The sequence below is a fragment of the Centruroides vittatus genome, unplaced genomic scaffold, assembly GCF_030686945.1.
Source record: "Centruroides vittatus isolate TY-2023 unplaced genomic scaffold, ASM3068694v2 scaffold_712, whole genome shotgun sequence".
In the NCBI taxonomy this organism is placed as follows: domain Eukaryota; kingdom Metazoa; phylum Arthropoda; class Arachnida; order Scorpiones; family Buthidae; genus Centruroides; species Centruroides vittatus.
The window spans coordinates 407,865-552,043 of NW_027122715.1; the positions used below are offsets into that span (position 1 = coordinate 407,865).

The 144,179-nt window shown below is 32.1% G+C and overlaps 4 protein-coding genes, 1 long non-coding RNA gene and 1 other non-coding gene across 7 annotated transcripts; all 6 read left to right on the forward strand.

Moving 5' to 3' along the window:
* The first annotated feature begins 29,503 nt into the window (after positions 1–29,503).
* Pdrg1 (Pdrg1 prefoldin-like subunit) lies at positions 29,504–39,909 on the forward strand. The gene is made up of 4 exons (XM_067287847.1): positions 29,504–29,591; positions 32,634–32,770; positions 36,698–36,810; positions 39,640–39,909. Exons 2-4 carry the CDS (start codon positions 32,640–32,642, stop codon positions 39,801–39,803), a joined length of 408 nt encoding a protein of 135 aa, XP_067143948.1. The 5' UTR covers positions 29,504–29,591; positions 32,634–32,639; the 3' UTR covers positions 39,804–39,909.
* Positions 29,641–31,021, forward strand: LOC136989631 (G patch domain and ankyrin repeat-containing protein 1 homolog). Its single transcript, XM_067287858.1, has one exon. The coding sequence runs from the start codon at positions 29,754–29,756 to the stop codon at positions 30,732–30,734; it is 981 nt and encodes a 326-aa protein (XP_067143959.1). The 5' UTR covers positions 29,641–29,753; the 3' UTR covers positions 30,735–31,021.
* Positions 39,910–40,686: 777 nt separating the features above from the next.
* Positions 40,687–58,375, forward strand: LOC136989619 (decapping and exoribonuclease protein-like). Of its 2 annotated transcripts, XM_067287841.1 has the most exons (6): positions 40,687–41,146; positions 41,230–41,453; positions 43,060–43,273; positions 47,153–47,288; positions 56,151–56,236; positions 58,211–58,375. In XM_067287841.1, exons 1-6 carry the CDS (start codon positions 40,833–40,835, stop codon positions 58,317–58,319), a joined length of 1,083 nt encoding a protein of 360 aa, XP_067143942.1. In that variant the 5' UTR covers positions 40,687–40,832; the 3' UTR covers positions 58,320–58,375. The 2 variants fall into 2 exon arrangements, with proteins under 2 accessions (XP_067143942.1, XP_067143943.1); XM_067287842.1 differs by lacking the exons at positions 56,151–56,236; positions 58,211–58,375 and adding an exon at positions 54,694–54,868.
* A 19,008-nt stretch (positions 58,376–77,383) lies between these two features.
* LOC136989589 (mRNA decay activator protein ZFP36L1-like) lies at positions 77,384–80,095 on the forward strand. The gene is made up of 2 exons (XM_067287804.1): positions 77,384–77,579; positions 77,709–80,095. Exons 1-2 carry the CDS (start codon positions 77,517–77,519, stop codon positions 78,714–78,716), a joined length of 1,071 nt encoding a protein of 356 aa, XP_067143905.1. The 5' UTR covers positions 77,384–77,516; the 3' UTR covers positions 78,717–80,095.
* A 25,101-nt stretch (positions 80,096–105,196) lies between these two features.
* On the forward strand, positions 105,197–105,267 carry TRNAG-GCC (transfer RNA glycine (anticodon GCC)). The gene has a single exon. It is a non-coding gene; the product is annotated as a tRNA-Gly (tRNA).
* A 37,288-nt stretch (positions 105,268–142,555) lies between these two features.
* LOC136989580 (uncharacterized) lies at positions 142,556–143,359 on the forward strand. Its single transcript, XR_010882930.1, has 2 exons — positions 142,556–142,745; positions 142,826–143,359. It is a non-coding gene; the product is annotated as an uncharacterized lncRNA (long non-coding RNA).
* The last annotated feature ends 820 nt before the right edge of the window (positions 143,360–144,179 follow it).

Sequence of the window (144,179 nt, forward strand, 5' to 3'; positions counted from 1 at the left end):
GTGCGATCTTCAGTACTTTAAAGGAAGGTACTAAGGACATTATTTTTCAGCATTTAATAGATTAAAAAATACACGCATTTAAAAATGGCTGGTCTACACATGTACCCCGCGCGCCTAACGCAGGTAAACGTCGACGTCATCAATCAGTCAGAAAAAATTTCATTCCTGGTAAGAGACAAAACATGTTATAAATTCTTTGGAAATTCCGTACGCGAGAATTTTTAATCTAAACAATTACAATTGAATCATCGTTTAGTTAGTTAAACGTCGGCCTGTCATAAAACTGCTTGAACGTAACAAGAAATGAACATTCACCATTAATTAGGCATCAATCGTGATCACAGAATAACGTCAGAATGGCCGAGCGGTCTAAGGCACCAGACTCAAGGTAGACTCATCCTGCTTAATACATTATGTCAAGCAAACATTTCTTTTCTGTAACCTTTAGCATCCTGTACATTGCTTTAAAAATTCTCGGTAAGTATCAATTAAAAAATGTTCTTTTACACGTAATAAACGCATTTAAACTGGGCGTTTAAATGCGTTTCTATAAGGGGGTTGCCGAAATATAAGCAGTTGAAAAGTGCAAAGATCTCCATGAAAGCTGTATCTTTTCTCTTCCTTATTCATTTGGCGGTGCAGATGCTCCTAGAGAAAGAACACCACTGGCTCTCTAGACCCAGTGGTTCACCAGCACCTCACTGATAACGAGAAGGGCTCAAGTTTAAAATTTGAGCTCTCTAGACCCAGTGGTGTTCTTTCTCTAGGAGCATCTGCACCGCCAAATGAATAAGGAAGAGAAAAGATACAGCTTTCACGGAGATCTTTGCACTTTTCAACTGCTTATATTTCGGCAACCCCTTACAGAAAAACCCGAAATTTTGCACGATACCTAAGAAAACAAGTATCTTTCGAACGAGATATTCACATTTACCACAAACGTTTAAAAGACGAAGAAATCGGCAATTTTGCTTAGTCAGTTAGTGAATTTTCCATTTGGCGCTGTGACTGCGATACTGCAGAACGGCCTTTTTCCTTCGGAATTCACTAATTCGGCGTTGTAAAAGCGGGAGAGCAGTTTTGTTGGTGAATTCCCGATATTTTCCAATTCATTGCAAAACTATGGTACTCATTTTAATTACTTTATTGCCCGTTTCTATATTAAAAATAGTCAGGTTATTGTAAACCGAAACGATGACAGAGATGGAAATAAATATTGATAAAAGTAGAAACGTTTTAATGAATCTAAAAGTGTGCAGTTTTAATATTTATTTTGATAAATAGCCAATCTTTAAAATTAAATTTCATATTAAAATTTATTAAATATGAAAGTTTATATACACTTCAGACAATTCGATTTACAAATTTAATTGTTGAAGTAATTATAATTCTGGTTCGGACTACAATAACAGTTGAACACCGGTTTAAACACAGTGCGAATGTCCGTACAATATAAGTTGCCTTGTCCATTTATAGACGGTTAACAGAGTCTTTGAGCTGGTAAAAACATTGCTTTATGTTTTGGTTATCACTTTGCCGACCATCAGAGTGTCGTTGTTCTGTGGACGATAATCTAATCGAAGTTGAACAACCAGTGCAGAAATGTCTGTCCGTCAATTCAAAACTAAAACTCCCAATCCGGGATGAAATGTCAAGTCCAGTAAATTAAGTCGTAGCCGGGTGAAACGTCATTTCCGGGTGACAAAGTCGTATTCGGGTGGCAGAGTCATATCCGGTGAAAAGTGGAACGTGGGTGGAAGTGACCTCGGAAGAGAGAGGGTTCACTTTATGCAGCAGAAGAAGAGCCTTTTCCACCAAGGTTTCTTCTGCTCGACGGATGTTTCCACGACCACTTTGGACTCCCCTCGACACTCCACTGTCCATTCTGCAACTTCCGGGTATCGCAGTCCCAGGTAGTCGACAACAGTCGAGGCGCTATCGTCGGGAGTAATGACGACCACCCGTTTGACGCACTCTCCGCTCTCCTCGACATCTTTCGGGAGCACCCGAATCACCGGAAACGGAACGGAAGACGACGAAGAGCCTTCCTCCTCCTCCTCACCATCTGTCGAGGTGCGCCACTTCTTTAATTGCTTGAAATTATCCATTCTGCAAAAGAAAGAAACGACTATTATGAAAATACAACTCGTATTCATTTTGTTAATTTAATTTCATGTAAATTGTAAGATTTCTAATAAAAATCATTTAAAGGAGCAAATTTCATATGGGACATGATGCGTATATAAACTATACCAATGCAATGTATTTATTAATTTAGATTCCATTGGATTTAGGCTTGACGAAGAGTGAAAATAAGTGGAAAGACCCCGTTCGTCGTCTCTGTCAAGACCGATCAATTGTTATGAAAATAAAGATTCGTCGGAAAATCATTGGCACTAATTGTGATATTCGGCTTAACAATGTTCAAAAAATACGTAAAATTAGAAACATCGTAGTCCATACTTACAGATAAAATCGACTTAAACGAAACGAATCTGAAACACTCGAAACGAGAAAATTTTGATCGCACGAACTAAAAATCCAACCGTTCGCAGTAACAATCAACGACCGCTCGCAACAATAAAACTCTGACAATTTGTTAGTACACAGAGTTTTATTGTTGCGTTGCCGCGAAAGTTAATATTAAAAGTTTGGCCGAATTGCGTGATTTTCCCTGCATATACTCGTACATTGATGTTAACGTCAATATGTACGCAAAAACATAATATTCTGGTATAAAGATGAATAAAAATTTCGATTTTATCATGACCGATACAACCGGAAAAACTTCAAATATAGAAAGCCCAATTTTATCTACCTTTGTAATTTAGTTAAGCAGTTGGAGGGCGCTTTAAAGTTTAGAGTATAGCGGTGTGAATTTCATATGAGATATAATGTGTATATAAACCATAGCGAAAATTAACAATTTAATGTATTTATTTATTTCCATTTTGCTTTAACAACTCTAACAATTCGATTAAATTTGGGCCAAACGAATATTAATAATAAAGAAAGTAAAAAGTATCTCCTAAAATAAGTGAAAAGATCCATTCGTCGTCTCTGTGACGAAACCGATCAATTGTTATCTAAGTGGATCTTTGTCGGAAAATCATAGCCAATAATTGTGATATTCGGCTTCAAAAATATTTAAATTTAGAAAGTTCGTAGTCTGAACTTACCAATACAATAACTGTAAATGATGCAAAACTCAGAAAAACGCTTGAAATCAATGACTTTAAATCTCACTCACTGAAAATTCGACCGATCTCATCAACAATAAACAACCGCTCGCAACAAATTGTCAGAGTTTTATTGTTTCATCGCCTCGAAATTTAATGTAAAACGTTTGGATTTTTGACCGAATTTCGTGATTTTTCCGCCTCTCTGTCGCTGAAGAGACGGATTATCGCGGATCATTCTATGCATATACATTCATGTTAACAGTAACACGTATTCGAAAATGTAATATTTTCGTGTTTCGCGTCTATATAAAGACGAATAAAAATTTCGATTTTATGATGATCCTTCGAATCTTACTAGACTTCAAGTCTAGTAACCACCTTTCCTCTATCGTATTGTGATTTACTTGAGTGGCTCTCTATATAGTCTATTAATAAGATTGAACCTTTGTTAAATTGAGGTGTCTGAATATTACAGATTAAAGCTTATACATGATAAGGACTACGGAGCGAGTTACGTTCTGAAATATACGAAAGTGACTAAACATCCCTCTTGAGAACGATTTATTTTTGTATTTATGACGAATTAGAAACTTCATTCTAGATGTGTTAAACTATGCGTTAGACTCTGTTTTCTGTTAAGACTGATTTTTCTTGTAAATAAATTTTTATTTAAAAAAAAAAAAAAAAAAACAAGGAGCGTCGGACCCGCTCAGTATTTGGGGCGGAGACGACCTGGGAATACCGGGTGCTGCTGTCACTATTCTTTTTCTTTCATTCTTCGACCTATCTCCTTTTCTTTCGTCTAATAAAATTTATCACTTGGAGCAGTAATTTTTCTTTAATGTAGGACCGTGCATTCGGGTCCACGATAATGGGCGCGGGTTCAAATCCCACACCAGACACGAACTTTCCTTTTTTTATGTACGGTGTACGGTTGTCTATTTTAGTGTGACGTAAGCGCTTGGAAGATATTTTGTAATTCTTTTGAGTCGAAACTGTAATGATAATTGGGTCATAAGTGTGCAACATTTTGTATTTCGTTTTATAAATTTTTCTGTTAAATTTAGTGTGGTAAGTACTTATCTGCGCACAGATCGCTCAAACATCCGGCCGTCACTTTGTTATACTAGGTGTTAAAAGTTGCGAAAGTATGGGACCAGATAGAAATATCGAAGAAAATCAGGGAGGTACTAGAAAAAGGCCCTAACTTTGTCCCAGATGTTGTAAATAGTTGGGAAACCTCCATACTGTAGATTGAAAGAGGAGTAGTTGGTATGAATCCCTTGGATGAAGAATTCTTTAGATAGAAGACGGTCATCAGTAACCGCCAAAAGAAAAAAGCAACTAGTACAGTAGAGCATCGATTATCCGACTTAATTGGGGACTGGGGTTGGTCGGATAACTGAAAAGTATGAAAAAATACATTATTAGTATAGTGTATTAGGCCTGGTTTAAATACTAGCCTCTCTTTCATGGTCGAGCCAGTGCTGCCAGCTAAAACATGCAAAAATAATATTAAAGTAGCAAGACATAACCAAATACTGTAGCGCCACATTACTAGCGGACATTTGAATTTGCCGACTAGAATGCGGTCGGTTAATCGATGCTCTACTGTATTAAGAATAGAGAGATATGGCTTACGAAAGAGTGGTTTTTTTTGGTAACTCTTTCCGCCCAGTGGGCACTAAGAGGGCCTCTTATAGCAAGCCCATTATGGGTTCGGCCAGGCCAACAATGGGGCGGCCGGGTGGTGAGGGACGGGGACCAACATATCCGGACGGACCACCCCCCGAAAAATTCCTGGGGATTTTTCGACCCGTCCGGATTCGATCCCGGGTCCTCCAGGGCGGTAGGCTGCTAACCTTGACCGCTCGGCCATCCGGCCGCTACGAAAGAGTGGTTAAGAACGAATGACTTAGTGATGACCAAAGCAGACAAAACTAGGCATTTAGTTGTCATGAAGAGGCATACTTTTGAAAAGGAATTACATGCTTACATCAAGAAGACCGAGTGTGACATTGTTGATGACAAAATTATTGGGTCTTTGGACAGAAGGGTCAAGAGGTTAGAACGCTCAAGTCTTGCTGCCGTTTTACCTTTTCTGAAAAAATGTCACAATCCAAACGCAGGAGCTCCAAGATTGTTTGCGTTTGCTAAGACGCACAAAGCCGAAACGAATTAAGACCAGTGGTAGAGAAATGTAGGGGGCCCACCTTTGTCTTAGAAAAAAGATTACATGAATATTTATCCTCACAACTTGAAGATGATAGGCTGGTGGCAAAAGATCCTGTTGTCGTAGTCAATGAAGTACAAAATATTTCTTTAATGGAAGACGAAGTAGCGACCGTTTTGGATTATGAAAGCATGTATCCTTCAGTAATGATTGAATCTTGTGTGGAGACGTTATTGAATTTCATGTACAACAACAAACCACAGTTGCTTAATTACACCCAAGACCTAGAAGAGCTAGCCAGCCTTGTATGCCATCAATCTTGTTTTGCTTTTTGTGGTCAAATGTACAGGCAGAAAAGAGGGGTTCCGATGGGAAGTCCCCTCTCTGGAATTCGTTGCGAGTTAGTAGTTAGAAGATTAGAAAAAAAGAGTCCTGCGTGATTTTAAAAAAGATATTATACATTTCTGTAGATATGTGGATGACATTTTTATTTTATGGAAAAATAATAACAGGATACACGAGTTTTTAAATAGAATCAATGATAACAAGGATGGTCTTAAGTTAAAATTGGAACAAAAAGTTCCTTGAATGTGCACTTCTTAGACATTAATATCGAGTTCATGGGAGATCATTTGTCCACCAGCGTTTATATTAAACCTACTTACACCCCACTATATATACCCGCACAGTCAATGGATTCATATCGATATAAAATGGCCGCTTTTCAAACTTTGATAAGAAGAGCTTATTTGTATTGTGATAGAATCGATGACAGAAATAAAGAAATTAATAGGATATTGCAAGTAGCCCAGACCCTAGGTTACAAGAAAAGCACTATTGTTGGATTACTCAAGAAGTATGAAAGGAACGAAGAGAAAAAATGCTTAAATATCGCTTCCAATAGGCGCTTGAAGTTTACATATAATAATAATTTGAATAGTATTACGAAAGAAGTTGCTAATCGAAAACAAGCAAGAATGATTTTAAAAAGGGCCCCCAATTTATATAAGATATTGAGGAACGATAAAGATAGAATAAGAACAGAAGAAAATCCAGGTGTCTATAAAGTACAGTACCTTATGAGAACATCCAACTAAATGTTAAGAAAGACTATATAGGCGTCACCAACAGAAGCTTCGGAGTAAGACTAAAAGAGCATAGATATAACGCAAAAAAAGGATCCAATGCTACAATTTTTTCACAAATCCAAGGTTTGGGGATAAAATGGGACTAGGCAACAATTATAAAACCTATATCTTCCCCCACTTTATCAATGACGGCGGAGAAGATGGAAATATATAGAAGTAGGCTACATGAGGGATGTTTAAATGAGAGAGATGCTGAGAGCCTGCCGTTAGCGTGAAACATGATTAAAAAGTTCACTAAAAATTAGTTTATTAGAAGATTTATGATAATTTTTTATTTTTAATTTTAATTCGTGTTAATTTTATTTTGTGTTAATCTTGTATGTTCTTCCGTTTATCTTGGATATTTTTAAAAATGTTTTTGTTCTAAATTTTGATTTAAATACATGGAACGTATCTGTTCCATTTTCGTTTCCTTTCTTAACCTGATGATGGCCCGTTAACCAGGCTGAAAACGTTTGTTTCAAATATATTCTTCTCAGCAACAAATTAAGGTGTTTTATTTCTATGTGTTTATTTGCTGAGCACTTTTAATATTACACCAAACGATCGCCTAAATATCGGGCTATAATATGGCTAATTAAAGATGTGACAAGACTTCGACTAAGTATGAATTTATTAAACATTAACTAAATATCTGGTCGAAAATATGCTTCCGAAATTCGTTAAAATTTTATTTTAAAAAAAAATTAGTTTATTTTCACTTAAAATTTATTACTTTAAATAAATAAATTATTAGTTCTTGGAAATGAGTCTTATTAATATACTAGCAGATAGGCCCGGCATTGCTCGGGCAAAAGTAATGATAGCGAAGATTAAGATTATTACGTTATAGTCACAGAAGAAAAAGAGTAATTTCATCAAACGTTATAGTCACAGAAGAAAAAGAGTAATTTCATCAACAAACTAAATATTTCTAATGAAAGGTCAAATTTGAAAATCGAATATTGTAATATTGTTCGATTTTCACGACGTGTTCTGATTATATCGTTCGATTTTCATCGAATGTTCTAAAGAAGAAGGATCGAGAAAAACCGAATCAATCTGTTTAAATTTGAAAATCAAATATGTTCTAACATATTACTTTTTTTTTTTTTTTTTTTTTTTTCCCTCCAGCGCCCGTGAATCTTGCACGTCGCTTTCTCTTGTTCTCCATTGTTACTTAACACTTCTATTGATACTTAACACTTCCATTGTTGATGGAAGTGTTAAGCCTTAATCCTGTCCCTCTCCCCGTGGGGAGAAATTTCGAAAAATCCCTTCTTAGTGTGCGTTTTTGTGACGTACCGTAACTATGTACCAAATTTCAACTACTCTTAACCGTTTGGGCTCTTAACATTTCCATTGTTACGTAACACTTCCATTGTTGACACTTTCATTATTACTTCACACTTCCATTGTTGCTTCACACTTCCATTGTTACTTAACACTTCCATTGTTGATGGAAGTGTTAAGACTTAATCCTGTCCCTCTCCCCGTGGGGAGGAATTTCGAAAAATCCCTTCTTAGTGTGCGTTTTTGTGACGTACCGTAACTATGTACCAAATTTCAACTACTCTTAACCGTTTGGGCTCTTAACATTTCCATTGTTACGTAACACTTCCATTGTTGACACTTTCATTATTACTTCACACTTCCATTGTTGCTTCACACTTCCATTGTTACTTAACACTTCCATTGTTGATGGAAGTGTTAAGACTTAATCCTGTCCCTCTCCCCCGTGGGGAGAAATTTCGAAAAATCTCTTCTTAGTGTGCGTTTTTGTGACGTACCGTAACTATGTACCAAATTTCAACTACTCTTAACCGTTTGGGCTCTTAACATTTCCATTGTTACGTAACACTTCCATTGTTGACACTTTCATTATTACTTCACACTTCCATTGTTGCTTCACACTTCCATTGTTACTTAACACTTCCATTGTTGATGGAAGTGTTAAGACTTAATCCTGTCCCTCTCCCCCGTGGGGAGGAATTTCGAAAAATCCCTTCTTAGTGTGCGTTCTCTTAACATACCCTAACTGCGTACCAAATTTCAACTTTCAACTCCTAACCGTTTAGGCACGTCTCGATAATGTATATAGAAGCTTTAATCCCGTCCCTCTCCCCGTGGAGAAGAATTTCGAAAAATCCCTTCTTAGTGTGCGTTTTCGTGACGTACCCTAACTGTGTACCAAATTTCAACTTTCAACTCCTAACCGTTTGGGCTCTGCGCTAATTATTATTATTATTATTATCAACTCGTCTCGATTATATATATAGATAAGCCACTTTAATTAACGTTTACGTAACTAAACTATAACGCGCTTATTTTATATAACCAACGTTTTATGACGTCAGGTAACCGGTTTTAAAATAGCTTCGGATAAACGAAATATCACGAAATTTAGCAAAAATTGCGCTGTCAGTCAATCGGAGAATACTGGACCAACGAGAGGAATGATTTGTTCTAGTTTTGGGGGTGGCGAGATAAAGATGACGTTCGATTATAGAAAATCTTGCTTCTAACCCCTTGTGGAGAATGGAAACGGAAGGCGGAGGGCGGTAGGGAGTCCCTGGATCCCAATCCGTCGTCATTCGGGGGATAGAAACGTAAAAAATGCAGATATTTAGCCTTAAAATTCAAAAAGAATCCATTACGTCAATCGCATTCGAATTCGTTAAGCGCTTTCTAATCTCCATAGAAACGGCAACAATTGCCGTTTCTATTGTTGCAACACGATTTTGCGTCACTTTGCACGTTTTTTGCTTGCTATCTAATAATCCGAAATATCAGGTAACTTCTGAAACGTAGCCAATAGTTTACAGTTGTGTGGTATGTCGATGTTCCGCAAATCAAAATCTGTTTGAACATGTAAAGACAATACACATAAAAACACTTTTTCATACACAGAACACGTGTAACAAATTTAAATCTGATATACTGTATACAATAACTTATACATTTTAGAAAAGTAGGTGTTGCAATATACACTGCTGGCCACTAAAATTGCTACTTTAGGAAGAGAAGTAGATACCAGAATTATGTTTATTGTACACATGCAGTATAATGGGAAAAAACATAATTAAATTGACAGGCAATCTTGAAGTACAGAACATTCAGAATATTGTACAGTACTTTCATACAAATTTCGCGTTTGTTCAGTGCCGTTTTCATGGTATATCAATTTTAATGGCCAGTAATATGTATTCGAATCATTACGAATGCGGATTTCGTGCAAAAGAATACGTTTATTCGCATTTTGAAAGTTTCAAATTAATCTGAGAATAATATAGTCACGCACGGTATTACCTTCAGATTGATTCAAGAGCATGCGTAAACAAATATAAAACATGAAAAAGTGTATCACCGGTTCAACGTGTATAAGCTATGTCTGCAGCATTTAGATCGCTTATAATGTATCGAATTTTGAAAAATACAGAAATGTTTGTTAATCTGACATTTACGATAAGCCGGTGCTACTCTTCTTCAATAGATGCCATGTTAATAATCCTCTACTGTATTAAATTGAAGGCTGCCAGCTGTATATTATACGACGTTAAAATTGATAAGTTTGAATAAATATTAAATATAATACTTTTCAGATATCTTCATATTATGCTGCAAAAATTTTTAAATGGCTAACAGTATTTTTACGGAGAATACTGTAAATTACGAGTAAATTTGGTAAACACTAATGCTGTATAAATTGTATAGTTTGGTGAAAATTCTTTACTTTTAAATACACTGAATTAAGGCGTGATTATTGAGTTTTCATTTACGAAATATGACAAAAAAATTGATTTTAATATTGTACTTGGAAATATTTTCTTATTAAACATTTCACTCTAATGCCTCCACAGTCTTGTAGGATGTTAAATTTTCCAGATGATAGTTATCTTAAACTTAATAAATTATATAAAATATCATCCCGATGTCTTTAAAATATTTTAATTTATTCAATTAAGTCAGATCATTTGTTTTATATTTTTTTCCGAACTTTGTTAATAAGATTTTACATTGCAGGTATAAGAGATTATCTGCTGTTTGACAATATGTGAAATTCATTTGTACACAATATATGGTGAAACAGTTATCTTTTAACTTATCATTGCAGTGATTAAGGTGCAGTGGCGTAGCGTAGTGGGGGCGACAGGGGCGGCCCGCCCCGGGCGGCACTTTTAGGGGGCGGCAAAATTTCACAATAAATACACAATACACATTACACCTGTACAATACACGATAATGATGATTGTTCTTTGCCAAAAAGTTCTTTAGAATTACTGTATATTTTAGTTTTTTGAATTGAGATACCTATATAAGGGGGCGGAAAATTTTCCTCCGCCCCGGGCGGCTGACACCCACGCTACGCCACTGTTAAGGTGATTTCTTTACCCACAATACTTTGGTTTTCTCGTATCTTGTATGCCTTTCACAGTAGAAAAAAAGGAGATTCCATTTTCCAGCAACTGAAAAGTTTACGTTTTGAGAAATCAAACTACTAACGTATAGTACAACTTATAATAATAGACTCATAAGTTCACGAGTATTACATCAAAAATTTATTTTTAAAATGTATTTGAAATTATTATACTTACTTGAAAAAAAGACGATTTCTCGAATACAAAATTCAAACATTTTAATCCAAACTTCGGTCCATCCAGGTACTTTAATAAACAAACTAACTAAAATAATAAACTTAATATAAACTCACATATATTGAGTAGTATTAATATATAAATGAATTTTACACGAACAGAGTGGTAAGAAATTACTCATTACCGGTACCAGTGGCCTTTCCTCTTTCTATATTAGCGAGATTGAGGCCGAAGTTTTCAACGCGAAAACGTGTACGTCGGACGTTCGGCGCCGCTTTCCTGTAAACCTAGAAGTTTGACAATGTCGTTTGGAATGTTGAGCATGATTCCACTGACTTTCCAAACGCCGTTGCCAAACTTCTAGACTTACAGGAAAGCGGCGCTGAACGTTCGACGTACACGTTTTCGAGTTTAAAACTTCTGCCTCAACTTCGCTGTTTAATAGTTGCGAAAATACAATTATTTGAGAAATAAACTATAAAATAGAACCACTCATTGCGAAAGTTTCACTACTAGTTGAGAACTTACATCTTGTAAGCCGAGCGCTCCATAATCTTAAATGTGCCACTTATCAATATGACTAATGCAAAGACTACTACTATTTTTTCTTTTAATAAGTAATTGACTTATATATTAAAAAATTAAAAAAATATATCAAAAACGTGTTAAATTAGATTAACGTATATTAAAATATTTTGTATTCGAAATGAAACAATAAAACTGAAAGTAATTTATTTATTGTGAATACTTACTTTTAATCTGTCCATAGTTGACAAGTCATAGAAACAAAATTTCTTTAAATTGATTAATGGATTTATTACCTGGAGTAAAACAAACTCTAAATTGTAATTGCTTTGTGAAATTAAAACATAAAAATTGTAAACAATAATCAAACACCTTTATCGTTGCCGAGAAATTTTAATTTTAAAACAAACGTTTTTGACCTATTCCATAGGCCATCTTCAGGTTGAAAACTGACAATTGAAACATTTGAACATCATTTGAAAACTGACAATTGAAACATCCGTTGACAATTTAAAAAATTGACAACGGATTAAAAATAATAAACGAATAGTGTATAAAAAATACGTCTAATAAAAACAAAGAATAAAATAAAATTAAAAATAAACTCAGAAATATTCCTAAATATAAGCATCAACAGATAGTAATTTAGAACAATAAAATTAACGTTTAAATTATGAGTCCCTGGCAGAGTTTTTAACAATATACTTCCAGGCCGATGGAAGGCCTTCCGCGTCCCTCGCATTTACACATGTCTCTTCTAGTTTGCTTTTGTAAATCTGTACTTTCTCAGCGGTGTTTGCTAACGTTGGAGAGCTCACGGGTTTGATAATGTCCGCTTCATCCCACAAAAGCTCGGTAGTTAAGTGGGATAAAGCGGACATTATCTCCGTGAGCTCTCCAACGTTAGCAATGACCTCTGTGAAAGTACAGATTTGTTTTAAAATTAAACTTTCTCGGCAACGATAAAGGTGTTTGATTATTGTTTAATATTTTGCTGAGCACGTTCTATATAATGTTAACATAAAAATTTTATTTTACAAGAAAAAATTTAAAATATCCTCCATACATCGTGAATTATGCAACGTGTTATTACGTGTTGTGTTGTCTGCAACAGATACTGCTGGATTAACAGCGAGCATCAACGATGCTCACAACGGAAAATGGAACCAGTTGCAGTTGAGGAAACACGGCTTTACCAGAGTAATATGTCTAACCATGTACAGTACGTATGGAAAAATCAAGAGCATGCATCGCTAACTTATATGCCGAAATCTAAATGTTTAGCAAGATACCTCTTATGAGTGCCACTCACATGTGAAGTACTCAGTTGTTTATCCTACAATATAAAACCAGTGCTGCAGGAATGTATGTTAATGATAATTTGAGACGTTCGTGTAATAAACGAAGTAATCATTGGCAGATTACCATCAACGACGGAGCATTTGAATTTTCAAAAATAAGCTAGTGGTGCAAAGGTAATTTGCAAGATAAGAAAAAAGGATTTGCAAAGTTAGCTTTCTTTCATGCCGCCTACCAACCGAAAACTGTTCTGAAAATTTAGCCTCATATCTAAAATCTCATTGTATTTGGGGGATAATGGTTATAAATATCAGTTAAATTTTCCGTTTTTTTTTTTCTTATACTGTTACGTTTATTCAATAGTAGGACGAAAAATAAAAAATATTTTAATTTAATATCATTAAGCACGAAAATAATTTTCACGGCAGAGTCTGTATATAGCAACGTATTGTATCAATGCATTCGTACAGAAACTTTCTGCAATATGAGAAGATTGTTCTCAGACTGAAAAAATATTGTTAAAATAGTCCCACAATGACAAGACAACGTCATATAATCGTAATATACAGTAAGACCCCGCTTAACGCTGTTTCAGTATTACGCGGTGGTATTGGAGTTCCTCGAAATCGCACGCAGCGTTGGGAATCCCCAAAATTGCGCACGATTTTGTTGCTTTGATACTCGAATGCAGGCTCGCGGCGCGTATCATAGTAGTTCAAACGTGTGTTTGCTGCGTCACAGTTGATTTATGATCGGTCATCAACGTTATTGTGTGTATAAAGATATAAACATAATATTTTATTTTATTGTGATAAATGCGGCAATTTTTAGTTTTTACAATGGGTGATTGAAAAAATAAGAAAGTAAACTGACAAGAGAAAGCATTTCGTTGGAAACTAAAATGCAGGTGCTCTGACGATTAGATGCAGATGAATGGCAACCTGATATCAGCACTGCATTTAATTTGTCAACTTCAACAATATGGACAATTTTAACAAATAAAGAAAAATCGTATCATCAGTAACTGCAACCACAACGACTTCTGCAACAAGAGTTACCCGTACCAGAAGCAATGTGTTTGAGGAAATGGAAAAACGACTTTTTATCCGGATTGACGATGAAGTTGAACGCAATATGCCATTACGTCAAGCAAATATAATGGAAAAACCGAGAACAACATTTAACCATATTAAGAATGAAAAAGGCGACACGAGCGAAAATTTCGTAGCTAGTCGAGGGTGGTTCAATCGATTTAAAAACAGAAACAATCTTCAGGGCATACAGATTACTGGAGAAGCTGCAAGTGGAGATACGAAAGCAGCTGCTGCACTTCCAGCGACATTAAGAGCAATCATTGAACGAGGGAATTATCCTCCTGAATTAGTTTTCAATGTTAATGAAACAAGCTTTTTTTGGAAGAGAACGCCAAAACGTACATTTTTAACGGACATTCCGACAATTGATTGATAAAACCGATGGAGAAGATAAACAATCCATTAGAGATTTTTGGAAAAACTACAATATCATGGATGCTGTAGACAACATCAATCTTTCCTGGAATAAAATGACCGAGAAATGCTTTTACGAAGAATGGAAGAATGTATGGCCAAAGCTAAGCAAAGATGTTAACACAAGAGAATCCATTGTTGATGACAATAAAATTGTCAAGCTAGCTAATGAAACAGGGTTGGATAATATAAATGCGCAGGTTATTGAAGAATTAGTAGAACTATAACGGAATTAGTCACTATAACGGAAATTATGGATCATTTTACACAAAATGATTAAAATCTTGATAGAAGTTTAAAAACAAGACGAAGTGTCACGGATGCGATGTCTTGCTATCGACAACTGCTTGCTGAACGAAACAGAAAAAAAAACAGCGTTAGTTGATTTCTTCACAAAAAACAAAAGATGTCAAATAAGGAAGAACCTTCCTCATCACAAACATAACTTCTTTACTCGAACTTTTTTTTTTATTTTCATGAATGTTTTATAAATAAATATCGATATTAACAATAAATATGTCTGTAATTAAAATAATAAAATGTATTTAACAATGGTTACAAAATTTGTTACAAAATTACAAAATAAAAGAAAAATCCTGATAAATTTTCTTATCCTCTGTTCTGTTTTACTTATCCCCATTATTTACGTGTTAATATGACCTCGTTTAACGCTAGAACTTATTAGAACGTATTTCCCGCGTTAAGCAGGGTCTTACTATATATACCAGACATGGGCAAATGTGGCTCCGAGAGCAGCATGCGGCTCTTTTTGAGTTAAATGCCGCTCTTGCTGAAAGTGTTCATTTCTGTTTTTTATTATTGTTTTTATAATTTTGTGAAAATATGTTTATTAAAAAAATTCAATATTTCTTTTATATTATATTTATATTATATAATAAAATCGCGTGCCTTACCATACTATCCGCCATGACAGTACAGAACTGCGGCTCCCATGCATTTTGCACTAAACTCCCACTAAACTCTTGCTTGCTCCACCCCTGATATATACAGTCATAACAATTATTTAATAATACTACTACAGCAGAGTGGCAAAGATCTTCGTGTTTTTGATTTAACGCATAGTAGTGTCAGAAAACAAGGATCGAGGCGTGTCAAAACATAAAAACGTGGTTGGTATTTAAGTATAGTCTCATGCCCTTTATTTTGTGAGGTAGATTTAGTACAAAATTTCATAGGCGTTTTTTCGAAAATTAAAAATGTGCAGTTAGAACCCTATCCTAATCCTAAAGCGAAGATTAATAGTAAATTATACCGTACAAATATTATAATTACTTTAAAGTTTACTTACCGACACTGATACTTCTGCAGCCGATATTTTTACTATTGAAGAGAGAAAAATTGCTATAAATAGAGTAAAAACTAACGTAAAGTATTGAAATGAATCTTCAACAAAATATATAGTCATGTATAGGAGAAGACATGTAACTCCAATCACTAGAATGTATCCCGCGGAAAATATTCCACTAAATATAAAATTAATTTCTTCCAACATTTCACGGCATTCTTTGTAACGCATAGCAAAGTATTGAAGGAACTTTTTCAAGTCGTGCATGTCTGACCTAACATTAAAAACATCTTCCGATAAACTATCGAACTGAACTTTTATTATAAGTAAATTGAAGAAAAGTGTTGTTATAATAAATAATCCGATTCCATCAATGAGCATGTAGTTGACGTTTACCAAAGAATAGCATAATCCGGCATTGTATATATTTGTGGATTCTATCATTTTGGGAAATAACGTAAATGCGTGATCATTATTTAATACGCAAATAGCTAAGTATATTACTGTAGTGTAATTAGTAATTGACAATTGTAATTTTTGTAATAGACATACGTTTTCGTTGTAGAAATACCCAAAGCTAATTTTGGTTTCTTTGATTAATATTATATTTAAATATATAAATAAAATAACATGTTGGTAAATGATGTGAGCAATTGCTGCTGTTACATTATCATTTCCAAATAAATCCAGATGATTCGAACAAATGTAAACGGACTGAGATTTCGGTAGGTATAACATCAAGTGTAAAAATACGTTATACGTGACAATGACGCTTAAAACTACAATTTGGTGAAATTTTAAGAAGAAAGATAATTTGGTTTCATTCTGATGTTGGCATTTATAAATGTTTTGTATTCCGAATAGCCTCAAGAAGTTAATTGTCGGAGAAAGAATTTCACACGAACACGTTTCTGTGATTCTTTCTTTTAAACTCGGCTCCATATCAGTGAATGACTCTGGAAAATAAATTACAAAATTATTTAATAATGAGATATTGTAACTTTAGTAATGGAATTTCTTAAATTTTATATAATAAATACACTTAACCCCGTAATCACTTCAAATATCAAACACACAGATTGATTCTTTTATCGAGCCATTAAAACTAAGTAAGTTCTAAGCAATTTGGCAGGACGTAGGTGCTCATAATCTCTTGTTAAATATAATAATTATAAATTAATTAATTAATGAAATATAACTTATAATATTCGAATATAAATATTTTTACAATTTCCACACTAACGAGTAAGACGTCCGTTTTTTGAAGTCAATCGTTTATTCGGATAACAATAATAAATACAGGATAATGGCAATGTAAGAGTCTGGAAACGGGGTTTTCATAATTATAACGTGGGAAAAAATATTATAAGACATTTATCGGCATTTCCGTCTCCCACGGGACAAGTAACAGGAGACGACCGAATATATCTCTTTCCTTGTTTTGAGAAAGTTTTTTGGGTAAATCCCAACAATTGATTGTTGATGCGTGAGAACATCAACATCGAAACAATTCCCACGGCTATAAACGGTCCACCGATGAATTTGAAATGACATTATGGGAGTGACAGAAAGTCACCTGAACAAATTCCCATACTCGATGGTGATATAACAGACCAACACTTGAGGTTCGGCGCGGACTTCACCAACAAAACTAATAGACGAAGCTCTACCCGCCTCCTGACTCCTTCGATACTCGCCTTCAAGAAAACATCCCCAAGGGTTACCAGTCATTCGAATAACTAGGATCAGAAGACATCGAACAATTATAAGAGGTATTCCGCATAGACTTATGTAAACTCTCTATTTTGTTAAGTTTTAAAAATTTAAAAATTGTCACAGAATATTGTAAATTTGCTGAAGAGGGGCCTTCAGGTCCAAAACACCCAGAGTGTACGGATGTAAATAAAGATATTTTGTTTTGACTTTTGACTAATATTCCTATTTTCTAATCGAAAGCTACACTAGTATAATAGATCCTATAAATAAACAAGTCCAAGAAGACAAGGATACAAACAGAAAACTATTTATGAAGTTTTTAGGTTAACGGTGTATGCTACCGAACACCAGAATGATAAGCATAATACAGGATGTACTGTATGTTAACCCTATGCGAATATTCGTATCAATGCCGACTACAAATGAAAAAATTGCATTCTTTTTCTGAAACACATAAATATTTTAGGATTTTCATATATTTATATGTGTGAGGACCGGGTTTCACCCGGTCCAAAAACTTTTTTATTGTTCAAATCCCCTCGTGGGAAATCGAAAAAAAAAGGTCGAAATTCAAAGGATGTACAGCCTTCCGCCGTCGAAAAGCACTTCCTTTCTCTCCGGATCCAAACTCTTAGTCACGGAGATCGACTCATCAGCGATTCACCAACTATCCTGATTGGTGATCAAAGAGAACGTGACCTGGAGTATATAAGGGGGGAAAAGGCTGATAACGGGGTCGCTGAAGGTCCGAAGGAGACGCACGTCCCTGCTGATCGGAGTCGAGAATCGAGGGCCGAAACCCGAGGACGCCGAAGCCCGCCGACGACGAGCCGCCACGACCGATCCTCCTGCCTACCTCCACGACCACCGGAAAACGACCGATCCTCCTTTAATTAATCGAGGCGATCATTCCTACGATTATTGCCGATATATCCGAGGAAGAGGTATGACCCCTAAATTTGTGAACTCTCTCTCTCCCGCGATTAGGGACAGGACGCGTTGGATTTTTTGTATGTCGTTTATCTGTCTAAATAAATCGTTATTTGTTTTCATCATGGTTCCGTTATTTCGAATATCGCCTTAAACTTATCCACGAACCCACACACTTCCTCCACTCGACCTGACAAATAATTATCCAATCCCGACAAGTCGGGATATCATCAAAAATTTAGCCATCCGTGACAGTGGGGTGGGTCTTGCCGACCTGTTCGCCGAAAAAAAGGAGGTACGACTCCGTCCTACCTCCCGGCGTTCCCACATATGCATACTTTGACATGTAAATCCGAGGAAATAAATAACTGCAGAAAGAAAACACCACGCATTGTCTTACGCTTTAATTCGCTTAGTTATGAATGTTCGAATCAATTATCTATAATATAGTACAAATGAAATATTATTATATAATGTTAAAATAATAACAATTATCATCCTCCAGATGGAAGTTAAAGCGCCTGGCCCACCCACTAAATCCATCAGTCTTTAGGTACAGTTATACAAATTATTGATCCACTCTAAAAGAAGTTTCAAATCGATACCTTTTTAGCACAATATCTGTTAAACTTTCGCTTATTGTAGAGGTTAAGGTTTACTTAAATAACTATATTATGTAAATTTAAATTCAACTTGAAGTTGTACTTTCGTGAAATTAATTACTTTCAATTTTAATTGTTAGTTTCATGACTGATAAAAAAAATTCTATATAAATGTGAAATTCAGGATTTTATCTAGTTTTTCCAAATTAATTATTCTTACGATTTTGAAAGCGAACAACAGAGTTCGTGGGAAATTTTATAATTCTTCCTATTAAGGCAACCGGTCTCACGCCGTAACATCATAAAATTTACACTTAACATCCGAATTCATCATTTTCTTCCATCTCGACAACGATCTCGGGACTTAGTTCCCACGACGAATCTATAAAAACCCGCGTCCTTCCCCTCTCAGGGGAGTGTCGGGTCTTCTTTCCAACAGTGTGTACGGCAACAACCTTCCAAGTCCCGAAGTTTTCCGAGTGCCATTTTTTGGATAAATCGACCCTCCGACTCACCTCCACAGTCGGGATTATACATTTGACCTAGTGCCAATTTTAATCGGATATTCCATCTTCTACGGAACTTGCCAAGAAATATTATATCAGTATTGTAAACTCTCTCCCTAGGTCCCCCTCGCGTATTAGGGAGCTAGAACTCTAGAACCCGAAACTCGCGTTGTACTTGTTCATTAGATTAATTTCAATAAATATTGTTTCGTTGTTAAAATGGTGTCTTTATTCGACTGTTGGTAACCCCCCGACTCTTCTCCATTCGCGTAACGCGTAACAAAACGTAACAGCCATCCTTGACAAGTGAGTAGATCAACGATCTGTTGCCGGAAGGAGCAGTCCGACTTTTCCGACCTTCCCCGGCCGATCACAAACATAAAATATTTAAATTTCTAACTTACCAATTAAATTGTGATTTGTTATTAATCCGAATCCACTCTATTATATTCTGCGTTATATTAAGCCGCACAAGTAGAGTAGTGTTTTGTAATACAAATGATTTGTCTGTCAATATTCAACTGTGCAGCAATACAAAATCGATAGAATACCTTAGATATATGAAACAAACAAACAGAATATTCTAAAATATCGAAATATATTAGAGGATAAATAGACATGGAGAATAATAATTTATTTAAAGAGCGGTTAATTATACAAAATAATTATTTAAAATTGAATATTCTTTGAAATTATTTAAGCCATATAAAGCGGCACAAATTTAATCTTCATTATTACGCGAATTTTTCGTATTACATTAATAACAATTGTAAATATGTTATATTGTAACTAGCAGATGAACCAGGCGTTGCTGGGAGAAAAATATCATCACCAAACATTAAAATTAGAAGTACGAAATAATTTGATAGAAGGAGGGTTAGAAGCACGAAATAATCTATTATATTACATTCTAGTAACATAAATCAAATACTATAAAGATTATCTTACATAGGGACGATTAATGACTACTATTTTAATACTGCTACTATTAATATTTCAAAAGTGATTTGTAAGTTTGCAAGTTGTAAAAGTTGTAGCCTATAAATTACGCCTGCGTGGCTGTCCTTCCTTAATCTGGATAATGGAGTTAGCGAGACAAACGTCGAGACCAGGTATGGAAATCTTAAGAGCACGAGGCTCCGATTAACTACAGGGTGTCCCCAAAAAATGTATGTACACTTTTACAGCTGATAGCTCAATTGATTTTTTTTTTTTCATTTCCAGATTAAACCCAATAGAACCAATAATGGAAGTCAGATAAGATTTGAACAAAGGAAATTTATTCTAAAATGGTACTAGAAGTGTGAAAACGCAGTTGATATGCAAAGACAGTTTAGGAGGGAGTTTCAAATAGATCCACCAACGCGACTTACCATCACTCGAATTAGAAATAAGTTTGAAGCCGAGTATGAAAACGTCTAATTTTGTTTCCGCTTCTGTTTCTAGAAATAGTTTTGTCTTTTAATCGAATATTTTTCATGTTTTTTTTTTTTTTTAATTTTGCGAATTTTTAAAAGTTTCTTGGCAACTAAGTAGCCTGATAGGAATGGTCGTCATGAGAAGTATTTCTGAATGTAAGTGAATAATACGTGACATCTTTCGACGAAATATACTTTTAATTTTAATTAATAAAACTCTCATTCTTAGTTTTCTATCACGATGTGTTTGATTAAAACAGTACACTCGGGTCTCTTTTCTCCCTGAGAGCACTATTTCTATCACACACACTTCCGACTTCCTGGAGAAGCAAAGCGACCAGGCTCACACCAGATGCGACCGGGTTATAAGGAAATGAGCACATCACGCATGAAGATTGCTGGAATTCTTCGCTCGAATTGTGTTCAAGTTCTCCAATTGCGGCTGACGTATTTACTGAATTTTAATCTTGGTCTGCTGAATGGGAGTCTGCTGATCGCAGTTTTTCGACCACGAAGCAAATTCGTACATTGGCCAGGAACACTCACTCAGTCAGAGGAAAAATTGTCGTCGCTAGCGTTGCTTTCGATAGAAAAAAAGCTTTTAAATACGTTGATGGAGTCGACGACCAGCGACTTTTATGATAAAGTAATTAACGACTTTGCGGAAAAAAATCGCCGAATAGAGTTAGTTTATAAAAAATTAAAAAACAGTTTTTCTATCATTGTTTGTATCATATCAATATTGTATTATGTATTTATTATTTGCATTTTAGAACTAAAATACATAAATTGTTTATTTTTGTCATTTCCAGTATTTGTTTAAAACTTTTATGGAAATGTGAGGTAGCGGACAAGTCTGACCCGTCACGAAAGACGCGAAAAAAACGGTTAATTCAGAGAAAAATTTATTAGTTTAAAAAAAACATAGGTAAAAGTCGTTCGTAGTCGGACACCCATTGTTTAAATCAAACTGCGAGGCAGAAACCATGAATCGCGGAAGGAAGTCGTCCTATGATCGGTGGAAGATCGAATTCATCTTCGATTTTGACTTTTCTCGTGCTCCAGGTAAGAGTCTCGTTACGCTTAGTAACCAGGAACCAACCACTCGGGAAGCGTGATTGAGGGAGAACGACCAATCAAAATGGACGAAAGAAAGAACGGAGATTGATATAATCCCCGACAATCGAGAACACTTGGCACTCGGTTAACGTTCCGAATAACCAAAATGCCATGTGTCAACGCGGGGAAAAAAAAAAAAACAGTTTCTCGTCTATTGTGCCAACCTGTAACCCGTGCCACTTCGGACTTAGACAGTGTCCCCTACGCCAACAGATGAAGTCTCCCCGTGCCTTACAGACTTGTCAACGCCACTGTCCCGGGGCCATCTTCGATCGACGATTAAAGAATCACATCGACGTCCAGGAAGTCGGAATAGCTGATTGTCCTAAAGCAAACTATTTTGTACATAGTGTATTGTGGTCTAAAGACCCAGACGTGTTCTGTTGAGTAACCGGCTCATAACCAGCCCCTTGGATGATTCACGTAGTAAAGGAGGGATGGGCCCTCATAGTGTAAAAGCTTCCCATTTGTTGTTGTAAAAGTTAATGGGAGAAGGAGAGATATGTGGCCTGAAGATCCTTGATTTGAGCTCGGGTACTTTCAGATCACCATCAAGAAGGAGAAAATGGAGGTTTTTGCTTTCTCCACGCCCTGGGGGAAATATCAACTATGTCGCATGCCCCAGGGCGAAAAAAACAGTGGTCGTTACTTCCAGAGTGTGATGAATTGCGTCTTGGTTCGTTTCATAGGACATTCGTGCTTTGTCTTCGAAGACGACGTTGTTCTATTCTCTAGCGACTTAGACGAATATATATCACTCATCCATAAAGTTATGGAGACATTCCATAACTTTATGGATCCATCCATTATACATTATGACATTTAAATGTCATAATGTATAATGGTTTTTAATAGTGATGTTATGCAAACACTTCAAGTGCATTTTAAATGGAAAGCAAGTGGTTGGGAGTATTGATGTAGTGGTAGCTCATACACAACTTGTACTTTAAGAGTAAGTAAGTGTGACATCTTGTATTTGTGTCATGTGTTGAGTATTATACCTTCTCTTTTATGTTTTTTAAAAAATTAGCACTGAGGAGGGGTTGGATGAATATACCAACCCGAAATGCATGTCATTTTTTAGGAAATAAAAGAGAGTTCCTAACTTAAAGTTTGCTGTGAGATCGTCTACCAAAAACCTTTTGGATTACAGAGACGAATTATATACACGTTATTCCAATAGTTATTAAGTTGACAATTTCAAGATAAAATTTGTATTGTAAAATATATATTACTACAGTGTATATTTATTTCTTGGTTACAATTAATTCAGTATTTTGTGGATTTTGTAGTAATGTTGTCGTCAAACTTCCAGTCGTAAACCTAATAAGAACCCCTGAGTACGCCTTGTGTAGACCATAGTTTTCTTTCTACAGTTTTGTGTGTCTTGTCAGATTATAACTGAAGAGCAATGACAATCCGATGCGATCGTGTAGAAGAGTCTTAAAGCAATAAAATTTAAAAAACTCAATAAAATATTACAACTGATGTGTTTGTATCCTCATATAATTTGTGTTTATTAATCGTAGTTAAATAATGCTATTTTTGTAACTAAAAATGTAATATTGATTTTCTAGAAAGTGCATGATACTGCCTATTTACTTCATCTTTCAAGCATTGATTGCGATGTATAATAAATCGGCTTTAATATACGTAAGAGAGTTTCTTCGTTCCGGGTCGGTCGTCTCTACTGCAAATACAGTTGGAACATTCTAGCAATTTCCGGTAGGATCTAACGCGAGCTATCCGAATTCCGATTCGTTGTGAACTTTTCCTGCGTTAAGTATATCCGAATACCATTAATATATAATATATTTTTTTTCTTTCTTTGCAGAATGAAGGACTGGCGGTTTTGGCGGTGGCTGCGGCCTAAGGAGATGAAGATGAAGAAGTGTGAAGGGCGTTCTCCTTCCGCAATGGATGAAGAGAGGGCCTTTTCCCCCTTTGAGCGGGGAGAGGAACTCTCTTCCATCAATTGCGAAAGGGGTTCTTTCTTCACGAGAACGACTTCAGGAATAGAAGGTGTCGACAGCATTCTCTGTTCCGCGTTGAACGGAGAGGAGGCATTTCGCTGTTCGGACTTGTTCCGAAAAGTGAAATGTCTCCATGTTGACGACATCATCTTTGCTGCACTGGGAGGGGAGGAATGTTTCGATCATTCCTCCCTTTTCCAACGAGTGGGATCCTCTCGTTCGGTGTGGGCAAGGATGCAAAGGAAAAAGCGTCGCTTCGCAAGAGGTGTGAACGACTTTTTCCTTTGCTATTTCTGAAGTATCATTTAAATTTAAGGTTTTAGTTTCAATTTACTAACGTAGTATAAGAAAGCAAGAGGTTTTTTAATTTTTTTTCCTCTTGTCGTACTAACATTTAAACTAAAACCTTAAATTTAATTAATTTTTTTTCTATTTAATCTTTACCGGATTAGACACTTTTCACCCGGACTCGACACCTTTTCCCGGACGTGACCCACGGACTTGTCTCCCGGACGCTCGTCGACCGAGTGTCACACTCGGTCGACGACAGCGGATTTGACTCCCGATTGTGACCACCCGGACGTGACACGTTTCTTCACCGGACGAGACATTCGGCCGACCTTTCTTCCCAAACAGCTGTTATGAGGATTGAGCTTCCGGTTAGAGTAGGTTAGGTTAGGCTAGGTCAGGTCCTTCGCTCTTCTCATAACACTGTTCGGGAAGAAAGACTGTCTGACAAAGGTAATAATCTTCACCTTAGGTAATAAATGAATCGACTTCTCCTTTTCTCACTGTCTTTGTGTTTTGTAGGAACATTTGGGAAGGAGATTCTTCTTCCTCTCCCAACTTTACCACGAAGAGGACCAAGTGGACATGTGAATATTTTCCGAAATCTCCGATGGTAAGAACTCTTTCGTTTCATTTTTTAACACATCTTATTCTCGTATCGTAATTTACTGTTTTTCTGTTTATAGACATGCCGAAGACGTTCTTCGATCACACACACACACACACACACACACACACACACACACACACACACACACGACACACACGGACACACACGGACACATCACTGTACACGAAGATATACACCGTTTAACCTTTACTCGAATTCTCGCACTCACGCACTTACACGTCAAGCGCCACGTTCTGTGTAATTCGACACAATGAAACAACCCGAACACTCGCTTCCCACAAATCCAACCCCTGGGTCCTCGTCCCGGGAAGTGGAAACGCCAATCTTAAAGATTAAAAGACTTTAAATTGACGGCCAAAGGGGCTCTGGTATCACGCATCTTGCATGGATTAAATAGAATTTCAGACATTAGCCTCAATAATCGTTTTGTGATGAATTTTTCTGTTAAATTTAGTGTGGTAAGAAATTATCTGCGCACAAATCTCACTCGTATTTTAGTATTGCTAACTCTTACCTAAGATCATTAATTAAAGATCTTCGTGCTCATCGTATATTTCATCACACTTGCAATATAGCAGCTGGTGATTCTTTGTTTTGTTTTGTTTTGTTTATAAAGGGCCGTTTTAATCTTACCCATCGTCGGTTCCTGAAGATCTACAATTTGGGCTGTTGGACTGTCTTGACACATCAGGTACAGATAGCCCCGGGATTTTCAACAGCCCGAAATCGATCTCAGAGCGGTAGACTGAAGTCTTAATCGCTCAAACATCCGGCCGTCACCTTGTTATACCAGGTGTTGAAAGTATAACAAGTAGTGTTACTTCCATATAATCAGTTTCTTATTGTACGCAGGACACTTGCACATAAATTGTTTTTAGTTGGTCTGCAATGTACCATATCTCTTACACAATATATTATTTCAGTACGAAATTGAAACCATTTTGCTCACGACGCGTTTTAGGATCGTAAGCTTTAAATATGTTGAACAAATTCGCGTTCCCTGCGCATACACTAACATCTATACATATGGAAATTATCCGGATTTTTTGTTTGTTTGTTTGTTTCATTTCGCGACGTTTCAAGGACCCCGGAGCCCAAAAATGTAAAAATCTGAGGGGGATGATTATGCCGAATCGCCGGATCTTTTCCTTGGTTTAAACAGCCGGAAAACAAAAATTATATAAAAGGTAACGAATTAAATTAAAACTATAATTTTTTAAAAATAAATGGCATTAGTTAATCTGGTGAATAGGCGGGACGATGCAATATTTTTGTTCTGTGACACGTTTCGTATTATTTTCTCATGTTTATTCAATATATGTTCAGAACATAGCATAAAACAACTTTAAACTCTGTAAAGATACAAAATGTAGCATATTGGTGAACTCAACATTATCCCCTCATAATGTAGAAGTTTTCTGTTTGTTGTTGTAAAAGTTAATGGGAGGAGGGGAGATATGTGGTCTGAAGATCACGTGTTTTATTGCGTAACTAATTCCTTGAGTGGGCTACAGGATAAAGAAGGGATATGCATTATCGATGATAACCGAAAAACCCGGATGAAGGAGGAAGAGATCACGCATGCTCAAGGGAAGAAGATGGACTTTTTTGGAAGAAAAAAAAGGGAGCGAGGACATGTAGACCAGTGAATCTCAATGGGGGGGAGGGGTCGCGACCCAAGGGGGTCGTGAAAAATATTTTGGGGGGTCGCTGAAAAATTGATGCCAGATCAATTTTTTCAAATATTTTATAAATTTACTATGGATTCATGTTTAGAAATAATAGAAATAAAAAATATATAAAATAATTTTTACTTAAATAAATTGCACATATAAATAAAAAACAATATAAATATTTAAATACGAGCCTAAATATAATATTCATAAATTTGTGCGCTATTGGGGAATCCTCCGAATTCCACTCTCCGCCTAAACTATGATAGAACAGCGTTGTCATTTGGAACGATGTTCGCTAGCAGCGTTGCGTCTGTAGGCAAGTCGACTTAGGTAGAGCGTCGATTATCCGAAAACCGATCAACCGAAAGCGTTTTATTCGGCAAATTTGAATTTCCGCTAGTGCTGTGGCGCTGCAATATTTGGCTATGTCTTGGGATACTCCGATATTATTTTAGTTGAAATGCGTTTTTAGCTGGCAGCCTGGCGCGACCATGAGAGGGTACTTAAGGACGCGCCAGTATTTGAACGAGACTTTGACCCTAAACACCGGAGTTCGATCGGGGGTTCGCGCCTCACTCGGACGAGCTGGCAGTGGGAGTTTTTTCCGGGTTTTCCTTTTTGCCAATGACGCCTGAATAGGGGCCAGCTTCCCCCCAAGTCCTCCCGGAAGGCATCCCTATCTCCTCTTCTCGCGGTGGCCGTCTCAGATAAGGCCGACTTTGGTCGCATCAGTGACCTCTTACCTGTCTTCTCGGATTGGCTGTCTTCTATAAGGCCGACTCTTCGGTCGCTGAGCGATCGTCTTCCTGTTCTTCCGGAGTACAAGCGAATAGCATAAACTCCTCTATCGGCAAAAGGCAAAGATGAACGAGACTTTTTTCCCATCGTGAATGGTAAGTTATGCTTGTTTTTCTGAGGACTATGTTGTGCTGAATCGGAACGTTTTGAGACTAGATAAACTTCCAAAATATAATGTTTTTTGTTTTTATATTTTTCAATATATTTATTTTGTTTGTGAAAAATAAACAAATAATTTTTAAAAAAATTTCGTTAGTCTTAACATTGACAAAAATTCAACGCAAAGCGACACGCAACGGAGAGAAATTTCAACATGGAATAGATTAATTAAACAAAAGAAATTAACTCGTCCTGAATTTAAATTAACCCTCCCTCCCTCCGGGATGTTTTTCTACACACATTCATTCTTCGGGGGTCCTTCGAAATTTTTAAGTGCAAAAGGGGGTCGCGGACCAAAAAGTTTGAGAAACACTGATGTAGACGATAGAGTCGCGAGATTGTTTTTTTGTGTTGTTTTCTTGGGTGTACTATAGATTACTCCCTATGGAATTTCAGGACTTTGATTATATATTTGAACTCAGGGGACCGAGACGAGTTCAACGATACCCTACTTTTGGACCGGAGACGAAAAATAAAAAAGTTATCATACTTTTTTCGGCGATCGCGCGATGATAGGGAGTCGCGTCGCTCTCCGCTAAGTCGGCCTCGCTATCGCGATCGGGAGTCCCGTCGCTTGCCGTTAAAATTGCCTTTAGTAGACGTTTTCCCCCTTTTTTTACTTCGTTCAAGAACTACCGTGAATCGATCACTAGTTTAGCACATGGCGGCGTGTGGTGGCGCCCATACGAGAGGTCAGTCGGACCGCCATGTTCGCTGCCATAACCGAAATGGCGATCGCGCGATGATCGGAAGTCGCGTCGCTCTCTCCGCTCTCGTATCGCGTGTTTAACCCTCCGGGAGATGACCGTAGTCCGACGTCATGGTTTGCAGACTTTACCGCAAGATGGCAGTACTAGCAACTATGGTGCCGTCTTCATGAGTGCATTAAAAAAGTATGGTAAGTGAAAAAGTATGATAACTTTTTATTTTTCGTCTCCGGTCCAAAAATAGGGTACCGTTGAACTCGTCTCGGTCCCCTGAGTTTCAATATATAATCAAAGTTCTGAAATTCCATAGGGAGTAATCTATAGTACACCCGTTTTCTTTGTTTTTGTGTCTGTTATAGCGGAGAGACAGAGTAATGATTGGAAGAACTAAAATAAACCTTAAGTTTTTTGCATTGGAGTCATTGATTTATTTCTGTTTCTTTTTGTTCCTGCACAGGGAATAAAAAGAAACAGATGGAAGGAACTGTGAGGAACGTACTTCCTCACAGTATGTTTATTTTATGTTAAAATAAACTGTTTTTGTCAGATACTTGTCGTCTTTGTCTCTTCCGCCACCACGCACGTACGAATAGACCCTAGACCATCACTAACGCGCATTTAACTAATTGCCCCTGGAAGTAGTCTTCTTACAGAAACAGCTTTCCTATCATCAAATCTCACGGCACGCCACTGGTCATCTTACTGCCCGCAGGGAGTGGCCAGATTGCCGAGAGACTGAAGTGGCAGAGCGCATTGCTCTTTCGGACCCGAGATCGAATCTGGACGTCGAAAAACCTCAGCAATTTTTTGGAACGAAATTTCCTTCTTAGCTTCGCCCACCTATCCAATTAGATTTCTTACTTAGCATTCTGTGATACAGAACGCGTTGAAGTTTGAAAATAATATTGTCTACACAATTATATAGCACTTTTGAGATTCAATAAATAAACATTATTTGATGAACTAGTCAATAGACAGTTGCAGATGGACTTCATCAGAAGGGGGCAAACGGAGCACTTGTCCTACCTTGGAATTAAAATAAAAAATTCCACAAATTATAATCGTACGGGTGATTGAATATGTAACCTTACGTCTCGACCATAGAACGCTTTGTGTGTTGATAGGACACTATTATATAATCTACTTATAAAAAAAATTTCTATTTCAACTTTATCAACATTTTTATATATATTTTTTTCCTCTTTACGTTTTGTTTTTTTAATTAAATAACGTCATACTACTGTTTAAAAATTATTTTAAATTTTTATTGTCATGATCTGGCAACACTTATAAACAGGTACAAGGTTGTTACAAGCTAGGCCTATTTACAATTGATTATTGAAAATTAATTTTGTAAGTTTATAAATTATTTAAATGTTTTTTTTGGTGATCATTTTCAAGATTATTTTATGTATTACGTATTTAGGATCAATTATCTGAATGAAATGACAGTAATTGTGTATGTTATCAGGTAAACGTCACAATAATTGTGTGTTATGAGGTAATCGTCACAAAATGCTTCACACGTCGTTTCCATTTATGCCAGTGACTTTTGTCAACGGTAAAGAAATATTAAATTCAACGAATAAAGAAGTTAAGAGTAATAACAACAATGTATCATTAGATGGAAATGAAATACGTGAATTTTACGAAGAGATTATTAATACACCTTCAGTCTGCTTACCAACACAAGAAGATTGTGATTCTAACAAAAAGAAATTAAAAATTGTAAAAAAATCATCATCAAATACTAAAATTAAGCCACACGATATATTTAGATATGCAGAAAATGATGATTTGAAAGGAATAAAAGAATGTCTGAACTCTGGTATTAACGTTAATTGTGCAGATAGTTATGGATGGACTCCGTTAATGTGTGCTGCGTGCTCCGGATCGGTGTCCGTGATAAAGTATTTATTAAGAAAGTCTGCTAATAGAGAATTGCGTAATTTTGCTGGAAAGAAAGCAATTGACTTGGCTTTGCAGTTTAAACACGATCAAGTGGTTGAATTGTTAGAGAGAAACTTTGTGAATATTACAAGTGAATCACAACAGATGGACGTTACTCAAATTTACTTTTGTGAACTATGCAAGATTGAAGTTAAAGAAAATAAACAAAAACATGAAAGTTCTATTATTCATCAGTTAAACATTAGGAGATCTACAAATTGTTATTATCATCTTTCTGAGAATAATAAAGGGTTTCAGATAATGCTAAAAAAAGGCTGGGATAGAAATACTGGTTTAGGACCAAAAGGCATTGGAAATAAGTATCCTATAAAAACAGTTTTAAAACATGATAGATCATGTCTTGGTAATAAAAATAAAAATGTTCCTCGAATAACTCACTTCAAACCGTTCGATGTTACCGCAATTGAAAGAAAAACTCAAGTTCCTATTAATGTTCGGCAAAATACTTTAAATAAACGAGAACGTTTCAAAGAACAACAAAAGAAGAGACGAAAAGAAATAAGTTTTAGAAGAGAATTTTATTAAAATACATATGTAAATTTATTTAAAATAAAATGTATTTTAATAATGTTAAATAATAATGTGATATATATGATGGTACTATTCACATACATAATTCCTTTTCATTTGAAATATAGTTAAAATTATATTATTTTTATTTTATTAAACTGAATTTATTTCTTAAAAGAACAAAAAATTAACATATAAGAATGTGTAGTCATCGGGATTTAGAAGTACAAAGTATATTTGAATTGTCATATTCTCTTAGAAAGTTCTTTTTTCCATAAACTATCGCAACATAAAAAATTGCTGTTAACTGTTGGTTTATCGGGTAATGATAGCTATTGAAATTTTATAATACTATTTTTCTGAATTTCTGAAGTAAGATTACAGATTTTTAAAATTATGTATGATTTTTATGTAGACTTTTCAAAAAAACAGTATTTTATTGGATTATAATTTTAGGTAGCTATTTTTTAAATATGAAATTTACTTAATACTTTATTTATTAATGGTTTCATATCAAAGCATGTTTATGATCTGTTTAAAAGTATAAAAACTAAAAAAGGTAAATTATTTGCAAGTGAAAATTCAAGAAAAAAAATTGAAAATTAGTGTCTTCATGTAATGTCATCAATAGGTTCTTAGAAATTGCAATGTTAAATAAAATGACTGATGATAAAATCAATTTTACTTTAGGCTAAATAATATAAAGAAGAGTTGTTTTTTTTTTTTTTTTGATCATGTTCGCAACCTCATACAATCAATTTACTGTTCATAAGGAAAGTTCAGAAACAATAATTGTAAATCATTACCAATGTATTTGTATCTTTCCTCAATGACATTATGAAGAAACAATGTTAAGTGAGGATATGCTGCTGTAATTGAGTACTTTTGATTTTATTATAACATCATCTGGAAAAGAACAATTGAAAAAAAATACATTTACAAATATGAACATTTATTAAAAATCTACATATATATTTTACAATTAATCTTAAATTTTCTTTCTAAATTTGACTGTAAGACATTAACGATCTTATATTATTAAGCTTATAGAATTTCCAACAAAATTTCTAACATTTCACTAGATAATCTATTATCTAGTTTCTAAGATAACCACTTATCTTTAAAACTGTAATGACAAAACACTATCTAGCACTTTTTATTAATTTATTGTTTTTTTCTCAAGATTTTTTACATTCAACTGAACATAATTACATTGTGCACTTAATTTTACATAAATTTTATCATTTAATAAGCAACAATAACATTTGATCTAACATTATAAAGAGCCCTAATAAAGAATAAAGAAAGGAATTTATTATCTATTCTTTACTCTAAGATTCCTTCAAAAGATCCCTTCAAAAAAAAATAAACAAAAATTAACATAGTTTAATACTTGACATTGATTGTTTGAATATAATTACTTCTATGAAGACTGAAATGTCCATATATAGTGTATACAATGACACTAAAGTTATTGCTAAATATTCAAGTTTATTAAAATCAATATTATTTATGGATAATGAATTATCTTTTCATCCTTAGATTGAATATAATAATTTTGATTATTGCATGCAACCTATTATTATTATTATTATATAAAAATATAGTCATTTCTCAAACTGTGACACTTGATTTATAGATTCTCCTACAAGAACTAATCAGGCCAAGATAAATATTGTTTGAACTAATTAATTTTTATAGAAAAATAAATATATAATGTAAATTGATATCTGCAGTGAAAATGAGTTACTTTATTAAGAATATAAATGCATGGCAGTAGATATGCAAATCCTTAATCTTCGAATTTCATTTAGCATGTTTAAAATGTAACTTTATATATATATACATTAGCAGAGAATTCTATAATTTTACTGTAAAATTTATTGTTTTAAACATTATTATTATTATTATTAGGTCATCATGTCAAGTGATACAGCATTTGCCTTAAAATATCTTGGAGAAGTAGAAGAGATGGCAGAAGAAATTTTAGCTGACAAAGAACAAGTAGTGAATTTAGACTGTAGACGGAATAAGAATAGAGAAGCTCTCAGGTAATTACATAAATATTCTTCCTATTGTTTAAATATCAATTTCTTTAAATAAAGCTTTTCTTTTCTTAAAATTAATTGATTTAACTTCACAGTTAGTTCAACTGTTGTTATTTTGTCTGTACCACATTTTTACTACATTCTTCCTATTGATGAAAACTTATTTATAATTTACAAAGCACTTAATAAAATCATTGTTAACTATTTTTTACTGGAAGAAACTACCATAGTTCAAAATATATTTTAAAAGCTTATTTAAATGAATCATTATATGACATTGTTAAATGAGATATAGTCATTGATTTAACAAGAATAAACAATTAAAAGTTATTAATCTGTTAAAAGTTAAAAAAATAAAATATAACAATTCTTCCACACAATTCTTGCAATCCTATATAATAGATAGAAAACGTGACAACCCAAAACGTAAATCCAATAACATACACAGGACAGTAAGACTCCCGCCACTTATCAGTTTAAAATAAAAATGGATGTGTCAGAACACATGAAATTAAAATTATTGTTTTCAATCCTCATATAGATGAAATATCAAGAATTACTTTCCATTTTCATTAGTTGAATACAATATGGGATTATGGAATTAATGGACTAATATACATTTAGATCCAAAATATGTATTTGAAAATGTGTAATGTATACTTCCAAATATTATTAACAAATGAGCAACAAATAGATTTATAAAAGTTGAAACACTAGGTAGTTCAATCTTTTTGAATTTTCTACACTTGTTGGGCAATCATAAAACCTTGGAATTAGTATTTATCTAAATACAGTAGAGCGTCGTTTATCTGAAAGCCAATCAACCAAAACATCATTTAACCGAAAGCATACCAGTCAGACTGTATCATGCTGAATCGAACATTTTTGATACTAGATTAACTTCCAAAATATAATTTTTTTGTTTTTATACTTTTCAATGTATTTATTTTGTTTGTACAATAATAAAGAAATTATTTTTAACGATACAATAGCTACGATTATTATTTTAAAAAATTTACATTAGGCTTAACATCAACGAAAATTCAACGCATAGTGACACGCAACGGAGAAAAATTTCAACATGGGATAGGTTAATATATTTTTTGTACATAATCAGTTATCCGAACAACCCCAGTCCCCAATTGATTCGGATAAATGATGCTCTACTGTATATAAAATTGCTTGTCCTGACTGACTGATTGATTCATCATCGCCCAGAGCAAACTGCTGAACCTAAAAAGGTGAAATTTGGTACACAGTTAGGATATGTCATGAAAATGCACACTAAGAAGGAATTTTTTGAATTCCCCCATGGGGGAAAGAGAGAGCATTAAGGCTTAACCTGAAGAACGACTTCTACTATACTATTTTAGATGCGATTTTTTGTTTTTAACTACATTTAGTTTTCAAGATCTTAATAGGATCCATCTTCGGCACTCATGCTGCTACACTCATTGTACTTGTTTGTGCTCCTCAATTAGTGGATTTTTTTGTGGAACTTTTTGTGCCAGGACTTTTTGTAATACACAGTTGGAAACAGGTAATCATTCCAAAGCTACCAAAATTACTTAATTACATTAATTAGGGGAAAGTTAATTAACTTTAAAGTGTTGGATTTTTGATCAAACCTAGTGGAAGGGGGATTAATTTTCGAGGGGGCGGCAGCAGAAGGTTCGTCAAAAGGAGGGTAGTTTTAGAGGTACCTAAAATTGAGTGGCGGTAAAATAAAACGTTTAACAAGTTACAGGGGTTTAAACAATTTAGTATTACAGCCTTTGGAAAATTTCAAAATTTTGAGTTACAATGGATTTTAACAGCCATTTAACGGATTCTAACAGACTATAATGGTTCCAACTATCTGTTTATTCATTAAAATGCATTACTAGCTTAATTAGTAGGTACCTTATAGTTAATTGGATTTTTGATCGGACCTAGTGGAAGAGGGATTAATTTTCAGGGGGGTTTGTCAAAAGAAGAGTAGTTTTAGAGGTACCTAAAATTGGGTGGTGGTAAAATAAAAATTTAGCGAGTTACGGGGGTTTAAACAATTTAGTATTACAGCCTTTGGAAAATTCAAAATTTTGAGTTACAACGGATTTTAATGGATATTCTTAAATTTTCTACTTCTTAAAGCTTTTTAAGATTGAAAATTAAAAATAATACGTTTCTTATTTAACATTAGTAATCTGTTCCTTGAAACCAGACATTCTGTGGGAAAATGTTATCTATGAGTCTGTTTATCATTGTTGTAAATGCAAATAAATTATAATGGATTAAAACATCAAGATAAAACTCCTAATTTCCAAAAATGTAACTAACACTTATATATAGTTAAAAGTTATTTTCAAGCCTAAAATATAAAATAATTATAATTGTTTTATTTACATTATTCAACATAAAATAATAATGCTACTAAGAATAATATTTAAAAATTTATAAAATATTGGGTTGTTCGGAAAGTTCGTAGCGATTTTTGATAGCCGACAGTTGAGACACCGATTGACGCAAAAATGATTAGAATTGTACAAACCAATGAATATTACGATAAATGACCTTGAGACGCGTCCGTTACAAAAAAACCGTTAAGATTATTCAAATAGCGTTTAATTTGTCTCATTGCAAAAAATGGATGCGAACAACGTGCATTATCGACACTTGCTTCTTTTCTCTTTTCGTAAAGGCAAAAATGCTGTACAAACAGCAAAAAAGATATGTGATGTTTATGGTGGGAGTGCTGTATCAAAATCAACTATTTGAAAGTGGTTTGCAAAATTTAAAACGGGTAATTTCAGCCTTGAAGATGCTCCTCGCTCAGGAAGACCTCCTGTTATTGAAGAGGACCAGATCAAAGCATTATTAGATGAAAACCCTCATTACACAACTCGAGAGATTGCAGACATAGTGAAGTCATTAAACAGTTCTGTATTTCAACATCTAAAGAAGCTCGGATACATGAATTGTTATGACATTTGAATACCTCACGACTTAACGGAAAAAAACTTACTGGATCGCATCTCCATTTGTGATTCTCTTGAAAGATGAAATAAAAATGACCCTTTTCTGAAGCATTTAGTGACAGGTGATGAAAAGTGGATCATTTATAACAACATCAGCCGAAAACGATCATGGGGTAAGAAAAATGAATCACCATTAAAAACTCCAAAGGCCGGTCTTTATCCAAAGAAGGTCATGCTCACTGTCTGGTGGGATTGGAAAGGAATCCTGTACTACGAGCTGCTTCCACAGAATCAAACAATTGATTCTGATAAGTATTGTTCCCAATTGAATAAGTTGAACATGGCAATTAAAGAAAAATGTCCGGAACTGGCCAATAGAAAAGGCATTGTGTTTCACCAAGATAATGCCAGACCGCACACGTATTTACGAACACGCCAAAAATTATTGGAACTAGGCTGGGATGTTTTACCCCACCTCCCTTACTCACCTGACCTTGCCCCGTCAGACTACCATTTGTTCCGTTCTCTACAAAATTTCCTTCGTGATAAAAACTTTGATACTTTGGAAGCTTGCAAAAACTACGTGGATCAGTTTTTCACAGGAAAAACTGGAAAGTTCTACGAAGAGGGTATCATGAAGCTGCCCTATAGATGGCAACGCATCATTAAAAACAATGGCGCATACATAATGGAATAAAAGTATATTTTTAGTTTTACAACAATTTCTTTTATTTCTCTTAAAAATCGCTACGAACTTTCCGAACAACCCAATAACTTTTAGCAGTTTAATGATGCGTTTAAAAAATAACAACAACCCTATGTCAAACTTATTTAAATTATATTTTTTTAAATTTTATATAAAAAGTTTGTAAACTTTATTGTATCATAAAGATTTGACTACATCTAGAGATAATCCTTTCTTATTGAATTATTTTGCATAATTAAATCATTATTACTATTTGTTTATTTTTAGTGCATTGAAAAAAGAAATGAAAAATAATTCTACAGAAAAGAAATGTTGGATTTGTTTTGGCAATATGTTTGTGAAGTTACCTAAACCAAAAGTAAAAGAAATTTTGGAGAAAGGTAATTTTATTTCTTTAATATAAAGTTAGACGGGGGGCCATGTTCAGTAACACAGAATTCTTGCTAAGTCTAGTTATGTTGCAATGTTGAACTCATTTTTAACTACTGCTTGATTCCTCCCATCACTAGAATTCTAGCTAGTTCAGTCAGCTTCTTTTATCTTTGCTAACTTCTACTAGTGACATCATTGTTTTTGTCTCTTTGTACGATTTGCAAGATGGTTGATTATGTTGGACTAAACGTATTTTATTATAACAATCACAAAGTTATTCTTTCATTCTAAATCATTAACTCATTCTAAAATGACTTTGAAATGTAAAATTGTCATACTTCAGTATAACAGATTCCAAATACATTTTAATGGAAGATAATGGTCCATTTTGTTGATTACAATTAATAATTGCTTCATTAATTCGTTTGCTACAATTGTTGCAATCAAAATTTTAACTTTGTCCACCCTTTTGCCCAGTTGTCTAACAAAATAATCATTCAACGATGCTCAAAACATTCTTAGCTCCTCCCACTAAGCCACTCAGAATTCTAACTTAGGTGTTCTGCGTTACTGAACACTGCCCAGGTTATATGAATATTTTATTTCATTCTTAAAAGTATAAAATATTTAACATATTCAATAAAAAGTTTTCTATGAAATTTTAAAGGTTGTAGCTTTACTAATAATTACATAAAGTGAACAAAGAGCGATAAACGTGAATTTTTATGATTTAGAAAATGTGTAATTAAACAATCAAATTCTTTAATTTTATAAATTATTAATTTTGATCTAAAAAGTAAAAAGGATCTAATAAAATAATAAGCTATCTTGTTTTCAATTAGTCATTTTTATAGTTTGATTTAAATATTTTTTTCACAGAAATTAATTATTTTAAATCAATTATTATTATTAGTTTTTGTTCTTTCTGGTATATTTTTTATTTGAAAAAATAATCCAGCTAGCTTCAATGTACTCTCTACTATATGTCTGTATTTAAAATTAATAAAAAAGAAACTAATACTATTGATAGACTGTTAATGATATTTAGTTTTTTAATATATATTGTGTATGAAAAATACAGTACAGTAGACCCCCCTATAACACAGGTTCATATAACACGGATTCGTATAATACAGCTAAAAAATTGCGATCGGGTTCATCTAACACTCTAAAAGAGACTCGTATAACACGGTAAAACATCATCGCCGACTCGTGTCACAACAGGATTGGTTGAATCTGGATCAATAGCGGATATTGTACAAACCATTGAGTTTAAACGAGCACTGGACCTACTAAAAAACATTTATTATTCAACGGCCATAAAAATTATATTTTTATTAATGATGTCTCCAAAGTTAAGTTATTTTTCTGTGAAAAATTCGCTGTCAGGAAACACGTGTCCGCCATTCGATGAGCCGCTCCACAACGAAAACAAGCTTAAGCAATGGTGTCGTCAAACGGTGCACACTAAGTAAGTAATCCTACAATTTTTTGTTTATAGCATAGTTTATATGGATTATTCCCAAAAAATTATACGTGATTTGGAAATGTTGAGTCAAATTAGTCTAGAATCGATTAATTTTATGGAAGAAAACCTTTCAAACAGCCATAACCCCTAAACTGCACATGTGCCGGGCTGTGATTGGCTCATGTATTTAAGTGACTCGTACAACACAGATTCATATAACATGGAACGTATCTACCGTGTTATAGGGGAGGTCTACTGTATTCAAAAAATCTAAACTCAGATTTGAAAGTGTTACATATATAAAATCAATTATGCTGAATCCAATAATTGCTATTTTTTTTTTTTTTTATTTACTTTTCAAGACAAAAGCAATTTAAATTTTTAACCATTGAGGGAAAAAAATTCAGATTTTTAGAAAAGCCAATTATGCATAAAACAATTCTTATCTCAAAATAACAAATCTATTGTGAAATAAGTGGTGAATTTAATGTTTGAAATACAATTTGTTACATCATTGTTTTTAAAAATGTAGTTGGTATGTCATAGATTGTTTTTTTCAAAGTACAGTTACATGCATTACACTTCTATCTGATAAATACATGGTTGAAATAATTAGGAGGTAAAATGTCCCAACAGTTATCATCATTATGCAAAACATACAAGACAAGATTTTCTTTTTTATTTAGAATAATAACTGCAGTGTAAATGAGTAATTATGATTAATTTTCTGTAAAAATCAACGCTGAGTAGTAAGATCATTTTACACACAGCTAATTTAGTTAGGCGCCATCTCAAGAGATGGCGCCTAACACCTAACTCTAGTACTAAATTTAACCCGTTCATTTACAGCTGTTGTGTGTGTATTTGCTTGTATTATTATCGGGTTTCGTTGTTATATATTTGTTTAAGATCATTTTTCAGTATTATCATTCATAAGTTTTAAATAAGATTTTTGTTTTTGCATATAACTGGCCCAATGTTATAAATTTATTTTATAGTTTTTTTTTTGTAATTATCTTTGTATTATTCCTTTTATTTGTACTTATCTTCTATCATCACTGATTAAAATTTAATAATAATTTAGCCATCAGAATTAACATTATTGGGATTGTCATATTGGATTTGGTAAAAGATGTTTCTATTTTTGTATTTTGTAGAAATTATTGACATCAAAAGACTGTTCTGAACATAATATATAAGTATTGTAAATTACAATAACAATTAAAATTTTATATATTAGAACGTTCTTTTTATTTTTTGATACTTTAGAAAATTTTACAATGTAACATATTATTGTCTTAACATCAATTTAAATTTCAACAATATTTATTTAGTTTATGCATTTATATCACAAATTTTTATTTTTCAGAGCAAACACACTTAAAAGAAGAAATTGGTAATCTTTCAAATAATTTAAAACAAAAGGTAGCAAAATTGAATGATATGGAAGGAAAACCACCATTGATAGGTTTTAATCTTCAACCATTGTCTAATGAAGAGAAATATGCAATAAAATCTGCTTTCAAACTTTAATAATGTGAAAATACTGTATTGAACAGTTAAAAATATAAAAAACCAACAAAATATTTATTGTTGTACAAAGTTTTGTTTTTAATAAAAAGCTGGGTTTTTTTTATTATTATTATTTCTTATTTCATTCAACAAAATATTATAATAATATACTTTTTACACAATGAAATATTAACCATTTACACAGTTAAATCTCTTTAATAAACATGCTTACAAGGCATGAATGATTATTAAGTGAAACTGGAGTCAAACGAGAGAGGTGATGAATGGTGAGTAAAACTAGAATACTTATTAGCCGCAACTGATCACTTTTTTTTCTTTTTAAATGTCGAAATTTCAAGTTTATCCGATCGAATTCTTTAAAAAAAAAAATTATAGGTTCGATTAGAGAAACAAAAAGGTCTAATTCACTTTTGCTCTAAAATCAATAGCTTAAACACAAAAATCCAGCGAACGAGTTGCTTAACTTTCCTGGCAACATTTAAAATTGCGTATGTGGCGCCATCTGTTGACACGTTATTTTAAAAAAATATATATTTTTAATTATAAAATGGCAAAAAGCTTAATTTTGAGGGTAGAGATGGATTTTATAAAAATGTAAAAATCTTGATGGGTTATTATTTTTGACCGATCGCCATACTCCCCCCTCCCTGTTAAATGTTTGTTCTTTTCTTAAGCTTGTTGCCAGAGTAAATATTTAGACAAAATATTTGTTTTTTTATTTTTTGAGCTTCAATAAAAATACGTTTTAATTGTATATCATAAAGTAGAATAAATTAAAATATAAGTAAGTTTCTTCATAAATTTTTAGTGGAACCTTTCCCGCCCTCTGTCGGAGAAAATCCAAAACTAAGAACGAATGCTATTAGCCACGTGAATTGCGCAGTAACGTGGATTACACATGCTGCTGGCTAATGAGTTGAAGTGACTTTTAATCATCAGAAGGCGGTTTATTTTCTAGCGATTAGACGTAAATATTAGTCATAATATTGGTTTATAAAAATTATCAATGTAAATAAAATCGTAGATAAAATGACGAGCATGAATTGCGAAGATGTTAGATATTTTTCAGTCAAAGAACCATTGGATTACGATCAAAGATTTCCATTTTTTAGAGAACCAAAAGAACAAGGTTGTTTATCTTTAGGGAATGACAGAGAATTTTACAATGACGCTCGAGAATTAAAATATTTGTGCATGCCTAAATCGGAAATTCATTTCAATTTAAATGTTGGTTACAATGATATGATAATCCAGTATCATACTGATGAGAAACTGGATAATTTATTAAGGTGGATCCTTGTAAATAAACACAAATTTTCAATAAACACTGAAAGTGTAGAAAGGTAATATAGATTTTTGATTTGGATATTTTTCTTTTAATATCAAATTATTTAAATTATTAGTTTAAAAATTTTTGTCGTTACAGTCTCAATACTGATTTCGTTTGCTATCGTGGCCTATTGACAGTGATTCTCTGCACTCCGTACGAACAACGTGAAGATTGGTTGATATGTGCAACTAAATTTAAAGGAACCATCTACTTGTGTGCTTTTCCTACTCAACAATATTTACAAAGGAAAGAAAATGAGACAGAAAGGGATAGGATAATGACTGCGTGGGGACATAAATTTGAAACTTATATGGTTACAAGTAAGGATTGCTTTTTCCCAACCTAAATAAAGCTTAATTTTATATAAATACATATAAAATTAAGTAAAATGTATATACACTTTTTATGCACAGAAATATATAAATATGTCTGAATACATAAGGGATCAGAAGAAATGCAAACCATAAGGGACACTTGCATGTAGATAAACACATATTAACAAACTAACCTTATATATGTATATACTGATATGTTGTGTGTGTAAACCTTACATGCTCAAACATATATTTATATCGGTTGTGTTTGAAATTCAGTAAAGTTTTGTATAGTTTATAGATTTGCAATTCATTAGGAGGAAAATTTTTCTGCTTATCTTTTTCTATTTCAATAATACGAAAATGTTCAATTTGAACTTATTATTAACTATTAACTATTATTAACTTATTATTATTTAACTATTTCAAATTTAAACTCATTTAAATTTGAACATGGTTATTCCTGAATGAGTTTCTTTTCCAGTGTAAATGTAATACAGGTATACCTCACCTTACGTCGGTAATTGGTTCCAGGAGATGCAACGTAAGTCGAATTTACTTGTCACTAGGCTAAACCACAAATTATCATTCTCAGTTCTGTATTTTATTTATAAATGCATTTTTAATAATATATGTTAATAAGAATTCATTTTAAGCTTACAAACAAATAAATTTTAGTTTTTAATATAGTACAGAAAAAAGTAATCTAAATTTACGAATACATATTTACAATTTGGTGATGTTTACAGTACATCGCGGACTCTTTATTTGTGAATGTGGTTTCTCTAAGACATTATAAAATAAGATGATTTTTTAAGGTTAAATAACAAATACAGTTATTAAAATTCTTTTGCAATAGTAGAAAATAAACTAATTTATGTTAAATTTACCAATATCGACGTGGCGCTGACAACGATGCGCAAACAATAGATATTGGAACTACGGTGGAAAATGCCAATAATGAGCACTTAAAGACCGCTAAATAAGATGACAACACAGAAACACAGATGTTTTCATGTTTCGTTCTCTAGGATTTATGATGATTATATTAACATTTACTGTAAATGTACATATTTTAATATGATTTTATTTGCTTTTAACGCTTTTCTAGTGATATTACGACTTTAATGTTTGTGGCTGACGGATGTAAAGTTGAATAAAATGACTTAAACTTGAGTTTTATTTTTCCATATACTTTTTTGACAAATGACGTAAGTCGAGGTATACCTGTATAGGCAAAAGTTGAACATTTGATCTTGTTATGGGCCAATGTTTTCTCCGGAATTTTCTAAATTATTTAGTCATAATTTGAAATTAATTTCTAATTATTAATCTTAGCATAAGCTGTGGCCTCTACCTTTAGGCCAAATTCTGTAATTTATTTAATTAATAATAGCTTAAATTTAGCTTGGAAAAATAAACCAGCTTTTAAATATGTTTGATTATTAAAAACTCAGATTACTGTATGTTTATGTGTAAATTCATTTGAACATAAATAATTAAAAAGAATGTAACTGATGAGTATATTATTTTATTTATATATAACATGCATATAAATTTTAAATATATTTTTTTATAGAAATTTTAAAATATTTACAAAATGTATTTAAAGATAGAGAAAATGGCAGTCCAGATGCTAAATCTCCAGTCAATACAAATAAAGAATATTGTGTCATAGTACGATCACGCTTGAAGAATCATTCCTTAGTATATGGTGCTGAAGTCGATTGTGTGGAACAATGTTCTTATGAAGGATCAAAACCTTATGTAGAATTGAAAACATCACGAAATATTACATCAGACAGACAGCACAGAAATTTTTGCAGGTATATTTTTGTTTTTGGTTGATATATTTGTTTTAAAAATTTTGATTCATAAATTAAAATTTTTTGCGAGCTTATCTGTAAATTATTTTTTTCATGTTTTAATTAAAAATGAATATAAAATTTACGTATAGAATTTATTTTTATATAAAAATTAGTCATTTATCACTTTTATTTTTTGCAAGTTTTGAATGAAATTGTATTTATAAGTCCATTTTCTTTTTAGAAGTTTGCTTTGAGTAGAATCACTTACATTACATTCTTGTCAAAACAATACTTTTATTTCTAAAATAAAAATTTTTGAAATTAAAATGAAGAAGATACCAAAATTCAAATAACAGAAAAGTTACTTATTACAATAATTCATTAATTTTTTCATAATATATTTAAAGTAAATGATTTTGAAGGAAATATTCAATTTCAATTAAATAGTGAGGTTGAGGTCGAAGTTTTAAACACCAAAACGTGTACGTCGGACGTTCGGCGCCGCTTTCCTGTAAGCCTACAAGTTTGACAATGGCATTTAGAAAGTCAGTGGAATCATGCTCGACATTCCAAATGCCATTGTCAAACTTCTAGGCTTACAGGAAAGCGGCGCCGAACGTCTGATGTACACGTTTTCGCGTTTAAAACTTCGGCTGCAACTTCGCTAATATTACTATGTTGTAACACATAATGTTTGATATAAATCTTAATTTTATTACACTGAAGTTTAATTGTATCTAATATACATAAATTACTTTTTTATAAGTTCAATGTTATTTTTGATATCATTATATGATATTTGAAAAAATATCAAGACAATATTAATATCTAGAGTAGATTATTTTATGAAAGCATAATACTTATGTTATAATATATTCTTTAGTAATCTAAAATCTTTTATAATGCAGTTTCTATAATATGAATTTGACTTAATATATAAACATTTTAAGAAATATTTTATTAATAATTATATGATTATAATTGTAAATTATTACATTCATAGAATAAAGTATGTTGAAGTCACCTGAGAAACTATGTTCAGATTTTTTAATATTTTTAATCATAACATTTATAGCTGTTTTCACTTTTTGACGAGTAAAGAAAATAAATAAATAAAATTATTTCTTATAAAAACTAAATTTATTTGTTTTATAAGCAGATTCTTATTTTATAAATAAGAATCTGCTTAGTTAGGGAAATTTAAAAACCCACGCCAAAAATTGTATAATGTCTTGATAACGAGCACTGAGTTCAGCGTTAATACAATATTTCTTATATCACAAGTACTTTCGACGAGTATAAATTTGTCGTCCTTGAGTATAAATTCTTAAAGATCTTTAAGAATTTTCTGTTCTCCATGGAACACTCTGCATGTTCTTTTCTTTATATTGTTCTTTTTCGCCTGAGGACGAATTTATACTCGTCGAAAGTACTTGCGATATAAGAAATATTGTATTAACGCTGATTACAGTGCTCATTAGATTCTTATTTTATTGTGTGATATTTAGTGTTGATAAACTTTTGTTTTTATTAGGCTTATGAAATTTATATTCTGAATTACAAACAGTATGTACTGATTAACTGTAGAAAAATATTATGAGAAAGTTGAATTTTAAGCAATTAATCCATTAAGATAGAAATCAGTTTACCTTTATTTTATTCTATAATATATAAGTTTATACTGGTTATGAATGTTTTTTCTAAACATTTTTTAAAATCGTTCTGTTCCATATTCCATTAAATTATTATGATTCTAAAAATTATATCTTGTGTTTCAAGAAGAATTAAGAACACTTTTATCATAATTAGTACTATAAGAAACAAAATCAAAAGAGACTTAAGTGCAGGAGTCATGAATTTATATATGGTATTAGGTACATTTTTGGCATTATCAGTTTTTCAATTATGAAGATGGTGGTGTATCTATGTGCATTATGAAAAGAGAAGTCATTATCAACAACAAAAGAAGTATACAAAGGCATTATAACATAAAATAGTTTTAAAAATTTTAAAGTGTTTTCAAGTACAATGCTTTTATTAATAACTATTATTTCAAAACTTTGTTAAAAACTACTATTTTGCTTATTTTTAATTCAAAATTTGAAATTAAACTTTTCTTTATTTATAGTTGTAGTTACAACAATTCATTAAGAAACAAAAAGAAAATCAGTTCATTTACAAAAATGTGTAAGGGTATACAAAACAGATTAAGAATGATTATTAAAGATAGGTATATAGATATTGTGTACAGGTACTCCTCACTTTACAACCTATCTGCTTAATGACCACTTGCACTTAGACCAATCGAGTTTCCACCTGCAATTTGGGAATCCCCTTTCTCAGCTTGAGTGTCGGTCAGTGGCGAATGATGACATGCACACTAAGCGTACTATAATAGTCTTTTTATGAATAAATTTGAAGTTTGTTGCATAATTTGACAACAATCCTGTATTCCCGCACAAGCTCCTTGCTTATTGACCAATTCTCTTAACGACATAGTCGTCGGAACGGAACTTGGTCATAAAGTGAGGAGTACCTGTATTTTTAAAATCAGCATATAACTCATCCCATTGCATTGCATAATAATGCTCTCCTTTCTTATTGTCTTTTAACATGTAACTTGCAGGTTTATGTACAAAAATATGGTAATTAGTTTCTGGCTTGCAAGTATCGTCACATTAAATTAAAAAAAAAAAACTTTTTGTAGAGTAAGCAAACAAATTTTTGAATACATTTAATTAATGCATATTTGAATTCATGCAAATATGAAATTTTAAAAATAACACAAAAACCACAAAAATCCAGCAAAAACTTACTTTACCATTTAAATATGATGACCTCAACTGTAACATGTTATGTTTCATTCAATCAGATGATCATTAATTTTCAAAATTATATTCTATCTACTGTTTTTTATGACATTTTAAAAATGTCAAAAGCATTTGTTTTATTTTAGTAAAGTGAGTTTTTGCCAGATTTCTGTAGTTTCTGTGTAGTTATTTTGTATTATATCGAGTTATAAGTTACCGTATTTACTCAAATATAAGATGATCTCGCATACAGGATGAGGTGTGACTTTAAGGATCAAAATAAAGAAACTTAGATTTACTAATACAGTTCTAGTTTTATTTCATTTAATCACAAATAAAATATCAAATGCACATAAATGCACACATTGTCCCGCAAAAATTACTGGTATTTTAAACTTTAAGGAAACATCTTGTAAAATCGATAACATAATTTGTTCACATAAAGCTAGACAATCGGGAACCTTTTTTTCAATTGTTAACAGTGGAATTCACTCTTCATCGATTATACTTATGAGTTTTTCAAATTTTGATTTCTAAATAATCATCTGTTTTCACGTGGGAATGAATTAAAACTTATATCGGGTTTCCGTGTAATTTTGGAATTCAATTCAAAAGCTTTGCTTTTCCTATTGCTATTCATCTTTACTCCTGACAATACACAAGAATGATTCAAATGACCCAGATAAAACACTTTTGTTTTTAAACACCAGAAGGTGAGAATCCAGTAAAAAATGCGAATATACAGTTTACAAAAATTATACAAAAATGAAAAGAATCCTTCGCTCGCACGTATAGGACAACCTAGGTTTTTGAAGCAGTGAAAAATGAATAAAAACCTTGTCATATATGCTAGTAAATATGGTAATTTTGTTTGAAGTTTTAAGTATATTTTATATAAAATCTTAAAATTTTTGTTTATTTTGTGACTCAGCAGTCAAATAATCCAAATTTTAATGCTAGCCAAACATTTATCATTTAGTATTCAGACAAATCATTGTTTGTTTCAACCTTAATTTTTATTATCATTTGATTAACTTATAAAATATATCTTTATTAAATATAATTTAAAATTTTTTAACTTTTTCAGATTTAAACTGTTAAAGTGGTGGGTTCAATCATTTTTAATAGGGATTCCCAAAATTATATGCGGTTTTCGTGATGATGATGGATTTGTTGGCCATTTGGAAACATTTGTAGTACAAGATATTCCAAAATTATCACAAGTTAGTAAGATTTTTTATGTATATATAATAACTATAATGGATAAATGAAACTTTTAGAAGTTGTAATAATAAAGTTAAATATTATCATGAATTCATCTTAAATAATGCTTACATTAGAAAAATTAACAAAACGATATTTAAAGAAAATTACTCGGTAACTTTATATATCATAATACCATTTAAAATAATGATGTTGATCATTACTATGTTAGAAAAATTTAACCACTCAAAAACTGGGTAAACTTGATACAAAGCTATAAATTAACCAGAAGAAGAAAATTGGGAAGTGCTAACGTTTTTGTCCACGTTGAACGGCATTCTCAGGCTAACTAATCCTGCAGCTGTTGGCCCAATGGGGGATTGCCGTACATGTGTAAAAAGGGGGTTGATGTGAGAAGGAGAGGAGGGGAGAGGAAAGTGGGTTTACAGTTTGAAGAAGGACTTTCATGCTATGGGAAACGAGTCTACATCATGGAAGTTAATAGTGGTATTTTTGTGGGTGGCTTTATAAATTTCTACTTGTAAGAATAAATCTGCTAAAACAATCTTTTATAAATATACAGATCCTCTTTATTTTAAAATGCAATTTCATATAATTTTCTAACAAAAAAAGTTGTATTTTGAAACATGACAATGTGGCCGCCACACCAGCGCCAGAGATCCCGAACACTGCCTGGCAACACTTGCCAACGAGAAGTTGGCTGGCAACTTGTAAGAAAAAGAGGCGCGAAAGTTCGCGGGTTTTTGCCTGGATGTTGGCCGAGGATGTCGGTGACAGTTCTCACCTTTTTAATAAAGTTTTTTGTTACTGTTCGTGTTTGTCTGCTTAGTTCTAAAGATCAGTAGGATCGAATGACAAAGTGGTGACCCGAACGTGATCCGATTAACGAACTACCTGGACTTTCGACTGAATTGGATAGTGAACAACTCTGTGTCTATGAAGGAACATTTTTAACAGGACATGCAGGTATGATCAGTTTCTGAATCGTAAATTCAATAAGATGACTAAGAGTGCGTGACTCGGGCTAAGCCTAATCAAAGACTATCCCGCTTTCCTTGTACCCGCATAGTTAGGCGCCCGAAATGGCGGAACAGAACGAGTTGGAAATCGGACGTGTACAGGCAAAAATGCCTATCTTCACTAAAACCAACATCAAATTATTTTTTGTGCAGCTAGACGCAGCTTTTGCCATTAATCGGATTACAAGTGAGAACACTAAGTACAACTATTTAATCAATTCCCTGGACGCGGAGATTCTATCTAACGTCAGTGACTTAGTATTTGACCGTCCAGCCGAGGCTCCGTTTACTAAACTCAAAGATCGACTCCTCAAAATTTTTCAGAACTCCGCTGCTAAAGAGGCTAAAATTCTGCTTGAAGATCTGGCGTTAGGGGATCAGAAACCCAGCGTTTTACTCCGTAAAATGAAGGAGCTTTCAGCGGGCAAGATTACCGAAGAATTTCTTAGAAACTTGTGGCTCCAACGTCTCCCCAAAAATATTCAGACAGTTCTGGCTGTTAGCGGTGATGAACTAGACAAGCTAGCCATCCTTGCTGACAAGGTTGCTGAACTTACAGAACCAACCCAACTGGCCAGCATCAACTTAGAAGCCGACAATCCCGTAATCAAAAATCTCGAAATGCAGATTTTAGAACTCACAACGAAGGTTGCAGAACTTAATGTATCGCGTACTGCTCGTCCCCGTTATCGTAGTAGAGAGAGAAACCGACATGACCCGAATTCAAGGTATAGCATTAGTTCACGCCCTCGAGGAAGAAGCCTCAATCGTCAGGGATATTGTTACTACCATGATAAGTTTAGATCAGCCGCTAGGAAATGTCGTTCGCCGTGTTCCTTCGACCGAACTGCTGATCAGGGAAACGAGCGCAGCCAGCCGCAGTAACGGCCTGTGGGTCCAGCCTGGCTCCTAAATATAGCCGTCTGTTTGTGTATGACAACAAAACTGGCCTAAATTTCTTAATTGATTCTGGAGCAGATTTATCGATCATTCCCAATCGCACTAAGAATCAGCCTACAAAGGTTGAATTGTATGCTGCCAATGACTCTAAAATCTCGACGTATGGAACAAAGGTGCTAGAACTTGACCTCAACTTAAGACGTTCTTTCAGATGGGAATTTACCATAGCTGATGTGCAGAAGCCTATAATCGGTGCAGACTGTTTGGCCAACTTTGGACTCATTCTCAACATCAGAAACAGATTATTGGTCGACCCCCTGACTTCCCTTACTACACGAGGAAGATATTATACAGGACCACCTACTTCAGTCAAAACTATAATCAGCAATTCCCCAATGCAGGATATCCTCAAGGACTTTCCACATCTCACTCGTCCTCGACCATTTTCAGATAAAGTCAGGCACAACACAATGCATTATATCGAGACACACGGTCCACCCGTATTTGCCAAACCCCGTAGATTGCATCCGGCTCAGCTGCAAGTAGCAAAGCAAGAATTCCAGCACATGATGGAGTTAGGTATATGCAGACCATCAAAGTCCAACTGGGCTTCTCCCCTCCATATGGTGCCGAAGGGTCGTAACGATTGGAGACCTACTAGAGACTATGAATAGGATAACTGTTCCCGATCACTATCCAGTGCCACACATCCACAATTTTGGTCAAAGTCTACACGGAGCCCGAATATTTTCCAAGATCGATTTGGTTAGAGCCTTCCATCATATACCAGTTAACCCAGATGATGTGCCAAAGACAGCCATTACAACACCATTTGGGCTATTTGAATTCGTTTTCCTCCCTTTTGGTCTCTGCAACGCAGCCCAATCATTCCAACGATTCATGCACGAAGTTTTGAAAGGCTTAAACTTTTGTTTTTCATACCTAGATGACATCCTCATTGCTAGCACTTCGTGGGAGGAACATAAGATGCACATGCGGCAAGTGTTTCAACGCCTTGACAAGTACGGTCTGCAAATCAATGCATCCAAGTGTACTTTTGCTGCTCCACATGTATCATTCTTAGGATACATGGTGTCTCCCCACGGCGTTATGCCACTTCCAGAACGTGTATCTGCCATAACTCAACAGAAGCGACCACAGACCCTCAAACAACTGAGAAGGTTCTTAGGCATCTTGAACTTCTATCGTAGGTTCCTACCCCATGCGGCCCATCACCAAGCTCCTTTACATGACCTACTTAAAGGAGCAAAGAAAAACGACCAGCGCGAGATTAAATGGACTGACAATTTGATTCAGGCATTTGAGTCATGTAAGTCACAATTAGCAGATGCCACCTTACTACATCATCCTTCACCAAGTGCTACCCTTGCACTTCACGTCGATGCATCCGATTCTGCTGTGGGCGCTGCCCTTCATCAAGTTACAGCACAAGGTCTCCAGCCACTGGCGTTCTTTTCCTGCAAACTGAGTAACTCTCAGCGTCAGTATTCTGCATACGATCGAGAACTTCTGGCTGTGTATTTGGCTGTGAAACATTTCCGGTTTATGCTGGAAGCACGACAGTTCACCATTTACACAGACCATAAACCATTAACATTTGCCTTCCGGCAACGACACGATAAGTGTACACCCCGTCAGTTGAGACATCTTGATTTTATAGGACAATTCTCAACAGACATCAGACACATAAAAGGGATCGATAACGTTCCAGCTGATGCTCTTTCCCGTATTTAATCAATTAGTAGCCCATCTATAGATTATAGCAAAATTGCAAAAGACCAACAGCAAGATCCTGAGCTCCAGTCTCTCCTGACTTCAAGTGACTCATCACTTGTACTTAAGAAGTTTAAACTTCCTGATAGTGATGTCGAAATTTACTGTGATGTATCGACAGGTCGCATTCGTCCATACATTCCGCCTAGTTATCGTCGCACTGCTTTCAACACTGTCCATAACCTGTCCCATCCAGGTGTAAGGAGCTCAACCAGATTGGTAAAAGCAAAATTTGTTTGGCCATCCATCAGTAAAGACTGCCAGACATGGTCTCGCACCTGCATTTCTTGTCAACGGTCGAAGATCCAGAGACATGTCGCTAGCCCTTTGGGAACCTTTCCTGTTCCAGACGCTAGATTTTTAAATATTCATATTGACATTGTTGGTCCATTGCCACCTTCCAACGGCTCAACATATTGCCTTACAATCATCGATAGATTTTCTCGTTGGCCTGAAGCAATCTCGTTGCCAGATATAGCAGCTGAAACAGTAGCTTCAGCCCTGTACTCAGGCTGGATATCTCGCTTTGGAGTGCCTGCCCAAATAACATCTGACCAAGGACGGCAATTCGAATCTAGCTTATTTAAATCCCTCACTCAACTTCTTGGTACCCAAAGAGTTAGGACAACAGCATACCATCCAATTGCAAATGGCATTGTTGAACGCTTTCATCGTTCACTTAAAACTGCCATCAAGTGTCACTCTACTGAAAGATGGACGGAAGTGCTACCTACAGTCTTGTTAGGATTGCGAACTGCGCTCCGTGAAGACACCAATACTACCGCGGCTGAGATGCTCTATGGCACCAGCCTCCGACTGCCTGGAGAGTTTTTCGTCCCAGGTTCTCAGGACGTCGATCCATGTTTTTTCGTTGAAAAACTCAGGACGATGATGGCAAACTTAAAACCAGTGCCTGTGGTGCACCACTCCTACCGCAACCCATTTATCCACAAAGAACTGCAGTCATGTTCCCACGTATTTCTTCGCAATGATGCTGTACGGAAGCCCTTGCAGCCTCCATACGATGGACCCTACAAAGTCGTGTCACGTGGTAGCAAGACATTCACTCTATGCATAAAGGGAAAAGAAACTGTAGTTTCTATTGATCGACTGAAACCGGCTTTTATTCTCGCAGCGAGTGAGTCGGACCAGTTACCCCCAATGTCTCCAATGCCAAGACCAGCGCCAACTAAACGTACCACAGACAATCCAGCCCCAACACGACAAACTACCACACGCTCTGGCCGACATGTAACCTTTCCCGCTCGTTTCGTGTCGCAGACACTGGTGGGGGAGTAGCTGTGGCCGCCACGCCAGCGCAGAGATCCCGAACACTGCCTGGCAACACTTGCCAACGAGAAGTTGGCTGGCAACTTGTAAGAAAAAGAGGCGCGAAAGTTTGCGGGTTTTTGCCTGGATGTTGGTCGAGGATGTCGAGTGACAGTTCTCACCTTTTTAATAAAGTTTTTTGTTACTGTTCGTGTTTGTCTGCTTAGTTCTAAAGATCAGTAGGATCGAATGACAAAACAACAAATCTTATTGCTATAATAAATTTATATTCACTTTAAAACAATGATAGAATAAGTAAGAGAGTGCTGAAGAAACTATTAGTTAACAAATCAATGATGAAATTTAAAATGATGATTTGACAAAAAAACAATAAATAAATATTTTCTTTTGAATTTATTATTTAACATATACAAGTATTTAATGAAAGTTACATTTTATTTAGTTATTTATGTAACATGCTAGCTTTACAATAATAACAATAATAATTATCTACTGGTGTAACTGCAAGTTTTATTGAATTGAAGTGTTTAAATTTGTTAAGTATTTTGACATTATTGGGAAAATTTTTTGATAAAAATATTGGAAGAATTAATCTCAGACATATAATTTTTTTTTTTTAACTGTTTAATTAAATAAGAAAAATTCTAAATTTCTTCAAAAATATTTTAATTAATAAATATAATTGCATTATAAACCTATATTGTCCAGTGTCAGCAAATGTTCGCGCAGTTTATGTTTCTGACACTGGACAATAGGTTTATAGTGCAATTTATCTATATATTAATTGGAAGAGGGTTCAGTTTGTCTGACTTAGTTTGAGTAAACATCTGGATCTAAAAACTAAAAATACAGCTCACTTACCAAATTAAAGCTTTTATCCTGTAGATCAGCGGTTCCCAACCACTGGTCCGCGGACCACCAGTGGTCCGCAAGAACTAAAATATGGTCCGCAAAAGATTTAAAACTTTTATTCATTTTAAATTGTTATTCTCACATTGATACAAACTGAATTTAATTTTTAATAAAAATGTTATGTTTTCTACAAGGTATTATAATAGTACTGTTAAAGCATGTTACTCTTGAGTTTAATGATTACTTATGCTAAAAGTTTTGATTAAAGTTTATTTTTAGATTGACACAGTTTATTTTTCTTAAATCTCGTGGTCCCTGCTAACAACAATGAAATCAAAGTGGTCCCTGGTCAGAAAAAGGTTGGGAACCGCTGCTGTAGATGATGCAGTTGAAGTGAGATTTGAGAAAGGTGCAATGGTTCAGGCATGGTAGAGTAGCAAAGGTACAACATTAAGTCTATGGGACAAAATGTCAGGTGATTGTTAAACCATTTGCAACCCCCCCCCAGATTTTCTTGCAACTCATACTTTGGGAGTGCAAATATAGAATATAAAGGAATAAGTAAATTATTGTAAACAAAAGAGAAAAATCATCACATGACCAACAACTAAATAGAATATTCTCAAACCTCAACAAAAACATTAAGAAATTGCTAACAAAGATTAAATTAAGTGTGAATTAGTTCATTATTTTGGAATGACCATTCATAAAATAAGTGTTTTTAACAATATAAAACAGCAAATACAATTAAAAGCATAATAATTGAGAACAACAATCCTGATTCTTCCCACTGGGTCTAAAAATATCTGTTTTTATTTAACTATTACTTCATGATGACACCAAAACATGACCAAAACCATCCAATTTATTGCTTAATGCTGATTGATGGCTTTCTTGACAAATCTACCAACTAAAATAAGAATAAACTTTAATATACAATTGTTGTTAGGTTAAGAGATTTATAATAGCCAATGAGATTAATAGTGTGGCTAGTGTCAGCTTGCCTCGTGGCTAAAACTATTCTCACTGTTAATCTGAAACCTTGCCACTCGAAGTTGATCAGCCATAGGAATATTAAATTGCCACCCTGGGACCCAGATGCAATATTGAAAGAAGTCATTGAGAGAGAGGACCGGTGGGTGGAGCCTCATGATATCAGAGAAGAGGTAAACACTAATCACCTAAAATCAGCCCAGAAAACACTTGCTGTACTGTGATTTTTGTGTATAAGGCCAAATTTAAATGAGTTCATTGTATTTTAATTGAATAAAACCATTGATTTCAATGGGTTTCTGCTAGTTTCAGTTTAATGATGAATCGCATGCTTAGAAATATTATTTTCAATTTGATTTAAACTTTAGTTATGATTTCAAGTTGAAAAAGTAAAACAAAAAGTAAAAAGTAAAGCAATCTACTAAATTTAAGAAATGAAACTTCAAACTTTTTATTTTAACTTTAAATTTTACAATACCATCTTCTTTTTAGTATTGTTATCTTAACTATAATTATTAGATTAATAAATGATTGTCCTTATTTTCACCTACTGCAGATTTTTATGTATGAAAAGAAGCATTCAAACATGCTTCAGGTTCTAGTCTGCTTCTTTTCTTGTGGAAAATTAAATCAGAGGTGCTGAAGACAAAATTGCCATATTGGGGAGATTCCCCAAACTTCAAGTCAACTGGGAAAGAATGGGGAAAAGGTATTAATGGAGAAATTTTTGAGGAAATTTGAGAATATATAATTTTTTATTTAATAATAATTTAACATATTATTACAAATAAATTTTTTAAACTTTTTTTATTGCATCATATGTATTATTAGCTTGTCTAAATGGAGAAAATTCCAATTAAGCTTGTTAAAATATCTATAGTTTTATCAGGATGCTATTATATGATTTCATAATAACTTCCTGATGTAACTAAAGATATAAAAAAGTAAGAGGTTTCATCAATTTGATTTTGCCTTTAATCTGAAATATTAATTAATTCTTCTCATTTATTACATATATTTGTTTGCTTTTTAATAAAATAAAAAGTTTTGTTTTATTGTAATAGAAAACTCTACAATTCAATGTTCAAGTATGATTAGTGTTTCAAAAATGTTAATAATTGCTATATAAAAACATTCCAAAGCCTGGTGTATTAATACTAAACCATTGCCATAATTAATCGGTTTAGCGATAATCTTTTGGGACTCGTCACTCACCTTCTCAGAACATACATAAGTTAAATTCCATCTTTATTGAAGAATAGAATTCATTTAATGTGTAACTGAACAGCATTCCTTTATCTTGTAGTTAACATTATTGTGAATTATTTAGCCACAAGAAATAATCAAACATGCTATTAACTGTTCTGACATTTCAGTTTGGAATCCCATGGTTTCATGATTATGAACAATGTTCCCTCTAATTTTTTTTGTAGATGAGCAGAACATATACTTCTTTCTGCAAAAAAAAATTTGTTGAGCATATAAAATCTTATTTTTTCCTATAAAAATTAAAATAATTAATTATAAAGTAGAGATTAAAATTTATTTTAAAACAGACTTCCATACAAAATATTATCTTTTGTCAATGATTTAATGTATTTAATCGAAATATACATAGAAATAATCATGTTGCAGACAGAGTGAGAAATAAGTAAACAACAATTCAAATCAGTGTGCATGCTCGCCTGCGCAGCAACAATTTGAGCAGTGCGCGGCCGTGCAGCTTAGAGGGAACATTGATTACGAAGTACCAAAATGAGAATATATTGTTATTTTTAACTATATTTCCTTTCCTTAGGTTATGATTACAAAGAAAAGAAACATTATAGCAAATTTCAATAAATTTCAATAGATTTAGGTAATCTATTTTTCAAAAACAACTTTCACACAGTCTAATTATTTGAAAATTTTAAAAATTAAAGTAAAATATTAGAAAAATATATAAATTTGTTAATATATAGACAATGTTTTAAGTATGATATAACTTTACTTAAAAAATTAATGTTTCTGTAGAACTGTTGGTCAGCTTCCAGCTGTTTTAATTTCTGCAATGAATTTCTTGCATTTGTGAAAGATTGCGTTACAGAAGATAATCCTTGGTAAATACTTTTTATAATTTTCAAATAAAATATTTAATTTGCATTTAATTAAATAAATTAAAAAAGTTTAAATTATTGTTTCTTTATTTATCAAAATTATATATTGATACATTTTGTTTTTATTTCAATATTTAATATTACGATTATAATTATAAACAAAAACTGCACATGTGTACACTTGGATATTTGCAATTTCTTTTGGAGATCATTTAGGGAAAAATTTTGTTTGTTCTACAAAGCAGCTGCTTCTTAGAAAATAGCTTTGTAATAATAAACTGCTTATAATAATTCAATTATTATGCCTTTGTGTCCTTTATCATAGCTTAAATTTATCTTTGTATACTAGTACATTTATCAATTAACAGGACTTATTATACTGGAAAATTATGGATGCAGATATTTAGTCTTACAGATCAGAAATAATATTTTTTATTTAGTTCACCTGAACACATACACTTTAAGCTTGTGTTTCGGACTTGTTTGTCCCTCCTCAGCAGGCATTCAAAAAGCACTTTCTACAATTAACAATGCTTATAATAATGCTTTGTATAGAAAATAGAATTAAGGTGTTATTGCTTATGATAAAATTATGTTTAGCCATCCATGTTTATCTGAAATGAATATTAAAATATAAAAAATAGATATCAGTATCATAATAATCAATATCAAAAGATACTTTTCTACATATAAATTTCAAAATTTGAATTTTATTCCTTTTTCTACATTTTTTTTAATGCTTCTTCTGATCTTTTGTAATGTTTCTGAGGATGATCATTAAATATGGTTGAAAACATTCATAATAAATATCTGAGCTGAAGTTATATGATTGTTTTGGTTATTTTCCCAGTAAACAAAATGATTAACTTTTAATTTTTAACTATTAAATTATTTAGCATGTACAAAATATATGCAATATAGTTTTTATATAAATATTAGATGCAATCTATCAAAAATTTTGGGAGAAAAATGAAATATGTCAATTTTAAGCTGGACCACAATGTTGGAAGTAATTTATTTTCTTGAATGTAAGTGAACTGAAAGTCAAATATTATTAATAAATTTAACAGATTGTTACAAGAGGAATTTGAATATGTTTGCCATAGAAACACATTCCACTAATAAAAAATAGTTTGGAAAGAACATTGACATAGGCTATTATGTTATTTAGATTTATTCCATAATCAGTAAAGCTGGAAAGTTAAACTATCAAAAATAACAAAAACTTTTAGTGCTCTTACAAATATTGAATTAGAACTAATAGTTTTAGTTTTTTCATAATAATGAAAAACATGCAGTTTGAAGAATTTTATTTTTAATGAATTTGTCACTGTTTTATTAGTGAGGTTGAGGCTGAAGTTTTCAATGCAAAAATGTGTATGTTGGATGTTCAGTGCTACTTTCCTGTAAGCTTAGAAGTTTGACAATGGTGTTTGGAAAGTCAGTGGAATCATGCTTGACATTCCAAATGCCATTGTCAAACTTCTAGGCTTACAGGAAAGAGGTACCGAACGTCCGACATACACGTTTTCACATTTAAAACTTCGGTCTCAACCTCACTACTTTCAGTTTTGATTCATTTCATTATTACATAAGCAGTTTTCATTCAATTTTCTGCTATAATATCTCTTATGGTATTCATTCATATCATTGCCATAATATGCAGTTTATCTACATCTGTTTTCCTTATAAATTGAAGTGTTAACATGATTTATTGGATTTTTGATGAAATTTATAACTTAATTGGCATATAACCATTTTTTTATTTGGCAGCTTTAGCGAAGTTAATTCGTATTATTTATTTTTACAATTTTTTTAATAAAATTGTTACTAATTTTCCAAAGTTTTCAGTTATAGTAAATGTCTTATAACTTCAGTAAAATTAAATAACTTTATCTACTTATTTGTTATTGCTAATGATACATTTTACGTTGTGATTACTTTCATTCACTTAATTTTTTTGTTTTTAATTTGCAGTGTTGTTTACGAATTTTACAGACCACCTGGAAAGAACATTATTTGCAAAAAATTACCATTAGGATATCATCAGATACTTCCAGATTGGTATATTAATCATTGGAATTAATGATTTTATTTTATTTTATAAAAATATAAAACAGTTGACTGCTAAAATCTATGGAATATCTATTGTATGTGTTTTTAATTTTTATTGCTTTTTGAATTTCACATTTGTATACAAGATTTGTCCTAAAGAAGTGTAGTGATTATATGAATATTTCGCATTAGAAAAATTTGAGATGTTAGAAAACTTGTTCTAATATACAGACATTCATGCAGAATAATAACCTATAAACAATCCTTGCTTCATATTTGGAATTATAATTACACTTGTATTATGCATGATTGATTTCAGAACTCCTCATAGTAATTCACTTATTGTTAGTGGTGTAGTGACAAAATTTGGCACATATGGCAAAAACGAAAAAACTCAAGTTATTTTCCTGAACTATATATAATTATTATTGATTTAGAAAATAAAATTTAAAAAATTATTAGTTATTTGGGTCAGTTGGCTGGGATCATATTGGCCACACTCTCACTATGTCATTTTCAAAAGCATCTAAAATTCATGATTTGCTTCCCTATAGACTTCTATATTTCTTGGAAAAATTCTAGATAAGATTAAAAGTTATAATATTATTGAAATGGAAGAGATCAAAGTGTTTCCAAACCATGGTTTACAGCAGGGTCAGGGATGGGCAACTGGCGGCCCCCGGGCTGCATGCAGCCCACATTAATATTTCTTGCGGCCCACGTTGCATAAATTATGAATAAATATATCAATTTCCCAGCTTAAGAAAGTATGCAGCAAAAATTCAAACGTTATTTTCTACAACTTATGTATGTGAATAGTTTGTCCGCAATGAATTTAGTAAAAATTAAAACAAGAAATCGGGTAACAGACATATCGAAACTAATTTAAAACTAGCAGTGACGAATATTTAAATATTTCCGATAAATTACATTTACATCAGTTCCAGAAGCTAAATTAAGTATACATATGCTAATATTTATAATTATATGTGAATAAATAATTGTGATTTACTGACATTCTTTTTCTCTTGTATGCGTCTCGCATCAGTTTGAAAGTTTTAAAATGCGGCCCTTACATAGAAAAAGGTTGCCCATCCCTGGTTTACAGGTTGTTCAAAAAAGAATTTAGCAGAGATATGGTAGATAATATATCAGTGATAGCAAACCTGTGATCTATGCAATGAATTCAAGATACTCATCTTGAATGTGTAGAAAGTATTAGATTTTATAAATTATAAAAACTATTTAATAGATTTCAAAACTTTGCATATGTAGTGTGAAAGCTGGGTTCTAAAGCTATTATAAAATATCATAAATGCCACTAATTATGAACCTCAGATAGAAAAATTAGTCAAATAAACTACAGATTTTCTAGTAAACAAAATATTTATTTCTGTTTATGGTCACATGCTATTTTTCTGATATAAATTAAAAAGTTAAATAAAGTTTGTAAGCATTTTATTTTTTTATTACCCAAATTAAATATTTGACTCACAAGTTGGAGTTACTAAATTTCAAATTCAATTTTGACCCATTGGGAAAAATTTGTCATTGCTGATATACCATCATAATCAGTAAAAAGATCTTAGTAAAGTTAGAATAAAAACTCCTCTTCTGTTTTTGAGATATTAACAATTTGGTATGTAGTATTATGACTGATTTATGGCTTCTCTTTTGATGTTCTTGTTGTATTTACAGTTGTTCTATACCTCTATTGAAATGTGAACTATCAAGATATGTTATTTTATAAAATGATGTAAATTGGTCCAAATCATAAAAAAAAAAGAACAACCAAGTTAAATGTTTATAATTTATCATTCAAACGTCAGAATGTTTAATTTAAAAAAACAATTATAAATTATAAATTGAATTATGTATTATATTTCTTCCAGCAAAATAAATTATTTTAAAAATATTTTAAAATTCAACATGTTTTATTAGAATATAATTTTAATTAAAAATGTAATTAATATTTTAAAGTATCTTATTAAATTCTATTAAAATAGTTTAAATAATTCATTTTATTGAGATTTATTGGAAGTATAGAATTACTTACAGAGGAAGGACATTATTCAGTGACAAAGGTAACAAAACCAAACTTGATCTGTCCAAAAAATGTTAAAAAGCTATGTTGACAAACAAAAACGCTGAATGGATTTAAAGTTATTAAAGTGTAAAATTATTGTAATACAAAATTTCAAATGCTAAAGTTTTATTGATATACAGAAAGCAGGTAAATGGACAAACAAACATTGATTAAGGCAGAAACATCTTTCACAGTGAGTACACTCCATAAATACAAAGAGTAGACATTTTATTTGCATTTTTTGGAGAGATCACGTTCAAAGCAAAATGTTAAGGTGTTTCCAATGATCCAGGCCTTTTTGACGAATATCTGCATTTGAAAAATGCATGTGGTATCAGATTTTTAAATCTTGGTGCCAAGAACCGAAATGGTTCTAAATGCAGAAAGTAATCTCGGTGCAAAAAGTTGATGTTGAATCAATCCATAATTGAATTTTTAATAAATTTCATATTTTGTGTAAGGACAAAAAGTTTTCAGATTGAGTTAATCCAGGAATGAATTTCTTAATGAATTTCACATCTCTGGGATTGCCAAATTAAATAGTTCATATTTGGTTTCCAACAATATAACAAAAGAAGACATTTCTCCAAATTCTGAACACTAGACTGACATACTTTGAGGAAGGTCTTCACATCTTGTTTGGACATATTTAATGACTTACTTGCAAATACTTGGGGTTGCAAAAAGTTTGGGAGGTCAAAGTTCGTGGATTGAGGAAAGTGACTTGTGGATTCTGCTATAAGAACATACCAAAAGGCAGCAAAACCCTGTCAATCTAAATGAGCAGCATAATCATTTACGACTGAGGAGTCGCCAAAATTGAGCCCTTAGTGACAAGTACATTTTGTTCCTGGCAGGTCCAAGGTCCTACCAGACAGTTTTTTTTTAATCTTAACTGATTGGCATTAATGACTTCAGCAGGACTTAAATGAAGTACTGTACAGGTAGGCCTCCTACAACGCGGTAGATACGTTCCTTGAAAATACCGCGTTGTGAGAAATCGCGTTATAGGAGACACCAACTTAATACAAAAACTGGGATTCGGTTCTAAAAAGAGAAAAACTGCCTTTTATTGTGTAACATTTTCATCATTTTTTAAATTTATGTACATAAAAAGCTTAAATAAAATTCAACATCATATAAAAACTAAAAAGATTATGATTTCAAGTCAAAATCAAAAAGAAACATAATGTTATGCTCACAAATTCAGTCCTCATCGTCACTTATTATAGTTGTTCGAGAATGTTTGACTGGCCTTATTTCGAGATCTGAGCTTGTTTCATCAAGTTCCACTGCACTTAGGGGCCGTCCATAAATTACGTAAGGGCGATTTCGGCCATTCTAGACCCCCATCCACCCCTGTGTAAGAAACCGTAATATTTTCTTTGATCCCCTCCCCTTTCCTATCTTACGTAATATTTAGGCATGATTTAAAAAAAAATATTCTAACAAAACAAATTTTTTTACGAAACCCTAAAAATCTTAGGTCCAAAATATATAATTATTAATTGGTTAATTAATATGTACTATTATTTATTAAAGACTTTATGTGAACAAATTTAAAAATATAAAAATTTAATGAATTCGAATGAACAATTTACTTTAAGAACTTTATTTTTTAATTATCAACAATCTTTTCGTTATTATTATCATTAATCAACGTCATAATATTCATTTTTATATTAATTTTAATTTTCACAAAAGGACGCAAAAAACTTCGACAGATCGACTAGCTACAGCACGTGTAAACAGAAACGTCATACAAAACAAAACAAGAGAGAGAAACCACCACACTGCCTTTTTCCCATGATAAAAAATGTGTAGAGCGTGAGTCTGCTAGCGTTATTATTCTATCACGTCACACGAGACAGCATTGGTACAACGACTGTTCTTAATAGAATCCGCCAAATTGAAGCTAAATTCAAAACTCCACCACTCAACGAGATCAAAAAATAAAAAGAATATTACGTAAGACGAGATCTATTACCCTCCTACCCTTGAGTAAGAAATCCTTGACCCCCACCCTCCCACCCCAAAATACCTTACGTAATTTATGGACGGCCCCTTATGTGATCCGTTGCGATTTTTCTGTTATGTGAAAGATAATTCGTTTCTATATACCAGACATGGGTAAATGCGGCTCTTTTTGAGTTACATCCGGCTCTTGCTCAAAGTGTTAATTTCTGTTTTTTATTATTATTTTTATAATTTTGTGAAAATATGTTTATTAAAAATATTCAATATTTGTTTTATATTATATAATAAAATCGCGCGCCTTACCATACTATCCGCCACGACAGTACAGAACTGCGGCTCCCATGCATTTTGCGAAACCTACATTTCGGCTCCCACTAAACTCTTGCTTGCCCACCCCTGCTATATACCCTAAACCGCGTTTTTTCCAACCGCGTTAGAGCGAAAACGCGTTGTAAAGGTACCGCGTTTTAGGAGGCCTATATAGAAAGGTTTCAATGTCGCATGTCACGTGATAAAACACACGTTTGCTCCGCCCATTCGCCATTTTTGTGGTAGTTTTCGCTCGCTTAGCTTGCACGTGGTCTGTTGTTCGACGTCTTTTTTTAGTTTAAACGTACAAAAATACTGCAGTTCTATTATCATGGATTAAGTTAAAAAAGAATTTTTTCTTGCGGGCTATTCTAGCAGTCTAACAGGACGAGATGCAGCTCTATACGAAGAGAAAATTTCGTTATGTCAAGGCGATCCATACGAAGCCAGTTTATCAGACTAAGTCGTAGATCAAGAGTTGTGGCCGAAAGTAGAATTTGGTGATATTATAAACTATTTGGTTTTGACAACAAATTTCTACACCCTGTCACAAATGAAAGCTTATAAATCTTTAGAGGCCCATAACTATTTAACAAGTGGCTGGGTTTCTCCTGATATAAAAGTAAAAGTAATGAATATCAGCGAAACAATATTGCTTAGAAAGATGTTTTCTTTTGTTTGTACGTAAAACTCGTGTTTTTACGTATTTCTTAACTAAGAATTTATGTCTGAAAGTAAAAAAGTTTAATTAAAAACAGCTGTGGCAATTTTTTTAATTCAAATTGTTCCTTTATTTTCTAGTTGAAATTAGCATATAATAAGCCTACTTGCTTTTAGTTTTAACGTGTAACGTTTATAAGTTTGCACTAGCTAAAGCTTGAAATTACATTAGTTATTCATTTATAAATGCACTATACCGAGATAAATTAATATAAGCAAATCAGTAAACTCTTTTAGGTTTTAAAATATAACTTAGTGTTTATTAATGTAAATATTGAAATGAAATGTTTCTGACAAACTCTTGTATTGATATTCACTTTATTCGTATCGAAATTTTTCCGGTTAATTCTCGAGAGCCATGCAGTTTGCCTTCGTCGTGAAAGCTTCTCAGTTTGGGATCCTTGATGACAAATAATGCCGGGAATTTTAAAAAATGATGTTCCTTTGTTTGAGTGAACTAGCATTACACCCAATTACCCAACAAATCACCATAGTGATATACGCGACAAAAGAACAACACAAAAACTCCAGTTAATGCGCATGTGAATACACACAAAACGTAAACAAGTCACAAAGATGGCGCTGGACAGTTGCGCATGCTCATAGAGCGAAAACGCGTTGTAAAGGTACCGCGTTTTAGGAGGCCTATATATGTACATCAATTAACTATCATATTTCTTGTACAAATGCTTCTTCTTATTTTTGCGATAAGATCATTGATTTTTAATTTTTCGTTATATTTTCCTAGAGTATTTTCTTGGCGAAATAACTCTTTTTGGCCATGGCACCTGAATTTTTGTGCATCAACCTTTTTTTTAAGGTCTTCCGGATAAATCGAGTTTGGTTTTGCCATCTTTGCCCCTGAACGGTGTCCTTTCTTTGTTACTAAACACACGAGAAAATTAAATTTGAAATCATAATTAAATCACTTTATTTCTAATTGGATCGCCGATCAAAATTAACAAATATGTTAATATAATTTTATTAAAAGTATTAAATTATTAATAAGACAGAAAAGTTCATGACATTTTCTTAAACTTTTAGAAAACCATATTATAAAAAGATATTTTATTTAAATAATTTATAAAAATTATATTCCAAACAATTTGTCTGTACTTTTTAATGTAAAGGATTAGGATATACAGTATATATTTTTCCAGATGTGTTACAACTGTTAGCGATTGTACTGTATTATGAAAGTATTGTGATTTGTTTTTAATTTAGTTTATGCAATAAACCGAATGTCATTTTCGAGTACTTATTTTGAATCTATAACGAAGTGCTATCTTTCATCACCACGATGAGATTAACATTGATTTATTATTATTATTATTATTATTATATACAGTAATATCTATATTAATATTCTGGTAACTGTATTAATTAATCATTGCGATTCAACTGACTATAAAGTTCACAGATGGCGTAACATTCTATATCTCCCCGAGTCAGATAGGAGCTTCTAGGAATTCTACGCAATTAAAAATGATACAGAAAGTCGATTAAATTTTAATTTTCCTGGCGAATATTTTTATATTCCAGAAATTGGTTAATGTTACCTTAGGTAGCCAAGATGGCGGCTCGTCTCTAATTCCAGCAAGGAAACAGTAGGACGCACGTTCTAACCTAACCTATTCTAATAATTTGGCTGCTAATAATTATGGTAATTTATTAGAATAGGTTAGGTTAGGTTAGAACGTGCGTCCCCACTGTTCCCTGTCTTCTGATAGCTGGGATAGGAGATGAGCCGCCATCTTGGCTACCTAAGGTAACATTAACCGAGAAAGTATATATAACAAATAGAATCAACCTGAAATTATTCCATGATAGAAGCAGTTACAAATTCACAAATACTATCAATTATTATTATAGATAAATACTTTATATAATGTTTCTATCTATAATATTATAGAGATAAACATGATAAATATATGTAATAATTTTTATCTTTATAATAATGATTAACCAATACAAAAAATATGAATTGCATTACATTCTGAGAAATAGAATGCGGATATATTTAGAATTCTGAATATTAAATACAAATGAAACCAAAATATAATCAGAAATTTATTGTTAAATCGTTCAACTTTCATTTTACAATACAGTCTATCAAAAATTTGAGCTATGTTGAAAACATATAGTCTGTAATAATAATACAAATATAATTGAGTATAATTTTGAATACAAAGTTTAATATATAATTTTTTTTATCTATATTTGACTTGTTATTTATACTTATAATTATTTTAAATCCATTAAATTTAAAAAATAATGTGTTCATTTTACCAGTTAGGCTGTCTTTACTTTAAAGACAAAGACTGAATTTTCAAGCAGCGGAATGTTTTCAACTTTAGTGTAAGACTTATTCGCTTGTGCCAATAAATATAGGTGGCGTATGAGTCGACCAAAATGGCTGCCACAAGGGGTATACCGTGCTTGACAATGTACGAGAGTTACCTGTGTGTTGTCTTTTTAATAACTTTTCTCTCTGTAGTCAAAACGTTTTATTTGCATTTGTATCCGACATTAATCCTAGTTGATTTCGTAGTTGTTTAAGTATCTATGATTACACTTTGTGACATTTTAGAATATGTGGCTGATCGAAAAAGATGTCTTACAGAAGGAGAGGAAATACCAAAACTGATAACTTCATATCTATCCAGCTCTTTCTCAGCAAACAATTCACTTCAGTTTCCCACAGCTAATTTTGCTGAGCTTAAAATTCTTTCATACAAATGTTTTCACCCTATCTAATATAGGCCATCGTCAGGTTTAATATTATAAATGTTCCAAAATGGAACGTACCGTTTTCGAATATTTTACATATTTAAAATTCAATAAAATAATTTAACTTTAAAATAAATCGAAAGAAGTGTGTATATTAAATAAATAAATAAACAAATAAAACATAGAAAACAAAGCTAAGTAGAAAGAAATGATTTAAGGGTTTTTAAGTGTCATTCTTTTTTCTATTATATATTTCCACGCTGTTGGAAGCGCATTAGCATCCATAGCATTTAGGCAACGGTTTTTCATTTTACTTTTATAAATTTCCACCTTTTCCATCTCCAACGCAATAGATGGAGAGTGCACCGTTTAAATGACTTTAGCCTCTTCCCATTTTACAATCGATCCTTCAGTCTGTGCTATAATTGATAATATTGTGCTGTTGTGTCGTTTGTCAACGTTGTATCAAATGCTCTTTTTCTTATAAAAATCGAGAATGATCTATAAAAGAGCACCTAATATCTGTAGCTTGCTACGGAACGATAAAGACAGCGTAAAAAAGGAAGGTAAAGCTGGGGTATATAAAATTCCATTTGAAAATCAACAGTTAGGAATCGAAAAAGATTATGTGGGTATGACTAGAAGAAACCTGTCGGTACGTCTGCGATAACATACATACAGTTTTGATAAAGAACACAACACACTATTAGCAAGGGTGAACACTTTCTATTCTAACAAACTGCTTTATACCCATAGCAGTCGCCATTATGTAGTTCGCGCTAATACCGCTAGGTGTCAGATCTATCGTTGTCACAAGCGAATACTTTATAAAGACACTTAATGCTCTCGGGGTATGGCCGAGCCTTTCACTCTGGGGACTCTGAATCGAATCCGGACAGGTCGAAAGCCCAGGAATTTTTCGGATTTGTCGGACCTAGTCCGCACCATTATGGTCTTGGCTGAACCCATAATGGACTTTCTTAAACGGGCTGCCTTTGTGCCCATAAGGCGGAAAGAGTAAATGCATATATAAAGAATCTTTCATTAGGAACAAAAGATAAAAATCATTAACTCGAACATTTTCAGACTATAAGAGGTCAATTTTGTTGTACAAATTTTACTTTAAAGTATACTAACACACAAACCAGAAATGTAGCTATTATCGCAATATTAAGAACTTTAGATTATAGGCTATGTCCTAAAGCCAGATTAAAATCATCACCATGTCAAATTAGATGTGAATATGACCAAAATTTTTTGAAATCAAAGAAAATTATGCTTCTGCATATTACCAGAACAATTCTATTTTAAAAAAACAGCATAAATATTTTTAACATTTATAATAATTATAACATTATTGTCGTCATCATATAAATATTCAAATTAATTTTGAATTTAAATGAAACATTTTTTCTTCCTCATTAACTTTCTCTTATACAGTCAAATCTGTGAACAACGGCCAGTGACGGGGACATAAAAAATGATCGATCTTCAGAAGTGATCGTTGTTTGGAGATTATTTTGTATGCGTTTTTGTTCAAGAAGTTCTTGAAAAGATGGCTGCTGTTTAGAGGTTCGACTGTATTAGAAAAGAAATATCTAAAATCATTTTCAATATATCTTTTACATCAATATTTTAAAAATTGTTTAAATAATGAGAGTATAACTTTACCTACATTTGTCAATAATTAAGAGATTATCCATAAATTATGTAACTCAGTTATGGATGAGTAGGTATGCAGATAATCGCGTTCCAAAGGAATGGTTCGTTGTCTAATTCGCCAAAAACGAACACGAAAGAAGAAAACTGTTGCATAGCGAATGACCCACCAGTGGCCAAGCGGTTCCGTTCCCTGAACACAGGGGGTTCGAACGTGGGTTCGTGCCTTGCCAGGACGCTAGCCACGTGGAGTTTGCCAGGTTTTTTCCACGTCTAATGCCTGAATAGGGGCCAGTTACCCTTAAAAAGACCTCCCGGAAGGCATCCTTCCTAGGCAGATCGCCCGTGTTGCGCTGCCATAACTTGACTAAACAAACAAAAAGCATAGCGAACCGTACTGTTTGTCACTGCTTTGTAAGTATAAGTATAATGTAACGTTCTATGTATTATTCCTTATTACGATTGAGGGGATTGATCGAGGATACGCATTTCGTAATTTTAAGAGTGGGTCTGTGCGACTGTGTTACGGAGCGTTACAGGGGGTGGTAGTTGCAAAGTAATGTTATGTAATTTATGGAGATCCCTAAGCGCATATTTTGAAAATAAAGATTTGAAATACAACAACGTTGTTTGAACGAACAAACGAACATAAATCACATACGGTATATTTCTAACAAACAAAAAGTTCATTAATAATAAAGTATGAAATTTATTATTATAGAACAGGAAGTAGCCTAAGCCAATACCCGTTTAATAATTTATAATAAGTAATAAATTTTAGCAAACGTCACTAGAAAAATTCTAAGTCTACAGGAAAACGTTTTTAAATTAAAATTTTACATATTTTTATGATGTGAATCCATGTAGGTATAGAAATCCATAACATTTCAACACTTTCCATTTTGATTTTTGTAATATTTCAAAAAATGGATGTAATAAAATATAAAAAATACAAGTCGTATAAAATTCTTTACTGTTGTTATAAACTTTTCTGTTCCTTAGCTACAGAATTATTGTAATGAGACTATATAAAACTCATTATAATAAAGAGGTTGAGGCCGAAGTTTTAAACGCGAAAACGTGTGCGTCGAACGTTCAGCGCCGCTTTCCTGTAAGCCTAAAAATTTGACAATGGCGTTTGGAATGTCGAGCATGATTCCACTGACTTTCCAAACGCCATTGTCAAACTTCTAGGCTTACAGGAAAGCGGCGCTGAACGTCCGACGTACACGTTTTCACGTTTAAAACTTCAGTCTCAACCTCACTAATACTAGGCCGGATGGCCGAGCGGTCAAGGTGGCAGCCTACCGCTCTGGGGGACCCGGGTTCGAATCCGAACGGGTCGAGAAATCTCCAGGAATTTTTCGGGGGATGATCCGTTCAGATATGTCGAGCCCCGTCCCTCACCACCCGGTCGCCCCATTGTGGGCCTGGCCAAACCCATAATGGGCCTACTAAAAGAGGCCCTCTTAGTGCCCACAGGGCGGAAAGAGTTAAAAAAAAAACCTCACTAATACTTCTAAGAGAGTGTTTTAATTAAACTCATCGTGGGTTCGTCTAGGCCACAATGGGATTGCTAGGTGATGAAGGACATGGCCCGCCCGACGTACCATCCCCAAAAATTCGTAAGGTTTTTTCGATCGGTCCAAGGAATCCAGAGCGACAGGTTGACATCCGACGTCAGGCTACATAAAAGAAGTATCAAATTTTAATTCGTTATGAATGGGTTTTATTATAAATTTAATGGAATCTTTTTACTCGTTATTTTTTCTTACGTAATTTTAACAACATACGAACATCTTGATATAAAATAATGTAGTGTATCGAAAATAACTATACGAAAGTTATTGCTTTCAAGTATCTTCAAATATTTAAACAAAGAATATACTAAAAACTGCAAAATGGAATTAAAAAATATTTTGAATTCGAAACTAAACAGAATGTTTAAATTAAAAATGCAATGAGTGTCAATAAACATTTCAAAATTCTCATTTGATTATAATTTAAAATGAGTACCAGGTTGAATGGAAAAGATTGGATCTTTGTTGACTTCGAACACAATATAGTGCTTTCGACGATCACTTGGCTTTTCTTCTCCCTGTTATTTAGTTGAGACAAGCATTACGTGCGTATGTAGCTCGTTTCGGGCCTAATATGCCCCTTTTCAGTCAACTAAATATTAAGACGATGGACACTTTACAACCAATGTTTCAGGCAATGGCACTTTACAACTAATGTTAAGAACGTTGGTTTTAAAAACTTTTTAACTTTAGAACTTCTAATTTTAAAACTTCGACTAAAATCAGTATCAGTACTAAAATTAGATCTTTGTTCTATTCCGTTATACATAAAACAACGAATGACTAAAAATGGACAACAACTTAGAAATAAAAGTTGTTTACCTGATTAAATTTACAGATTTCTTACTGAATAATCTAAATGTTATATTGCCGATTAATTGTTAGCATGTCTTTGGTTGAAAATAGTGAAATTATCAGTCATTCGATTTAGCTACTAAATTGATTGTGATAAAATATCATCCTCTGATTACAGATGTATTTGACAATTAAAAATCTTACGTTAATTTAGAGATTGCGGCCGTCGTTTTCAGCCCAAAACGTAAACGTCGGACGTTCGAGCGCCGCCATCTGGCAATTATAGGTTGATAATGGCATTCGCTACGTCTAGCATGGCGAGTAGAAGATCGGTTTTAAACTTTTCATTTTTTTGTGTTTGAGGTTTAAATTATGACGTATTTCATTAAATAATGATTATTTAAGCATTTATGAATAACACTGTAAACAGTGGTGATATTTGAAATATTTAACAAAGGGTTCGCTAGCAGAAAATTTTTCCCTAACAATTACCGACAAACAAAATGGAAGTTTTGGCTAGAAATAAATACAATACCTTTTCTTGCGATATATCTAATAATCAGTGGCGTATTTGGAACGTAAGGAGCCCTGGGCGTAGACCAGGTAACAATAGTATATTAGTGCTGTCGACCTTTTTTTTTTCAGGCAGAGAAATTTTTCACCCCGAATTAATGCTGATAATAGACAGATGTCATCATCTCTCGAAATACAATATCCTTTTTATTTCGCTGTCCATAGCCCGACACGTGTTCCACAGCTATCTTGTATTATCTCGCGCGCGAGATTGTGGGATCTCTCTTATGACCGGATCTAGTTTCAAGAACTCTCTTGAATCGATCGCGATGAAACCTCGTTTCGGTCGAGATTGAAACGATCGAGAGAGATCGCACCAAGGCATAATCCCCGACCTTGCTCACAATCTAGATTGAAATGCTAGATTGAAATGCTGAAATGCTCGGTGCGAACGGGGTATAAGGCTCTAGTTTAGTAGTGTTACAGAGTATAATACGTATATTTTAATATATTTTTTAAAAGAAACGAAACCACTGAGAAATGTTACGTGTGTTTAACAAGGTTCGGGAAACTGAAAATTTTACCAACAGGTTCGGGCGAACCCGTTCGGAAAACTGAAAATTTTAACAACGGGTTCGGCCGAACCTGTGCGAACCCGCTGAATATCACCACTGAGTAAAGAAACAGACGATTTTAATCCAGAAATCATTTAGGTTAATGTTACCTATGGTTCCAAGATGGCGGCTCGTCTCTGATTCCAGCAAATAGAAGGGAAACAGCGGAAACGCACGTTCTAACCTAACCTAACCTATTCTAATAAATTACCATAATTATTACCAATAAAATTATTAGAATAGGTTAGGTTAGGTTAGAACGCGCGTACCCACTGTTTCCTTGCTGGAATCAGACGAGCCGCCATCTTGGAACCATAGGTAACATTAACCATTATTCAATTATTCAATTTTTTTGCAAGTGATGTGAAGTGCTTATAGAATTTACATATATTTGTCTTCATAATAGCTTATTATAATTCTGTAGGAGTAGGCTTGTTCTTCTACGGCATCTTCTACCATCAACAACGTAATAGGTTCGTAAATTTTCTAAAAATTAATTTCCCGAGCTTCTTTCCGATTTACATAAGCCACTACTTCCCTCAACAAAAGTATGAGGTACTCCTATCGTACGGTAGGAGACACGACGCTAATTAAAAATAATTATTTAGTGTTATTAAACATCCTATAAATACTTTAAAATAGTTTAATTTGTTTATTTACCTTCGCTGGTAACATTCGTCATTCTTAAATGTTTCCGCCATTTTTCAACAATATCCCATGAGTCAGTGCGCGATGTTCACGTCGCGCATTGACTCGTGGGATGTTGTAAACGTGCGCCGCAACGTATTTTACTTGGAGTTCAAACGTCAAACGTGTACTTCTGCTTGCCGTATAAGTTTAGCGTTTGAACTGTGGCCGCAATCTCTCTATTAATTCAAAATTGCTAGACGTCGGAAGTCCCCATAATAAAGGAGTTCATTTTGACCATGATTTGAATCATTTTATCAGTTTCTTTTATTTAAAATATTATAATTGTTAAATTTGGCGGATTGGAAATCTTGTATCGATACTTATTTTTTAATTGCTTCCTAGTTCTTATAATATTAAAACAAAATTTTAAAAAGAAAATCAACATTCAAACGATATTGCGGTTGAGATGACGGCAAAACACGTTCCTGAAGCAGAAAAATGTCTGTCTGCATATTCTGAGGAATACGGAATCAATCAGAAATTTACTCATATTAGCTATGAAATCTTAAATCTTATCCATCACGATCATAGTATTATATTATGATGGCCGAGGCATTAACCTATCGCTCTGGGGATTAGGATCGAATCTGGGCGGAGGAATCCGTCCCTCACCATTCTTCCTCCCCGTTTTAAGCTTGCCGAATTTATGATGGGCTTGATAAAAGGCTCTCTTAATGCCTACAGGGCAGAAAATGTCAAAATTGAAAAAAGACATGTTTTTGCTTAGAAAAAGTAGAACGACTTCGAATTTTAGAAGTGGGCGGAATCGTGAACTGGTTAGAAATTGCGAGTCCGGAATCCCAACACAACTGGACTTATGAATTCTGTGTTACTGAACACTGCTCAAATGTCCTCATTGAATGACATCGGAATAAATTTTTGTAGATACCGTAGATCTAAAAATTTTATACACGTAATTTATATTTTCAGTTAAGAAGCATATCGGCGGCTTATATATGCTATCTGTATTATTTAAATGACGACTTAAGATGGTCATGAGGAAGAGGAAGCTTCTGCCTCCAAGAAGCTATTCAATCAAGATCCCCGCGATTTTTCATATTTTGGTTTTACACTTAGCCCAGTTCGTTTTCTCTTCAAATGACGTATTCAAAACGTACACAAATGATGTCATCGGTATTGAGATCTATCACATCCAAACAGACAGAACAGTGTGTCTACTCTATTTGCACATGCCAATGAGATTATATTTTCTTAGCGTTGCAAGATAATTGGGAATAAAATCTAGGACAAAATGAATTCTTCCCGAAAGATATTGGTACGCTTCGATTCAAGGATATGCAATAAATGTGAATTTTTATTCTGCAAATGACAGAAATACATTTAAAATGTGGAAAAAGAAAAAGATACTTAACTGTAGAAACAGTTTTCAGAATAAAGTCCTCCTGTTGCTAGATGTCAATCGGAAAAAAATCCCGTACAATCCCGGAAAACCGGGACATCTGGAAACTTTATATTTTCTTATTTTTAATTGTTCGAATAAAAAATACCATAATAACACACAAATAAAATTGAATCGAAATATATCATTATAAATATTATATAATGTAATTAAGTGGCTGATACAGAGTAATAGAAACCAATAATTAATGTACTGTAATTCCCATTGCTAACTCACGTTTTTGATAATTTGATATAAAAATAATACGAAAAATATATTTGTATTAATTGATTAATAAAAAATGTTTATGAAATATGATTCCGCTTTATGCATTAAATGAACCTACGAAAATTACAGGAAAATAAAAAGGTGAAAGAATAAATTCATTCATATTTCTAGAATTCGCTAACAAATTATTTTTCTCCTCTTATTGAAAATTCTTTTATATTAAAGAAAGTCATAAAAGTATGGTTACGACGTTTTTAAGCATCATAAATACTCATATTCTTTCTTTGTTTTTATTATGTTTACCACAAAAAGTTGGTATCAGATTCATTCAAAAGATATTTTCTGATAGAATAACTGATATATAGGCTAATTCTGTAATTATCTACTATGTTTATTAGGTGCCGTCCATTAATTATATGTACAGTTTTTGAACCACTTTTGACATCCTCCCTCCCTGTTGTGTACAATGACAAATCCCCTCCCATTTAATTATGTATAGTTCATCGCTCTCCCTGACATTGAAGAAATGACCGTAAAAAGTTCTGCACAAATTTTCTAACCGATAGTTTATTCAGATGACTATTATAGGTTTATAAGAACAAATTCGTATGCCAGTAATGAGACTAAAAAATTTCACGTAGACTATGCTTCGTTTCCCTTCCTCCACATCATGTACAAAGATGTACAGTACTATGTGTATAGTTTAAGGAGAGAACAACCCTCCTTAAACCATACACATAATTAATGGATGATCATTTAACTCATATTAATTTGCAAACACATCTGTGATAATGTTTTCTGAAACTCGCTTATTTGCAAGTTATTTATGATGTAATTTAAATATTATCTGTGTAATTCAAAAAAATCATGATTTCATGAAATTCCTACAAAATGTATCTGTAGAATTGGTAATTCACGTAGAGATATTGTCATTGTAATCGTGTAATCGTGACAATACGTTTTCCAGTATCAATTAATTGAGACTTGCCTATTTCGTTTGCAATAAAACAATTTAAAAAAGGGAACAAAGTGAGTTTTTGTGTATATTATTTAAAATAGCATTCCAAATCTGTGTATTTTTTTATTATTATTTATTATTTAATGAGTTAAATTAAAGTGTTTACAGTTTGTTTACTGACGTTATCCGAAAAGAAAACAGAAATTTATTATTCAAAAATCAAATACCTGTAGTCTTATGCATTTCTATAAGGAATAATGAAATTTCGATTGTTTATATAATCATGATTAATGATGATATAATTGGCGATTGATTCATAAGGTTACGATATTTACTTAGACTCTGCCAACTTAAAATTTTAATCCATTTATTAATTCTTCACCATTTAATAGAAAAATTATGAATTCGATTTTCCCTCCTTTTTTTTAAATCCTGTATAATGCAATTATAAGCCGAAAAAGTTTTTTTCTGCAGGTAATTAATTTCCGGCAACATAAATAACATTTTCTACTTACGTCCGCTATTTCCAACAAAACAAAAATGGTAAGCATCAAAAAATCATGACTAGAATACTTTCGATAGAAAAATGAATCCAGGACGCCTCCTCTTTCCTGCATGTTGCAATATACGTGCAAAAACACGAATAATTTAATAGCAACGTGCTTTTTTCCTTGCTTAAATATATCTTTGGTTGCTCCATTAGGATGTAATCTATTATTTTGATATATTATTTCTCTTAACATTAAACTGAAACTAAAAGTTTTTGCCAACATTTCCGTTGATATATTTTTAAACTATATTTATTTATACAAGTATTTCCTACGTTATGTAAACTTTTATACATAAAAATATATCGAAAATTAGTACAGCTGAATACATATAAACAATCAACGTAAAATATATTCAATATTTAGTTAGGAAACTTTTATCATCTCTCCGAAAAAAACAACTCGTTCCATTATTTCAATAAATCAATCAATAAATTTGTATCTTATGCACCATACATAAATTAAAAAGAATAATTAAATTATTTATTTATAACACTGATTTTTCTTCTTCTTCTTCTTTTTTTTTATTTTTTTTTTTATTGAATTTGGCAGGATACGGCCCACTTATTGTTCAAAAATTTACGAATCGTTAGCTCTCGTTTTCTATATTAAACCATCTATTATCATTCAAAATTAATTTTTTTATAATTATTTTAAATTCTTTTAAGGGTTAAATATATGTATATGTGTACACGAGTGAGCAGGCACACAGCTTCAGTATTAAATAATTTAAAAACTGAACACTAGGTGGCGGCGTAAATTCCTTCATTCCTGAAGCGTTATCTTTGTCAGTAATTTAAATTGTTTAATTTAAAAGTGAAGAGAATGTTGTTTTCTTGAAGGAAATTATATATTAAAATGTATAATTTGTAATTAATGTAAACACATGAATAATAATAATGATAAAAATTACTTGTTATACTAAGTTTATCTTTAGCTCTCCGGGAATGTCTTTACGGTTACGGTTACGGTTATTTCTTGAACTCATTCCAATTTAAAATGCAATTTACACACGATATTCTTATTTTTACGTTTTAAATAAAATAAATTTTAAATAATAAATCACATTTAATGTTGCGCTTTCCCCCGCTTTTTTTAATATCATATTTTAAATATATATATATATAATAATAATGATATTTTATAATTTTTATAACAAGGTATGATATTTTAAATATAAATATACTAAATATATATGCTTATTTACATATACATATTTTACTATATTTTAACATCGAAGATTCAGTAAGCTTTTACGCCGACAGATGGCAATATACTCCATTACATTATTTACTACTGATTGTTATTGGAGGGATGACGTCATACGGAGACTCGTTAAGATTTTTTTCGGTTAATTTTTGTACTTATAATGGAAAAAACCTTCCCCAGGATTAGCGAATATTGAGGAAAAAGAAGTATAATAAAACAGGAACGTAGAATACAATGGATGCATAACGGAAATCACCTCCCGCATCCGGTCAAATTATTGATACTTACAGAAATTTGCAACGCTTAACGTTTTCTTGAATCTTTAACGAGATATAGTTTTTTTTTCCTTCTTTTTTTATTTCTTAGAGTTTGTATTTCTCCTGTCTCATCGATGTTTACATATATATATATATATATATAAACCTCACACACATTTTCGAAATACTGTATATAGATATACTGTATATGTGTGTATATCGTATACATCTTTACTCGGAGTATCTGTCATCCTTTCAGGTCCTATGGCGTTTTTTTCCCACGTTCGGACATTATATGTTAGCTGGACCGGACGTTAACGTCATGTGACACGTCTTAGCAATAGTAGTCGAAAGAACAATGACTAAAAGTCGAATTCTTTCTCTTTTTTCCCCTAATGTGATATTTTACGGGGAAACGATCTGTAACGAAAACTATTTTTATAAAATGTCGACGTTTTTCTACCAAGGTTAAAACTTTAATATCTAGACTAATTATTTTCAGTGATAATGCATGTAGACGAAAAATTTCTATCAAAAAGGAAATAAGTATATATAGTATATATAATAAAATGAATGAGATGATTTACATACTATCTGTGTCTGGTTAAAATAACTCTTAGTTAGATGTATAAGTGCTGTTTGGGAATTTAGCAAATTCTACTTGCAGAAATCTATTAAGGATGAATGCTGTATAAGAGAATAGTGCTGAATCACCACGTGGTTAGAAGCTGCGCGGCTTCCAACCACGTGGTGAGACTATTGGTAGATGAGAACTGAAGACACGCCTGTTCAACGAATGACGTCAGGAGCAGCGTAGCGAAGCAGAGTAGAAAAGTTGAAAGCACACGAGTGGAAGATTCAGCGTAACCCAGTACGCCGTGGCGTGTGTATGTGGATTCGGGAGAAGTGGTGTACACATTTTGTGTTGGTGTCTTTTTTTTAGTGTTATTATTTAAATGGAGATAATGTCAACGGCTATGGTGTCAGCATTCTACGAGTACGGAGATAGTGTGTACAAGGTAAGCTTGAGTCGTTTTTCCGTTCTAATAAAAGTAGGTCAGAGAGAGATGGGTAGTAAGTAGCCTAGTTAAGAAACGAAACGAGTCGGTAATCTCGATACTATAATAAGTTTTATTTGTTTTCGGCAGAGTCGAAGTAATAGTGCAGTTACGAATAGTCGGAATATGGGTTCTCCCGTGGCCATACAGAGTTTACGTCGCACCACCAGTTCCAGCCCATCCAGTAAGAGTGAAGCCAAACAGTCTACGAATGCCAGTATGATGTGCAACTCTCCAACGAGGGAACAACATCGCAAGTTAGATCGAAGTCTCAGTGAACCAGTGGAACGTGCCAGGCAATCAGCATCTGGTTCGAATCAAGCGAATTCGAGTCGATACAAGACCGAATTGTGCCGTCCATACGAAGAAAACGGTACGTGCAAATACGGAGAAAAGTGCCAGTTCGCTCACGGTATAAACGAATTGCGCACTCTCGTCCGTCACCCTAAGTACAAAACCGAATTGTGTCGGACTTTCCACAGCACCGGATTTTGTCCCTATGGTCCCAGATGCCATTTTATCCACAACAGTGAAGAAACCAAGAAGCATTTGCTCACGCATCTCCAAGTAACGGGAATGCAATCGATCCGGTCGACCGGCAGCGAAAACACAGTCAGTCTGCCTCAGCAGTCGACCCAAACACAACCATCCAGACCAAAAGCCCTGTCTATCGGGAGTTTCAGTCTGGGATCAACGGGAGATCTTTCTCCGCCGTCCAGTCTCAGTGGGAGTCCCACATCACCCAACAGTTTCTTCGTCGACGAGCCCTTCGCTGTCTTTTCACCCAGTTCCACTCCCACACCTAAAAGTGTGGGATTTGCTCCAATCCAACCTGACTATATCAAAACAAATGGCCAGTACGGGAATTACAGTGCCTTCTCCAACGACCTAGTTCTGGACTTATATCGAGACCAACTAGTAGGATACTCTATGGAACCTTCACCACCATCTCCAGTCGAATCCTTAGGTTCTGAACTCGAGTCTCTCAGTCTGGGTGGAAGTCCTGTGCCAGCAACATGTAGTTCGCCGTTGGATGCAACTCGCGGTTTGCCACGTCTGCCTATATTCAGTCGACTGGCTAACTGCGATTCGGATTAGACGTTCGACTAATTCCGAAGGCTTCCGATCTATACAGGTCGGTGTACAGTGTTTAATTCTATTGTAACGAAGGGACCAATTTGATTTTTGCCAAATTTGCAACTATTGTGATTTTACAAAGATGGCGTCGTTCTGTACGAAATGAGCTTTTTTTTTTTCATTCGAAAAAGATCCACTTAATTTATTTCTCTCTCGTAAAGATTCTTTTTTTTCGAACGGGAGTACAATTATATTAATTGGAGTTTTTAGCATTTCTTTTTAATTCTATTGGAATTTTTCTATTTTCTAACTCCACAAATAGTTCCCTCCAAATATAAAACGCGCAATAGTTTTGGTATTTTTAGGATTTAGCTGAACAGAAATCTTTACCTTCTCCCTCTTAATCAAATCTTTTCTTATTCAGTTACGGGCATGATAGGTTTTTAATACCTTCAGAGAAAGCATTAATGAGAAAAATCAGTCCTACGTATTCCCATATTTAAATATTAAGTTATTTATTATAAACTATGCCTTAGGTAATTATTATTATTATTATTATGTAAAACTTTTTATCGGATACATTTATATTATTATTATATTATTATATTATTATTATTATTATTATTATTATTATATTATTATTATTAAAATGCTCATATTTAAATCTTGTCGTTGTTAGATGTATCGACCGGAGAAATAACGATAAAAAATATTTAAAAAATTTAGGAAGGTGTCTTTTGAGCTTTTCCAAAACAAATATTCGAAATTTCTTAAAATTAGGCTAGGCTAAAAAAAAAGTTCACCAAAGACTGTAGACTAGATTTAATTCTTGATTAAATGTCTAAAAAAAAGGAAAAATTATAGTCGGAGAGTTTTAATTAAAATAGTTTTTTCCCCGGTTTGGTAGCTTAAGTTTTATGTCGTCCTTTGTATGAAGAAATGAAACATCCTGTGTACAGTTAAGTCATAATCGCACAAATTCATACAACGGTCACAAAACTAGAAAATAGTTTTAATATGACCATTTTCTTAAGTCGAACGAGTGCTATCCGGCCAGCCATTTTTTAAAAAACTAATTTAATAACCAAAAGGGTGGCACTAGCTCACGAGGCATCTCCCACATTATCCCTCATATTGTGATTGATTTCCCACCTTCTGAATAGAAATTTTAAAAATCAAATGTACAGATATCGAAGAATAATGTAAAGAAAGAAAAAAAATTCATTTATTATTATTATTATTGATCTTAACAAGGTGCCTTATTGTGTGGCCTTTCTTTTTTTGACCTGTTGTAGTAACCTGCGGACCAGATTTTAAAAAAATAACAAATTTTTTTTAAAAAAAACAAAAGTTGTGTATGTGCATAATCTATTCGAATAAAGAGAATGTATCACACCTAATTTATCTTGAATATAATTTTAAATATACGAGTTTTGTAAGAGAATTTCGTAAGATTTTTTTTTTTTAATGCTTTTATATTTCCTTTTAGTGATGGGGAGAGATAGAAATTGTATTGAATTAAAGTGAATCGGATGATACCATTGTATCGGGTAACTTGTTGTTCGGTTTGTAATGTATACTTTTGGAAAAACATACGGAGACCGTTCAACTCTCCGTCTCAAATTACGTTTTGTCAAACAAATGGTATTAAATTCGACACTTTAACAAACCCGGCAAACTACAAAACATCAGCAGGTTGGAGGAAGTACGAACGTGTTTTATTTATCTAAACGGACGAGTCCATTTGATGTAATTTATTCTACAGGAAATGTCTGGTTATAGAATGCAATGGTGTTAAGTGTTGACGTTTCAGGCAATGGGAATTTGTTCCGTATATCGAGAACAGATGTGGGGTGTATCTACAAAGCGGCACTATATATAAAAATCTATTGGCACGATTAGATTCGCCCGTATTGAAAAACATTATTATTATTATTATTTTAAAAATTCAAAGCTCTCTGAGAGGAAAAATTTAAATTAGTCGGTATATATTCTTTTTAATTACTATTTAAAATTATTCTAAGAACCAGAATTATAATTACATAGACCGTGTCACTTCAAGTTTTCATCTTGTCCAATCTTCAGTACACCCTGAATATAGCGAGCTAATGACCTTGATTCGTGACCCTATTAAAAACACCACCACCTTTTTGAATCTATTTACTCTGATTATTTTATAACGAAGTTTATCATATAAAAAAAAGTTTTATTTTCTAAATTAAATCTAATAGATAATATATATTTTAAAAATATATATATATACAGTATATACTGTGCATAATTTGTAGCCTTAAATGTTGGATCAGTGCCTCTTCAACCTGATTCCTTTACGAGATGGGTGGAGATGATGTTGAATCGGATTCTATGTCATGACCTAAAAATTGGTGTTTTTGTTTTCAAGGCTAAAATTGGGTAATCTACTTTTTTCTTTTCTCTTCCTTATTTTCTAAGACGACCCTTTATTTCTAATAAAACTATTAATTTGTTGACACGAAAATATATATTAACTTGTAACTATTGTTCGTACGTTTTTTTCGGCGGGAGAGTTTGTTCATTTTATAGTCCTACGTTTTATAATGTAACAAAAATTGAATAGATCATACATCATCGTTCGTGTGTTGTTTAGGCGATATAACTGATCTGAATAGAGAAGTGCTGAATTGTATAGAGATTTCAAAACACCAAGAATGATAATGCGTATGAATGGTATGGTAATAAATGACGTCATTGCATTCTAATTATTTAAACAGGAATATCTAGCTATTATAATTGTTAAGATCTATAAAATTTTCTATATAAGCACAAAGTTTTTTAAAATAATAACTGTGTCATCGATGTGTGTATAACACACCAGATCTATTTTGTTAGGTATTATATATTTTAAAATTTTTTAAACACGAAATATTTATTTATATACACCTCTCGCCATTTTAACTATTGTACTGTTTAGATCGTGATGTTTAAAGCAACAGTATAATGACACAGCTTGAATGCTGATGACTCATAAAGTCTGCTGGAACAGGTTGTATTAAAAATACAATATTCCACAGAAATTTCCATCGAATTACATATAACAGACACAATCGTTAATAATTTTTCGCTTATTTTATTTCATAAAAATTCGCAGAATAAAAATTATCTGTCATTTGAATGGTACTTTCAGATGACTAAAATATATGTTTGTTCGATTTATTGCTTCATTCATTATGGCGAATAAATTATTGTAGGACTTGAGGCTTAGTTTACCTTAAGTGTAAGAGGAAAACATGATAAATATTTTTAAACAGAATCGCATAGTTCGTTCCATAATCAGCAACTTAGTACATATTTATGGGTCTATTTATTATTAGTTATAAATTATAATCGTAATTATACCGATAATTAAAATTTACAGAGTTTATTTTTATCATTAATTATCGTACTGTATATGTCCCGCTTCTGCCTAATGGATGTTTCCAAATTATCAGTTACTAAACAGTAATTGGAGACTTACTACTTCATTTCATTGATATTAATTTATTATTTATTTAAAATAAGATTATTTTACATTCAAGTAAATGATTTATCTACATCGAATTGATCTTATAAGGAATCTTTTGAGGGGGAAAAAAATATAAATTATAATCGCTCTCCATTTTGTTTTTTTTTTTTTCTTTCTTAACTTTTTGTTACTGTACAAATGTTATGCAATTCAAAAAAAGATGGGGGAAAAAGAAATTAGGTAGCAACATCTGTTTAGCTGCTAGGTATTCATGTATGTTGGAAAGAAGTCTTTTATCTGTTGCTACATACGTGATAATACTTAAACATTTTTTTTCTTTTTTCAACTGCGACTATAAACGTGAAACTGCTAAAAGAATGTTTAACTGTAGCTGCATTCACGAAACTACTTTAATATAAACTGAGGCTACACACGTGAAGATACTACTAAAAATTGTTTAATGAGACTACATACGTGAAGCTACTAAAAATTGTCTATATAAGTGAAGTTGCCTTAAAAAATTGCTTAATTTTGTGGTTACATTCATGAATTATTAAAATAATACTTAGTTACGGCTAAAAACCACGTTTAAAGTATAACCAAAAATTATAATATCAGATGAAAAAATCTAATATTGGATGCTGCTGCAATTAAACATAATTCAAAGACAAAAATAATTCAGTCGTTCAAAAGAAACGCATTGGCAACTTGGGACACTGCAAAATCACGATGTGTGAAAGGAGAAAAGGGGGACACGCCGTCTTGCATCATCTTTAATAATAACGCTAGCTGTATCTTCAGACGGATGCTCGTTAAAATGCAGATGACACTCTTAACAATGCTTTAAAGAAGAAGGAAAGCGTTCGTCCAGACGGAACGTAGAAGCAGTCATCGTAACATTCGCTAACTAGGTAACTTTTTAAGACGTCGTTTGTGAAAAAGCAGGTCGTGACGGACATGTCCTATTCGTTTCGAGGGCACCGGCCTTGACTTATCCACACTACATTATTAGCAGTAAATTCAATTCCTTATTCAAAAATCCTTAATGTGTGAATAGAAAAGCATCGCTTACGTTTCTTTAAAAAGAATTAGTGGTAAGATTTTAAAATATTTTGTATTAAGCATCCATTCGAAAAGTATCACGTAGTATCAATATTTATATATTTTTTTATATACTATAAAACGGAAAAATCCGCCAAATAAAGTTTAAAATTAATAATAATCCTTATTAAAAGGATCATTTATATTTAATCAGCGAGTACGAAAATAATTAATTCAGGAAGTACATATTTATGGGTCTATTTATTTGTTCTAATTTATTCTAATTCAAGCAAAAACAAAAAAAATAAAAATGCAAATGATATCAATAAATCGAAAATAAGTAAACAAATAAAGAGATTAGATCCATTTTAATTTGAAGAATAAATTTTTATCGCAGTACGCGGATAAAAATAAATAAAATAATTAAAATTTAAGCAAGGAAAATTTACATTCTTATCAGTTTAAAAATTCTGGTAATAACCTAAATAGGTGAGGCCGTACGTAAAGTGGTAACCTCTTTAAAATAATTTATTATTATTATTATTAAATATAAAGACTTCAATTTAATAACTGTAACGTCTTATAAATGAGAATATATTAAGTTATATTCTGTAATATACAGAATTTTTCTCAACTTATGAATAAACTTTTACTTTATTGAATACCAAACGGCGATTTCTCCGCTTTTTAAACTAGTAAAAAATGACGTTCAGGCAGAGGTTATATACAATAAAAGGAAGTAAATTTTGGAGAATTGACTAATCTAAAAATATTATGACCTATTTGTTAACTATAGTGAAGCGGTCTGTAACCTAAACGATATTACAATTTTTCTTACTTTTGAATATCGACGAAAAAAATTAAAAGGAGGAGAAAAAAAATCTGAATTGGATGACTTTAAGAGAAGTCGTTACTGTACTGTATATTTTGTAATATTTATTTTTCTATTAAGTTATAAAAATAATTAGGAGCTTTTGTTATGTTATCAGTTGCTAGAAAAGTAACTTTATAAGTTTTCTTTTAACGATAAATATATAGGCACACTGTACGTGGGCGTACAAGCCAGGGAAGTGGGGGACAAACTAACGAAGAACAAAAATAAATAAATAAATCGATAGAAAATGCAAATAGGCTAACAATATACGTATTTTTGATATGTATTTATACTTTAAAATTACAAAAAAAATTTTAATTGATAGTCAAATAAAATATTTTTGATTAATTTGAACTCATTGAGACATAAAACAGAAATTATGTTAATATTGTATCAAAGTAATATAGAATTAGCTTATTAAAAAATTATAAGTAAACTAATTAATATATATATATATATATATATATATCTTATTTAATAATTGAAATATATATATATATTTCAATTATTAAATAAGATATTTAAACGAAATTTTCAATACATTAAAAAATATTCGAATAAATCATCTCATTAGATAAAATGCTTGGACTTAATTAATGAGATTTTATTATGCAATTTTATAATAATTAAAATCAAATAAATATTTTTAATATCTAGTAAATGCCGGATATTTTTAATATGTACGTAGGGTGAAGTCATCTCATAAACATCTCACTCATCGACACTTCAATCGTCTAACAATATGGCCTACGGCACTAATAAGCATTTATTAGTTTAGTTGAGACGGGGAAGATGACGTCAGATACGATAATAGAGTTTATCGTCGACTATTACGACAGTCACAATTTGACGACAATTGAGCGTGAATATAAAATGTCACTTTTAATAAAAAAAAAAAAAGTTTCCCTCGATGTTGGTTTAAAGTAAGCACTCGGAAGAGACACTAGCGCGGTTAGTTTTCTAAAATAGGACACTTGAATATAGTACGTGTCGAATTAAAAAGATAGAATTATATCAATTGATCAGACGCAGTGTAGAGTGTCTTTGCTGTTGGGTGACGTCACGTGCCTTCCTGGAAGTTCAATTCCGTTGTGACTTCCCGGAGATGACATCAGAGGAAGGGGGCGACGCTCGTTTTGTCGTACTGACTGGCGGTAACACAGCACGGGATGGTACAATTTGAATGACAATTCGACGGTGTCGTATATCAGACATAACATTTTTCTAATTGGCAATTCTGTAATGTTACTATTACTGAATTTTTTCTATTTATTTTTAGTTCTGTGTGCCGGGTTTTGGCCTCGTCTACCCCATATTTAGACTTTACTCCCTGTCTTAAATTCTAAAGTATTATATACATATATATGTGTTTTTTTTTTCTTCTTTTAGGTTGATGTATGTTTCCACGTTTCCCCAATTATTCTGATACGTAATAATAGATATATACTAGAACAAAGATTGTCGATATCTGATAAATGAGTTACACAATAAATCTCATACTTTGAGCCTTCCTATAGCAAATTCTTTATCTTACGTCTGTTCTAAATCGTTTTTATCTTAACATTGAGACAACGGATCTGCATTTTGACAATAATAGTCCTTATTATCTGCGCTGATATACTACAGTTATTTCAATTTTAATAAATAAAAAAAAAGAGAGAGAGAGAAAGATAAGTAGACAAATGGATGCAATTTTAATAATGAATTAATAATTTTTAACTTATAAATTAATATATAAAGTGCATATACTATTAGCTAATGAGTGTTACTTCTTAACATCTCTCAGCGGTAATTAGAATTCATTAAAATCTAATTATTGGTTTTAATTATTATTTAAAATACGAGTGCGCTGAATTGTGATACAGATTACATGCCTGAAATGCAAAATTAAATTTATAAAATATTTATGCGATCCCTTAACATTCTCATCGCAGCTTACTAACACGTATTAGCAAGTTACATACGACCTTGAGGGATTAAATTATCGCCAGAGAGGTTTTTACATAATTATTAAGTAATAACTCAGCATAAAAAAGCTTAATTAGATCTATATTATGTAAACGAACATCACGCTAAAAACTCCGATGATAAAATAAAATTTATATTTCCATAACTGACAACGATAACTACCAAAATTGTCGTCACGTGACATCTGATCATCCACAAAAAGGTAGGTAATGACGTCACTGGAATGGAACCCTCTCGGTTTCTGCATAGAAAAAGAAACGTCGTCAGTCCTTTCCCCATGTTAATTTTATATGAGAGGGAAATGAAGCGTTGAGTGTCTGAACTATTTCCTACTTTCGTCCCTAGGTAGTAGCGAATGAAGAGGAGGAGGAGGAGATGGAGCTAGAGTGAGATAATTAAAATCATTTCCAGAGCTTTATATTTAGACATTCTCCTGATTAAGAAGACTTTTTTCTCCTTTTAACTAGATACTTTTCCTCCCCGTAATAAATTGAACAATCAACTGTATGGATAGTTGGGATGACCTTGACCGAAGTGATAGCGAGAAGCGCATTACGCATGCGTCCTTTTTCAATTTACTGATTAAGGGGAATAAAGAGGACGCACGTAATTATCTCTGCTTCTAGAGTCAGTGACCAGTTCGTAAACAACCGGAATGTAGTTCTTCCCCTTTTTCTCTTTCCTTCCTTCCTCTGAATAAACTTATTGATATTTTTCTACTGCAAACGGATAGAATATATTTATTTAAAAATGAGATTAAACAGAACAATTTTAAATCCTTCTTTAATAGTAAAGGCAGAGGATGGAGAAACTATCTCATTTCAATATAGTAAAGGTGTATGAAACTAAAAGCGATTAACTATACAATCCAATTAGATACATAAAAAAGATTCAAGGAAATATATGAGAAGCCCTTCGTCTACCTGCTACTACAGCTACTAGTGCTAACTTATTACGACTTTGTATCATTGCTATGCAACTAGATAAGATAGTATTTCTATTATTCTGATAATATACAGAGTGTAAAAGGTTGCTAATTGTAATGGTCTTAATTAAGCTCGTTCAAACTGCTAGTCGATATCTTGATTAATCATTAAAGACCAATTATTGTTGCGTCATAGAAACGAAACGACACTATTCCGAGAGGAGGGCCGAAGATCATCAAATAGATCGCAAAACATATCATTCACTTTAAAAACCTACACTCGATGTTTCTGGATGACGCCATCATCTCGAACCGTTAGTATAATTATCTATTCCCAGCTTGATTATAAAACCCGTGGGTGTATTTCAATCAGCTTGCCCGCTTGTTCGACCTTGTTTCTTCGTTCGTGACGTCATGTCCGTTAGGATCGTCCAATGATGACGTCACAATGCGCAATAACACTTTTCAAACTGACTTTTTTTTTTAACTCTTTTGTGCTCACTTCCTGTTTCGTGGTAAATTTGACCTTGTTATTGACAATGTTAAATCGGAAAAAATTGAGTGCAAAAACTATATGTAATACAAATTCTGTATATATTTATATATATACATGCATACACAGAATTTGAGTTACATAAACACATGTATGCTACGCAAATAGAATTTTTATGTTGCTCGAGATTTATGCTAGAATTCTGAAATTTGGATTTTAATCCTTTATTAAGTCCTGGTTTTATAGTATTTTGCTTTCATTTCAGAAGTTAAATATGAATTATTGGCTCTATTAAAAGAGATTTTTTTCCTTCAAATTGGAGATTAAATAAGCTTACTTTTGTAATTTTACATGCGAGCTTTATTATCGAACTAGGATGTCTTGCTGGAAAACAGCAAGTACCAATTTATGCGACTTGTCAGCACGTATTCGTGTGCAGAATAGTAAAATGTAGCCTATGGATACGAAGGTCGCTCCTGTGAAGTAAACAACTAGAGAGAATTTTTCTAGTTTATCTCATACCTACATTACTTGACGTCATAATAATATTAATAAGCATTTAAATGACCGGGCATGTTAATGATAAAACATTCTAAAGAATTCTCAGAAGATTTATCTGTAAAATGACTTTGTAAAAGCAGAAAATCATTTTATCTTTCGAAACACTCTTAAAACATTATCAGCAGTTAACATTTTTAAAATAAGAAAAAGATTAAGTGCAAAGTTCTGTTAAAGTCGATAAGAGAGCGGCCACGATCTTTAAATAAGTTAAGAGTTTAAATCTTTATAATTAAAAAGAAATAATAAAAACTATTTTCTTCCATTGACAAACATACAGTACTTATCTAAATATATTAAATATATTTAAAATTCATTTTTTTTACGTGGAATAATTATAGACTTTCTTAACTAAAACTATTTTCTAACTCATAAGGTTAGGTTAGAATAAGACGAAAAATAAAGTTTTATTATTATATTTTTTTTCTAGAGTAATTTGTAATTTGTTCTAGAATAGATCTTTTAAAATAAATCATTTTATTTAAACAATCGCATTACATGTTTTCACGTGCTGCTGTACTAGTAACAACTGGCTGTTTACTGAAACAAAGTGCGAAATATTTTCCTCGCATGACGTCATGATTTTATTTGCTTTCCGTAATAAAAATTTTGATTACATTATGCTTTCGAATTTAATCTAAATTTCCTAATTGCTTCTGTAATAAATACCATCACGAATATTCGTGTTAGAGAGTGGCGAATATTTTATGTGTTTTTGGATAGTGGTTCAATTGTGCACGTCGATACAATGTCGTGCATCTCGTCCAATTTTTTTAGATGGAAATTCGCGGGTTTTGATCACCTTTTATCGGTTTTTCTCCCGTGAGATTAAAACTCATAAATAATAATAGAAAGGAAGAAACGAGCGATAAAAAAAAAACAAAGCCGTAGCGAGTCACGTGTAACTGTTTAAAAACAGACGAATGGCACGTGCGAACTCGTGACTCAACATCACGCCATGTGCGAGGAAACTTTCTAACGAGCGAAACCAAAGATGCAAAATTTAAGAATGGGGGTGGCAGGTGGTCGAGGAAAATTAAGTATATAAGTCTATATATAAACTCACAAATGAGAAACATCGCGTTATAAACAAGTTGCTATACGAGAGCGAAAGGAAACCTTGCGTTAATCACGAATTAAAACAGAAATTATCATTGCAAATTTTTATTTAAAAAAATTTTTAAACATTAACAAATGCCTCATTTAATATTAAATTTATTTTTAAAAGTCGACTTAACATCTACTTTTTTCGTTTATAAAGTTACGAACTATCGCATTTCCTGACAGGGAAAAAATAAGAGTATTTCGTGTTAAGGAAAAAAGTAAAACTGAATAAAAGATGTTTATGGTAGACGTATGAAATAATAACCAGATGCAAGAGTTGAATAATTATAAGTAGAATTTGAATTAATTGAGTACAAATTACTAAGAATGCTTGTTAAAAAGATAATGATATTCTCTCTCACTAAGCTTAAGATCAATTAAAGAGTGAGTTGAGAAACGTCATAATATTATTCAATGGTTTTACAGTTCGACGTACCAAATAAAAATTTTTCAAGTTAAATACATTTTAAAGTATTTTTTTTAAATTAAAAATATTTTTAAATTTAACAAACTTAATCCAACTAATAAATAAAAACTGATAAAGAATTTTGGCTAAACTCCAAGCTGACATTTTTGGATTTTGTATAAATCTCCAGTTATTTTTTTCGTTATTATTTCTTCCTGAGAAGAACTAGTTTATTAATAAATCATATTATACATGCCATATGTGAAATTTATCTAAATATTACCTTATATATGTACGTTTAGAATGCATTTATCATTGCTACGATGAACGACATTTTTTTTTATGTAAGAATTCTCATATAAGAAATAAAAACAAAAATTAAAAAAAAATAAAACATGTTTCAATCTTGTTTTTATTACAGCAAACAACATTTTATATAAAAATTATATACGTAATGTATCTACAGTAGGTCTATATTAATTATCAGTTATAAACAATGGACGGCTCGTGTCCTAAAGGTATTCTCAATAACAATAAATTGTCGTTAATGTTATGTCACTAAACGTGTGTAAAAATGTATTTTCGTCTTAATTTAAAAACTATTTTTAAGTCTAAATATTTTTATAATGAGGACCTTACGTAATATTCATTCTTTTAAATTATTAAAAAAAAATTCTTCATTCTTTTATTGTTTGACAATTATTTTCTAGTTATAAACCTTTATGTTCGTACGGTTTGAATGATTTTTATGAAGAAATATCAAAGTTTAAGTGCTATAGAGTTGAGGTTTGATTGTTAAGGAATGAAAGTGTTGTAATCTCTTGTTTTCTTACTAATGCCTAACCTACATATAAGTAAAAAACACTTATCCTAAAAAAATGTTTTGCATTTTTTTATTGATCAGTAGAATATAAATAACTTGATGAGAGAGTCTTTAGAGATTTTTTGAATACGAATAAAGGTTAGCTTTTTCTCATCTCTTATAAAAACGAGAGGAAGTGATGCTATCCATAATAAGTATAACCTAACTGTGAATTAGCGTGAGTAAAGTAGAGGTCTAATTGCATAATTCCCATTATAAATGCTTAGATTTATAAAACGATAGCTAAGCCATTGTGTAACGTCATTTAACACGCACTCCATTAGACCAAACCTTTTTTTTTTCTTCTTCTTCTTTCCTCTAAACTTTTCCTTTAAGTATTGTAAATTGTCGAAAGTAAAATGCGCTTGTAGGCCTATAACTAATCTACTCTTTAATCTTCTCTAATACATCAAAGCTTAAGTGCTTATTATATCATTTTGGCCCGTAGCTAAGAGATAAATCGGTTGTATATATTTTCGATATTTTTTAGCGGCGTGTCGTCCAGTTGCAATCTGTAACCAGTCTGATGGACGTCTCTTCATCCAGGCGAAACATCATTAAAAAAAATAGGAAAGGGAGAACGTTCGGAACGCGTTTATGGTTTCCACATGTCTAACAATGACATTGCCACTCCTAAAACAACAATTAAAATCTCAAAAAGAAAAATTATTGTAATAAATTCCGACAAATCTGAAACGATGTATTTTGGTAACAGCTGGAAATACGTCACGTTGACAGATGCTAACATAACTATCATCTGCCCGCTTTTTTACGATGTTGGAAAAGTTATTTCGGTTTCGTCCATCATAACAGTCATAACGGACGCCAAAACATTAAAGACCCAAATTATAAAAATTCAGAATAAAACTGCCAACGAGGGAGGAGGAAATGTAGCATGTAGGCCATATAGAATATATAATAAAACATGTATTCGGCTCTTTTATATATATATCATGCACTATAAATCTAAAACAATAATTAATATAATATTCAGTATTAAGTTTTTGTAAGCTATTTTATTGGGTTGTAAAGTTATATACAACCACGTGTGAGAAATTTTGAAATATTTTAAAAATTAATCAAACATTCTCTCCCTGTATTTAAATACTTTTAAACGTTAATAAGAAAATAAAGCAAAATTATAAAAACTTATTTCGTCATTATTGACTTTGTTTAAAGCGATAGATAATGATAAATAACTCGTCGTGCGAATGCGGATAAAAAATTCGTATACGAATCTGTAATTAATTTTTAAAAATCTGTAGTTTGATCTGTATTTAATAAATTTTATCTGTTGTACAGAGAGACAATCACTCGGCAAAATATAATTTAATCTGAAGAGGATTGATAGGAATATACTGTTTCTAAGTCACGTCGTGGAAAGTAATTGCGCATATTTCGACATTGAATGAGTAGAAAATATCGCTTATACATGAAACTATAATGTACTCTATGAGGCGATGACCGTCTGAATTAGCTAAATTCCAAATTCAATAGAATTATTTCGTATATTTTCAAATACGTGATACGTTTTCACCACAGAAAAAGTGAAATTGTGTCTTAAGTAAGAGAAGAAATATTTTGTAAACAATTAATTTAATTAAATATTATGCTAAGTTAAAATCCATAAATAAAATTTAATAGTTTGCCTTATAAAGTGAAAAGAATGTAAAACTTGTTTAATTGGTAATAAAGCTCTAGTATATTGATTAACATAGATTTATAAATTAATTAATTTAAAAATAAAAATTATATACGTAAACTATTATTTATGAGATGAATAAAATATATGTCTTCTTAAATTTATTCTTCTATTGTATTTTTAATGGGGCGTTTATTGTAAGCAGAAAAGTCATCTCTTGCCACACGGCATTACTACAGCTTGTAAATAAATATATATATTTAACGGCTGCTAGTGCGGATATTACAGGAAGTTCGCAGATGAGGAGGATGCGGACATGATCTACTACTTGTTCATCCGCACACGGTTCTATCGATAAGGATAATAGTTTTACAACTGGTTAACTTTGAGATAGTTATCACCAATAACGATTTTTCGAATATTTACGAGTTAGACTTTTTTTCCGCTAATTTCCTCTTTCCTTGTAATATTAGCGATTCTGTCTAACGTAGGATGAAAATTACATTTTTTGCATTAGCCTAGAATTCCTCATTTAATAATATTAGTTTATAGATTTCCTACGGACTTAGCGTATTTAGAACAGGGATTTTGGATGCCTCAAAGGCATTGGAATTGCATAAGATTATTAAGCTAGCTATATCGATCGAATAGAATTTTTAGAAATATAGATATTTCATAATTTTAAACGACTAATTATATATACTATAGAGTCATTCTTTTCATTGTTTTATAATATTTTCCTGACTAAGTAAAAAGATTTCCTGTTGAGCTTCTGTACTGTTGTGTCTAATTTTAGAGTAGTTGTGTCATGGCTATTTTGATTTAGCAAAAAAAAAAAAAAGAAAAAAAACTAGCTATTCATATTTTTTATTTAAATTTTATCAAATGCTTAATAATTTTCATAATATTCCTATTATCTTCCTATACAAAATTCATCTTGGGGAAAATCGAATTAAGAAGACAATCATCGATTTCTTCATAGTTTGGCTATTATTTTTCTTCGTATAGTACAACAGGGAAAAATAGACTATAATTCAGATTTTCTTTCTTGTTTTTAGTTTTTTTTTCAATAAAATTACAATATTGAATAGAAAATTCCACTATTACAAGACAACTTTAAACATAGGCTAGTCTAATCTAAATTTAGAATTTTTAGAGTTATTATTGTATAATTAATAGAAAATTATAAAATAATGAATAATATTTATCAGACTTGGTCTGTACAAACTTATCTCTGTGTTGACCAAGAATATAGATTTAAGAAAATTTGATTAAGCCATTTGAACGTTATTTGGAATATTTTAAAATGATTAATGATTACAAAACAATTTGACTTTGAGAGAGAACATTCAACTCACCATGTGACAATGTTCATGTGATATTTATTGGGAGAGCCTCGTCCGGGAAACTAAAACTGCTACTCTGATTGTATATGAAACAAAATTTTTTTTGTTATCTACCGTTTCAATACATATGTAATTTATATATAATAATTATAATAAATAAATAAATATATATATATATATTAAATGGAAAATTTAATTAAATTTGATTGTATAAATGATATTTTTATGTGTGTTAAGTTCGCACAAATTATTTTATTGTGTAAAGGAAAAGATGCACAATAGCTTAGTTCAACCGCTCGTTTTCTGAACGTTGCACAGTTTAGATACATCACTGCTCAAGGTCTAATGGATCTTTTTAGCGGGGTTCTATTATTAAGCGGAAAATAGCAGAGGAAGTGAATGAGGGTGTGCCGTCATCTACAAGGAAATGATGTCACAGTATCAGGAAGGAAACGTCGGGAAGTGGAAAAGTTTTCTTCCAATTTTGCCAATGCAGGAAATTTTTATTATTTATAATACCATAATATACAATATAAACTATCGAAATAAAAGGCATTAAAAAAAATTGTAGCGAAAGGGAGTTACATTAGTTTTCGGATACATCTGCATTCATTTTAACGTTTGTATTAATGACTTACATCAGACTTCTGGTAAAGACGTTAGACTAGATCATCAACCTCTATAATGAGTTACAGATTCTAGAATATACACATTACGTAATTATAAATAATCCTGTCTTTCTTCTGCTCCAGTTTTTTTAAACTAAGCTTATCGTAACGAAAATGCTGCCATTTAAATATTCTATCCGCCATTGATAAGCTTAGTTAAAAGCTTTTGGATTACATAAACCTTACTCAACAATAACTGTACACACGAATAATTAAAAATTTATACTTAATGTAGGTCAACAAAGTCATCGAATTCGTTTTATTTTTGAAAGTTAATGTAGTAAATTATGACCACTTGACCGGGAATGAGTTTCTAGGTCTGTTGCCAATTTAAGTTTGCATTGTTTCTATTATTAGAGTTTCGAAAGTATGAATGGGTTAATAAAAGAAAATAAAAATGTCCTTTAGGATTTATAGTGCAATGGTCTCGCTTTCTAAATCAAGTAAGGAAAATACAACAAAGCGTGAAAATTATGCCTCTGGACTACATTGCACTTGGCAGCTTTGTCATTTACCAAATTATACCCCTAAGGTTAACATTCTTTGCCATCGATTCCGATAAGGTATCCACCCAGTTAAGAGGTATTTTTTTCTATTTTTTTATTCTTATCCTCGAGTGGAAGACCGCTTTCGAATCTACTTTTAGCATACACCATGGGCGTACTGCGATATCACAAATCTGTCCTATTCCCTTAGGAATATAGATTACACTTTAAGGAAATTTAATCATCTTGATGTTGCAACACTATATTAAAAACTAGTCATTCTGCAAAATCAATTTTTTCTTATTTTTGAACGAATAAAGGATATTATGTTCCATGGTACAAACGTTTTTTTCTTTTTATTGAGACTGATATCACTTGAATTTTAACTAGAACAGAGGAATGACCGATATTTGTTTTATTAGATTCGTAGATTTTACTCAAATGTCACTATTTGTATTGTGCGTTACAAAATATCAGGTTTCTGAAAGTTGAAAGCTACGTAATTGAAACGTTGTAGAGGTATAACCTATCGTTCGTCCGCATCTGACTATAAGATACATTTAAACAGAAGATTAATCGATTAAATAATCTAGTTGCATTTCTGTAGACATAAATTTATACATATGGCATCGAAAAATGAGAAAGAAAAAGCAGTCGTGTTTATAGAAGACCACCTGTTTTTCTTCGTCACTCGATCCGAAAACCCTTTAGCCTCCCATCGTGACGTCACTCTCATGACTCTCGCTTACACGATCCAGAGGTCGAACGGGGTTGATTACATCGTATTCCAAAACACGCATTCAAAATGTGTTGAACGTGTTATGAACTTATAGGATCGAGTAACTCGATATTCCCCTATCTAAACACGCTCTCATCTATGTAAAATTCGAGCTACACTTAACAAAAATAATAATAATAATAATAAAAAGTGTTCAAATTGAAAAATAAATAAAACAGTGATTAAAAATGATAATGACATCAATTCTAAGATCAGGAACATCGAAAAACAGCAGGAAGTATCTCCACCCCGCACATTCATTTCTCATCCGACAGATCACAATGCAAACGAACATGATATCCTGGAAGTTCCTATATCGTCCGCTTCCCAACATAATGCATCACCTTTCTCCCTCATTCTTAACCGATAGAAATCCACCCTCCTAATAAAATTCAATTTGCTTTCTGTCAAACTTGAATTAAAAAGAAAAAAGAAAAATAGAAGTTCGTTAAACACCAACAAAATTTCGGATTTTTTTTCCGCCATTTAATAAAAATGGCGGAATTATTATTAATTTTAAAAAATCAGTAGCTTTACGTCAATCGACTGACCCGTACAATTAAAATAATAGAATGAACTATCGCCCCGAATTTCACGTAAAGAGATTGATTATCAATCATACGCGCAATCTACCACTTTTTTTTTTTTTTTAATAGTGTTTACATGCAATAAAGTGATGTGAAAATCGATTATTTCCTTCCATCTTTCGACAAGTTCCTGGAAAATTCGATAGAATGTTAGCGAATTTGATGATTATTTTCGAAACATTACGTAAACTTATTGTAACAGGTGGATCTATTCGTATAGAAAAAAAAACGATGTATTTGTATTGTGCGTTATGTGGGTCAAGTTCTGAACCTGGTCACCAAGTGCGGGTACCACGTAATGAACCAAAAAGTTGCGAAACGACCACAACAACACGTCGGAGAAGAAACAAAACTTAATATTAATTAAATTTCCAGTTAATTACGTAAAAGTGATACACATCGAGAGTAATGGAGCAAATAATATAGAACGCAATAACATAAAAAAAATATAATAATAATAATAATGTTAACAATAAACTGCATTAACGACTTATTTAAAAGATCAACGACCACGTTAATAATGATAAAAGTTTAACTCAATACGGATAATTGAATAATAGAAATGGAAAGAATAATTTTGCAACAGACTCGTAATAATTACGAAGCTGCTGGCATGTTAATTTTAGAATTTATCATCGTCGTTTAGCTCTTAACTTCAGTAAAAATTAAAAAAATATAATAAAATAACGGTTTAAAATACATATGTTTATTGAATGAGCAACTAAGATTACATAAATTTCTAACAATTTATTCATTGGCAAAGTGTTTCATGACTCATTCCTACCACAAGAGGAATTGACAAACTTTCGCAACATTACTAACATTGCTTATGGTTAGCAACTATTTTCGCAACTCTCACCACAATGACGCGCATCCTAAAGTGGTTAATATCAACCATTTCAAATTGATCTATTTATGGTTGATTGTTATAAAAAGTTAAGGTCACTTCGCCTTGTTTTGTATAAATTCATTTTTAAAACGGAACTGTCAATCCGTGTAATAATATTTCTATACCTTTTTATTTTCTTAAAGAAATAAATTAAGGTTATTTAGAAAAATTTAATATGTAAAAGAAAAACAACTCAAATTTGATTAATTTTCAATAGTTTCATACAATTTTTAGTCAGTAGACCCTATTATTTACGTATGAAAAAAAAAATAGTGTGTGTAAATGAGGACTTCGTTAAAAAAAAAAAAGACAGTTGCAGAAAAATGTTTATGAGGTTTCATTTTCAATAGGAATTTAAACTATATCCTGTTTATTTTTGATTTTAATTAATTATACTAATTAATAAATAACGACTTAATTTATTAGAAGTGATTTTCTATAAAAATTTAATTATTTAAGCAATAAAAATAAACAGATTACAAGACAAATAAAAAAAAGTTTTTTTTTTATTTATTTATAAAATAAACAAATCAGAATTTTAAATAATAAAATTTGAGAACAAATAGGAGGATTTTAATTTTTAAAAAATAATAAAAAACATAACTTTCTTTACAAATAAATAAATAATTAGGCGTACAGTACATTTATATAGAAAGTTATATACAATAAACCTGTGTAAACCGGAATCACACAGGATATTTTTTCCGTTTAGACAGGTCCCGCTTTAGACAGGTTTTAGTGTATATTAGGCCTATATTACGTTATATATATAGTTGAATCACTACAAAAACTCCGAAAAAAACTTTTTATTTCTTCATAAATTTTATACAGCTTTAAATTTCATTAAATATATAGTTTCACTTTGTAACATTTTATTAAATAAACAGTGATAAATTCTGATGTCATCATTTAAAAATTTTAAAAACTTTGCCTGGGGTGAATGACGCCTCTATTAATTTTAAATTAAACGAATTCATTTAATAAGGAAAGTATCTTATGCTTAATTATACAACTGCTATAAAATATGCATATACAATAGTAATTTAAATATCATCTATTAACTTTAATGATTTTTAATAATTATATATAATTATTATGAAGATATTTTGTCTGTTATAAACGAGTTTCGGAAGAAAAATTTAATTTTAGGAAACGATTTTTTTTTTATTTGATGATTATTATTTTATAGAACCCCACGGCGAAAATCTGTAAGGAAATTAACAGTCATTGATAAGTATATACTGTAGTTTGATGAAAGCTTTGAAGAAATTTACTTAGTCTATAACTAAAACATTTCTTTAATCAGTAGCATAACTAATGACTTTGAAAATATAATTATCTAACAGCTTAAAAGTTAATTTGAAAGTTTTCGCTTATCAACTTTTTCCTGTTTTAAATCTTTCTTACATGAAGTTATCAACAAATAATTAAATTCTTTTTTTTTTGTATAGAATAGAAAATGATTTCCATTCAATCTTTTTTGATGTTGTGGTTAAGCAATTTTTATAATTTTAAGGTCTTTATCCTTCAACAATAGATTTTTCTTTTTGTCAACTATTTCTATCACTTTTTAAATTATTCTTTATAAACTTTTTACCATATTTTTGAATTTATTTTAGGTAAGGATATGAAAAAATTGTATTGAAATAATAATAATAATAAATATCAAATTCGAATTACAGTAAATATTAGAAAAAGAACTTAACCTGGAAGGAAGTGACTATTATGAAACATAATAATATGATCCTTATCATGATTAATACGTTGTTTAAACTGAAACAGTATAATTTATAAGCAATCAAATTTTTTTAAAGCTAATATATTAAAACAGGAATCGCCAGGAAAATTTCGAATTATCATACTCTAAATTGATCTTTATTTATTTATAATATGAAACAGAATGTTTGATGGACTTCAATTAACTGTCAATTGAAAAAATAAACTATTCCAACAACAGGGCAACCTTTTCTCATTATTTCGTAAGCGGACAAATATAATAAATATATATATATATATATATATATATGTTATTACGGTCAAAACCCCTGAAAAACGACCAGACAAAAACATAAAAAATGAGCGTTGTTTGGAGGTTCGACTGTATCTATTATATAGCATTTTTATTATGCTAAAATATACTTCTTTATTTAAATCATTAAAAATTAAACTTTTTATATTTAATATTGAATATTAGATGGAAATCTTTAATTTATTTCTTCTAAAAAATTAACAGTTTATATATAACTGATCTTTCTTAAACTTCTATTGAATCAAATTGGATTTTATATTAATGCACAAGTGAAGATAACGGTATGAAGAATGATTAAATTCCAGAGATAATTCAGTATATAATCCTATTTTATATTAAATTATTATAATTGATAAGTATTTAGTGAGGAATAGTTCAATGATAGTTCTTACATCAATAAAAACATGGACTGACTCGATATATTACTGTTTTCATTTCAAAAATTCCTTTGTTATTCTTTATTGGTTATTCTCCTTCTTGTAATTTATGTTTTAAAGTGTTGTAAATTTTTAATATTTCTATAAATATTAGACTATAAATAAATTAAAATATTTTCATAATCTATTAATTTTTTAAATTATTACTTTCTATTCTAACGAAATACTCTACAGATTTAACTCTTAAATTTCTTCTTTATAGAACCGGTATAATAATTTTTCTTAAAATATTTTCAAATATAATTGATTAGTTTAAGGTAAAATCATTTTAGATCGTAAAGCAAAAACAGTAAATTAAATGAGAAATTATTAAACATTGTATTTAAAAATATATAAACACAATATATTCATTTGCATAAAAAATAAAGAATTTATGGTAATGAATAAATTAAATTTTTTTTTCGGTACAACATGTTAACAGCGACCAAAAAAGAAAAGAGGGGGAAAACTATTATTGATGTTAAAGAACTACCAGAAAATTGCATTTTTATTGTATTTTTAGTGCTACTGGAAAACAAAGATTATTGCATCATTTTTGGAAACGACATTATCGCACACTTTCTACAAATGAATACGTAAAATATGGGACACAAGACGATGAGTCAACAATGATTCACGGACATAAAACAGCAGCAGTTGGTGAAACTTAGGAAAGCCATTCTGGCGTCATCAGTTGCTATAGTTACAGGTATTAGTGTTTGCATTCAAAGCTTAACTTCCACGAACTTACAAATACACGTTTAACCACCATGCTTCTACATATAAGTGCCGTATTTTTATTTTTTTCAATACATTTTTACCTACAAAAAACAATTGATACAAATTCTCTTTTATATACCTTTTAATACTAATAAATACGAAGAAAAAATAGCGGCAATAGTCATACTGGATTTGATCACGCGCTAAGAATTAAATGCTGTATATAATACGATAATAATTAGATTAAACGTTAACGTAGTAATATGTAAAATAAATCATGTTGCTAAATATTGAAAATGATATCTAGTCGAACTTCTCACGTTGTGGATTATAGCTAAATACCACGACATGTCAATAGCCCAGGCTTACATTAAGTTGACAATATAACGTTAAAAGTCTGATAAGTAGAGCATTTAATTACCTCAAGTAATATCCTAATGAGACGAAATTAAATGCAAATGTTAGTATCAAGTTAAAGGACGAAATATTACAAGTAATAAAAAACAGAGAAAATAAAAACTTGAGTATAGTATTGCATGTGCTTGCACTATGTCAATGATGTTAACGAAGGGAAATTAAATCGTAAAATAAAAGTAATCTAGGAAAGAAATTAAATATTATACGTAATATATAAATCTAGGAAACTTTCATGTTGCAAATAAGGTATTAACGATGCCAAAAACAAGAGGAAAAATATTAACGTTTTAGTTATTTTATTGCAATATTTCTGCAATGTTGGAAATGATAAGTAAATAGAAATGCGTAGAATTTTTATTCGTTTTATTAGAAATAATAAATCGCTTACAAATATTTTATTTGTTTATTTATGTAAAATAATATACTTCACTTTTGAAAGTGAATTACATAAAACTCTTCGATAGAGAAATAAAAAACAGAATTATAAAAATAAAATATAATAAAAAACTAACAAAATACAAAATGATACAGCGGCAAAATTGTTAAAAACAAAGTCCATAAAAAAAAGAGTTAAATATTCAAATATTCTAAATAAGCCTGTATTTTGAGCAAGAACAAAGTAAAACTAATTTTCTAATTGATTTAATTTCTAAATTAACTACACGAGAGTGGAAGACAATCAATTAAGAAAATTAACTTGTTTTAGAAAATGAATGGATTAATAAGGAAGAATTTTAATTAGTTCATATCGATTTTATAGATTTTTTCCGCCCTTTTTATTAAATTTATGCATTTAGTTATAAGAAGAAACTACAAAAAGAGGGAGGAAACCTATCATTTGTTGAATTTTAAAGGTTTAAATTATCATTTCTACTCGAGAGAGGGATCCATTTCGAAAATATATACGGTATGGCAATACATCTAACCAGTCAGCTGAACATGTAGTGCAGTGGGACAACCTTGCCACCAAACATGGATTGCTGGCTAACAAGGTCAATAAACAGCAATAATCAAACTGGTTATGCTTAATAACTGGATGTCGATCATCTTTATTCTTTTAATAAACAGTAAATATTCGAAGGTCACTTTCCTTATAAATATATAACTATTGAGAAAAGGTATAAACGTCAATAGAAATTTATTTCATAATAATAAAATACAAAGACGAAAGAATCGTCTTCTACGTGTAAATTGGGCCAGAAGTACTCTTCCGCAATGTTCGACGATAAATTATAGGAGGAAATCGTACAGGAAAGAGGAAGAGAAAATTCCTACGAATAATTTTGTGCTTGATTTATAAATATATTTAGGTCATTTAAATCGGATTATGAATACGGTGTTCGTAACTTACCACGTGGTAATTAACTTAATTATACCACATTCATTTTTTTTTTTTTATTCAAAAGAGAGTTTTATTAAACGGTACAAATTAATTGCGTGTTTAAGTTCCACGTTAGTAAACATGTTTATTCATCTCGTATTGAATGTAACAGGCGCTCAATTATCTCATTTTTTTCAAACATTCCTAACAGATGAATCATACTAACTAAACTTTATAATATTTAAATAGGAGCCGATTGTTACGTGCATCGGTGGTTCAGTTGACATAGAATTTTCACAAGGAATTCAGAGAATCATTTCTGTATACTGCTCATCAGGAGATCCGAAGGCAAGGCGAGACTTTATCAATATCCTTGATTTTTATCTGGATTCTACTAACGAAATCGTATTAGGCGGTGACTTCAACTTTGTCGAGAAAGAAATAGACGGAATAGGAAACACCTGCAATAAAAGCGAAACAAAAATTTTCCAGACCCTGAAAGATCGGTTTGACTTAATGGACATTTGGCGTAAAATGAACCCTCATAAACGTGAATTCACATACTATCAGAATAACTCTCACTCCCGTTTGGATAGATTCTATATTTCTAGTCTTCTCCATCAGATAATATCGGAATGCGAAATCCTTCCGAATCATTTAACTAATCATAGCAATGTTATTTTAACACTCGACTCCTCAAAGAGGAACTGCAAATCCAAACATAGAGTAACTACACCCTGGAAAATGAACGTAAATCTACTGAAAGATGTCGATTTCCTTACCGAAGCAACCCAAGCTGTATCTGACATCACGGGAGAAAACGACTATGATTGGTGTGAAACTATGAAAATAAATATTAAAAATATTGCAGTTAAAATAAGTATAAATAAAGAAAAACAACGACGTAAAGAATACGATAACGGGATACGAGAGCTTAAACAGACATATATGGACGAAACCTTACACCCTGGTAAGCATCAAACAACCATTGCTAAGGCAAAAACCAAATTAAAGGCATATCATGAGAACCGTTTTATGGAGCATTTATCCGATCTCGTGCAGAGCTCTGTGAACAGGAAACCCATCCGTCAAAGAAATTTTATCAAATGGAACGAAGGCATAATCAATCTAAAACGATCAGTACAATAAAAAATGGGAAGAATGAAACAATAACTGATGGTGAAGAAATAAGAAAGTTTATTCACCAATACTACTCAAAAATACTCGAAAGAAAAAGTTTTCACGAAGGAAAGGCATGAGACTTTATGTCCCGAATGCCAAAACTTAACGATAAACAGAGTATTGAGCTAAATAGAAACACCACTTAGGAAGAATGCAAAGCAGCGCTAAATAGCATGCCAAATAACAAATCACCAGGATTGGATGGGCTACCTGCTGAATTTCATAAACAATTTTTTCCCTTGATACGTCAACATGATCAACAACTCTGTAAAAACCAACAAACTCATAAATGGCTTTAATCACGGAATAATTACCCTCATTCCTAAAACCGACAAAAAGGAAGAATTAACGAAAATCACAAATTAGAGACCCATCTCACTGCTCAACACCGATTACAAAATCCTCACTAAACTCCTAGGCTGCTGACCTGCATCCCCTCGATCATTGAGAGCACCAAACCTGTGCCATAAAAAACCGTTCCATCTACTCTAACATTTTTCTCTCGCAATCCATCTACGAGTTAGTCAGCCAATGTCACGATACATGTGGCCTTCTACAAATAGACCTCCATAAAGCCTTTGATAGCATTAGGCACGATTACCTTTGGTCGGTCCTAAACCGCATCAACATTGGAGAAAACTGTCTCAAATGGATAAATTTATGTTACGAAAACGCCACCAGGCAAATCTTGGTAAACAGAAAACTTACAGACGAATGTAACCTGTACAGCTGTAACCTGAATGTAACCTGAATGTAACCTGTACGCTAGGGCTGTCCATTATCCATGCTTCTTTTTATTTTTTGCATGGAACCTCTTTTTCGCCACATTACAGCCGACGGTAATATCAACGGATACCGCCTCTCAAACAATCCTGATAGCGAGATCAATACACTGCTTATGCGGACGATATAGCGTTGTTCGTTCCTCACTGACATGAGCAGTATTAAAATGGTGAGCTTAGTTTTTCAAAAATTTAAAAATATCTCCGGTACAAAAATGAATCCACAAAAATGCAAAGGACTTGAAAATCTCTCATCAAACTACTTAGGATTTAACTGGTCCAAGACCAATATAAAAAGCTTGGAAATCCTGATAGGTAAGAATAGCAACGAGCAATGGAACAAAAACATCGACAAGGTAAGAAAGGCTTCTTATATATGGAGAGGAAGAAACATATCGATTACTGGAAAAGTTAAATTAGCAAATACCAAACTGCTGAACCCCTTTTGGTATCTTATTCATACGCAACCACTCCCCAAGAGAGCGGTGACACAAATCAATAGAATATGTGCCACCTTCATCTGGGGCTCAAACTTCGAACCGATAAGAACGACGTTATATAATAGTTTAGAAAACGGAGGAGCTGGCTTATTGGAAGTCTCCCTGAAAACTTTAGTTCAGATAATCAAATTGATAAATAACCTGCACAAATACCATATCTGGACAAGTTTAGCGAAAGCATTTCTCCAACCTCACATACCAAATATAATCATAACTAATGAGAAGATACACAGACTAAGACCACCAACAATACTGCTTGAAATTGTGCGATGGCTACAGAACAATGAAGGAAAACTTCTCCGACGAAATTATCCTTGCGTCAACACCAAAGGAGCTCTATTATAAAGTAACAGATAAATTTATTCCGAAACCACAAAACCATATAAATCAAATCAATCTGAGAAGTAAAAACATAAAATCATTTCAAAATTAAATATCCCTAGTAAAGCGAAAACCATCTTTTGGAAACTCTCATCGTAACTACCTATAGACAAACGAATGGAGAAAGCAGAAAAAGCTAACAAATTGCACAGACTGCCCCATATACTACAACAAGGAAACGCTCGAACACGTCATCCTGGAGTGCAAACATACGAACCTACTCTGGACAATGTTAAGTAACAAATGTTCTCTAACACGAACGCACAATATAGAAGACATCAAATGGCCTTGTGAGTATACAGAGACTAAACATCAACTAACCATCCTTATCATCGCCATCAACGCAATCTGGACAAGCAGAAATTTATCCTATTACAAAAAGAAAAAAGCAACGAACAAATCACCTTTTCTATTTTTTAAAAACCTAACAGAAAACCAAAGACAACTGCTAGAGTACAAAAAGCAGAACTTTACGAATACTGAAAAAGAAAACTGGATAGAGACCGGACTCATTATTGAACGTAATGGTTCACTACAACTAAACCTGTAATGATGCTGTAAATTACTGTATTTTCAATGTAACAATTTTATAACCAACTCTTTTAGTAAAACTATAACACTGTTCATAGAAAAAGTGGAGAAAAAAGCATCGGTGGTTCAGTGGTAGAATGCTCGCCTGCCACGCGGGCGGCCCGGGTTCGATTCCCGGCCGATGCAATAATTTTTTTTACCTTGCCTCATTATTTTTTTCCCTTCAAGTTTTTTCCACCTTCTAGAGTAGATTATACACGAAATAAAATCGCTTAAACTCATACTTGATTTTTATTTTTATCGTTTACGAAGAGATATATACATGAGTTGTTACAGACACGGGTGATTGGTTGGGATTTTTTTTTTTTTTTTAACATGAGCGAAGAACATATATGGACTATGCGGCCCCAAATTGACCCATAAGGGAGTGGACCTGACCCACAATGGGATCTGCCAACACGAGTGAGAGATGGAGAACGACATTGTGACCCGAACTGACAGAGAAAAATCACGAGGGTCTAAGATCGTGTGCGAATCCAGATCCCTTGTGGCGATAGAAAAATACTTTATTGTGCTAAGAGGAATGGCACAAAATTCGGGAAAAACAAACTTTGATTTTCATTATTTAATTTTCAGTTTTGTAACGAAATAAAATATCAATTTAAGAATGAGGTTAGTGATTACTTGTACTAAACGTGCAGTTCGTGACAACCTCGTCGATACTTAATTAAGAATTGTAGTTTCATATTACACGTAGTTTAACAAGAGTTACGTCCCTTAAGAGAAATCGAGTTCGATGAACTTTTCTGATGGATGCCATTTTTCGTCTTTCCTAGCAAAGTAAGGCGTTTTCTTCTTACTGATACGTGCGAGGTGAATAAAATCTCTATGCCACGTTTACTCGTGATATTCAACGCATCACGAGGCCGGGTTGATGGACTGACAAACGTGACGATTCATTAATCAGGCATCACGCGATTCTTTCTCTTAAGTCGATCGACTGGCGAGTTCAGATTAATAATGTATTATCGTTTCATTGTTTATTCAATCAATTAAAATCACGAATTAATATTGACCAGCAAAAGAGATAGAGATTTTATATGAGTACGTTCGAGTGGATTTAGAAAAATAGTCCATGACCAATTGTCAAGGGAAGAATGATGTCTCAAATTGGCCATTTAGGATAATTGACGTCCAATAATCCACTGCCCCACGTTTGACTAATGGAAAGTATCCTCTGTTAAAATCTATTTCCTGCTTAGTTTTGGCTCCTTTGATGCTTGGTAAAGAAATGAAAATTGAATAGAAAAATTTATATAACGTAGAAATGAACATTTACATTTACAATTTGGAATGTTAAAAGAAAATATTTCGTAGTTCTTAACGTACTGTTTTGTACAATTGTTATAAAACATTCCTCACCGGGTCATAAAGTTTGGTGTCGTTAGTTCTAACGATAACCTCCAGAGGGCACGATAGTAGTTATTGGGTTCCATGTAGAAGGGTAGCAGATAATAGAACATTATTGCGTGCCTCTTTAATCTGAATTATACGAGTAATAAAACTGCGTTTAAAAATTATTATCGAAGAAAAAACAAGTTTGGGAGGATCTGTGCAATGTCAGCAATCGAAGATTTATGTTTTAAAAGAATATATCAAAAGAATTGCAGCTAATCGATACTTTTAGTAATTGAGGAATATATATGTCAATGTCATCATTTTAAGGAATCTCTTCATTTGAATACAATATAAATATCTCTATTAACCTTAATCGCTTTTATTCGCATTGTGTGCCGTTGATTAATCAAAAGGGATTAAAGGAAACTGAATGGGAAAGAAAGGCGTGTTTTGTCATACATTTGATGTTCATTTACCTGTAAAATGTAATAATAATTGATACCATCACGAAATTCACTTACTTAAAAGTTTTTGAAGTTAACTGAGAACTTTTTTTCTTGTCGAAAGTAGAGAAAATAAAGGAAAAAGGTCATGAGAAAAATACAGATCTTAAAATATTGTTTTAACGGATATATGTCGCACCTGAAGTCACGTATCCGTTTGTATTTTTGGAGCCTCTTAAGTTCCTTTTCTGTTGCCGGTCTACATTCATTAAGTCCAAGATAGCCTTGGAGGATGAATTTTTACCGGTTTATTCTTTTAATCGAGAGTTATATATTTAAAAAAAATATATTTTTTTCAGAAGTTTTAACAATTTATTCTTGACACGTTAGAATCACATTCTTTCTCTGGCATACTAATAAGACTAAACTTATGGGGCCAAAAATTGGGTAGAACACTTTTGCAGGCTTTAACATTATAATCTAATATAAAACTTTCTGTTACAAAAAAAGAAGGGGGAAAAATATTTTTCATGATGCCCAACGGGATGGAAAATTTTTTGTTTTGATAATGGATTTTGATAACCATTATAAACGTGAGTGGAATAAAATTCCATATTAAAAGATGTAATTCTAATTAATTCTCTTCTAATTAAAACAAGGCCTATATTGAACTTGATAATCTCTGCACGCCACACTATGTAAACGTAACATTTGAATTCTGCACTGGAAAATGTTCGAAATTTAACACTGTAACGCTGCAAACTGACGTCCAATGCCAAAGGAATTTGCTGTGTTAATGTTTTAACTAAAATAGGAATAACTACAGTTAGTTGATTCTGGTTCTTTTATACTCGTCTATATCCAGTGATCCCCGTATGGGTGGTGAATATAACACTGGTCATTTTACAACCGCATCATTTATCAAGACATCTTAAGCTACAGACTCAATATGTCGGGAAGCAATATCTTTTGATATATATGAAGAGGGAAGGGGAAATCTTGAATCATTGGTTGAAAGGGGATTATGATTGATGGATTTTGCTTTTCTAATCTCCTTGAGATAGTCATTTTTGATCGTTAGGCCTAAGGGGCTAGTCCTCAACTTGCAACTCGCCCTTGGTTTGTTGGAGATAAGGGAATAGAGATTTGAATGCTTCCTGTCTTGTCTTGTATACGCGCGCCTTGCACTAGACATCCCTGACCTATATAGGCGATCGCATATGGCGTGCTGGTACCTGCCCTTGCCACCAGAGGTCGAGGGTGATCGCTTGTTGCTGTGACGTCACCATTTTCGTCTCCTGTTTTTCGCATCGATTATAACTATTCACTTCGTTTATTATTCTATTTGAAATGATTACGCACAGAAAAATAGTTTAAACAAATATTTAAATTACGTAAATATTAAATGCATTTTTTTTCCTGTAAAGTTAACGTTGTCGATAAATAAAAAGTCATTATTGGACAAAATATTCCTGTGGGAATCGATTAAGACTGTAGTTATCTTCTTCATTATAGAGGAACAACCATTAAAGAAATAAGAAACAAAGAAGCTATAAAAGAGTTAAAGAGAATGTAATGTATTAACACAAATACTTTTTTTTAGCTCACATCCAGAGGGTAAAAGAAAAATAAATTGAATTTAAAATCACAAACTCAAGTGGATACTACTTTTAGAAGTGTTTGAACTATTAATTTGAGGTTTATTATACACTAAATTAAGATCAATTGCATTTTACGTAAAAAAAGTAATAATAAAGGAAAACAAAACAATGCAGTTGTAATTTAGAAAGTTAAAAAAAAATTCCGAAATACTGAAAAAATGAAATTACACCACTGTAATTTTTCAAGCTTGAGTTCGTGCATACTGTACGTTAAAAATTTGACACTTAAAATTAAACGTGTACAGTTTATTAGTAAAGAATGGTATAATGAGCATATTCAGCTTTTTATTTTTATTTTTTATATTGGCCGAAACACGCATTCGGGTTAGTAGGCCTAACCTAACACAAGGACGTTTCGAATATAAGACAATCGAGTGGCATTCGAGCGTTTCCTGTCACGTGACTCGGTACTTGACGCTTATGTACAGTACTAACACAGAGCGAGTGATGAAGTGCATCTCCAGGTGGCATTGTTACACAAAACGGATGCGCAGTATTAATTTCTATAAGCCATCACGTAAAATCTCTCTCAATTTGAGAATAACTTGACTGTATTAAAATAGTATAGCATCCTCCTCGGGATGCGAGATCTGGCGTAATGGTCTTGCAGTTGCAACTCCCCACACTTCTCTTTAACTACGATACTTTATTAGTTACCGTAGGATGTATTGTATTCCTGCAGGGCATCACGGGCCGATGACAGAGGTACAACAGTATAACAAGCTATTTGACATTCCGCTCTACACCAATAATTTCGATCATTTCTCAGGATGCCCCGCTGTGACGAAGTGATCGACCTTGTTTCACCTTATACTTCGAAAAGACGACAGCTATCTTTATAAAACTAATGTATGCCGGCATAAAAACGGTAATTTCGTTATTAATCTTTACATTATAGTCATCGTCGATCTTTATAGATTGCCGTAGAGACAAGGTAGGATGATTTATACGATGACTCCAGTGACTCCGCAAACAACACCCATCCTCATTGTAGGAAAGACGGTAGGAGGCCGTAGAGTTAACAGAGCGAGGAATAATCCATTCAGCATGTCGACTCAACAATGTATGATACGACAATCATTGTGATTGATGAGGTGGAACGGTTGAAAGGACTCTCGTCGACATCCATTTGCATTGAGGAAAGTCACCGGATAAGAAACGGACGGGTGAAAGCCAAAGCCTCTTTTTATAGAGAGAAAGGAGGCTGTAGTCCATTGCTAACCAAGGATATTAAACAGAAAAGGGTTTGTGTAGAGTTACCACAACAGGTAATGGAGAAGAGCAATGGTATACAGAGAAAGCGGAGAGTTAGCCTACGATTTTCGATAAAAAACTACACAGAAAGTGTGTAGAAAAGTCATAATAGTATATATTGTTTTTTTTCCCACATGAATATAATATAGTTTCGTCTTATTAAAATACATAGTTTATTTTACATAATAATTCTATAGGTATCATAGATGTACAATTTTAGATCATACACTTCACATAATAAATTTATAGGCTAATTTGAATTCGTTTCCACTGTTTATCACGCAAATTGAACAACTGAACTAAAAAAAAAATACATCATTTGAACTAAATCGCAATTTTTGTGAAGAAAGTAAAAATATCACACCTAATCTGTAAACACAACAATTTAGAAGCCATTTGTACTGCAGCAAAACAGTCACGAGATAACATCATTCGAAAATGAGTGCACACGACAGCGCTCATTCGCAAACAAGAAAAAAGAACCTTGCTCCAACCGATGCAGATGATAAAAGTGTGTGTTATCGCTTTAATATTTAACTTCGAATTGATTCGAACCTTGGTAAACTCAAATACATCGATGCAATTATTTTCTGACAATGTATCAAGAAAAATTTATCCTAGTCGTTGTAGTAAACTGTACAGTTAGTTACCTTATAATGATTCTTACAAAGTATTCACATCTGTCTTTTTTATGTAAATTTTAATTACAGCTTTATAGTTCGAAATCTGTTTAATAAAGTATATGTATACATATATATTTTTAGTCTGATTTACTTGAGAGATGTAAATTAACTAACTTGAAAGGATGCTCTAAGATTTGCTATGTGGTGTTTTATAAACCTACATGCGCTTATAAAACACATTTTGAAGTCAATTATGGAACATTAAAATATCCTGTTTATTTAATCAATCTTGTAAGTTTTTATGTCTGCCACCTGCGAGGAATAGAGAAGATAGGACGTGATGTCCTTGAACTACGTTCCAGATTAAAAACAAACAAAAAATTCTTACCCTTTGACCTCTATTCATATAAGACTTGACAGAACAGAGATGATCCTTTGTAATTTAGACTAGAGTCTTTTATCTTTAAAATAATTACATACGTTTTGTAAATTTAAGAATGTGCAGTAGAAAACCGATCAATAAAGTAACAAAACATCAAGTTAAACATCCATTGAAATCGATACACAGCAATTGATAGTTAATAAGTAAATCTGCTTGTTAAAATTTTAAAATTTACCTTTTATGGGTGAAGAAAGTTTGAAAAATTTGAACAATAATTTTAAAATGAATAAACAAGTTAAAAAAGGAAAGAAAGAAAAACAAGCAGGTTATGCCAAGTGAGATAAACCTGCTTACTCGGACGATAAGCGATGATAACGGATTTTGAATTACATTTATCAATGTAGTCGATTTGCTAATGTCGAGACAGAATGATTTTATTTTTAACAGATAATTTGTTACACAAAATTACTTTAAAATTTGAAATTCCTATTTCTTATAAACTAATTTTTAGTTGAAACGTGACAGGAATACAGTTTCTAAAATGATAAATTACGTTTTGCCCGTTAGGCATAAAAAGATTAGAAAGGAATATTAGATCTTGTTTGTTTCGAATACGGCGTTTTGTGTCTTGTGGCATAAATATTTTGCTTATAAAGTAAGCGGCATGAATTACAAAAAAAAGTTATATAAACTTTAAAATTGTACAAATTTTGGAAAGTTTCCGAAAAATGCGAAATCTCTGCCAAGGGCAATCATCCAAATCGAGAAAAATTTCTCTAGAGCCAAAAAACTGTTAGTGAGAGAATCATTTTTCTCTTCTTTTTTCACTAGGAATTTTAAACCCGGTTTCTATAACTCGGGGTATATAACGTATTATCCTATAACAATACAAACTTTGGCGTAAAAGTAGAAAAAAGACATTCAACTTTATGTGAATACACATAAACTTCGAAACGAAATCAATTGAATTTATTATATACAAACCTAATTGAAATAGTTTCTTTCAAAATTACAAATAGATCTTTATCTAATAACCGTATAACTATGTAAAAATTGACTAAACGTCCATTTTTATACTTGATGACCTTGGCCTCATAAGAACGCGAGCGTTGCCATTTCTTTAAATACAGAACTTTCATCAATAGATTGCTATTAGCGTAATAGAACTAGTGGTTTATAAACCTCATTACATGGAATAATGAATCTTCGTCTATAACGAACATAATTTAAGTATTTAATCTAAAAGCATCGTGATTTATTGATATATCCTCCCATCTCCCTAAGAATACGTGCAATTGGTTTGTCCTTATGTTACAATATGAAACTATGAGCACTAAGTGTTGGCTCTATAGAGGACTTATCACACACTAATGACGTAATCACACTTCTGTGTGATTCCTCCTGCTTAGTGCTCATAGTTTCACATATAATACGTGCAATGTTGATGTACTTAAATCACACAGTTATGTAATTGTTGGAGAGGTAAAACGTGAGATGTATCATTTTTAAGAGATAAATTACAACAGAAAAAATTTCAACATAGTGGTTATCTTGTATCGAATACAAGGAAATTAGATCTTTAGAGTTTCACACGCGATTCGAAGCGTGAGTTAGGGCTTTCAGTTTCCGACTTTGAAACAGCATTTGTACAAGCAATTAAACTATAGGTTTTCTTTATCATCTCGCTCTTATCTATCAACACAACGTGAAATATATTTTTAAAATTGTGGCTTTGAATCTTTTCCTTGTTTTTTTTTTGTTATTACTATTATTATTATGAGATAAATGTTACAAATTTTGCAATGATGAACCATGACCACTTTCGTATCATCTATTCACTTGCTTAACAGAGCGAAAACATTCGGCAAAGAAAAATATCTTTAGATATACTTAAAGGTAAATAAGTATATCTAATCACAAACGTATTTATATACAAATATTATGGCCCTAAAAATATTCTAACCATAATCATTATCGCCGCATTCTTAGAGCAAATGCAATAACGACTTCACACCTTAAAATAGTTAAAATACATTGTTGGTGAAAGTTCCCGGGGAAGGAATACGACCGACTTTATTCCATAAAGGAGGATAAACAATAAATGATTTTTCCGCCATACGAAGTGTCGAAAAGGAAAGGCAAAGCAACAGATTTCCTCCTTTCCCACCCAGACTGTCGCCTTTGGGGTGAGGCTCTGTTATCGCTGGAGGGAATTGTAGTTAAATGGGAAGAGCGTGGAAACTGGTACAAGGACATTGCGCAGATTGGGGTCGATGGCCCAACTCCGTAGATATACACGAACAAAGATAAAAATGAACATACGCATTGCGTTCGTCTTCCAAGCTATCTATCACTCCTCCATTTGTTAAAATCCAACAGGTGCGGTTTCGTTCTAAATTCTTTTTTCTGTTATTCTCGACTCCCGCTACTTTTCTATTTATCTAAATTTTGTCCTACTTAAGATTGCTTTCTTTAAATCAAACAGTTACAGTGTATTAAATCAAGAAAATTCTTTTTTTCATATCATCTGAACTTGAAATAAAAAGAAAAAATCTCAATAGTGAATCAGCTAATGACTAGCATTAAGATATTAATAAGGCATAGAATAGGAAAAAAATCTGTTAAATTCTTAACCTACACCGACGTTTTTAACTAGTAAAGCATGAATGGCATAATTTGGCATGCTCTTTCATAATTAAATTTTTTTAACGAGTCGGCAACGCCTCTGGCGTTGTTAAATGAGAGAACTTTTGTGTATTTGAGCGAAGTTTCCGTCCAAATCAGATAAGAAAGGAGAAAGAAAAAAGTGGTTTCTTCGATCCAACTAATATGTGTACTTATTCGTAAATCATTCAATAGCTAGAAGCAAGAAGGCGTAGTGCAGAAAGCTCCGTCAATTTAGACACTTCACATAGATCCTGGGGTCGTCGAAGGTTTTATCAACCCACATCTGATTCGTTTTTCTATTCAAATATAAAGATATGAGCGTTGCATCATTCAATAGAGGGAAAATTCTTTTAGAAAGGGGAACAAAATTTTAATTCCATTCGAAATTATTCTGTGTAATAATAACAAAAATCTACATACAATAGAAGAGAGATTATTTCATTAAATATGTTATAATTATTCTAGAAAAATCGCAAAGCAATATTATAAGCGTTTATTGCATTATTCGTTTAGATTGCCAATTTTAATTTTTTTCTTTTTACTATTGTCATTTCCATATTTAACAGTTGATTGGCAGAAGTTCGAGTGAATGTTCGAAAATTTTGTAAACAACAAACTAAATAAATGAAACCGCCTATATGCCAAACACGCAGGTTAGGTCGTGTAGACGTCCTTGAAGTTATTTTCATAAAATAACTACTTAGCCTATTGACAACGATATACAGTACACATGCAGGTGTGGTCTTGTGCATTTTTTATAAATACATATAGACTTTTTTCCCTCTCCCTTTCTTTTCCTGTTTTTTGTTCTTATTTTTTTTCCATAGTAATGTAGGAGGCGATTTTCATTTAATAGAAATTGTTTCCATTCACATTTTGACATGACATAGTTGTTAAAGCATCTTAAAGAATGTAATGTATACGTGTTTGATAAATGATAAGAATTACGATCATTCTCTAAATTTCTCCTATGTAATTCTTTTTTTTTTTTTTTTTTTTTTTTTTTTTAAGAACTAGATTGAATTGTTTCAAATCATTTTTATTTTTATCTTATTTTCCTCCACCTGGTAAACTTTAACAATAAATTTAAGTTGTTAGACAAATATTGACTATCATTCCATCATTGTGACAATGTATGTCTTTGATATCTGGCATCATTCCAAAGGTAATTACGAGAGAGAAAGAGACAACCATCTGCTTGACCTGTCACCTCATTTCGTATATGACTTCAACGCCCGATTCCTAAACCAGAATTAATCATCGGGAGTTCAGATAGTAACCAATTAACTTTCGTGTATTTAAAGTAAAACGAAGAATAATTGGTAAACTTTTGACTCTAATTTTTTTTAAAATAACGTATAAACAGTCTCTAGTCATTTACCTGTAGATGAAAGCTATCTGCTATCATCCGATTACCTGCATTATCATCATGAATCGGCTAGCACTCCGACGTTCCAGTCTGATTAATGGTTATGGACCTATTCGACACTCGTAAATAGTTAAAAGAATATAAATTAGTTTTAAAAATAAAATTTTAATGATATAATTATGTTAATAATCCAGTTTTCTTATTAATAGCAGTTTACCTTTTATTTTTATTTTGTAACGTTTAATGTTGTGATTTTTCCCCCTTTTTAAGTTATTTTATAAATTAAGAATTCAAAATAATGTTTGAAATTAATAAGGACCTAATGTAATTTGTTTCTTTTTTTTTAAAGATGTTATCTTTAAATTTATAGATGAAGTTTTTATTTTTATATCTTTATCTTATAAACAAAATTAGATTGCATTTTATGCAAGATCGATTTAGATATTTTAAACTTTTGATTTATACTTTAAAACAAGACGTAATTAAAAAAAAACCACAGGAAGTTTTAGTTTATCGTTAACATAATTCGATTATTGAGACAAAATTAAAAATGCTAAATAATTCCAAACTAAAAATGCAAATAAGCTAGAAAATGACAATTAATATTTGTTGATATCTTTCCTCTTTTTTTTTTTTTTTTGTTTGTTTTCTTTCCTCTTGTCCAAACAGGAAAATTACAAGACGAACCTTGCTATTTTACTATAATTAAAATAGGCCATTTGATATAAAAAGTCAAAGCCATTCATTAGATTCTAGCCTTTAGCTATGGTTCAAAACAACAACCTTTCACAAAACGTCCTTCCTTTCTAACTCATAAAAACTGTCGTTTTTACCAAACTAGGTAAGTAAATAATTTATTAACCTTTCATATTCGTGAGTAATTTTTACAATATTTATTGGATTGATCTAGGACAGGGTGATGAGTATTTTGAATCTCGATAAACTGAATTGGTGGTTTCAAATTTTTTTTTATTTAAGAAAAGCAATTCAATGAATGACCAAGCTGTATTCTTAGACCGTTTCTCATAACGTTTGACTCATTTCATTCTTTAGAGTATTACGGTTTAAATTCATTAATTCATCTTCATGTTCGAAACAAATAAGATGATTCAGCGGGATTTTTGTAATTTCTAAAACATTTCTATACACAAAGTCACCAGCACTGAGGTTTTTTTTTGTGTGTGCGTGTGTGATCCGTGTTTTATATTAATCGAGGTGGGCACGGTACGTAAACGAAAAGATTTTGAAACATGGGTAAATTTTATGTGAATGGAAGAGATGGGGATCATTTTACGCGCAGGAAAAGTGGCCGCTTACGTGACAATTTTTCCCTCCTCGTTAGTCCTAACGTCTCCATCATCTTTTCCTTTATTTTGGGTTTCCTTGATCGTCAATGAATAAGATCGGTGGAGGGGATCACAGGTGAGGTTATCCTAATCGTAGGGGACCGACTTTTTTTGTGTGGTCGGTCCAATACCTAACTGCCCATTAAGGGAGGTTAGGAAGAGAAAATGGAAGAGATTGGGACAGATGGTTGGCCACCGTGGCCACTAGGGCACCGATGGTAATATGTCAACTCGGTCGCTGTCTGTGAATGAACAGGAGAGGACGGGGCGTGTCTGTCTCCTTCAATATCTTGACAGATGTTGATTCTTTATGGTTTTTCATTTCCTTTCTGGACTTTGTTTAAATTCGGATGATTCCATTTTCTCTAGGCCAACAGGATGGGAAAGACATAGGCGTTGTAACATATGCTCTATCTATTACAACGATTATTTTTAGAATGTATAATGGACGATAACGTAGGACAGACGTCGTGTAGCATCACCTTCTTTAATTTATTCTTCCAAAAGAAAACATCTCGGTGAAGCTATCGTAAAAAGATGTCAACAGGCTGCGGGGGAGGGTGTCACTTTGCTAGATTCGAAGGTCATTATCTCCACGTGTGAGGTGATACCACTGCCATAAGATAGTTAAAAATGGTCATTTACTGTAAACTAATTTGTCAAGTTCAACACCAAAATAGGAAAAGAAATCAGATAGCGTTTAACAAGGTTGATTTTATGGTATTTAATTTCGTCAGTCCTCTTTATTTTATGAATCTATGAAAACAAAGCTTCAAACAATATCGAATATCTTAATGCACTAGTCTCATCCAATTCGTCAATCTTCGATTCAATGGTGATTCAAGGTTACTATATATCAAACAAGATCTTTTAAAAGCTTTCCTGCTACAACTATCATTAACGTATACAAATATTAAGAATATACATATACATTTTTATGGTTAGTTGTATATTTAATTATTCTCGGATACGCATTGAGTTTCACGGCTTTCAATTTCGTAAGCCAGTTTTACTTTATAAAACTCGTTATTTAAACGAGTACGTTTATCAACCCCTAACTAACAAGGTCTTCGAGATTTTTCTCTCTACTATGAGTCCCGCCCAATATACATTTTGGCAAATGTCCCATCGAACGTCGTTGGACGTTGCGTCAAACCAAAAACTCTCCAATAAACAACTCCACCCAAACACCAATCATGCTATTTTAAGAATAAAACTGAGTCAAACTAATCATCTCAAAAGATTCTAAAATTGAATATTTGAGTGATTTTTCCCTTCGAAAGTAAACATTTACAATAAATCAATCTTAAAACATCTGAATGATTCAACAGAAATTTTCTATTAATTCATTAAAATCAATACGCAAAACACCACGATGGACAGACACAAAGAAATGTTCTTTCTTAAAAATTTGAGATTACTTAACGAATAAATTATTTTTCCGTAACTCATATAGAATGATTTTTGTATTTTTCTTTATGAAAACCTCCTTCACTCTGAATTTACCTGAAAGACAATTATAAATTATAAATATTACCCCTTCTAGCTTAAAGAAAATAGGGAATTAGTGATCTTCAAAGAAAAAACTCTTAAAATGCATATGAAAAATCAATAAATTTTTGCACCGATTGAAAAATACCGACACGTTTCAATCAATATATATAAAGAGGAAGAACCTTCCTGGTAGCTGTAAATATATTCAGCATAAAAATATAATATATTGTTCCAATTGTTCTGCCATATTAAGTATAAATTATGAAGAAATTTGTTTATATTTTAAAACTTTTATAATGTGTAGTTTTGTATCAAGTTCTATATTATTTTTTAACGCAACGTAATTATTCTGGTATGAGAAGATTACATATATTTTTACAATGACAGTTTTCTATTGAAAGAACCGTTGAAAGTTTTCCATTTAAGGATACCAAACTCGGTTACACTTAAAGAATGGCAATTTATATTTTACCCCCACAGAAATTCTATTAGTTAAAATTCACCTCAGATTCTCTGATGTAAGGGGAATTACAAACATTGCACAGGCCCCAAAAAAACCTAATCGCCTCTTGACCTGATTCTTACTTAAAGACTAATACTATTTTTCCAATAATAAGTTGATATAAATTTTACATTTTCCTCAATTCAAAAAGGAAAGGAACGTTTTTAATGAAAGAAAATTTTAATTGATTTATAAATAGGATTATAATCTTATATAAAAGTTAAATTTATACGCGGCTAAAAACGAAAAATAACTTAAAATCAAAGTCATTAGTTCAAAATTAATTATTCCATTTAAAATAACTAAAAATTATGAATTGTTATTTGATTTTTCTAACACTTATAAAATGGATTCGATGTTTTCTTTCCCGTTTTAACCTATTATATTTGAATAAATTCAACATCCATAAAACATACCAAAAACAATGGTAAAAATATTCTGTCCTCCTTAAATCCCATTTAATTCTTGATCAGATTATCAAATTGTTGTGAGATTTGTTGTGGGAATAAACAACTCTTGTGTTTCCTCCAAAATTATCAAACTGTAAACGACAATTTTGTATATTTAAAGTTATTTTGTTTCAAACAGATAGACAGGATAATATCCTATAAGACTGGCCTATTGCTGGTATTAAGAATTCGTGTCAAGGCAAAAGGTGAGATGTTAGAAACATGACTTGTAAATAAAAGAATTATGCAAAACGTACGAAAAATTTTGCATTAGGGGACCACTTAACAATGTCAATCGAATCATTAAGACTTGTATTTTAAGGAGGGAATTTACTAAATGACCTTCTTAACTTAAGACTTCTTGACAGTGTGTGTGTGTGAGTGTGTGTCATAAGGCGGCTACAAATTTTATCGTGTTGAGTTGCTGGCAGAAAATTGCACTCAGTAATTATTACATTCAAAATATACCTATCGTGTTATTGTTTTTCAAAGCGTAAAAGATCAATCTATGTAATTTCCCTTTAGATTTCCTCTAAAACCTTTCACTGAACCGTCATCTACCAATTTATTGTCAACAATGTAGATGGAAGCAGCGAATTGTGACGTAAAAAAGCACAGATCTTATCTGCGCCAAGTCTTATTTGGCTACCTGTTGACGTCATATCGAGCGAAACAATAACAAATGTCCTAATTAATGTTAGTGAATGGGCGATGTTTAGATAGCAATTTCGTCTTTGTTTCTCTTAATCTTTTTCTTTACATTCTCTATGGCGATAATAAACAGAAGGTCACCGGTTTTTTTTTTTTTGTAATTAGAGTTGTTTTATTAAGTAATCAATGGAGCATTTGGTATATTTTCAGGTACTTTGCCGATCTACTAATTAAGTAGAACGGGGGTAATTCGATAAAATGTGAAAAATTATTCATATATATATATATAGGATATATATAAAGGATGTAAAACAAAATATATTTTAGGCAAAAATAAATAGAACGTTTTATCACCAACGCGTGTACTGTACTGTACATACAGGAAACATATTCTCAACACAAAACGGTTATTTGCAAGCAAATTGTACCAATAAATAAATAAATAAATAAACAATTTTGATCCATTTTCCAATGAAGAGAGATCTCAATATATTTAGCTATTAAACAGCAAAATAAATAATAAAAATAAATTGTTGTATGCACAGAAACTTCCTACAAAATTCCATTCAATTATTTATTTATTTTGTAAAACTAAAACTTATTTTATCATTGACTTGATAAAATAATAATTTTAAATTAAAATTTAATTTATACAATAGAAGAAAATTTTTATTATTATAATAATAATTATTATTATTATCGTAATTAATTATAACGTATTTTATCACTGAACTTAGTTTCATGAAGTTGAATTATAAAACAAGTCCATGTCTACAAAAATCATTTTGTTCTTTTAAATTTTTTTCGGGTACGACCATATTCTTTGAATTGAAACTTCATATCAATGACATTAACACTTTAAACACTTGATACTTTTCATCGGTCAACAGGCGCTAAGCTTAATAAGAAAATTTAAAACCATTTTCTTGCTACAAAGAAGTGAAATAAAATACTATTCTTCTCTTTCGAAAGCTTCGGAATTTCGAATTAAAATAGAAACCACAAGAATTTATCTCATTTAAAGATCTACGTTAAGAATTTTGATTATCTAATGACCGCAAGTGGTGTTATTAATATAGAACAAAGTGTTTTTTATTCTTGTTTTTAAACGTTAAAAATCGTAAAATTTAATTCTTATCTTAACCTCTCGGTAATGCGATACTTTTACGATTATATACTACATTGATACTTTTTTAAACACATTTTTCATAAATTCTCGACTATTAAAAGTAATTATATATCAAATTAATTTAAATTATTAGAAAAATATATCTTAGTTTTATAATTTTTCTTCTGTTTTTTTCATCTGGTAACATTAATCGCATGTTTTATTAGAGAGAAAGACACTTTTACGTGAAGTTGTAGCTTGGAGTCTCTAAAGCTTTCGAAATTTATAATAATAAAAACACTAATTCTATAAAGTTGAGGGAAAAAATAAGCATCACTACTAACTAATACGTACAGTACTTACTAAAAGTATTATCTAAATAAAGTACAGTATTTAATCTAGTAAACACCAGTATGATACAATTATAGTGAATAAAAAAAAAAAAAAAAATAGAAACTTAATCAAACTAGTATAGAATTTTGATACGAAAAATGCTAAGAATGAGCTTATAATTAATCCGTTTAGAGTCTAAAACTGATCTTATGCCTCATTTTTAATTTGATTTAATTTTATTTTTTGAGTATTTAGGCCAACTAGTTGTTTATGAAACGGGTCAAATTTCATGAAGTTATTAGAACCTAAACACTTTTCTTTGGTAAAATTAATTTCCTCTGGAGTTTATGGTATTTAAAAAGAAAAAAAACAAGTAAATCTTTAAAGATAGGCATCGTTACGAAAGATAATCACACGCTTTAACATTCTATTTATTATTCTGAACGGTTTTTACGTGTGGAAGAACAACTCCGACACGTCCTTACTTCACATAATGTATCATATTAACTAATCCTGGCGTAACTGCTCTTTTCACATGGCAAAATCACGTGCTGATTGCCAGACACTCCTCTCATTCTTAAGAGGATACACCCTCCTAGTGTGGGCGTCGACATGTTTTGCCGGTTGTTAGAATTCCCTAGCAGGTAGTAAGATTATAGCCTAAGAGTGCCAAAAAAATAGCTGAACGTGTCCTTCTTTATCGGTGTCTCAAAGTAATGTTTTACTCGACTAAAACACCGAATTGTTGCGTAAATTGTCAAAAAAAGTCATATAAATACGATAAGTATCGTAGAATTTGAAAATGTAACCGGTTGTCCAGAAACTGTTGAGGATTATGCAATAGAGCAATGTTGCCATCTTCGGCGTGAGACAATGTCTCGATTCTGTTTCACACACGTTACCTTCAAGGATGATAACTTTCCAATAAACTTTCATTTGAGACTATCGCTCTATCTTTTAATTAAGAATTACATAACATTTATCTTGAGAAAAAATAGATTATTATTCTTTTTCTTCCACACCCTTTTTTATAAGGATTTAAAGTGATTAGAATTAAAAATTTATTTATTTTGTTTTTATTATTTACGTTTTCTAGAGAGCAGTTAAGAAGCGAACAATTGGTGAAGCATGCGATCGAACGTTGGAACAAAAATAAAGAATATGAATCACGCACGTATTCTTGACGTCAAATTCGTGATGTAGACAGGAAGATACAGATCACACCAAGGTCAGCCGAATTTGGGTGAAGTTATTGCATGAATGCATCTTCGTCCACATGATGGATCATGAACCCATTACAAGTGCGTAAACAACTTTACAATGAGATTTAACATATCTCAGCAACAGACTGGAAACAATGTAGAAATAAAAATGCAAAGATGTTAGATTCTAAATGGAAAAAAAAACATTAAAACGCAAAGGGAATATAGATCATTTTTAACATTTATGTCTTATTTTTATTTCTTTAGTAACAACTTAAACATAAAAACTATACTTTGTAATTTCTCTATTGTCTGCTTTGTTTGGTGATTAATAGATGTTGAAATGTTACTTTTTATTAAACGGGCACGCGTAAAGAAGGACTTTTTACTCACTTTTTAGAAAACACTATTCAAAATTAATTTAAAATATTAATTTCAATACACAACTATAACATAGAACGTTTAATTATTTAAAAGAAAAAACGAAGTCGCCTCAAGAAACAAACGAAAGTAAAATCACCTGGAGGTAATAAAGCTCTTTTAAAAAAAGCAGTCGAAGGACTTTGGTGTTGAAAATAACGAAGAACATTATAACTTCATTTGATTTATTTCAAGTATTTCAAACGAGAGAATCGGCGAAAAGGCCGACAAAACACAACAAATAAAGGTTCGGTTTACAGAAAGGGAAAAGAAAACAGGAAAAATAAATAATAATTTAACCCATCGCCTGGAGTAAATAAGATAAAAAAAAAAAAATATATGGATGTTCTTTCCAAGGTCAGTAGTTGAGTCTCGACCTTGAAACAACCAATGATACGGGAGAGAGAAAAGCATCGTTGAATGGTAAATAACTCCGACTCTGCACGCGTCGCTAACAGACCACTGAAAACAAAAAAAAAAAAAAAAAACTTATCTAGTGACCACGTTGCGAAGTAAGCGGCGCGTAACTGAAGCGAATGTATTGCTGGAAAGCTAATGACGCAAAAAACAATTTTTCTCTCTTAGCCAATGTGAATTGAAACAATAAATGAACACTGTTATCTGGTAATCTCTACCCGATTGAGTTGAAATTAATTTCGATGTCTACAGAACGTCTGACTACAACTAATTTTCGAATTTTTCCTTTAATTCTTCCACTCGTTAACATAAGATATTTTCCTTTTATTCTTTTTAATAGTTAATTCTTTCTGGAATGTATTTGGCAGTTGATTCAAAAAATAATAAATTAAAAGGAGAGTTAAATTTTTAAAATGTTAACAGAGAGAGGAGAGTAAAAACCAGGAAGGAAAAATAAATTAGTTTGTTGTATGTATGCATAAATAGAGTTATGCTATCGCTTCTCGATAGGTGTTCACCATTATTTTAATTGGTAATATTTAAAAAGGAATATTCATCTTCATCAGCATAAAAAATTCGAGTGATTAGAAGGGATATTGGATGGTACGCGGAACTGCCATTTTCCGGGATAACGTTTGCCTGTTGGCACTGCAAATGAATGGTGCCGTAGCCACCACCTGTGGAACACAAATGACCGGACTTTAAACCATATCCGGTTAATTTTTTTTTATTTAAATTTTCGCAATAATCTTCTGGAACAAATCGAAAACTAACTTTCCGTAACACATGCGCGTGGATTTCTGAAGACTCTTTTCACCAAAAAAAAAAAAAACTAAAGTATCTTTAAATGACATATTTATGAGTTTCAAATTCACTTTTTTAAATAAAAAATAACGTGTGTTAAACTCATCTCATCCATCACGAATGGGTTCTTCGGTGCGAAATTTCCTATTTTCTTTCTTTCTTCTTCTTCTTCTTCTTTTTATTATTATTATTTAATGAGTTCTATATATTTTTATTTTTTACTTTTTTTGGGCGAAACCTTTTCTAGAAAAATCCTGACCAGGAAGTGAGAGGTAGGTGGCAGCTGCCTTTATATTTGGCCATCTGCACTACTTCCGCTGCAGCCTCGGTCTCACGTTTTCAGGGCGACATCCCGCCATCTGCAGCCACCTAAAACATTGTTGTCATACCGGCAACGAGCGGATGGAAAGTAATAAAATAACGAGAATGTAAGAAGACTTCCGAAAGCGGAGATGTTTCTTTGAGCATCCCTATCTACTTTCCAATGCCATACCTCAGGAGATGAGACCATAAAGCTTCCCACCTTAGAAATTTGTGAAAAATCACTTCCTTCATTTTTATCCTGATTCAGATAAGAATTTCATTCTGAAAGTCACATTGCATAATACTTCATTATAAATTTTTCCAGCCGCAATAAATAAGAAATTTTAATCACTAAAATTATAGACTTTGACGTCATTTTTATTTAAAAGTACTTGGTCAACGCAATTACCATCTGGTTAAAGAAACAAGAGCGTAATGCTGTTATTATTATTATTTATTTATTTTTTACCACGCACCAAAGCTATGCATTATCATTTTAAATGCAATTAACTAGATTTACAACAACACCTGATGCAGTTAATTTTATATGCAGTATAAAGTACTAATTAAAAATGATTTCAATAGGAATATTTTACCAAAATATTAGAAAAATCTAATATATAATTTTTTTTAATTATTAAATTGCGTATGTTTTTCTAAATTTAAATAGATTTATAATTTATGGTTAAGAATGCTGACGAAGCTATAATTCATCATAATTTAGAACTATCAATTAGCATCTTTTCTCGTTTACTGTTTCATGAGCCAAGTTCTTTTTTAATATCTCTTGTATTATTATTATTATTACTCATTTTATACATTGCTTCAGAAAGTGTAGAGAATCTTAAGCAGTAGCCCTTGACATAAAGCCTGTGGGCTTCACCTTTAATTAAATATAAGATAGTTGAATGTCTTCTTTTACTTTATGGGCTTGGCCCTTGAAATTTAATATATGGCAATTTACTTTGTTTAATTTAAATGAATATCATGTATAATGGAGAAAGTTATTACGACCATATTTTATGATCATAGAGAGGAACAAAAATAATTGTTTTTTAAACGACGGATATTAGGTAGGTCCGTATATCCGCCATGTGGTATCCATCGTATTAGCTTTAGGCAGAGGGTGCTCTCTTTTCCGGAAGTGTTTGCTGTTCATTCCAACTGACAGAAACCACACGATAGCATTAAACACTTCGGTTGATGTGGCGTAAAGTCATAAAAACGCGGACTGACATACAGAGGGGACCTGTCCCACCCTCTATTTTTGAGGTGACACCTGGAAGATTCGGAAACCACAGGGGGCCAGCCTTAAAAAAAGCTCAACCAGGAAGCGGAGCAGAAAAACATCTCAAAACAACTTGCTCTTTCTATCCACGGTACATGAATCACAATAGTAGACGCCCCTCGGTATGACAGCGCACGAAAGCAAACACCATCCGCACTAGATGGATTTCATTCCTCCCTTCCATGTGTCTATTTCTCTTTTTACCCGCGGGAGGGAAATTTAGTGTTTTTTTTTTATTTCGCCAACCATTCACAAGAACCTGTGCGTCCTACCAGAAGGCAACTTAGGGATTAAAGAGGAGGGCAACACCACCTGCTTCCAGTCGAATAAACAAGTGAAAAGCGAGAGAAACATTTAAAAAGTATTAGTAAAAGAAAAAAAAAACAACTTGTTGAAACTAATGTTGTAATTAAATCTTTTGTTATATTAGATATTTTTATTTTAGCATTGGGCTTTCGTAATAAAAAAAGAAGCTTTCCTTTTGAAAATGTTTTAAAAATACTTTATAAATAGAAAAGCATTAAAAATAACTTCCATATAATTTGTAAAGTATTCTTTTTATGTAAATATAAACATAATTTTGTTATTACACGAAAACAGATCTTTCTGAAATACTAAAATAAATAAATACCGCTTTATTTATTCAATTATTAAATAATACAGTCAAACCTGTCTGTAACGAAATCCCACGGAACCGAGAAATTCTTCCGTAGTAGACAGGTTTTTCACTATATAGGTTTGATTGTATATATTTGTGTATACTGTACAGTACATACAGAGCTACATTAACATACGACTACTGGGGGCCTCGCCTTCTTAGTTAAGGCCTCATCTCATTGCTCATTACCAATGCTTTTGTTCTGTATCTGAGTCTCTATAAATTGGACGGGGCCTCGGAGCCTACTTACACGTAGAATTTTCTTTCTGTATACTTCTTGAAAATTAATTATTATATGTTATTTGCATATGAGAAACGAAAAGTTAAAAAAATAATTTAAAATTTTTGAATGATTTCAATGTGTTAATTTTCGCGTAAAGGTAAAAAAAAATCTTGTTATACATAACTATACATAATTCATAATTATAAAAAATAATTTATTTTTATCCCACTTATTGTTTTATTTTTAAATAGTTTATAACATAATGAAATAACACAAGAATAAGACGAAAATAATAATCATGTTTCATTAAAAAAGAAAACTGTTCAGAAGTTGAATGTTTAGTTTTTCTCATACGAATTCTATTATTATCTTGATTTATACGTTTTAAAAATAATATCTAATTAAATAATTAAAAGACAATGTCACTGTTAATTATAATTATTGAGAAAAGAAGATATAAATTCACAAATTAGCTTGTTAAAAATACTTTTTTTTAAAAAAAAAACTAAAACCTAAAGAAAAAATTTAAAATAAATTTCATCAGTTGAAATTGTGTGTAGATTCATACAGAACTGCACTGTTTCTAAAATCCTTTACAGGGACAAGACTCACAACTTTTTATCATTATTTTTCAAAGTGTTGATTATCTTTACAAATTTTCTTTCCATAATTTATTTGCTGGCAGATAGGCAGCGTGAGAATATTTCAAGAACATGATTTATTAATAGCGTTATAAGGAAAGGAAAAAAAAACTGTACAGAAGTCGTTTATTTAAGTGTACGTAAGAAAAAAACACAGAAAGATTTAATGCTTAATTCGTCTTTTCACGCCGCCTAATTCTACTACTAATGCAGTTTCCTTCTCATGATTTGCCGTCCTGTTTACTAACTTTCGCCTGCAGGTAGGTCAAGGTCATTCCGCTTGTTTTGGTGGTTCCTCGGGGTAATCTCGGTTCCCCCTTCTTCCGCGTGAGAAACATCCCCCGGAGTCACACGTGAGATTGCGCGTTACGCTTGGCAGAATGACGACAGTCGTTAGACTCGTTACCGCCTTTCACTGTTTCTTTCGTCATCTTTTGCTATACTGGCGCCAGCTTGTCCCACCGCAGAAAAATCTCTACTTTCTTAACGATTTATAAAAATGGCAACAAACATATTATAGTCTCTCTCTCATCTCGTTTCTTTAGTTATTGAAAAGTTTTTTCACCTTTTAATAAGCCCTTTTTCCGGCTAATAGCCAGGAAACGAGTGTGTATCACCTGTAGTCAGACCGATCACGTGTGTGTCCGTTTTCCGGGTTATCGTGTAAATAAGTAGCAGGTGATAGGGCAACACCTGTCTCCTAAACACCAACGACTATTGTCAGGATAGCCCAACTATTAATTTGTTTTGCTTTCTGGAACCAAAAATGGTTTCCGATGTGTTATCAGTTTTTAAGCTATAGTAAAGAACGCAGATAAATTGAAAACAACCGGTGATTAAATTAAAGATTTGTGGTACGAATGAAAAAGAAAGAAGATGAAGAAGAAGAAGAAGAAGAAGAAGGAAAAATAAAAAAACTGACACAGATAAAGGTGTAGTCTTCCAACAAATAAACAGCTATAATTACTCATGTGGAAAGTTCTTTCCTCGACTTTCTTCCTTTCCCGAGGGCAACAATTGTCCTTGAATTGAGAAGACCACCTTTTTTAACTCCGCTTTCGCATGTTCTCTGGAAAGAGTTAATCGTGGAAATTTTCGAAATCAGTGGAAACTTCGGTGAAGCAATGTTTCTAATACTCTTACGTCTCGATTTTTCACTCGAAACAGTATCAATTTCGAGATGTAGAACATTAATTAAGTCGTCGAGAAAGTAGAAGAGCGTCAAATTGATCGATAAATTAATAGGATAAAAATATTTTAAAAGCCTAGAACGCTCGTAAAATAAAATGATAGTTATTCTTAACTTTGACACATGTTAATGGGACACGATATCACGATCCCCTCATTATTTTCTTCTCTTTTTATTGCACCATCACGCAGGAATATTTACTAAAGTCTAGATTATGTTAAGTTGAACTATCTAATTTTTTAAAATTTTTATTGTTGTTTAACAATTCATTCATCCTATCTTTTAATTAATTATAAAAAGATCAACGTGAGATATTTTTTTTTTGATAGCATGCCATATATTACGCCAGATTTTTGCCTCGAGCAATTTTAATAAAGAGGATTTTTCCCGCGTAATTGTTCTCTCAGGAATTTACATAATTGCCTATAAGCAGAAATATCACTATGACGTAGTCCGAACAAGTAAATGCTTTCAATGAATGCGTATTTCTCCTATTTACGTACGTATATTAAAATTTTATCATCAAGGTCATTCTTCCGAGAATTAATGAGATAAAAAAAAAGTGATTTGCCAAGATTTGGATTTGATAATTAAAATTCTTCGAACAGCGAAGGCCTTTTAGTTTATTTATTTATTTATTTTTTTATTTGTTTCTTTACGCATATAAATTTTTTTTTACCAACGATAAACTAGAAATATCGGCTAAAAATTCCCATTAAAAGCGACGTATATCATTCGATTACAATTTAGTAGAATCGATTGAAAAATAGGAAGTTAAAAATCGATGTATAAATTTTCGTAAAATACTTAGCCAATAACCGTGATTATCGGTGACGTCATTTCCGTTTCGACTTCATCTTTTCTGGACTTTTGACCAAACATGGAACTTGATTCTGTTAGTATTTTATATGGAAATTTTTGTAACTCGACGACCGGAGAAATATCAGCTCGGACGAGAGACCGTTGAGTTAAAAGGAAATGTGTTAACGTCACGTTCGAGGGTGCCCATTAACCGGACATAAAGTAACCCTTGAACGAGGTCTATAGTTTGGATATGGATCGTATTTAACGTGTTGCAATAACATTTTGATACAGCGTTGTGAATCACGAGATGTCAAAACAGAAAAAAAAGGAAGCAAAAACAAACAAATCTTTAAATATTTAAAAATACAATAAAGTTGTAGGGCACGAAAATTAATTCAAGGCTTTATAATATAAACATTCATTACACGTTTGAATTATTATGCGATTTTTATTCGTAAATAGATAAACGGAAATATATAAAATAAGAAATGAAAAAAATATACATCGGATAATCAGTGGTTCCTACTAAAATTTGTTAAATCTTTTCTCGGCAGATGGCACAATAAAACATTTTACGCATTCGCCTCAAAATGGCTAATATAATTATTATATCAAATATATTAAAGATATACTTAGCGGATGCATTGATGCTGATAGAGTTATTATTTTTGAATAGTTCAAAAATTATCTAACGCACCGCTTTGTTTGCTTATAGATTATTATCTATTCACGAATTTATTAGCATATCCTTTGAGTGGATTAGATCGTATCTAGCGATGCTTAACTCGTTTCTCGACATATTTTTTGCTTAAAGATTTATTAATGCTCGTTCTACAAGTTTCGCTTCTCGATTCTGAAAAGGAATTTTAAAGAAATTTTCGTATTTGGAAAATGTTTAAGCGTAAAGTCACTTAAAAATTGGGGTGCACGAAAATTATAGTATTTAAAATTGGATGCGTTTTCTACAACCGTAACGTTCTTCTGTCCAAGACTTGAACGGGGAAAGTTTCGTCTTAACCTACATACGAAACGTCACGCTTTATGTCACGCGTGACGAAATTTCTAGGTCTGAAAGAGTTTCCTTTTCGTCTTTAACCGTCCAATAGGTCACGGCCTCCTTACCTAAATGTCAAGAACTACTTTTCAAGGTCATCACGCGTGACGATGCATCTCTCATGTCCGTTATTTCATCCAAATCGAATCAACCAAGTAAATCGTGACGGAATTTTTATCCGACTACTAATATACCACCGAGAATTAATTCTTAAAGTTAAGCTGTAATTAAATTTTAAAAAATATTTAAGGTTTTACAGGTATTAAAGAATGATAGAGAAAATTTAGAGTATTGAGAAACATCAGATAATGTTCTAATTAAAGTAAAACTTTATATTAAAATAACCAACAAAGTAGAGTGGAATATAAAGAAAGAATGATATCACTATATTTCCAGAACATAAATATCTGATAAGGGTATTAGTCATCTCCTGTTTACATGCGGCTCTACGTGACAAGATCAAGCCACGACCAATGGAATATTTCATCATTCTATCGAGCGACAGAGCAATCTGACAGATAAACATAAAAGTTATCGAGTTCCGAAAGGCAAAAAAACTTAATAGAAAAGATATAAAACATCAGGTGATTGATATAAATCGAAAAGCAGGGTTATACAATGGATACGGCCATCAGACAATAGAGTAACAGTTTAATAACTGATAGAGTTAGAACTATAAGTCACATAGATGAGGACAGAACTGACTAGTGTTAATCTTTTTACGTGAACAATAAAAAATACATAAATCAACATTAAACGTGATTTATGATCTTTTAAAAATCTCGTATCTAAAGTAATAATTACCTGGGTGTAGAGTTTTATAACATAAAACAGAGACAACGCCTATGTTTTTTTAATTCTATTAATATATTCTTGGTGTTAATGTCTATTTATTAACAGCACTAAAGATTAATGTATTAAGAATTGTCGAAAACTACAACAGATGGCGCTAATTTAGGATAACGGCAAAATTAGTACATTTTTTTTTTTCATTTGAAAATAACGAAATGTATTTATTATTTAATTTTTTAAATAGGAAGTCGTTGTTTCACATTACAAAATATTCAGAGAAATGTCAATTTTTAGGGAATTTTCTGTAAATTTATCTCGAATAAATAAATAAATTCGAGTTACGTAATGCGATTTCTTTTAAAATGAAGGGGGAAAATTTAACTTGTTAGTATGCCTTCGATTTATTTTATTTAAAAAAAAAAAAAAAACAATATCCTCTTAATGAAGGTATACGTGATCTATTATGAAATATGAGTTTGTATTATTTGTTCGAATTTTTAAATCAGATTTAAATTTCGTTTTGTTTTGTTTATTGTCGTAATATTGTTTCGGCATTCTTGTGTTAGGTCATCAAAAAAAAAATTGTTTATATTATTTATAAACATTTTTCTTAAAACAATTTTAAGTCAGTTAATTGGCAGTACATATTTAAATTTTATTTTTTCATTTTTTCTTCTCTCTTTGAAGCATTCAATGGTAAGAGAAAAAAAAAAAAATGATTATAAGTGCCAAGTTTTCAATAGCGAGTGTTAAATTTTTAACTTGTTTTCAAATTCCAGTTTCTCACTAAAGTAGAATTTGTTGTATTTTAAGATTTCGCTTTAGCAAACTTCATTAAAATGAATATGTAAGCCAGATTTTAGTGCCAAATATGTATGCCAAAATTCTTGATATATTTAGCAGGATTTTTTTTTCCTTTCACTGGAAGGCCAGTCAATGAATTCGCGACTTTTCCCTTTCATCATCTATAATCATCTTTCCTCTTGTTGTAAAAGGATGCTGTAAAATGGGAAACATAACTATAAATATATAACTTATATTAAGCTACAATTCCTCGAAGAATAAAAGTAGGAAGCTGTATTATTATTACGACTTCTACTTTTCATTTAAAAAGCGAAAATTTCCTTATTTGTTATCGTTTGTTTTCGCTGGAATTCTTGAGGTTCGTATGTAGAAAATAATATAAGATACTCAAATTTTACTATTAATCATAAAACCGTAAAGTATTGGTCACTGGAAATAAAAAGTTGGCCCTGGTGAAAGGAAAAAAAAAGTTAAAAAAGAAAAAAGAATGATGACTGGAGGCAAGTTTCGAGAAAGTCAATCAAGGTTGTAGTTGGTTGTAGTCCATTTATATCTATCAACCAAGCATGTCCAATAGGCAACAGGTGGTTAAAATAAGCTCAAAAGTTTTTGATTCAAGCTTGTTTTGCTACTTTTACTGACAGGGCATAACATTCTACTTTAAAATATTAATTAAAATTTGTTATTTTAAGTGTATTACTCAAGCTATTTCGTACGTAAAAATTGAGAAAAAAATAATAATTAAATTTAAGACAATTCTGTAAATGTATTTAATTACTTATAAATAAATGTCAACGATTAATTCGATTTTGAATTATATTGCAAGACATTCATCTAAACTTTCTATGGTTTCTCGACGTTAGCAAACATTATTTACATAGAATAGTACTATTGTGTAGGAAGGAATGAGTGATGAAGAGCGATGTGACACGTGTGATTTGTTCGGAAAAAAGTCTCGAATTTTTACGATAATCCAATAACGAATTTAGAATGCAAGTGGTCTTTGTCAGTTTCATTAAGTCAGCATAACAAAACAGAACCGTCACCTTTTATTTTCATTTTTTTTTGGCAACTGACTCACGCCGTTCTTTGCTGTTAAAAAGAGCATCAAAAACGGTTGAATCATAAATTACGATTCAAACATTTTACATCAGATTTTTATAATTTATATTATACAATATATCAGGAAATTCCAAAATGAAATTAGGATAAACTTTACTTATTTATCGAGCGACCTTCGTACGCATACAGATATTTATTTCTCACAATAAACAGCGACTGGTTTCTACAGACGTAAATAACCTTTCGTACATTTATCACGGGCTTTCCAGAGGCACCACACACAGAGATAGGAGTGCCATTTAAATGAGACTCTCAAGGTTGGTGCAACCGTGATTCGAATCCGGAAAAGTTGAACGATCATCTCGCATTCGACTTTCCGGATTAACTAGTTTTTCAATCTGTTTAGTGACGCAACTGTTCGGTTGTTGTTGAACCCGAGACCTTAAAAAATCTTTGCTATTTTAGCCTTTTTTCTAAAGAAAAATATAAAATTTCTTTCGAGTAAAAATAAAGTTGATAAATTCAATTTTTATTGAGAAAATTCAATCTAATATTTTAAAATATAAGACGAAAAACAGAATAAATAGTAACTTGGTCAGTAGAAATTACTAGAAAAATGTAATATCTGTAGACATGAATAGGTTCGGAGTTCAAGTGAGTGTCGTATGATGGAGGTCGCGGGTTGATCGTCTTATCGTGTTTATAAGATAACGGCGCAGGTTCAAAATTGTCTGCAATTCAGATATAGTTACTATATCTGACAGCATAGCGGCGCAACAAGAGATTTATCACTCGAGAAAAGGCAAGACTGTTTACAGAATGATAGAAAATAGTCATTCGGGTTTGGTTAGCCGAATAACAGACAAATTGTCAGCAAGAATTAGGGACCTCGAGAATTATGACTCCCTCTTGTTAGGAGGGATGGTAACCATCCTTCAGCAAATTGCCGTCTATGGCCCCGCTAAAATCTATCCCATTGGTGTAAAGTTATGCTAAGCGTTGATAACGGTTGGACAACACAGCCGGCAGTCTGGATTTTGTCGTCTTCGACTGCACTGTCACAATAAACACGTCGACGGAAAGGGTCGTGGGAAGAAAAGAAGGATCTGCATTCTTCAGACAAAGTTGATGATGCCAATAGTTCTAAAAATCGATTTACTTGAAAGAAATTGCCACCTTGTCTCTTCTAACGTCTAAAACAGATTTATGGCATATAAATCTATCACTGAATTTGCCATTACGTTAGCTTAAAACTGAGAAATATATAGTCCGATGATAAATTTTCCAATACGATAATCGTAATGAGAAAATTACAACTATGCCATACCATAATTTGAAACGGCAACGAAAAATTTTAATGATTTTTACATACAAAGTGCAAATATTTTTTATTTAGGTTAATTTGAATATTCGATGCGAGTAATATAGCGAGTTGAACTGTAGGCTATAGTAAAAATGTGCCACCGGAGCACCTTGATGTCGGGGGTTGTTATTAAAACTCTTCTTATCACGTTCTACACCTAACCTTTCCTAACAACACAATATCCATTGTGACCCAGAAGGAGCACTCTGTGGGTCATTGGCATTATTGTCCATTTTTAAAAGCCGACTTGCACCAGTGTCGGGACAGGTTTGAAAATTTAATTCAAGGATATTTTAATCACAAAACTTTTTTTTTCTCTTTAATATAATAGAACTACTTTTACGATTTGAAATGAAGGAACAAGGGAACAACTAAAAAATCCTAACAGCTTAAAATTCACGTTACGTCGATTCGAACTGGTAAATTATCTAGATATGACATTGTATAAACCGATCACCTTCAAAGAGTTAAAAATCCTTTAAACAATAACGACAGACTATAAAAAAAAAAATTAGGAAAATTTGACTTATTAATATTAATGAGTAATTAACTTTTTGAGAAAGAGCCAAAAACAGAAAAAAAATTCCAAATATTAAGAACACTGAACCAAACAAAATTGGAAGAAAGAAGTACAACAAAAGTAGGACACAAATAGCACGCTATGTTTCGTTGTTCCTAAAGTGGACTATAACTATGACCTCTTGGTGGTCGGTTGGAGTGCGGTCGTACCACTCGTTATGTAGAATGGAAGGGAGAATAAGCAGGATGAGAACGAAATTAGAGATTACATGCAAAGAACGGTTTGTAAACAACCGGTAGCAGATGGTGTATCGTGTTCTTGAATTATAAAAAAACAAAGAAATGAAAAAAATTATGAAAAAAAAGATCTAACTGAGCAAAATAAATGGATGTTTTTCTTCCGCCGGGTGAAGATACATGGGAATCACGCGGAAGAAATTTAAAACTATTATTATTACGTTATTTAGGTTAATGTAGATTTGTCTGCCATATTTTAATTTTAATCTGTTAACGGGCATATTAATAAAGTTATTTATCTGAATAATGATAAGTAGCCAACGTGTTTTTCGAAGCGCTAAGATTGGATGTCTGCCAGCTTGGGAATTATCGTATTTCATTGTTCAACTAGAAAATATTGAAAAAAACCCCGAGTTAATTAAATACTTATATTAACGATGTATTGTTAAAGCTTTAAATATACAGAAAAATAATAAATTTTATCATTATGTTCACACTTTATCAAAAGTTACCTTTTTGTCTGAGCGTATCTATTGTAAAATAGAACTTTATATCATATTAATATTGTAAAAATTACTATTATAATATTAAAAGATATTTTTATTTTTTGTAAAGTTTGAAAACAATTGTTATATTAAATTAATATTATCGATAAATTTAACGTTCTAAAATAATAAAAAGTGTCTCTTAGAAGTTAATACTTTACATTCAGAACATTTTCTGTTCTATTTTAATTGAAAAATTAACTAATCGAAAATAATTAGCTTAAATTTAGAACGATTAGCGGAAATTTACTGCAAAGATAACACTGTACAATATCTTTGTAAAGATAAGAATCATAAGGTTTTATTATGTAGTGATTAATATCAATTGAACAAGATTCTTCTTTACCAGTTTGAATTTAATCCAGTTTCTGTATTAAAAAATAAACAGTCTGGAAACTTTGTAGCATATATTGTTTCTTTCGATAGGTTCTTTCCCGCTTTTTAATATATAAGATAAAGTAAACAAATACATTCATATTCGGCTCTTGAAAATGTATATATTTAAATTCCCTATATGCTTTACTTTAAAATCCTTTCGTTTTAAGTGATCTTCTAATTTTTACCAATTATCTAGTAATGTTTTTGCACAACTGAACCGGAAATGGACGTCGCAACAGTAAGATGATATCCGAGTGAGGAGGGTTAGAGAGGGAGGAGAAGCCACATGTATAGTAAAACAAGTGGCAGTCCGATCTGTAGGAATCACGTTACGAACTGAGTGGTCTGTCCTAGATAAGGCAGTTCTATACCATCATTTACCAATGAGATATAAATAGACAAACTTAGAATTGTCTGTTTACCATAGGAAAGTCTGTTTGCTTTTCTTTTTGACCTCACTGGTAAGCGTAGCGAATTTGAATTTTTTTCCTCCTTATAATCATGTTGCGCTATTTTTTAAAGCCAAATTTGATTAATCACTTCAAAGTTTTTTATATGAGAAAAAATGTAAGCCTATGTACTTTTTCAATCTCTAAGAATGTTAAAAAACTTAAAATAAAAAACATAAACATGTGATTATTCTTCTAGAAAATTATCGAAAAATTGAGATAAAAATCTTAATACAAATATCTTATATAAAGTTACGTCTAAAAACACACACTCACATAATCATAAAAATTATAAATTATTAGAAACCGTAGGAATTCCTAATTATGCCACATTGTATAATTTACTAGGATGCAGTGAATAGGACGATGATCTTTAAAGTAAAATAAATTGGGGTCAATGATCCCTATGGGCGAGAGGAACTGGGAAATTACGTCATTGAAGTATACAGTGAACCGGTCGACATTTGGTTTCGAGTTTCGAATATAGTTTGTGAAAGATCCCGAATTAACGCAGAACAGAGAACGGAATATTCCACCTGTTATGGCCAGATTCCAGAAAGCTAAATAATCTCTCAAAGAGCGCATTAAAGTATTATGCTTTTCATACCGGAAAGAAAATCTTAAGTCTTTTAAACAGAAAAGAAAGAAAAAGTTTCTAAATTCGGGTTTTGAGAAAGTGAGAGCGAGATGTGCAAGGTCGTCCGACTCGTATCGAGTCCCGGATGTAATCTCCCGTAGATGGACCCCCTCGCTGGACCACATTCCATCGTCGTTGTTAATAATCTCTCTAGCCATCTTGTCCAGCAACTACATTTCGAATGCAAACACCCTTGATTCGGCCCCAACTAAATTCAAGCTAGTCTTCCATATTCAAATATACTAGCTCGATAAGCCGGTTTGTAAAAGCCGGCCCTCCCAAACTGTATTCTATACATTAATATGCCATCTTTTACTTTTGAAATTAAGGTAGTCTTAATATTAATTCTACACAATTTTTAAACATTAATAAAAACTTCCCATTAAACGTGGGCGAAGAAAGAGAGGTTTGCAAAGTGAAGGCGGAGGCGAAGTTCCGGGGTATAAAAACTTTATTTTATTTCTAGCATTTATTAGAGACATTTAAGACACCCGAAGCAATTAATTCTATTAAATGCCTAAGAGATTACAGAAAATGACTTATGCAAATTAATGGGTACAATGGCCTCCGAACGGTTTAGTAGAAAAAGAGTGTCAAGTAGTTACTGACGAAACTTTTAAATAAGTTTAAAAAAATAAGATTGTGTTACAGATTACGTTATAATAAGTACTGTTTAATCTTCACTGCTACATTAGCGTTTGTGTATATATTATTGTTTTTTAAAATATCAAATACCGTATCGGTATTCTGTAATACATTGAAATCGTATGATCATTGAGAAAACATCTGTATATAAGTTTTATACAACTTATACATAAGTTTGCATATGAAAACGTTAATTATAAATAATTAGCATTGGTAGTTTTATTAATTTAAAAGAAAGATTTAAATAAAAACGTGCATAACTATTCTGTTTTTGCATATAGATGTAATGTCGAATTGCACAATAATAAATAATTATAGGTTTATTTTTTCTGTGAATTCGATAATTGCATAAAGCGTAATACCAAAACAAATGACATAATTAGCAATTTAAAGTACTGTATATGAATGAATTGTCACTCGCAAATAGTCCCGGATGTAATATCAAAACATTTTTTTTCTTGGAATAATTTCAAACACATAACTATTATCGTTTTTTATATACATCTGAATTTTTTAACGCATCTGTAAGTACAGTACAGTACAGTAAGTTTAATAAATGATTCAGTGAAAAAGAAAGAGGGAGAGGGGGAAAAGACGAAAGAAAACAGAATAATGAATTGATAGATATTGTAGAAAAAAAATAAATTGGTCTTTATCCTCGTAGGGGTGTGCTAGAGCACCCCGAGCACACGATTCCCTTACCGAGACCTCGTTTAATGATTCTTGGACTCCAATCTACACCCGATAACGCGGGTCAGGTTAGAGAACCTACGCTTCCACGTATTTCACGATGACATACATTTTACAGATCCATAAATATATAGTTATTTTAAATGCCACATATTTGGAATTTACGCATCGAAAAAGAAATATTTCCTCGATAAGCGGCGAAAACGGTAGAGAACGCATATAATGTATGACATCATCCATGAATGGTGACCTTGTCTTTGGGAATAGACAGGAATTGTTTCACAAGAACCGTTTACTCGAAACAACTGAATAAAACAATGGCTTTTGCATATTTTTAAAAAATGTGCAGCGTACTAAAATGGCATGATTAATTATACTCGACTTTCAGTTTTCTTTCAAGAGTAATTTGCATTCGAAGTGAATCAACTTTTTTTTAATACCCTTATTCACTTTCATCTCTTCTTAGAGAATTTAATTGAGGTATATGAAAAGTTTTTCTTGCATTTACTGTATTCTCAATTTAAAATTAATCTCAGCATTAAAGATATTCATTTATTAAATGCATTAACATGAGGAATTTACAGACGTACTGTACAGTACAAATGAGTGTTTTAATAATTTTTATATTAAGGTAAAAAAAAATAATTTATTTAACCACATTTATATTAAATAATTGTTTATTATTATGTGATCGAATGAATGAAAGGCAACAACAACAAAAAAAAAAAGTGTATAAATATTAAGTCAAGCGTGCCACGCATCTTTTTGCATGGTGTCATGAAGTTTCTGTACGGTAATTGTCACATCTGTTCGGATATTGATGAATAAAACGCTGGGATCTAATGCCAAATGCTGAGAGCGTGTTGAATCTATTAAAAAAAAAGTTAAAACCAGTTCATTTTTATATTTAAAAAAGTTCCGATATGTGACAAAAAATTCTGTTTACTATCGTTATATGCGTTTTTCTATGTCATTTAAAACAGAATGGATAATATTTCATAGTTTATTAAATAAGAAAAAGTTATTTTTTTTAAATAGAATATCATTATAATTAGCTTAAGATCTCAGCTAATATTTAAAAATAATAATAATAAAATGTGGACAAGTTAGTTGTATATTCCGTGTCATCAAAAAGAGCACATCGATGCGCTCTTAAACTTCACACTATCACTTTTCATCATGAATTAAAAGTTTCTTTTCCTCATTTAACGTTATCGACCTTAACTTCTTTAAAATTAGTTTTTTTATACGCCAGTAATCTTCTTCTACCATTAAACAGGACACGCGCGTATATAGATACGAGGAATTAACCCCTTTGCATATTGTTATTTTTCATCGTAGAAGCGTACAAGTATAAAACATGAATAATATTCATAATTTATGAATCATCCGACTATAGGTCAACAACCAATTAATTATAACTAGATAGCAGTCACATTCGGGCGTAATAATGAGAAAGTATATCGCTCAGCATAACAAAATAATTACCTTTTATTTGCGCGGATTGAATTACTTTATTCTTTTAAATATCATTACGTTAAAAACTATATTATACGGCATTTGGTTGTAATATTAAATAACTACTCTTTGTAACTTGACCTATATATTTTCTATTATTGATGGATAATTAAAAATCATCCCATGTAATCTTCTCACTAATATATTTAATATATTGATATACTTTAATTTTTATATTTTATAATAATATGGCTGAATAGAAAATATTTTTGAAAGTCTCTATTTGCAATTTTACGAAAGGAGACACGTGTCAAATATAAAAAAATAAATTAAATTAGAAGTTTTGAATTGAGCTATACAAGAAATTGTTTAAAATTTAATGGAATAATAAGATTTGCAATGAGATATGCAGAGCAGAAAATATATATATATATATATATATATTAATAAAGATAATAAGAAACAGGATAAGGCATTATTAAATAGAATACTCAAGGAAATGATGAAAAGTATGGTAAAAGGAGACATGTCTGACATATCTGATGAAAAATCTTATTACGTAACTTCAAAAGAGGACATGAATATGCAAATATGTCATTAGAGAAACAAATAAAAATCTACTAGTTTCTTTGCATAAATATGCAGTTTAGTAATGATACAGAAAGAAGAAAATCAGACGATATTAGAGATCGGCAAAAAAAATATCAGTCATATAGGATGAATATAAATAATGATGGCTTACTAAATTAGACGATTTCAATTGTAATTTATCAATTTGTGCGTGAATTCTGTCTTTCACATTATATTAATTTTTATGTTTATAAATCTTTATTTGTTAAAATGAAGCCAAAAATATGCAAAAAAAAAGAAAAAAAAATATTCAATTAAAATAAAATATATAAGTGATCCTTTTCGTTAGGTGTATTCTTACTGATAAGCCAAAAATGGTGTTTTTTTAATTGAAATTTAATCATCTACACATACAGTATATAAGCCTACTTATAAATGAGAAAAAGAAAAAAAATTTAATGATTTGACTGATAAAATTACATCTATTTACTCTATACTTGTAATTACTAATGTCTTTTTAAAGTTTTTATCAGACATATTAGTGAAATGGACGGAAGAGAACAACGTCGAATTATATTTATATTTAAAGACGTGTTCTCAACACACTATTCCTTTGAAAGCTTAGGGATTAGATGAGACGGTTGACTAATTTTCCGTTTCATTAAAGAGAACGTTAATGAAAGTAAAAGCTTATACAGTTATTTTTGGGCCTGAAAGATCATTAATGGCTACATAAAAAGTGTAATAATAATTTAAAGTATTTTAAATAAGATTTGAGTCTTATATTTAGCAATAAATGATAAAAATATATATATATTCTAGCACTGTTTTATAATTCTCTAATAAATGCATTTTTAAGAATGCAATGCCACTAATTTCTACTATTGGCGTTGGGTATTTCAAATACAATAAAGCCTGCCTAAACAGAAAAAAAATTCTTCGGAACGGAGCGATTTTCTATGTTAAAAAAAAAACCTGTTCAAAACAGAAACTTGTCAAAAGTGGAAAATATTCGGTATAGTGCCATTCCGGCTTACACAGGTTTTACTGTATAACTATTTCACATTAACTTTTCTATTAAAGCTTACAAAAGATAATACAATCGAAGAGTCAGGACTTTGTTAAATTGCGTTATTAAAAGAAAACAAAAAGAAAACTAAAAAAAACAAGAGTTAGACAGTGAGAATGATACGCATTTGGCGTTTCGCACTACCACTAACATTAGCGCCCCTTAGCCGCTCGAAAGGGCACAGAGAGGCGACAAAAGGAAGAAAACAGTAGAAAAGATAAATCTTTTGTATCGAAACGCACTATCGTGACCGGTTCCCCTTGAATCAGAATAAAAAGGTCACGGTCTCTCCCTCAGACGAGAAACAATGGATCGATCTACCGTCCCCTTTTGTAACAACGGCAGTAATTTGTTTCTCTAATGAGTTCTCATTAACTTCTTCCGGTTCGTCTAATTCTACAATATTTCTGCTACTTCTCGTTTTCTGAGACACGTATACTTATGGGGATCGGCAAATTTCGGAAGGAACAAAAAAATAATACATGCGAAATTTTCACTGCAACGATTAATAATGTTAATAGTCAACGAGAGAAAACTAACTAGACGATTAATCACGAAATAAAGCTATAGAATACGCAAAAAAAAGGGACCAAGATAAGAAGAGGAAAAACAAAAATAACCCTTGTAACTATTGCATCGTGATTGCGAGTCCGCAGTCACGTAAAAAAGCTTTGAATCAGAACCGGTTTGTTATAGTCCACTCCCAGATAATAATCTATCATTCAAGGTTACGAGTAAACGTTTGAAATAAGCAGAGGCTTCAGCCAAGACAACAAGAAAACTATCATATCCCGATACCTCGAATAACATTTTAAAGGTGCCAGTGGCGCAATAGTAGAGAGAGAAAGAGAGAGACTTCACAAGGTTGCAGTATCCAATCACGTACCTGTTTTTTCCTCCTTCAAAACTGGTTTTTGGTGAAAACTTATTTACATAACAGCGGAAACGTATTCACTCAACAAATGAATTCGGAATCATCACTTTCAATTAGTAGAAATCGAATTTATTCGTGGGATGTGTTATTAAATCTAATGGATTGAGTGGTAAACATCGGGACAAATAATATAAATGTTTCGGAGAAATTAAACAATTACAGGAGATCTTCTCATTTCCTCATCCCAAAAACTGTCAAAATACTATAAAGAAAGAATTCTACACAAGAATAAAGACCGGAAATCTGGACTATTATGATAAAATTTGTCAAATTAGAAAGGCAATTTGATGCTAGTTAATTATAATCAATGATAATTGCAAAAAATAAGCAATTTTTGTTCCTAACATTCTTAAAGTTGTTTTTTCCCCTCTCTGAACAGCGCTCAGAATAGCACAAAACTTTTCAATGTCTTTATTGCAAAAGTTATATAATTAATGATATAAAAAGAGGAAAAAAGGGAGGGGGAGTGGAGAATAAAAAATATAATTTTCCTTTTACTCATAACAGAAATCTTTATTGAGAAAGTATACACCGGAACTGGTTACGTCATGTCCAGAAAGATACGTGGTGCAGCCAATAGCAAGTGACAACCTCCAAGTCATCTTGTAAGAAAACATGTTACTTACACACCACGCAATTCACCAGTCGAACAAGGTTGAAATTTCTAGTCTCCCCTCTTTGCCTCCCAGAACAAGTCGTGACCCTCAAGGGGAAATGAATGTATGTCTGTGGATTTCAAGGTCATAGTTGGGATGTTCCAAAGAGAAGAGGGTGGAAAAGACGAAGGCTAGATCGTGTATCACGCACATTTATCACCTCTCACATTATTGTAAACTTATATTTTCTCATTTACTGCAATGTACGCCGTGAATATAAACACATTTATTATATTCCCCTTTTCTTTTTCAGAGAAAAAGATTTTGTTCATAACTTATAACTTTAGACCGGAAAAGATAGTAATCAAGTAGAGGAAGCAGAAGTCCTTTGTTTCCCAAAACTCGTTTATCAAACTCGAAGAACGCGGTAGGAGAAAAAGAAGACCTCTTAACCCAGTTTAAACTGACATCATGGCCCAGTTTGAAATTAGTTAAGAGAGATATCCCACATCCACCCTCACCAAGGTCTTGGGGCACCATCACAACTGTGCTCTTCGTTAGCGCAGGACAGATACGTTTCCTTTTGTGGGGAATACGTGACCTTTAAAGTAATTATTTTGTCACAGGAGATTCCGACCAATAAAGATCCAAAGCTGGGAAAAAGGCTCCCCAGATGATCATTTTTCTTTTCTCCAGAAAAACGATCCACTCCTGCAGAGTGTCAGTTATCATTTTTCTTTTTTTTCAACAGTAAAAAAATTTTATGACCACGTGGAACAATCATAAATAAAAAAAACTACAGCTAAATTTAGAAACAATATCACAAACAAAGAGAAAAATTTTCTTTCATATCAAAATTCCACAAGATCATTATTCTGACTGGGAATAATACTCAAGATTTAAAGCATGTGGAACAAACTTCACTTTAATTATAGTTTTTAATCTTTTGAAGAAAACTATCCACTCCAAAGAAAAAAGGGCCCCATAAGTCGTGAGTGGGGAAATTTAAGGACAGTTGAACAGTTCTTCTTGTCAAAGAAGCAGAAACAAAGAAGATAGAAACTGTTTTTTTCCACCATGTTAATTTTTCTGAAATGAATCAAATCTACATCATCTGATTGTTAATTATTATTAGAGATATTAAAACAAATTTCAGAATTAAAATAGGATAACTATCCTAAGAATGAATTCCGCGATTCCAGAAAAAAATCTCTTAGCAATTAACTAATTATGTCAACAGCCAAGGAAAATTTAGACCAAGACGAAACTGAAATTTGTTACATTTTTCTTTATTCCAATTTAATATTAATACTTTAAAATAATTTTAATTTAAAAAAACGGCCGATAATGTATATTACAATTGAAGAGATATTAATTAAAGAGGAAATCAATCCCTGGACATTTCATATTTATCACCCTCCACCAATCAAAACGGATACTGTAATTATGCCTAAGGGTGATAATCGTTGTGAAGGATCGTTTTTAAATTGTCAGCAGAGAAGAATGAAACCTAAAGAATTATTCTATTCTTTTATCTTCGCCATCCTTTATATAAAAAGCAAAGGAGGAAATAGTGTCAAATATGAGAGAGTAAAAGTGAATTTTAACATTTTTGTCGTTGTTATTAAATATATAAATAACTTCAAAAAATAAGAAAAACAACACGT

Coding starts and splice junctions, on each gene's coding strand:
- Pdrg1 (XM_067287847.1), top strand. CDS start 32,640: ATGTCAAGTGATACAGCATTTGCCTTAAAATATCTTGGAGAAGTAGAA. Junction 32,771..36,697: donor AAGAATAGAGAAGCTCTCAG/GTAATTACATAA, acceptor GTTTATTTTTAG/TGCATTGAAAAAAGAAATGA. Junction 36,811..39,639: donor AAAAGAAATTTTGGAGAAAG/GTAATTTTATTT, acceptor TTTATTTTTCAG/AGCAAACACACTTAAAAGAA.
- LOC136989619 (XM_067287841.1), top strand. CDS start 40,833: ATGACGAGCATGAATTGCGAAGATGTTAGATATTTTTCAGTCAAAGAA. Junction 41,147..41,229: donor AACACTGAAAGTGTAGAAAG/GTAATATAGATT, acceptor TTGTCGTTACAG/TCTCAATACTGATTTCGTTT. Junction 41,454..43,059: donor TGAAACTTATATGGTTACAA/GTAAGGATTGCT, acceptor ATGTATTTAAAG/ATAGAGAAAATGGCAGTCCA.
- LOC136989589 (XM_067287804.1), top strand. CDS start 77,517: ATGGAGATAATGTCAACGGCTATGGTGTCAGCATTCTACGAGTACGGA. Junction 77,580..77,708: donor ACGGAGATAGTGTGTACAAG/GTAAGCTTGAGT, acceptor TGTTTTCGGCAG/AGTCGAAGTAATAGTGCAGT.
- LOC136989631 (XM_067287858.1), top strand. CDS start 29,754: ATGCTTCACACGTCGTTTCCATTTATGCCAGTGACTTTTGTCAACGGT.